Source organism: Sceloporus occidentalis, unplaced genomic scaffold (genome assembly GCF_023333645.1).
Source record: "Sceloporus occidentalis isolate IW3139 unplaced genomic scaffold, rSceOcc1.0.p SCAF_12, whole genome shotgun sequence".
Lineage (NCBI taxonomy): Eukaryota > Metazoa > Chordata > Lepidosauria > Squamata > Phrynosomatidae > Sceloporus > Sceloporus occidentalis.
This window is the reverse complement of record NW_028316992.1, coordinates 9,702,438-9,846,616: the sequence shown is the minus strand read 5'-3', so window position 1 is coordinate 9,846,616 and position 144,179 is coordinate 9,702,438. Positions and strand designations below refer to the sequence as shown.

General features: G+C 40.7%; 4 protein-coding genes and 1 pseudogene across 9 annotated transcripts; 3 read left to right on the top strand and 2 right to left on the bottom strand.

Moving 5' to 3' along the window:
* Nucleotides 1-8,717: 8,717 nt before the first annotated feature.
* LOC149305258 (uncharacterized) lies at nucleotides 8,718-24,293 on the top strand. 3 transcript variants are annotated; one of them, XM_089477872.1, is made up of 7 exons: nucleotides 8,718-9,059; nucleotides 11,557-12,840; nucleotides 14,413-15,312; nucleotides 16,767-16,861; nucleotides 17,199-17,366; nucleotides 19,670-19,827; nucleotides 21,024-24,293. In XM_089477872.1, the coding sequence occupies exons 2-7, from the start codon at nucleotides 11,558-11,560 to the stop codon at nucleotides 21,261-21,263; spliced, it is 2,844 nt and encodes a 947-aa protein (XP_089333998.1). In that variant the 5' UTR covers nucleotides 8,718-9,059; nucleotide 11,557; the 3' UTR covers nucleotides 21,264-24,293. The 3 variants fall into 3 exon arrangements, with proteins under 3 accessions (XP_089333998.1, XP_089333999.1, XP_089334000.1); XM_089477873.1 differs by lacking the exon at nucleotides 17,199-17,366; XM_089477874.1 differs by lacking the exon at nucleotides 19,670-19,827 and having other exon boundaries at nucleotides 21,024-21,049.
* Nucleotides 24,294-29,040: 4,747 nt separating this feature from the next.
* GZF1 (GDNF inducible zinc finger protein 1) lies at nucleotides 29,041-45,133 on the top strand. 2 transcript variants are annotated; one of them, XM_089477704.1, is made up of 6 exons: nucleotides 29,041-29,130; nucleotides 31,483-32,843; nucleotides 35,627-35,721; nucleotides 37,962-38,129; nucleotides 39,689-39,846; nucleotides 41,460-45,133. In XM_089477704.1, the coding sequence occupies exons 2-6, from the start codon at nucleotides 31,501-31,503 to the stop codon at nucleotides 41,817-41,819; spliced, it is 2,124 nt and encodes a 707-aa protein (XP_089333830.1). In that variant the 5' UTR covers nucleotides 29,041-29,130; nucleotides 31,483-31,500; the 3' UTR covers nucleotides 41,820-45,133. The 2 variants fall into 2 exon arrangements, with proteins under 2 accessions (XP_089333830.1, XP_089333831.1); XM_089477705.1 differs by lacking the exon at nucleotides 29,041-29,130 and adding an exon at nucleotides 30,037-30,148.
* Nucleotides 45,134-46,603: 1,470 nt separating this feature from the next.
* LOC149305256 (beta-soluble NSF attachment protein-like) lies at nucleotides 46,604-76,330 on the bottom strand. 2 transcript variants are annotated; one of them, XM_089477701.1, is made up of 11 exons: nucleotides 76,182-76,330; nucleotides 63,792-63,868; nucleotides 61,293-61,409; nucleotides 59,003-59,049; nucleotides 58,779-58,856; nucleotides 57,781-57,836; nucleotides 56,678-56,762; nucleotides 54,804-54,908; nucleotides 53,321-53,389; nucleotides 52,077-52,127; nucleotides 46,604-51,050 (listed from the first exon to the last, which is right to left on the bottom strand). In XM_089477701.1, exons 1-11 carry the CDS (start codon nucleotides 76,286-76,288, stop codon nucleotides 50,946-50,948), a joined length of 897 nt encoding a protein of 298 aa, XP_089333827.1. In that variant the 5' UTR covers nucleotides 76,289-76,330; the 3' UTR covers nucleotides 46,604-50,945. The 2 variants fall into 2 exon arrangements, with proteins under 2 accessions (XP_089333827.1, XP_089333829.1); XM_089477703.1 differs by lacking the exons at nucleotides 59,003-59,049; nucleotides 63,792-63,868; nucleotides 76,182-76,330 and having other exon boundaries at nucleotides 61,293-61,352.
* A 16,001-nt stretch (nucleotides 76,331-92,331) lies between these two features.
* Nucleotides 92,332-140,036, bottom strand: GPCPD1 (glycerophosphocholine phosphodiesterase 1). Of its 2 annotated transcripts, XM_089477970.1 has the most exons (21): nucleotides 139,844-140,036; nucleotides 136,924-136,998; nucleotides 131,702-131,783; nucleotides 129,265-129,361; nucleotides 128,311-128,395; nucleotides 119,272-119,347; nucleotides 116,891-116,929; nucleotides 115,205-115,328; nucleotides 112,743-112,986; nucleotides 111,304-111,466; nucleotides 109,632-109,764; nucleotides 107,984-108,038; nucleotides 106,116-106,208; nucleotides 104,325-104,402; nucleotides 102,443-102,482; nucleotides 101,624-101,685; nucleotides 100,381-100,446; nucleotides 100,137-100,273; nucleotides 98,871-99,006; nucleotides 96,304-96,464; nucleotides 92,332-93,955 (listed from the first exon to the last, which is right to left on the bottom strand). In XM_089477970.1, the coding sequence occupies exons 3-21, from the start codon at nucleotides 131,748-131,750 to the stop codon at nucleotides 93,766-93,768; spliced, it is 2,028 nt and encodes a 675-aa protein (XP_089334096.1). In that variant the 5' UTR covers nucleotides 131,751-131,783; nucleotides 136,924-136,998; nucleotides 139,844-140,036; the 3' UTR covers nucleotides 92,332-93,765. The 2 variants fall into 2 exon arrangements, with proteins under 2 accessions (XP_089334096.1, XP_089334094.1); XM_089477968.1 differs by lacking the exon at nucleotides 136,924-136,998.
* Nucleotides 132,156-134,697, top strand: LOC149305255 (purine nucleoside phosphorylase-like; annotated as a pseudogene).
* Nucleotides 140,037-144,179: the final 4,143 nt, after the last annotated feature.

Below are 144,179 nucleotides of genomic sequence, written 5' to 3'. Positions count from 1 at the left end.
TAACACTAGGATGGTCCCACGTCCTGTTCTTCAGAGCACAGTCTTTTATTTGAATAGATTGTCACATAACAGAACCTCCCAGGTGTTTTCCTCCATTTGAAAGGCCACGTCTGGTTTAAAGCTGAAGAACCAGAAAGAAGGAGAACAAAGCAGGAGGCCTTCAAGTTCACCATCAGCACCCAACAGCAAGCTGACCAGGAACACAGATCAGTCACTTAGCAAGAGGTATTGTATTTCTATTTAAATGAGAGAAATTATTTCTGTATCTGCATGTTCCCATATACACTGGCTTATGCAAACTATATACAAACCATTTACTTTTTGGTAGTCACTCTTTCCCATATTGGATCTTGGGCACTGACAACAGGTGGCTCCTATGTCAGTGGAGCAGTGAATCTGTTCTGGGTTTTAGACCAAACTTTAAGGGAATTGTACCAGACACTGAACCTAATTGGAGGATAGTGTGTTCTTTGGGGAAATATCTTTGTTCCAGGGCAGCGTAAAAACCAGGGCAGTTGACATGGAAGTAAACAGCTGCTAGGGATCTTGTGTAGTCTGGGTTTTCTATTAATCACTAACATGTCAGTGAGTCTGAGAGGATTGTATTGAAGCAGGATGAGAGGCTGGCATCAGCTGAGGTCAACTTTGAAGCTTGCAGATGCATAAAAAAACCAACGGACTGCCACCCCCTTCTTGCAAAAGACAGTCAAACAAGAACCTGAACACATTCAGTACTGGTGGAAAGACAGTAGCCTATTGAAAATGAAAGTCTGGGACCTGCGGGGGCACCGGGAGAGCAAAGTGGAAAGCCTCGCTTAAGGTCTTTGTGGCTTACAATATAGTATGGTTGCTGGTGTCTTCCATGTCAGTGGGACAGCTAATCAACCTCAGGTTTTAGGCTAAGCTTTAAAGGAACTATCCAAGGTGCTGGACTTATCTTACAGCCAGCCTTTAGCACCCTGGAAAGCTCAATTAAAGGCTGGGTGTATTCACTGCCTTTTTACACAGGAGCCATCAGCTGCTACTGCTTGCAGTGAAGTGGTAGAATCTCAGAGTGGGTTGCTGATCGCTTACATTTCAGTGGGTCAGGGAATCAACTCTGGGTTTTATTCTAAACTTTATAAGAGCTGTCCAATATGATGCACCCTTGCCCTGAAACAGGATTTTGTTTGGAGGGGGGGATTTTTTTCAAGCTGTGGATGGCTGAATCTGTGGATGCAGAATCCATGGATATGGAGGGTCTACTGGACTTTCTCTTGATTTCCTCCAGGAAGGTTTTTTTTTTAAGCAGTGGTTTGCAGTTTTTCCAAGATTATTCAAATATCCATGGTAAGAAAGACCTGCCCAAACTAAAACCTAAAGTAGATTCACCACCTCAGCGATGAAAGAACTCCAAGGTGCTACCGGTGAGGGTATTTTGCTCTTAATCCCTCTTTTAACATGAATCAGTTTCGCCTGATGTTTCAGCAACAACATTTTGAGGTGGAATAAATTGAGAACAAACTGCCTTAAGATCAATCTGTCTATTCTTTGCCAGAGTGGGATTTGAACTCAGGTCTTCCTGGTCCTCATTGGACATTGTAACAATTTCATCACATTGGTGCTCACAGAACATGAACAATCACAAAATAATTCTTTAGGACAAAATTCTGATCCAGGGGTTCATTCACATCACATAAAAATAGCACCACATTCTTCTTTAACTGCCATGGCAATTTCCTATTGAACTCTGGGGCTTGTAGTTTTGGGAGGTACTGGACCTCTATGGTTGAGAATTCTAAATACCTCATGAATCTCCAGATCCCAGGATTCCATGGGACAGAGCCATGGCTGTTAAAATGGAGTCATAGTGCTATAACTGTGCAATGTAAATGGGCCCCAAGACAAGTTAAGCCATGAGTCTGGATGGATGAACCTATTAGTTTACGTCTTCCCTGTATTTTAGTTTTTAAAGTCTCAAGTTCATTTCATCTATGATCTGAAGACATTTTCTTCTTCTAGACTTCAGTAAGAGAAGAGAGTAGTATCATCATCATTTGTTTTAGTGTTATTGTTTTAGTATTCATTTCAGTTTTTTTAAAAATGAAAAATACCCAAATTTGAAACTTATCAATGCTGAGATGAAAAGGTCTGCATTTTTTTAAAAAATAAAAATCATGAATGTGTGGAAGACATGAACTAACAAATTCATCCAGCCAGACCAAGGGTTTAACTTGTAAGAATCTGGCCTTGAGTCCCTCTGTATTCAGCCATGTTGTTGGTGCTGAATTTGGGTTTCCACCTCTTCTCCCACTCGCAAAAAGTTCCTCATCTTAACATCTGTATGGCATGGCAGGGAGATAAAATATTGCCATTTCCAGCCTGGGAATAGTCTGGCCCCAGTCATGGCACTATGTAATGACCTTCAGTTCAGTGCTGCTACAATGCCCCCTACAGACCTTCATGCTCCACACAAGACAGCCTCCTATGCTGTTGGATACATGGGGATACTCTGAGTGAGGCTTCTCTAGTACTTCCAGGTTTTCGAAATAGCAATAAGGAACAGATTAAAGTCCTGACCTTCAGGGTTGACAATCAGGAAGTAGCTATTTACAAGTTTGTCTTGTACCTAAACACCAATAAAAGTATTTATTTCAGTTAACGTAGCCATGTTTTTCTGCATAATTACAGTTGGCCCTTCTTATACACGGATTTTTTATACACGGATTCAAGCATACACGGTTTGAAAATCTTCAAAAAAAGTATAAATTTTAATTATCAAACCTTGATTTTCCATTTTTTATAAGGGACACCATTTTGCTACGTCATTATATTTAATGGGACTTGAGCATACACGGATTTCGTTATACACGGGGGATCTTGGAACCAAACCCCAGCGTATAACAAGGGTCCACTGTAATATTTTGTCCACATTAATAAATTACATGATGTGCACATGTCTAGTTTTGGAAATAGAGGAAACAGGATGGGTATTTTGTTCAGTTTGTATAAAAGGGAAAGCTTTTTAACCCTCAAATGGTGAACATCTCTTAAAATAAGGGAGTCCTGGCAACCCTTCTTCATGCCCCTCTCCCTGTATGGTTTAGCCTTCTATTTGTTCAGGTGAATACGTCAACCAGGCTATTGAATTCAGGCCAGGACACATGGAGAATAAACCACTTAACCATATTAACCACCATTTCTTCTTATTCAGAATGGAAAGAACGTGAGATTTTAAAAATTTGAATGTGAGAAAAAGGAAAACTCATAAGCTGTTTACACCAGTGGGAAACCCTGTAATCCTGTACCTGCTGTGCAGTTTTCTAGTCTGTAGTGACTCCAATAGCACCATACTCACCATGGCAAGATCGGAGCAACTCGGAAGAAGGACAGTCCTATGATGATCACTTGTCCTATAGTGTCAAGTATTTCTGGCCACATGTCCATGTCTTCACCACAGATGCTCCCCTTACAAGCACGACTCAACACGTCTCTAACCAGCTTCAAAACTGAGTTAAAGACCATATTGTTTAGGGAAGCGTTCCCAGGGAGTCTGTGTTGTTCTGATGTTTGACTCAATACTGGACATTTGCTGTTTTTAACTTGTTTCTTATGATGTTTTCAATTTGTTGTTTTAACTTCTAGATTGTACGCCATAGGCAGGCTTTTATATATTCTTACTTGGTTCTGTACAGCACCATGTACATTTAAGGTGATTTATAAATAAAGCTGATAATAATAATAATAATAATAATAATAATAATAATAATAATTGGATTTTGCAGGCAAACATGGCATAAAAGGAAATGCCTTTTTCTCTGGAGTTTTGGAGAAAAGTCCCACATTGCCTGTGAATCCCGAGGAGCATGCCCAGGCTGTAGCTGCTACAAAGTAAGTACAGTATGGGGTTTCACCCTGGTCCAGACAAGCCCATAGGACACCCTCCCCAATTTTCTATAGATGGTTAGCAATGATCTGCAAATGAAACTTAAGCCAAATTGTGATGATTTAGGCAAATAGTGATATTTGCATTCATTTAATATATTTATCTGGAATAAACATTATAACAAAGAGAAACGATGAGGAGGGAGCCTTTAAGCTAACCAGAAAGGCCTGCTGGAGTGGGGAGAGTCACAGTGACATCCTGGCCCCATTGAAGCTGTTAATCGCTACCTCCTGGTTTGCATAATCTTTATATAATAAATCACAATTGCCTCAAGGGAGACATTTTGTATTTTTTAAAATGCCCCCAGCAAATTTAGAATGTATATCATAATGCATGCTTTTTAAGTTGGATTAGAGATTGGATCCTCTTAGTAGATGATAAAATGATGTATATTGAAGGATGTGGTTCAAATTTAGGTCAGCATGCAATTTGGAAACTGATTCATAAGAATATAGTTTGTACCCTAAAGAAAAATATACCCCTGAACCCAGAATTATTCTTGCTGAATATAATTGATGGAATACAGGACAATTTGGTTCAAGATGAATTAAGTACTTTACTATATATGATAACGGCTGCTCAATTGATTTAGGCAAAAAATTGGAAATCTAGCAGAACTCCAACAATAAGGGAATGGTCTTTGAAGCTGAATGAGCTAGCAACTTCAGACATGATATCAATGACAAAAAGTAATAGAACCTTGCAACAATATGAAGAGAAATGGGGTAAGATTTCAATATTATGGGAAAACAATTATAATGATGTATGATTATCTATTTCAATATTTTTTTCTTTCCCTCTCTTAGGTATATTTTACTAAGTGATATTTGTATATGTATGTAATTCTTTATTTGTCTTATAATAATTAATAAAAGCATTTTAAAAAAGAATGTTAGTTTGGGGTGACACAAAGCTGTTTTAGTCATTAAACCACTTTAAATCTTATCCTCTGAAAGATTTATGTGATGGCTCTGAACATAACAGGCATTGACTCTTCAGAGAAATTTGCCAAACTGCCAACATTACCCAGCTTAAAGACAGAAAGTAACCACTTTCTCCACTCAGATGTGCACTTTAAGGTGTACATCCCAGTACCACAAGTCCAGAAGGAAGAGTATTTTATGATTTTTGGTTGTTGGAATAAAGATATCAATTTTGTGGATTTTGGATGTTAATGTACTTTAAGGTGGTGAGGAAGTCTGGTAAAGCTTCTGGACACTAGACTCTGGCTAAATCTGTACTGCAGAAATAGTGCAGTTTGACATTGCTTTAATCTGTCAGAGAGTTCTGGAGCCACAATAAACTATAAATCACAGACTTCCATAGGATGGAGCCATGGCAGTGTCAATCTGCATTATTTCTCCAGTGCAGAGTCCACCTTCAAGAAGAGTGTTCAAAGTGAAGACACTAGTCTATGATGTATCGTTCCATAGAAAGTGAAGAAAGCTGGTGGAGGGAGGAAGATCAACTCATCAGAAATGTGGTGCTGAAAGAGAGTTCTGCAGATACCGTGGACTGCCAAAATGACCAGAAAGAAAGAAAGAAAGAAAGAGGGAGGGGTTCCAGGAGCAAGAGCAAGTACATTTCTATACCACTTATCAGTGCACTTAAGCACTCCCTAAGCAGTTTACAAAGCGTAAGCAAATCAAGCCTGAACTCTTCCAAGAAGCTAGAAAGACCAACCTGGGGCTGTCATATTTCTGACACATCATAAAACAACAACTCATATAGTGATACTGGGACACAGGCTTATCTACTGCCGCTTTATAGTTTTTTTCCACCCACGTTTGTTGGAATTTTTTAAAATTATGAGCATAAACAATAATGAAGGCAATAAATATGAACTGAAACAGTCCAGAGAAGAGTAGCAGACAAATCTAGGTCACTACTCCATGCAGTTTAATTGACACACCACTAATTTATTGCTTGCTGGCCTGCAAGCAAATGGTGTAATGGAGGCTTGCAGGTGTGTGGGAGTATTACTGTGACTAACAGCACGGATATTTTCAAATGTTTAGGCTTCAACCACCACTCATGTCAGAGAAGGACAAACCAATTGAAGATATTTTGAAAGACTTGAAACCGTTTATGGACCTTTTGAGCAATAAATAAAATTTAACCATGTATTAATTTGTGGCTATGCCTACTAGCAATTTTGGTAGGATTATATGGTTATCTATCTGTAATTGAAATGGTAGAATAATATATTTTGTCTTTCTTTTCTTTTGTTTTGTTTTTGTCATTACAGTATGGACTTGGAGGCTCAGAGACCTTTTGTGTTTTAGCTAGTTAGTTTATAATGCTTTAGTTAAAAGTGTTCTAGTGTTTTAGTATTACTGCGTGCATTTTTAGTTTAATATAGTTGTTGCCGTGTGCCTTTTAAGTTGTTTCTGACCTATCATATGGGGTTCTTGGCATTATTTGGTCAGAGGGGGTTTGCCATTGTCTTTTTCTGAGGCTGAGAGAGTGTGACTTGGTCAAGGTCACTCAGTGGGTTTCATAGAATCATAGAGTTGGAAGAGACCGCAAGGGCTATGCAGGAAATCTAAATCAAAGCATCCCTGACAGATGGCCATCCAGCCACTGTTTAAAGACCTGGGTTCAAGGCTGAACCTTGGTCTCCAGCATGGTGTAATGGTTAGAGTGTTGGGCTACGACTCTGGAGACCCGGGTTCGATTCTGTAACAGTGAACAGTGATCAAATTATCAATGGGGAATTTAATTAGCTCAAGGTCACAAGAGGCGGCCTGTTACTACACCTCAGGGATCACCCCTTTGATCTGTATACCAGGAACTAGAAATCCAGAAATGAGGCAGAGGCTTTAAGTACAATCAATGTCTCTTTTATTGGTAACAGGGATTCAAACACACACAGGCACATACGCACATGCATTCATACAAGACGCAAGAAGTAACGTGTTAGATGTGGAATAGATAATAGGCTTTTCTTACTCACCTGATGAAGAGGTTCTATCTTGGGAAGTCCAATTTGTGTGAGGGTTTGTAAGTCTGCTTAATATTTAAGGCTTAGCAGACCAGGTCAGAGAGACTCTGACTTCAAACTGACATAGATTTTGGCTGCAAAATGACTTGAGAGCAGCCGGTGACTGACCTGAGAAAGGCAGGCAGCAGCTGAGAGTAGCTGACAGCAGCACATCCCTAAATTTAGGAGACCTTTTAAGGGTTTAACAGGGTCCCGAGACAAAGGGCAATCAGTCTTCTAATGAACTGTTTGAAGTGTATTTCACATCTTAGGTCCATGTTTTGATCTCACCAAATGTCTCCACTAGAGTAGGGACCCAAATGGCTATGCAAATGCCATTCCTTTGATTCAAATGGCTCCCTCTCAATCACAAAGAGAGACACTTCCTTAAGACATCTGCCTGATAGCAGCTTAGCAGCTCCTGGCACATCTCATCAAAGCTGGGAAAGGAAATTCGTTTACATATCAAAACCCATGGCTTCCCCTTATTTCAGTGGGAACCTGTTCTTTAGATCCCATGCTAGGGCCATACAGCTACTCAGGTCAAGATGCACTTTTGATATCAAGATGCAGGTCAGAGCTTATCATTTAGATATATTAAAAAGGTGCAGATCAATGCCTATCAATTCCCAGCTCAGCCATGAAACGCACTGGGTGACCTTGGCCAAGTCACATTCTCTCAGCCTCAGGGGATGGCAATGGCAACCTCCTCTGAACAAATCTTACCAAGAAAACCCCATGATAGGGTTGCCTTAGGGCCATCATAAGTTGGAAATGACTTGAAGGCACACAACAGCAACAACAACTCCAAAGTCGTAGTCGAACGCCCAAATCATTACCCTACTTTGGCTCTCTATAATTTGTTTGTACAAAAATTAATCAATGCACATTTCGGGGAAAGCAACGGCAAACCCCCTTTGGACAACTCTTGCCAAGAAAACCCAATGACAGGGTCGGCCTAAGTCAGAAACGACTTGAAGGCACACAAAGACACACTCGTATTTAAAAAGTGACAAACAAAAGACATCTGGGCAACTAGGATCCTCCTAGTGCAGTGCTTTCCAAACTTTGGTCTTCCAGGGGGTTTGGACTTTAAACGGTTGGTCAAACTGACTGGGGATTTGGGGAGTCGAAGCCCGAAATGCTTGGTAGGCCAAAGAGATCTTGCCGCCCCTTTGAGACTAACCGTAAGAAAGAAGTGGGCAGCATGAGCTTTGCTAGACTTTAAGTTTTGTACTTCAGTTAGTCTCAAAGGGGCGGCAAGATCTCTTTACAGACTGATTTTACAGCTATATCTTTGGATTCTGTCACTCGGAGCCACTGTGCCTAGGCCAATGGTTTCCAAAACTCTGGCTTTCCGGAGCCCATATGCATCTGAGAAAGTAGATTTGAGTCTAGGAAAGCTCCTGCTGCCAACTTTGTTTCTGTGAGTCTCAAAGGTGCATGCAACAAGCTCTCTCTGCAGACTGATTCTGCAGACTAACAGGGGGCTGTATCTTTGCATTCTCCCTCTCTGGCTTTCCAGATGTTTGGGACTTCAGCTCCCAGAATCCTAGGCAGTTGACTAAGGTGGCTGTGGCTTCTGGGAGCTGGAGTTCAGAGCCTGGTGCTGAGGCTGTGACAACTAGCTCTGCTGCACACTAGCACCTTCCACCCAGCAAGTGGCGATGGAGGGCAGCCTTTTTCCTCTCCCTAAAAAGCCTAGTAGGAAGCCCTCCTTGTGCCAAGGTTAAAAATGACACTCTGGGACGTCACTTCCCACCCGAAAGAGGCTAGGCCCCTCTGGCCCCTGGTAGCCTAGCTGGAGCTGGTGGCACCCTGAGGATGGGCATCCTGCATCCCAGTGCCAGAGGGAGACAGGAGGGGTCCTTTTTGCTCTCCCAATGAATGCAGCCCTCTTCTGCCTCTGCTGCTCCCTTTCCCTCCTTCAAAGGGGATCCTGCAAAGAAGGGGCTTTTCTAGGCTGATCTCTGCAGATCGTTTCTCTCTCTCTCCAGGATCCGCTGCTGGAGAGGGTCCCTAAGGCCAAGGAAGGAGGACCAAGGGGTCCCATCATCCAGGGATCCCACCCTCCGCCTGGCACCGACCCATCGCCGCCTCTCCTTTGTTCCAGAGAAGCAGAGCCAAGGGCTGTGGCTCCAGAGCCAAGAGGTAAGCAGGAGGTGGCTAGGGGGGTCCTCCTAAGGCCAGGAAGGGACTGGCTAGCCCAGCATCCCCTTCCAATATGTCATCTGCCAAGTGTTTCTAGGAACAGAAAAGTCAGAAGGTGAGGAAGGGACTGGCTAGCCCAGCATCCCTTCCAAGGAGCCCCCAGCCAAGTGTTTCCAGGAAGAGAAACGTCAGAAGGTGAGAAAAGCACTGGCTAGCCCAGAATCCCCTTCCAAGAAGCTCCTAGCCAAGTGTTTCCAGGGAGAGAAAGGCCAGAAGGCAAGGAAGGGACTAGCTAGCCAAGGATAACTTGGTTCATAAATGCAGCTCTTAGGGTTCAGGGGACCAGCTGCCCTCCTTTTCCAGGTCCTGTCCTCCATTTCAGCCTCCTGTCCAGGAGGGATTCCAAAATACCCTCCATATGGCACAGGACTAAGAAGCATGGAATTTGATTTCTATGAATGTTTTTAGCTTTGATTTGGTCGTACATTTTGCAGTGCCTTGTCCTCCTTTGCAGTTAGGAGGACATCTGGTCACCCTGTCATTGGGCCACCTCTTATCAGCTATGATTTTGTCCAGTGTGCAAAGAGATCTTGTAGCACCTTTGAGATGAATTGAAATAAAGACTATGAGTTGGCAGCATGAGGTTTCATAGACTTCAGTCTAGTTCCTCAGATCCAGTGTCATTTGAAAGTAAACCATGTTTGTTGGCGTTGTTAGATGTTGGGGCAGCAAGGGCCCTCCACACTGGAGAATTAATGCCATTTGACACCACTTTAACTACCATGGCTCAATGCTGTGGAATCCTGGGATTTGTAGTTTGGTGAGGCATATAGCCTTCTGTGCCAGAGAGCACTGGTGACACAACAAACTACAAATCCCAGGATTCTACAGCACTGAGCCATGGCAGTTAAAGTGGTGTCAACCTGGATTATTTCTGTAGTGCGGATGCAGCCGCATCAGCTTCCCCTCCTCATGACAAAATTGTCATCCTTGGTTGTCTAGTATGGCAAGACTGTTGTATGGAGAACACAGGTGCGCTGTGCCCTGTCTCTTTGGTTAATCTTGATACCATCCTACCCTAAAGTCTTTAGGAAAGAAGAAAAGTCTCTCCTTCCCTCCTTCCTTTGCTTTCTTCACACCATGTAATGTTTTAATAAACATCTGTGCTACTTCTCATATTCATCTTTGGCTGCATGTGCATTGCAGAAATAATCTGGTTTGACACCACTTTAACTGCCATGGCTCAATGTTATGGAATTCTGGGGTTGTAATTTTGTGAGCTATTTGGCCTCCTTTGTCAGAAAGCTCTGGTGCCAGAAGAAACTACCATTCCCAGACATAGCATTGAGCCATGGCAGTTAAAGTGGTGTCAAACTAGATTATTTCTGCAGTCTGGATGCAGCCTCAGTCACGCCACCTCACACCCAACAGAAAAAGTTCCAAAGTTTTTAGCTTTCCCTCAGTATTTAGTCTCAGCTTGTAGCCAAGAAGCTGGTTTATTTGAATTTATTTTTTACCAAAACAAACAAAAAAGGATCCCTGCAAGTTAAATATTTTATGCTTGAAAGGAGAAAAGTAACCTAGAGGTCTCTTTGGCATGCTGCTTTTTGTTCATGCATGTCACATTTACATGGAGGATTAGTCCAACTTGGGGACAGAGTAGCTAAACATCACCACCTGATTCTAGCAGTAGTGTAAACTGATTTTAGATTAGAATTATTCTTCTTTCACTGTATGGGTCAGAAAAACCTATCTTGCTTCCCTGCCATTGTTTCTACCCTATGAACATCAAAGCAATGGGATGAAACTGGCTGCCTTCACAGAAATATTGTGTATCCACTTTTCAGTAAACCCCGCTCCCTCTGAATTCCATGGATCTGAGTTGTGCTTAAATATCTCCCCCAGGCATCCTGCTAACAGAATACAAAACCCAATCTTATGTCTGCTCAGAATAATCCACATTGACATTAGTGTGACAATGTGCAATTAATTGCACAGACAATTGTGGCCTAATTCCCCAGTCATATACCTACATACCTGAAAAAAGTTCTTATTGACCTTAGTGGTGTTTATTTCTGAACAGACAGGTACAGTCGGCCCTTCTTATACACAGATTTTTTTTATACACGGATTCAAGCATCCACAGTTTGAAAATGTTCAAAAAAAGTATAAATTTAAAATATCAAACCTTGATTTTCCATTTTTATAAGGGACACAATTTTGCTATGGCATTATATTTAATGGGACTTGAGCATCCACGGATTTTGTTATCCACGGGAGATCTTGGAACCAAACCCCAGCGTATGACAAGGGCCCACTGTATAAGAATGTGTTATGGGTCTAATTATCATTAATTATAAGATGCTCTGAATTCCAAGAGCTTGATCATGCACAACAAATTCCCAGCTATTAGTATGACTGTGTAAAAAGTGATTTGAATTAGAAGAATAATTTACACAGGCTAACATTCTCTAATTCACTTTCCTTTGTTTGATAGGATGGAGAAAAAGAAAGTTTTAATGAAATCTAATGTCGCTGCTTCCAATCTCCTGAAAACATTACATTCCCTTTATCGGGTTGGCCACTTCTGTGATGTGACAATACACACAGAACAACCAGGAATGCAGGGGGAATTCCTTGTGCACAAGGCTGTCTTAGCAGCTTCCAGCAATTACTTTAAAAGCCTGTTTCTCAGTGATGAGATGCTGAATGCCAAGAATTGCAAGGTAACCCTCCAGGGTGTTCAAGCCGAAGAATTTGTTTCCTTCCTAACGTTTGTCTACACAACAGAAGTAGAAATTGAAGTGGACAGACTGCAGCAGATGAAGGAGGTTGCTGAAAGACTTGAATGCCAGGACCTGCTTGATGTGTTTGAAGAAATGAAGAATGCTGGTGGCAACTCACATTTGAGGTTTAATTTGAGAAGACGTAAAAATGGTAGGTCTCCCTGGAGTGAAGCAGAACAAACAGAAGACAAAGAACAGAATGACCCGTCCCAAATTTTGTCAATGCCTATCAGGTGGAACCTGTGGGACACAAAGAAGCAAACAAAACTATCAGCTCCTTGTGATATTAATGAAGGCAACCCTGAATATAGTCCTGAAACAAGGATCGTGCTTGTAAAATCTGAAGAGGAGCCGGAAAGCATAACCACACATAACCAAGTAGACCTGCTCGAAGGTCACACCACAGAAGACACCAATAAAGAGGAAAATAGGACCAACCATCCTTTACCAAATCAGGTGGATTCCAAAGAAACCCTAATAGTTATAAACAGGATACTGCCTGGCCAAAAGGGAGTTCTTGATGAAACCAAACTCAGGAAGTCACCACGCAATAATACTTCAAAGGCCTCGCCTCAGTTATATGTCTGTGACAAATGTCATCGTTCCTTCCATTTTGCCAGGAAGTATCAGGCACATATGGAACTGGAACATGACACACATTTGATTATTAAATATGGCTGCAATTTGTGCGACCAGCTCTTTTCCAGTTGCCAGAATCTAAAGCAGCACAAGCTCACCGTTCATAACAATGAGCGATGCTTCCCCTGCTTGTTGTGTGACAAAAAGTTTAAGCGGCAGAAGGATATCAATGATCATATCCGGAGGGTGCATGAAAAGAAACGGAAACCTCAACAGTGCCCCCAGTGTGACAAGGTCATCAGTTCTAAATGTGGACTGACTGTTCACCTGCGCACACACACAGGCGAGAAACCTTACAAGTGTGAATGGTGCCCAGCAAGTTTTGCTCAGAGATCTGCCTTTAATACTCATGTAAGGTAATGCCTTTTAATGTGCTTATTTCACAGTATGGGAAGGCAAGGTTCTATTTTATTTTACTTTTATTTGTTGTTGTTTTTAATCCATCTCTTTGATGGTAGAAATTTTTTCCTGACAACAAAAATTCATCATAGAACTTTATTTGCCAGTGAGTTCTTGTGTGCGGCAGTCAGATTTTCGCAGTGTTGAGCAAATATTTTCTAAGCCATATTTAAGTAGTTATACTAGTGCAAAGGATTTACTGCATGGTTTGAAGGCCAAATCATATAACTTAAAGGCAGTATTATCACAATTCCTATATTAACTAGGTTTCTTCTGTATCAGAGCCTGGACAACTTGTGGCTCAGACCATTCTAGCCAGTGAGGCTGCATCCACCCTACAGAAATAATTCCATTTGACACCACTTTAACTATCATAGCTCAGTGCTATGGAATTCTGGGAGTTGTAGTTTTGTGAAACATTTAGCCTTCTTGAGCAGAGAGCTCTGGCGCCATAACAAACTACAGTTCCCAGAATTCCATGGGATGGAGCCATGGCAGTTAGAGTGGTGTCAAACTGGATTATTTCTGCAGTGCGGATACAGCATGAGACAAGCTATGCTTCTCACAACCAGCTCTTGCAAACTGTCACATAAGATTGCAATTCTCTGGATTGCTAAAGTGAACCTTCCAACAGATAAGCTTTAACTTTCCACTGAAGGAGACACAATGATAGGACCAGGGTTTTTTTTTTTTTATAGTACATTTCTGTACATGTTTGTTCAAAAGTCAGTCCCATAGGGTGAACAGGTGGAGAAGAAACATGAAAGAATAATTTTATGTATTTGCTTAAAGCTGCCAGAATAAGTGGAAAGATATGACCAAGCTATCACAGGAAAATGGCTGATGAAGTTAAATGATTTTGTCAAAGTGGACAAATCGACAAATTCGATTAAAGAAAGGTTACAGAATAATTGTAGAAAGAAGTGAGAACTGATAGCTGATTTTATGAGAAAATATTGGGGGTAGATAGAAATTTTAGGATTTGAAAAATAATAGAATGGAATAACATGTAGAAGAGAATGTTACATATATATTGGAAGCAGAAGAAAATTCTACTTGTCAATTTACAACTGTCAGCTAATAAATTAGTAGTCATGTCTCCCCTGCTTTTTTCTGTCTTTGGTTACCTTATTATTTTGTTTAGCTAGTTAGTATGTAATTTGCAGAAGTAGTCACTCTTAGGTTTGTTATTGCATGTGTGTAGTTTCACCTTTTATGTTATTTCATAATATTGAAATTATGTATCTATAAAATTATTTGCAATAGAAAAGTCAGTCCTATTGAGTTTTATGGTGCGTGCTTCTAGGTAAGTAGCTGTGGGATTGTACCAGAGAAGCTTTGTCAATGGGTGACATCAGAATATGGTCTTGATTTAAAATGTAGATTATTTGTGGCTGTGATTTGGACATACAGAAAGAGGACAGCTAACTGTTTTTACATGATTGTTACTACTACTATTATCATCATCATTATTATTATTCATCTTCATTATCATAGTCTTCATCATCTCATAACTTTGCCCCCAACAGAAAAATACATGAGTCCAAGCAAGATGGGAAACTCCCTTCAAGTTACTGGATGATAAACTCGCCAACAGAAGGAGACAGTATTATAGATGGTGAAACAGGCATGAATAACAAAACATCTCATGAGGTAGCAAGTACAGTCTTGCAAAGAGTAATTGGGCACAAAAACACTGAGGAACCTGAGGGGGAATCCAAGAATTCACCAGCCGTGGAAAGGGAGTCTGACAATCAAGACGAAAGCCCAGGGGACACTGCTGAAATGAGTATTAAAAATGGGGAAAGTGATGAATACAGGATTGTGGTTATAGATGGCAGTGTTAAAGGAGAAGAGGAATGTGAAGCAGAAGTAGATGACAGTGAAGATCAGGATGTGCTTTCTTTAGCTGACGCTGACAATGATCCTGATTATCAAGAGTCAGAAGAAAGCAAATCAGACACCGAAGACAAAATAAGCCAAGATGAGATAGCGAAAAAATCTGCCTATGTCATAGCATGCCCCAAATGTGATGAGACATTCATATCACGGAAGAAATACGTCGACCACTGCAAAGATGTCCATGATTCTTTGCCTAGTAAAGTCTATCAGTGTGACATCTGTAACAAGTCCTTTATGAGTTACAACACTTGGAAAGAGCACCGAGCCTGTGTTCACTCGGAGGTCAGGCAGTTTTCTTGCACCCTCTGTAATGCCACCTTTAAAAGAAAGAGGGATGTGAGGACACACAACATCCGGAAACATGAAGGGAGAGTGAAGCGTCCCCTCTGTTCTGTCTGTGGAAAGATCCTTAGTTCCAGAACTGCGTTAGTATTCCACATGAGGACCCATACAGGGGAGAAGCCATATCAGTGTGGCATTTGCAGTTCAAAATTTGCTCAACCTTCACAGCTCAAGATTCACTCCAGGTCAGCCTTTTACTGTCTCATTTTTCTTACCTCTTCTGCATGCATCTATTCGATGTGTAGGAAACATGTGTTTCCCCAGGTGCTGTTGATCTGAATCAACATAGTCAAAAGGTTGGGATGAAAATATGAGTTGCAATCTCATAGAATATGAAGGTCTGGCTGTTCCCCATCCTTAGTCTGCCACTTTTGGTACTTGATCATCAAGGTAGGAATATGTGGGAAGTGGGTTATATGTTGCAAACAGAAATATCGCTTTATTGCTTTTCCACCTCCTTATCACATGGAGCTTTACCATGGGCAAAACGTTCCTGAAGTGTTTCTGAAGCATGAAGGTGTGATTGTCCGTTGCACTTCTAAAACATCATTGAGGCATTTCGCTTCTCTCCCATTGTCAAAACATTTGCGGAGCAGCCATTTTTTGAATAACAGGATCTTCTGTTACACAAAAAATGACTGCTCCATGAACACGTTAATAATAGGAGAGAAGTGGGACTCCTCAGTGACATTTAGAAGCACGACGGACGATCACACCTTCGCGCTTCAGAAACGTTTTGCCGACGGTAAGGCTCCATGTGATAAGGTCCTTAGAGTTCACATCCATTCATCAGGTCTGCTGATGAGCCCCATTTGTGGAACTGCAGATATTTTTTTCCAATTATATCACAAGCTATATGCAACATATGGACAACATAACTTAAAGACCCATTCTCCCTGCTCTTTTAAATCTTGATTTTGCCTGATGGAGAAACTTGAATATTTTGAAATCTTGCACATTGTTTTGCATCTTTTTGATGCAACATGATACTTTCCTGTGTTTTCTAGGGTTCCCCCCCCCCCCCATGTGTTTGTAGATGCCTTTTCGTTCCTTTAATGCTGTCTTTCCACAGGTGTTTTACAAAAGTTCTTGAATTTGTTTTTTCTATGTTTTATAAGCAGGATAATTATAAGGAATAAGAATTATATTCCTTATAAAACAACATTATAAAGGAGTAAAGAGGGATGCTGACTTTCTTTTGTCAACTGAGTCTTTTGCCTCGAGTTTTTCATATACCTTTTTGCATTATCCTTAGAAACATATGGGTTGAAAGAACCCAAAGTTCATTTAATCCAAATCTCCAGCTAAGTCAGTATCCTTTGAGTGAATTCCCTTCTTTCCTGTCTGTTGCTTTGTGGGGGATATTGGCAAAGTATATGTAATAGTCACTCACTCGGAAATGTCGCCAGTGAGATGTAGAATTCAAAGACATAACTGTGTTAGTCTGGAAAATCAATATGCAAAGGGATCTTGTAGCATCTTTGAAACTAACTGAAAGAAAGCTGGTAGCATGAAATTTCATATTCTGTGAAAACTCGTGCTAGCAGTTTCTCTTTTTTATTTACTCTTAAAAGTGCTACGCGATCCCTTTTCATGATGAGATGTAGTTACCAATACCTTCAAACTCTTCTCAATATAGGTCCCATACGGGGGAAAAGCCCTATATCTGTGACGAATGCGGGGCCTGCTTTGTGGATAAAGGCAAGCTTACTAGTCATAAGAGATCACATACAGGTAAGCCTTTTAAATGTATTTCCTAGTTGTGGCAAAAGACAATGTTTATGAATGCCTCATTCTGACTCTTACTCATTAGTTACTCAGGCACAGTTATCCTCCTGCCACTGTGCTGATTTCTATATTGCATGACTATCTTTACAAGATTTCTGTAGCATATTAGATAGAGAAAAAGCTGTAGGTAAAAGAGGTTCAAATTATGAATGCTAGGAAAAGAAAGAAATTAAATTCTCTTAGGAAAAAGCTGGAAGATGTCTTAAATTCTTTTTGGAAACCTCATATGGAAGAGAATAGGATAGCACAGTAACCAAAATTGTTCATTGATTCTTTTTTTTAGGAGAGCGTCTCTTCAGATGTGATGTGTGCGGAAAACATTTTGCTACCAATGAATATTTAAAGTGTCATAAGCGCTGCCACATGGGAGCCAAGCCATATAAGTGCAATGTCTGTGGGAAAAGCTTTGGTCTGAGAGCTTCATTAGCCCAACACATTAATGTTCATGCAGGTAATCAGTGCTGTCTGGAAGGTGGGGGGAAATGGAGATAAAAGATGTGCAATATGGTGTCACCACATGTTTTGTTCTACAACTCATGTCCAGCATGTCCAGTACAAGGGATGATGGGAATTGAACCCCAAATAGTGGGAATCATAGAGTTGGAAGAGACCTCAAAGGCCATCAAGTCCAACCCCTTGCCATGCAAGAACTCTCAGTCAAAGCACTCCTTACAGATGGCCATCCAGCCTCTGTTTAAAAACCTCCAGAAAAGGAGACTCCACCACACTCTGAGGCAGCATAGAGAGGCATAAATTGGATAAGGCCTTGTTACTGAACATTTTTGAAGGAAATGATCACTCATTTTGTTCTCATATAGTGTGAGATATATGGGTGGGCAATGTCTAGATGGTGGGTCACATGGACTTCCTTCATCTGTTTTTGGAACCTTCATCCTCCTTCCTCCAAGGTTCCTGTTGCCACTGCTGAGTTGCTACTACATCGAAACTGCAGGAGAAAGCAAGTCTTTCCCTTTACAAGGATGGGAATCATGCAGCCCTCTAAGTGTTGTTGAACAGCAACACCCAGCATTCCTTACCTTTGGCTATAGTGGCTAGGGCTTTTGGGAGTTGTAGTCCAACATCATTTTGTTAGCTGTTTGCTAATTACTTTTTAAAAAGTAATTTCCAAAGTTCTCCCTGTCTTAATCAGCCGGTGCATTAAGTCAAGGGAAGTAATTGCATGCTAACTGCACAAGAACCAAGGCTTGCTCTGCTCTCATTGCTGGTGTTTGTGTATTCAGTCTGATGCAGGTTGTGAGCTGTTTGATGCAGCTGAGGTTGGCAATTGAAATGGAATAGCTGTGGTTGCTCCAGCTCTTGAAACTGCCATCCTCCTTGCTCTTCACTGACCCTCACATTCATTTTTCATCTGTTGGAACACAGAGATGACAAGCGTCAAACTTTACACAACTTTCCTCTATTAAAGTTTGCCTCCAGATGACCAAAAAAAATTCTCTGGAATAAAAGGGCTTTAGCCACACTGCAGAAATAATCCAGTTGATGCCACTTTAACTTCCGTGGCTCAGTGCTATGAAATTCTGGGATTTGGAGTTTTGTGAAACATTTAGCATTCTCTATCAGAGAGCTCAGGTGCCACAATAAACTACACTTCCCAGAATTCCATAGCATTGATCCATGGCAGTAAAAGTGCTGTCAAACTAAATTATTTCTGCACTGCAAATGCAGCCCATGTTTTATACTTGTACAAAGAGATCCACGTGGCATTTTCTTCATCTCATAGTATTTCCTAGGGCTTCCCAGAATTACCAAGGACTTCTTATTCCCATTCCCGAAATTGGTTTAAATTAACCCAGTACATTCCACAATGAAATATGTCTTCAATTGCCTGATTATTTGTACTCTCTTGGAAGATGACTGCCATCAAGTAAAAACACAGCTATTGTTTCTAGGACTTAGGTTCAAGAGACAGCAAGCAAGAGAAAAAGGAATGTTAGCACTGAAATAAAAGGATAATAATTTAACAACTGAAATATTGATAAAGAACTTCAACTATAACTCCTGAATTAAAAAAAAAAGATTAAGTAAAAATCAGTTTCTGAAATGTTCCATTAGACTGGATGTGACACATGATTGGCAGGAGGAGAAAGGAGAAGGAGGAGGATGAGGGAGTGAAAGAAAGCCAGAATATTTCAAGAAAGGGACTGGGTGCAAACCCATGAATATGCGGTTACAATGGAGCAGCGGGTTGGAAAATCTTAATACTGAATTTTAAAAAAAATCCCTATCTGGAGGCACCCATAGAAAGAAAGGGCTTGCCATGTAACTGGTAATATAGCAGGGGTATTTGTCAGGGACGTAGCTAGGATTTTAGGAAGGGGGGGTCCAGACTAAGTGCCACCATTATAATGGGGCTTGGGTGTGGCGGCGCAGCAGCACACATCATTCATTTTTCTAATGGAAGGGGAGGGTCCGGACCCCAAGAACCCCCCCCCCCCAGCTTGGCTACGTCCCTGTATTTGTGACTCCAGAGGGTAACAGTAACTTGTTCTGTTGCTTTTCTTATACACAATATTTTTCTCTTTAATCACTGAGCTGATCCAATTTTTATTTTTAATTATTATTTTGGTATTTATACCCTGCCCTTCAGCCCTAAAGGCTATCAGAGCAGCTTACAATTATTATTTTTAATTAGACGGTTTGGGTTGAAAAGCAGAATAAAACTACCTTCTGGAAATAATGCAGTTTAGAAACAAACTCTCACACTTGGGAAGTTCTGCTTGTGTTTCTTTCCAGAGACGCCTCCTTATTTCTGTGAGCAATGTGGAAAAACGTTTACTCAACAAGGAGCCCTGAAACGTCACCAGCGGATTCACACTGGCGAGAAACCATACAAATGTAGGGCTTGTGAGCGAACCTTCACAGATATGTCTACTTTGAGGAGACACGTCTTGGTATGTTCTCTGGCGTCTTCATGCCCTGAGTGTTTATTGAGACTTTCAGAAAGTTTAGTGTACTCAACAGTCAGATTCCCTCTCCTCCTCCATCAACACTTGTCATGTGGCACTGTGTTATGAAAGAGAAAACAAAAGGCATGGCTGTCTTGACAGAGAACTCTCATTTGTGATTTGTGTCTTGCATCAGGCATAGGCAACTTCCTCATAGCCAGGAATTTGCACTAGACACCCTCCAACCTATACTGCCACAGTTGGGAGGCTGCCACCTCCTAACATTTCTGCCCACCCAAATTGATGATGAAATTTGGTAGCAACTGTATAGTTCTGTCAGATCACCCTCTTGCACTGCAAAGTTCTACAGACCACTGCCAATTTTTTAATGATGTGGTTCTGTTGATGATGGAATAGAAAGTGGGAAATTCCAAAGAAGAGTTATAAGGCCTATTATAGACTGCCTAAATAAAGCTGCTTCGGGTCTTTTTGGAGGTATGCTGTTTAAATGATGCATGCATCCTAAGAATCCGGAAGCTGCACTAAAGCTGCACTCCAGTGCTTAGGAATGGAGTGTGGCTTTGGCACAACCTCCGGACTCTTAGGACCCATGCATCATTTAAATAGCATACCTCCAAAGAGACCCGAAGCAACTTTATTTTGGCAGTCTGTAACAGGCCTTAGTTCTCCTTACCTGCCCTTGGTTTACACAGCTTAGGAAAGAAGAAGGATCTGACATTATGTTCCAGAAACTGCTGCTGCTACCCCGGGGGGAAAGTGTGTTTCAGTTGGATCCAGGAGAAGTTACTACTTCATTCCCACTGAAATCAATAGTACTTTAAATTCCACTTAATTTCATTTGGAGTAAATCCTGTCCAACTTCTTCTGGATTTCCGTAATCTCTTACGCTGGTACAACAATGATCCTAGTTTTGCTATTGAAAGGAGCTTTCAGAGCAAAGAGGCCAAACTTTGTAGTAAGGGTAATCTGCTTGCCTCATTGCAGAATGCATGACCAGGCTCCCTGAATTATTAATATGTCTTCTGGAAAACATGCACAGTTGGTTACTCGGATAATCATCTGGTGCTGATACTGTTTTTGAAAGCTTTCAGACTATTTCAGGGAATGTTACTATTTTAGCATAATCATCTTAGAATTGCATTTATAAAAATCAGCCTGTGTGTTTTCTTCCCCTGTCGTAGGTCCATGATCGGAATGCTCACTGGAGGAGTTTCTTAATAGACCTTACTGTCAAAAAGGACCGTAACTGGTCCAAAATAGAGACTGTATCTAACATCTCTACGAGAGAGGATTCCACTTCTATTGGTTCTGGTGACCCTAGTAGACTTCATAAACCTGAGAGCACAAGTGTAGAAATGGCAGAGGATGTATCATGTAATAGTAGTATGAGAGATTCTGACCATTCCCTTACACATTTGTAAGCATTAACTGTCAGTGTACAAGCATTTCGCATGGTCTCAAGATGTCCCTCTTGTAGGAACATCCTCCATCTGCCCACATGTTCTGCAGATAAACCACGCTAGCCATTTCAGCATCACTAGATGGGAGATTCAGCCTCTGGGCATCTCAGAGCTTAACGTGGATATGCTTTGTGCAGTTCCTCTGTGTGCAAAGGCTGAATATGCCCAGCATGAGGTTTTATAATTAAGTACAGATATATGCATACACACAGTTGAAGGAGTCTAAACAGTGGTGGCAGAGGGAAATGAAAGTACAGACAGTGAACTTCACAGTGACTATTTGCAAAATAGTTTTTGACATTCTGCCACTGGATAAGCCAGTTGTCTTATGCAGTAGGATATGGCAGTGAGAGGGAGGTTTATCCTGACTCAGGCTGCAGGAAATTGAGTTGAACTTTTTGATGAATCATAAGCTAAGAGTCTGTCATAGTAATCTCCCCCTTAATGTTCCTTTGCTTCAGAACGACCACTTTAAAGTTAGTCAAAGTGTGTTGTTGTGGATGAAGTCTTCCATTAGTTTTTAAATATTACCATTTTTAACATTAGCTTTGTGTCCATTTATTATTTTGCGTAGAGACTTGATTGTTTGCCCTATTTAGAATGCAGAAGGGCATTGCTAGTAAATGATAGCATGTATCACACTGGAAGACGAGGAGATGAATGCATCCCTGATACGGGAGGGCTATGTAACAGCACAGTTCACTGTTTGGTTGCAGGAGAGGCTAGCGGATCCTGTGACACAGGTCCAAAACACATTGCAGAAATAATCCAGTTTGAAACTGCTTTAATTGCCCTGGCTCAGTGCTAGGAATCCTGGGAATTGCAGTTTATTATGGCACCAGAGCTGTCTCTGACAGTGAAGGCTGAATGTCTCACAAAACTATAGTTCCAAAATTCCCTAGCATTGAGCCAGGACTGTTAAAGCAATCTCAAACTGGATTATTTCTGCAGTATGTTTTGGACCAGGGAATCCATTCCAGGTTTTAGTCTAGATTTCAATAGAGCTATCCATAGTGCTGAATTCTTAACCCCAAAACTAGTTCAGTACCTTGGCTGCGCCCTTTAATGTTCTATCTAAAGCCTGAACAGATTGACTTTCCCACTGACACTGAAGTTAGCAGCTGCCCTTGGTTTGATGGCATGCTTTGGTTGAACACTATTACTGGAGGCATGTGTGGCCTTGGCATCTTGGAGTGTTCTTCATTAGTTCCAGGCAGAAATAACCTAGCTGCAGTCATCTATGCTCTATATACTACTTGTATGGATTTCTGCAATGCTTTATATGTAGAGCTACATTGGAAAATGGTCCAGAAACTAGAGAGATTAATAGGGACTGGTTGATACAGGAGATTATCGCACAGTTCTTCAATAGCAGGATAGAAGCAGGATTGAAACTATAATCATGGGACCTTATCACACCACATCATGGCAAGGCATTAGGTATCCTGTAGTCAATCCATGCTTCTGCTGCTGCTTGCAATGAATGGGAAAATCCCGTGAATAGCTGTCAATCCTGCAGAATTCAAAGATATAGCCATGTTAGTCTGTAGAATCAGTATGTAGAGAGAGATCTTGTAACACCTTTGAGACTAACTGAAAGAAAGAAGTTGGCAGCTCTACGAAAGCTCATGCTGCCAACTTCTTTCTTTCAGTTAGTTTGAAAGGTGCTACAAGATCTTGAAGTATGTGCCACCGGTTATTCAGGGGTAATTCAGAGAGAAAGGGTTTTAAACTGGTTTCACTGCACCCCTTCCCATTGCTAATGAACATAAGACTTCTTACAGCTGAGGAGGTCATCCATCTTGGGCAGAAGAAAGAGGATTTAAAAGGCTTTCACTGCATGGACACACACATGCACACACAGCATTCCCATTGAAAGCAAGACTTCTTAGTGCTGAGAAGGCAACCATTTCTTCTGGGGCTGTACAAACGGGATTTAAAGGGCTTTCGCTGCACACTCTCCAATGCCAAAGGCAAGGCTACTTTACTGATCAAGTTCGGCTAGCTGATGAATAAATGGAACAGTAGTGTAATAAAGATCCATAGCGAACCTGTTATCAGTTCTCAATTGCATGGTAATGCAGTACGAATCACTGCTGTTTCCAGTGTTTAAAAAGCTGCAACAGCATCAGGAAGAAATATCTGTGCGATAACCTCCACAGACATTGCACTACAACAGTGCTTTTTTATTTGTACAGTAGTGGTTTTCAGTCCCTTTCTGGACCATGTTCAAAGGGCTGCTGTTAACTTTTAAAGCCCTACATCGCTTTGGCTGGATTAGTTTACCTGAAGGATCACTTTGTTTTTATATCTGCCCATCAATGACCCTTTGGTTGTCCTATATAATGCAGTGAGGTGATTTTTTAAAGGGGTGATCCCCTGATAAAGTAATGATGTCCCCGAAGATGCAAGGTCTTTTCAGCATCTGATGGATCTTTTTTGTTTTCTGAGGCCCTTTGAATTAGCAGCATCATTCAGCTCTCAGAACAAATTGTTCCCCTTGCTGGCCATTATTGCTACTACTGTGTTAATATTATGTTGCTCCGTGTTGTTGTTTTATGCTTCTTTCTTTAGATCATAGAGGGGTTTTTATATGTTTGATTGCATTTGTTACTAACCTCAAAGAGTTTTGTGAACTATCCAGAGAATTTGATCAATTTTGGCAGCATAGAAATGGCAGGGGCGGGGTGGGACCAGACGAAACAGATTTAAATTTTCCTAAGTCCCATGTAAATGTGTCCCCCTCCTCCTCCTCTGGAGAGAGGCACTTCTAATTTCAGAACGGAAACACTGAAACAAAACACATTTGAAATTTTCGTTCAGCTCTTTATGAATTTACTAATTTATATTGCATGTGGTAATACAATAGTGGACCTATTTGCTTTGGTTTCCTTTGGGGTTGTTTTTTTAATGCCATTGGTTTCGAATACATTCTTTTGTAAAGGTCATTTATTTTTCAAATAAATTACTACCGTATCAGGTTTAGTGTCACCATGCATATGTCTGTGCATATATTTGTTCATCCAAAACCCATAGTGTGGCTGAAAGAAAATGCATCCCAGGGCTTCAGTGCTAGGCAATCCTGGAAACTGTAGTTTTGTGAGACATTTAACCTTCTCAGTCAGAGCTCTGGTGCCACAATAAACTACAATTCCCAGGATTCCCTAGCACTGAGCCAGAGGAGTTGAAGCGGTCTCAAACTGGTTTATTTCTACAGTGTGTTTTGGACCGTTGTAACTTGGATGAGATAACAATCCCATTAAAAACTGCTCCTGGTTGGGTTCTCACTTTAGAAAAGGCATGGGTGTTCGCAACCCTCCAGCTATTTTAGGACATTATCTAGTATCAGCTCCAATCAGCATAGTCAGTGGTGAGGGATGATGGGAGTTGTAGTCCAAAACCATCTGAAGGGCCCTAGGTGACACCCATGAGAGGCAAGAGTGTGGTGTACTGGTTTCAGCGTAAGACTAGGACACTGGAAAATGGGTTTGATCTCCTGCTCAGCCATGTAAATACATTCTCTCAGCCACAGAAAACCCTGTGAAAGTTTCGCCTTATGGCAGGATGACCAAATGTCTTCACCACAAAGGAGGACAAGGCACCACAAAATGTAGGACATTCAAGAAGAAATGTTGGCCATGACCAAATAAAAGCTCAAAACACTAATCGTGCTGCTTAGGAGATTATCACACCAGGGCCAATGGCACAACAGTCACGCTATTTGACGATAATGGAAGCATGGCGTTATATCGATCTATATTTTCACACAGTCAATCGCGCGACAATGACGAGATAAGAACGACAGAGAAACACAATTCTAGCATTGCTGCAGCATTGTCAAATGTTTCATGCATGCTGTTTTGCACATGTCTGAAAAGCATGGTCATGTCCTGAACAGAACAAGATAAAATTGATATGTTTCAGAACATTATTTTTTATACAGTTCAAAGAAAATCATGCCCTACACCTCAAAGTAACATACACTCCTAAACCGGTCATGGCAATGAAAATGAATTGCGTGTACCTAAACACACTCTGGGGGAAGGTCCCTGATTGCCTCGCAACAGTGCAAACAAAGCGTTATTGGCCTCCGTGTCTTTGCGTTGGCGTGAATGAACTGTTATCAGCAAGTTATTCGTGGAGATTCCCCATGAAATAAGACATTACCGGAGTATTTAATCTCCCTATTGCTGCATGGCCAGAAGAAGGAGAAGCCTGCCTGCACAAAATATATCCTCCCCATCATACCATCTTTACTAAGGAATGAAACAACATGCAGGCATCTGACTAACATCTTCAATTGTTTTTTCCTCTCTCCTGTTTGGTTTGTGACATCTTGCCTGATGAAGAAGCTCATGGAGCTTCGAAAGCTTGCAGCAAGGATATTGTGCATTTCGGTTGGCCAATGAAGGTATCGCTGATGGATTTTTGATTGCATTTGTTAAATGACTACCACGGCTACCCCTGAATGAGTCCTTTCTTGGTCTGGTTCAAAATGGAGGGCATTTTGGAATTCCTACTGGATAGAAGTTTTGAAATGGAGGACATGTCCTGCGAAGAAGGTCCTCTCTGGTTGCCCTGCCTTAGGGTCCTGTTAAGTGTGAAACAACTTGAAGGCACACAATAACAACAAATATATATATGTGTGTGTGTGTGTGTGTGTGTGTGTGTGTGTGTGTGTATTTATATATATTTATATGTGATGTGTGTTTGTGTGTTGTTATCGTGTGCCTTCAAGATGTTTCTGACCAAAGGTGACCTTAAGGCAAGGTGACCAGAGCTGCTCCTCTATAAATATTTATATATTTGTACCATTTAAATATAAATATCTATATGTGTGGGTGTATTTGTGTGATGTGAGAGAGTCAACATAGTGTAGTGGGTTTTTAAAAAAGCTTTATTAATTAAAAAACAGCAATTAAAAACAATAAACAAATGCATTCTACCACAAACATGTTTAGACATCAGGGGAATCATTTATACAATTATTACATTCTTCTAATAATTACACATTTTAATATTTATATCTCTACTTATATTTCTCATATTTTTCTTTTACTATACGGGTTTCTAGTTTACGTCATCCTTACCACCTAAGAAACCCTAACACATACCATGTTTTCATATACATTTCTAACACTCTTGAAACCTTAATGCTTTCTAATACAATTCTAAGCACAATAATCCTGTTTCAACCGAGTGTAAACGGTGTAGTACTAGTGCTTGGAGTATTGGACTACTAGGACTCTGGAGACCTGGGTTCGAATCCCTGCTGGGCCATGGACTCCTACTGGGTGACCTTGGGCGAGTCACACTCTCTCAGCTTATTATCATGTCAAAAATGGTCTGTTTCAGCCTTTGTCATGAGCCCCTTGGAGCCAGATGGCAAGCAGCAATGCTCCCTTTCCGCCACCAGAGGGCGCTCCAGGACAGGGAAGGATAATGGGGTTTGCACCAAAGCCTAGTCAAGGGGCCGAAGTGCGCGCTTTTAGCCACAGGAGGGCGCCAGAGAGGAAGGAAATCGCACATTGCAAATGCCATCTCCAGAGCAAAAGGCGAATCGCGAATCGCGTTCCTTCCCGCAACGCCGCCATTCCGCCACCAGAGGGCGCTCCAGGACAATGAGATTTGCCTCTATATGTATATTCACACATATACAGCATATACACTGTGTGTGTGTATAGAGAGAGAGAGGATTATATATAGGTAGATAGAAGCATATATATAGGATTATAGAATATATATATATATATATATATATATATACTGTATATATATATAGGGATGAGGACTGCCAATGTGAGGCAGTGGTTCAATTGTGGAGCTATGGCCATGGAAACCCGGTGGGAAACCTTGGGCCAGAAGCCACACTCTCTCAGCCTCCTCAGAGGACGAAGTCAATGGCAAAACCCCTCTGAACAAATCTCCCCAAGAAAACCCCATGAATCAGGAGCAACTTGAAGGCACTCGGATTTGCATCTCTGTGAGGCATTTAGCCTTCTCTGTCAGGGAGCTGAACTACACATCCCAGAATTCCACAGCACTGAGCCATGGCAGTTAAAAGCGGTGTCACACTGGATTACTCCTGCAGTGTGGATGCAACTTGAGTCGGTCTAATGGCTTTGCCTGAACTGTATATATTTCTGCCCTGCTTTCATAAAAAGTGAGGGGTTTGTGGAGGCCACTCGACGTTTTTTCAGGGTCGGTGCAAGGCCACGAAGGGATGGAGGAGGAGGAGGAGGTACAAAATACACAGGTGCCTCCTCCTCCTCCTCCTCAGACTCTTGGTTACCAGCGCCAGAGAGGCTGCTTCTGGGAATTGTGGTTCACCAGCTCTGCGGCGGGATAGTCTTCAGTGAGAATGGAAACTCCATTTCCCATAAGCCCCTGCGGCCTTGCGAGAGAGGAGGGGCTTAGCGGGGCTGTCAAGGCGACAGCGAGACGGGAGAGAGGGAAGGCGGCCAATCAAGAGACGGAGACGCGTGACCGGCGTCCGCCTCAGCCAATGAGAGGCCGGGTCTGGGCGAAAGTGAGAGGCTTTTGTCAAAGGCAGGGAGGAGGGAGGGTGACCAATCAGGAGCCTCAAGGGAAAGCCATGGTCTTCTGAAGAAAATCGCCAAGAAAACCCTGTGGCAGCAGGTTTGCCTTAGGGTTGCCACAAGTTAGAAACGCCTTGAAGGCGCACAACGCACACAGATCTCATACAGGGGCAGCTGTGTTGGCCAGTGGGCAAGTTCAAACAAAACCCCACTAAACAGTGATGCCTTTATTGGCCAACCCAAATGCACAGTGTACTTGTTGCAAGTGTTCAATGAAATGCACAGATATAGGATGGGTGACACCTGGCTGAATGAAACTACGTGTGAAAGGGATCTAGGAGTCCAAGTAGACCACAAGTTGAACATGAGTGAACAGTGTGATGCGGCAGCTAAAAAGGCCAATGCTATTTTAGGCTGCATCAATAGAAGTATAGTGTCTAGATCAAGAGAAGTAATAGTGCCACTGTATTCTGCTTTGGTCAGGCCCCACCTGGAATATTGTGTCCAGTTCTGGGCGCCACAATTCAGAAAGGACATGGAGAAACTGGAGCCATGTGTCCAAAGGAGGGTGACTAAAATGGTGAAGGGTCTGGAAACCATGCCCTATGAGGAACGACTTAGGGAGCTGGGGATGTTTAGCCTGGAGAAAAGAAGGTTAAGAGGTGATATGATAGCCCTGTTTAAATATTTGAAAGGATGTCATATTGAGGAGGGAGCAAGCTTGTTTTCTGCTGCTCCAGAGAACAGGACCCGGAACAATGGATGCAAGCTACAGGAAAAGAGGAACTTTTAGGAGGAACTTCCTGACAGTCAGGGCTGTCCGACAGTGGAACAAACTCCCTCCTTCCTTGGAGGCCTTTAAACAGAGGCTGGATGGCCATCTGTCAATGGGGATGCTTCAGTGGAGAGTTCCTGCATGGCAGAAAGGGATGGGACTGATGGTCCTTCGGGTCTCTTCCAACTCTAGGGTTTTTTGATTCTATGGTTCTAAGATGGAGACGTAAGTAAGATGCCTCCATTTTGTCGTTTATGTGCTTAGTTTCAGGCGCCCGCCCGCCTGAGTTTTATCCCCGTCGCCATGGTGACCGTGGGCGGCCCCGTCGCTTGCCCTGTGACGTCACAGTGGCGCGCCGGACGTCATCATTGGTCGGGGAGCGCAGGGAGGAGGAGGAGGAGGAGGAGGCGGCGCGGCCGTCGACGGATGTCTCTGAGCGAGGCGGCGGGCCTTCCGCCCCGATGCTGTTGTCGTCCTCCTTCCTGGAGGCAGGAGGAGAAGGAAGGGCTTCCCGGTGGGTCCCAGGGAGGCAGGGAAGGGGAGGGAGAGTAAAGGAGAGAGAGGTTGCCAAGAAGGGAGGCATCGAGAGGAATCAGCCGGGGAGGGGAGGCAGGGTCGCCCCGGAGGAAGGTGTCCCGGTCCTAAGGCCAGCAACAGGGACCCCGCCCTCCTCCTCCTCCTCCTCCTCTCAGCCGTTCTGCAGAACTCCCGACCCTTTCCCCCTTCCTTCTCCCTTCCTCTTCCTCCTTCTCTTCACTTCTTACTCCTCATTCTCTCTTCCTTTTCTTCCTCCTCCTCCTCCTCCTCTCTTCTTCCTTTCTCTTCCCCGTCTCTCTTCCTCCTCTATTCCTCTTCTGCCTCTTCTCTTCTTCCTCTTCCCCTTCTCTTTTCTTCCTCTTCCTCCTTCTCCTCTCTTCTTCCTTCCCTCATCTTCTTCCTCTTTGTCATCTTCTTTCTGTTCTCTTCCTCTCCCTTCTTTCTCCTCTTCCTCCTTCTCTCCTCCTCTTCCTCTCCATCTTCTTCCTTCTCTCCTTTTCCTCTTCCTCCTCTTCCTCCCCACAGCCCTGGGAAGAGAGGCTTTCCTGCTTGCCCAGCATGGGGCCGGATGGTGTTCTGCTTCCTGGGGCAACCAGACCTCTCCCTGCTCCATTTGCTGTTTTTGTGTGCCTTCAAGTTGTTTGACTTGTCCAGTGTCACCCAGTGCTTTTCCATGGCTGAGTGGCTGTTCAAACCCTGGTCACCAGAGTCGTAGTCCAGTTATCAAACCACTAAGTCATACCAAGCATCGGAAGAACAGCCAAGGGGGGGGGGAGGCCAGGAGATTAGAATGTGCACCCAGCAGCTTTTTAAGACTGCATCTACACTGCAGAGTAATGTTAGTTTGACACCACTTTAACTGTCATGGGCTCAATGCTGCAGAATTCAGGGACATGTAGCTTTGTGCAATATTTTGCCTTCTCTGGCAGAGAGCTCAGAAATCTAAAGTGCTATTGCTGTTTTGCGTGAGTTTGCACAGATATCCATCGTACCAGGTATTAAGGATGAGCATCATCCTTAATTTGTAAACTTAATGCCTTTGGGGCTGGAGAACATCTCCATGTTGGGGATTATAGACATATAGGATTGTCAGCATGAGCAGGAAGGGAGAGAGAGCCATAAGGAGCTGCATGAGAAGAAATCCAAAGGTAATGGGAGGATGGAATAACCAGTGGAGTAGTGAGCAAAGAAAATAACACATGAGCTGTTATGATGAATCAGGCAGGATCAGGATGGATCATTCCACCTACCATTCAGTTCCCACAATGATCCGGCCAGTTGGCTCTGAGAAGGGCACAAGCAGGCATGACAGTGGTACCACCCTCATTTCCAGACATAGCCATATTGTTTCTGCTGTTGGAGACAGTATATAACCATCACAGGTAGGATTCTTAACTGAGTGAGGAAGCGTGAAAACAGAAAAGCCGGAAAAGTCAGAACACGGGGAAAGGAACATTGTGTATTGCTGACTGGAAGAGGTTTGGAAGGATCCATGGCGTCTGCACAGCTTTTGTCCAAAGAGGCAGCTGCCTTCCAAAAGTAGTGAGAGCTCTGGTTTCAACTAACCAGCCAGACCTCTCAAAGTAGATATAGCATGAAAGCATGCGAGTTTAGATTTATTTCTATTCTCACATTTCCCCTTCTTTACCGAGGTGTATGAAACTTAGGTATATGAAATGAAACATTACACATGTCATACTCGGGGCATAGTTTCTTGTTCTGCTATGAACTTTGGAGAAGCAGAAAGAAGGCAGTCCAAATCCTGGCTATGTTTTCTCCTATATCCAAGACAAAATGGAAAGCCAGCCCTTTTTTTAGATCACCATATTCTTACATATTCATATGTTCTTGGATACTCGTCTCTTAATGCTGCATCACACACATGTGGAGTCTTGGGGAGCCTTTCTTTAGATGCCCACCACATAAAGAAAACCTTTTCATAGCATCACAGCATTGAGCCTTGCCCTTTCTAAGAAGGCTTGGCATTTACATCCCCCCCCTTCTTATACACTCTTGTGACTATATCGTTTGACATTTTACTATAGCTTTTAAATCAATTATAGCTCTTACACATTACTCTTTTTAATTTATTTTTATGCCTTCTCCAGTCTTTTTGTTCTTGACCTTAATATGGAGTTAGATTTAATGCAGCATCACACTTTTATGGGTGGTTTTAAAGTTTCTGTTTCATCATTGTCACTGGGAATTCTGTTCTAGGGTGGCTTATTCTGTGTACATGTCTGGGGACTTGGGGAGGAACGTTGTTAAAATAGATAAGGGAAACAGTCATTTTCCTGACAGACAACTAATATATGGTGATATTGTTCAGTTTTTAGAAAGGAAGAAGATGGAAAGTAATGCTGTTCTTCTGGAATCTAAATCCTCACCACTAAACCTCCTGAATGAAATGCACCAGCTACGTCTCCTTGGACACCTTTGTGATGTGACTGTGAGTGTGGAATACCAAGGTGTCAGGGCAGAGTTTGTCGCTCACAAAGCTGTGTTGGCAGCGACAAGCAAGTTTTTTAAAGAGGTGTTTCTTAATGAGAAAGGCATGGATGGACCAAGGACAAATGTATTATTGAATGAAGTCCAAGTAGCTGACTTTGCATCTTTTCTTGAGTTTGTATATACTGCCAGAGTGGAAGTAGAAGAAGATCGGGTTCAGCGCATGCTGGATATAGCTGAAAAGTTAAAGTGCTTAGATTTGTCAGAAACCTGCTTTCAACAAAAAAAGCAGATGCTTGAATCGGTGTTGTTGGAGTTACAAAATTTTTCTGAATCTCAGGAAGCTGAAGAGGACAATAGTGCCCAGCCAAGCAGTTTGCCTAAGGCAATTGGTGACACACAAAATGACAACGTAAACTATTTCTCAAATTCTTCACTTGAAAGGCCCAGGGATGGGGAGCGTCTTGAGGCTCCCACTGTTAAATTAAAGGAGAAGCTAGACAAGAAAAAAGAAGCGCTGAAAATACCCTGTGCCAAAATCAGGAGGGCCAGTGGAAGACTGGCTGGAAGGAAAGTATTTGTGGAAATACCCAAAAAAAAGTATACAAGGCGCCTGAGAGAGCAACAGAAGTATGCTGACGCTGTTGCTGAAGAGAGCAGGCTCTCCATAGACCACAACATGTGTGAAGAAGGTGGAAAGGAGGAGGAGAAGGAGAAAGAGCAAGTAGCAAACAGCATGAAGCCTGAACACAAAGAGTGTGAGGGCACCAGCGAACTGGGAAATGTGAATAAACTGGAGGAGGACAAAAAGAACCGTGGTGGCAATTTTACATGCAGCACCTGTGAAAGAGAATTCCTATACGAGAAGAGCTTTTTAAAACACATAAAGCACAGCCACGGAATTGCAGCTGAAATTATTTACTGTTGCGAAACATGCGGCCAGACTTTTGCCAACCGGTGCAACCTCAAAAGCCACCAACGACACGTCCACAGCAGCGAGCGCCACTTCCCATGTGAGCTCTGTGGTAAGAAGTTCAAGAGGAAGAAGGACGTCAAGAGGCACATTCTGCAGGTTCATGAGGGTGGTAGGGAGCGTCATCACTGCCTACAATGTGGAAAGGGTTTGAGCTCCAAAACGGCCTTGAGGCTTCATGAAAGGACACATACAGGCGACAAGCCTTATGGGTGCACAGAGTGTGAGGCTAAATTTTCTCAGCCTTCGGCACTTAAAACACACATGAGGTATGAACAGACTTAACTGGCCTTGTTAGCTAAAATCTCTGGGCAAAAGGTAAAGTTTCCCAAGGCAATTTGCCAATGGTCAAATGAGTAAACTAGGATTGGAGAGTCTAATAAAATTTTCAGTAGTATGTATTCTTGACTTCTTTGGAGAAGGGCTGATGCTGTTTTACAGACCCCTCCCACAATAATAGCCTCAGATTTTTAAAGTTGCTGTAAAATAGTTTGAGTAAATTGGAGTCTTTATCAGAAAAAACTGGATAAGACTGGAGTCATGATTCTATCAAACAGATTTTTTAAACTTCTAGAAATGTTATGAAATTCAAAAGAGGGTTTCAAACAATAAAGTAACAATAGGACTTATATTATCTGTTTTGGATAGAATATGTACAATGAAGAATAATGATCCTTGGGAATTATGTTGAATTTACATTCCCTCTAAAATTAATGGAAGATTGCATTTATATCCCTAAGCCCCATTTTCTGATTTGATGTGGAGCCTCTCACACATTTTATGTAGAAAAAAAGAATTAGTAACACTTGTAGATAGATTGTATCGCTTCAGCATATGACTAAGTACTCTCCTATACCAAAACAACAGCAACAAAAAAGTCCTATATTTGGGAAATTAGCATGTCAGAAAAGTCCTCCCTGACTTGTAGTCCCTACAGAAGGGATTTTGTTTTAATAGGAACATGGGAATGATCCCAAGTCCACCTGTTTTAATATTTTGGAAGAACCTTGAAGTGGTATAGTCATGGCACAGGTTAACACACAGGCACGCCCCAATGAGAATTAGGGAAATAGAGAAGTATGGCTTCATGGAATTCATAGTCACAGAATGCGTCAGTGGTCAGTGGCAATGATAACTATGGGGATTTCATGAAAGTCATGGAAACCTTTTATTGGCATGCTGCTCATTAAATGCTGGAAACAAGCAAGGTAGAAGACTTTATTGGGACCTGTTTGTGCCCTTCATATATGATGAGTAGTGGAATGGTGTGAGGGATGCAGTGGTTTAGTGGTTAAGATGCCAATTCTGATGATCAGAAGATCAGTAGGTTGGCAGTTCGAGCCCCAGGTGCTTCATGATGGGGTGAGCTCCTGTCACTAGTCCCAGCTTCTGCCAGCCTAGCAGTTCGAAAGCATTCAGTTATTATTTTATTATTATTAACCTTTATTTATAAAGCGCTGTAAATTTACACAGCGCTGTACATACAAACTTTTTAATTGGACGGTTCCCTGCCCTCAGGCTTACAATCTAAAAAGACACGACACAAAGGGAGTGGTGGTGGGGAAGTGGCCTCTCAGTTGCATGTAGATAGATAGGTACTACTTCTCAGTGGGAAGGTAGCAGCGTTTGGTGCAGTCATGCTGGCCACATGGCCACCAGAGCAGTCCTCAGACAACGCTGGCTCATCAGCTCAGAAATGGAAATGAGCACCGCCCCCCATAGTCAGTTACAACTAGATATTCATGTCAAGTGACTACTTTTACCTTTTTTAGTGGATTGGTGTTAGTGTAAAAGCATTCTTTCAGAGAATCTGTGTTCTCACTCAGTGGCTCTTGTGGGTTTTGTGAAGCAGGTGTAAAACGTGTCCTTCCTTGTGAGTCATCATCTTTCTTTTGGGATAAAATACCGTTCGATTTGCTGTAGCAAGCTGAAGGTACAGAAGCATGATAAACAAAAGAGTTTATGGTCACCCAGGTGCCTTATATTCATTTCTTAGTTCAGATGTTTGAGGTGAAGTCCACCTTTGAAGGGGCAATCCATTTCTTTGATGGTTAGCCTTTATAGTAACAACCATTCTGAAAATGTGTTGAAAGACTGTCTCTAGACTCCTAAGAGAGGGAATTACATTTTAAAGAGCTCTGCCTTCTGCAGGTATCTGCCATTAGAAAGCAGTGTTCAGTCGGAAAGAACCCAATGTGGGGTTAATTTTAATATTTGAGGGAATAAATTCAAATTTTGGTCTAAATCCAAAATTTAATCTCAACTAGAGCAGATCCAGGAAAAATCCAGGGGGACTTGGTTCATCAACACATATGTAAGTTCCATTAATTCAGCCAATCTACTGCAGTTGGGACTAACAATTAGATTCCAAAAGCTAAACCTCCCCCATGCCCTGTTTTGAAAACCAACACATTGGTGATTCATAAAGCCATGCTGGAATTTTTCTATTAGGATGGGGGTTGTGATTCACTGCAGCCATGTTACTGTTCTCATTGGTCTAATGTTGCTGGCTGCTTTATACAAAACAGTGAAAATCAGATACCTGAAATTAAAGGCATCTTAATGTTGATTCTCATTAATGCAGTTACATTTTAATAGATGTTTTGGTTTTTCTTGTTAAATTTGTTTAGATCATAGTAAGCTAGTTTAAATCGTTGTTGCTGTTTTGGCATAAGAGACTGGAGATGCAGAAAATGAAACTTTTGTTAGACTATCTGATTTTTGTCAGTTTAGCAATATGTTCCTTGTTAGGATGTAACTTTATTATACATCCCAATCTTGTCACCCTTCTATCCATCTGAGGCTTTGTATATGTAGAAGAACACTTCTGCCCACATGTGATCAGCTGTACTGGGAATTTCTTACACAAGTGGATGCTGCTCAAATCTTTTTAGCTGTATTCAGGTTCTTGACTGTTGGGGAAATTCCATCGCTGGATTGACAGTCCTAGGAGTAAGCTAGTATGACAGAGAGCAATTTGCTAGTTATTACATAGTGAAGAAGAAGAGTAAGAGCTGGACTAACTGTGATTTATATTACATTATCATTTCAGAATCCACACGGGTGAGAAACCTTTTGTTTGCACTGATTGTGGAGCAAGATTCACACAGAATCACATGCTTATTTATCATAAAAGATGTCACACAGGTATGAACATTGCTCTGCTTTTTTAAATGCCACCTTTTTCAGTGAGTATGTCATTTGCTGTAAATCAGTCATTAGGAGGTGACAAGTACAGATCTCAGTGGTGGTGGTTGGGAGTTGTTCCAGGGTCATTACTGGGTGGTATATAGATTAACACTTGTATGATAAAGAGAAGAACAAATATACGAGAAGAATTTAGCCTGTAGTTCAAGGGTGGGAAACTGCACTGGAGTGTGGCCCATTTCTGGATTGTTGTGGGCCACCCCACCATGCCAAACAAATACTAGATATGACATTGTGTCACTTCTGGTTTCATTTTCAGACAATTTTTGGATAGTTTGAGAGGAGGAAGAAATCAGCTGTCATAAAAAATGCAACATGTAAGGGTGGTAAAACAGACAAGATGGGATGGATGAGCTGGTTAGCACATGCATAGTGTGATTTTTTTTAAAAGTGTATGTCCCTGTTCAGGCCTTCCTTGAGTCATACCTGACCAGGGAATCAGGGGCTCCTCCATCTTAGCTTATCTGTTTTGAGCAGTGTGATGGTGCATGCTGCCTAATTGTTCCTGCTCAAGGTAGAAGCAGTTAAATCACACACAGAGCTTTACATTGTTGTTGTTTATCATGACTTCCAGACATGAGCATTTTTTTTCTTTTCTGCTTTATTGAGTGCAGAGTAAACCAGTAGAGATATTACCTGAATTTAGACACGATGATAAACAACAGAGAGAAACAGCTCTGTTGTGTGGTTAGCTATTCCTACTGTGTGCAGAGGTGATTGGGAAACCCATAAGGAATAAGCCAGGGTTTATCTAGTTCCCTGACATATCACTTGTGACTGAAACCAGTGTAAAGTTCAACAGTAAGTATAGTTTGAAGCGTCTCTTTGTTTCTTCCATTGTAGAAAATAATGAGTTTACGCTTTTCCTAATATCAGTATTTTGTTGGTTAAAAAAAAGAATCCAGTGTGATTTGTTTGATCTTCAGCTAGTTTAGAAGAATTTTGTCTTACTTAGTTCGGCAACTTACATTCAGTTTGCCAAATGTGCCTTCAAAAGCTCTGGCTTGTAGACTATATTCTGTCTGCAAAACAAGGTTCTATTTAAAGCAAGCTTGAGAATCATGCAGCCTTCTAGATGTTGCTGAACTGCCACTCCTATCAGTCATAGCCAGCATGACTGATGGTGAAGGATTGTGGGAGTTGCAGTCCATCAGTATCTAAAGAGCTACACAACCTGACCTCCATGTTAAGGATAATTAAGCCATACATAACTCTTGCAAGTAAGAAAAGCAACTTCTTTCCTGCTCCTTTAAATATGTACCAAAGGACTTAAAGAGTGAAAGTACTCTAGTTTCATGGGCAAAGCATTTGGAATAGATCACTTGTGCTAGTACCTAGGTGGCACAATGTGAATGCACAATGTGCAGCTCTGTGGGATTTGGGGCCATTTTCTGGTTGGGTGTTTAAGGGCTATATGCCTAAGGGGATATGGTTTAAGTTTAGGGAGAAATGCATGGAAGGTAATAGAAATTTCTCCTTAATTGGCACGTGTTAAAAGAGCAAGTTGTCAGATAAAGGAACATGGAAAGATGGGGGTTTCCTGCATATAGAGATTTTTAACTCATTATAGTATAATTTCAAACTTAAAATTAGTTTGGGAAACTATTACCTTTAAATAAACATACTATGGTAGTGTAGCACAGACAGTAGTATTGGCAAGAGTACCAATAGGAGCAGCTGGCTGGTATCCTTTGAAATGACTGCAGAATCAAAGTTTCTGCTGCCAGTAAAAGGCTTCCTATTTGAATTCCTGTGTAAAGCACTTGCACTGTTAGTGCATGTAGTTGTTTTAATTTCTACTGTTGTGCTGGGGGGGATCTCATGCATCCTGTGGGCTGCACTTTGCCTGCCTGCGATGTAGCCTGATGTACCAGCTTTGTGAAACTGCCATAGGTAGGCACCACTGTGATATTCCGAATTAACCAACTGCCAATGAAGACTGTGACCTTGGATTTCTTGTAACAATTGCAGCAACCTGCTTCCTTCTTTTCGTAGCTGTTGATGGGATCAGCAGCTAAAAGGATAAAATCATGAATGCTACAAGAGGAAAATATGGATGAGGCTGATTATATTGATCTTTTAAGCCCATCTTCTTGGTGGTAACACCTGCTTGTTTTTACCATCCATGACTGAAATCACTTTTTTAAAAATCTTTGTCCTCCCATTCCTATGTGCTATAGGGGAACGACCATTCATGTGTGAAACATGTGGGAAGAGCTTTGCCTCTAAGGAGTATTTGAAACACCATAATAGAATCCACACGGGGTCCAAGCCATTTAAATGTGAAGTTTGCTTCCGAACATTTGCACAGAGGAATTCATTATATCAGCACCTAAAAGTTCATACAGGTAAGAAACAGAAGCCAAGCTTGGAAAAAATAATTTATGAGAATGATAAAAGAAGTTTTTCTAAAGTTTGCTTGAGTTTGTTACTGATATGTTGAAATTGTTAGATCTCATCAGATGTCTAGTTCTGTTAGGTCATGTGGTTGGTGATACTGTGAAATGTGTGGCAAGAGAAAGGATTATAGGCTTGACCACAGATCAGATTAAGCCCTTACAAGTCACTCTTCCAGCAGCACTCTTAGTTTTTGTCAGTTGCCTGATCGCCAAGAGACCTAGCTGACTTCTTTCTTGTTACCTTGGGAAATTATCTTGCCTCTGTAATGAGGAGGCAGGTGTTGTCAGACTAAAATTCTGATTTTTCTTCACCAGGCCATGTTGGTGGGAGTTACATCTGATTGGAGTTAGAGCCCAGCATCTGGAAAACCACATTCTACTCTTATCTTTTCTTTCCACAATTACGCTGCTGTTTTTACTCTTGCATTCCACCCTTTCTGCCTGACTCATTCACTTATCTTCTCTAGCCTTACAAAATCAGATTAGCATTTTTAATGATTTCCTTGTTTCTGTGTCTCTAGTTGCCAGCTCACCAAGCTTTCAACATGATTGGGTTTTAACTTTGGAAAAAAGCTGCCTCCCACTCTTCTGTCTTCCATTCATACTCAGAAACCGCATAGACTAGCTGCAGTGTCTTCCAAAGTGTCTTAATGGTCCATATTAATTTCATATTTGTTCAAGTTCACATTTTGTTTTTGCTGTTACCTGCTTTCCTTTCACCTCTGGCTTATGATGACCATATTCTAGGGTTTTCTTGGTAAGTTTTATTTAGAGGAGGTTTGTCATTGCCTTCTTCTTGGACTGAGAGATTGTGACTTGGCTAAGGTCACCCAGTGGGTTTCCATGGCTTGGTGGAGATTTGAACCCTGGTCCAACACTCAAGCTACACCATCACAGTGGCTCAAATCTGTATGGTCCAGTTGTTGGTCTTGAACCTCGAACACAGTAAATTATGCTCTTACTCAGGAATTTTTTGACGGTCTTAATGGAGTTGTTGTTATTTATGTCCTGCCTTTTTCCCAGTTTAAGACTCAAAGAGGCTCACAATTAAAAAAAAATTAAAAGCATATTGTTAAAATTTTTGGCAGTTGGCAGGTCTCAAAATGCATAATATAAATGTCAGTTGTTTGTTTAACTTCTTTAAGTGGTATCAGATATGTAAGTAGTGGAATAAATATTGAGAAGAATGCAAAGCCCTTAGAATAACATAGTAGATTACCCGAATGGTTCAGATCAGTTCTGAAGGGGGGCGGGGGGGGAGGTGAATATTTTTCAAAATCAACTCTGTATTAAGGTTGGCAAACCTCAATGAAATCAGTGACACCAATTTGATATACCGGCTGTAATTTGATATTACTGATATTACTCTAACTGATCTTAAGGTGTAAAGCTGAAGATCTTGAAAATGTCCTTGAGTAGTTTCATCCTAAAGAGCTGTAATCCAGAAAGTCTGCAAGAACAGCTCATTTGAATGTCATCAAATAGTATTATATGTTCTCGGGTTACAGGTGAACGTCCTTACTGTTGTGATCAGTGTGGTAAGCAGTTCACACAGCTCAATGCGCTGCAGCGCCATCATCGGATTCACACAGGGGAGAAACCATTTATGTGCAACGCTTGTGGTCGGACATTTACTGACAAATCTACTCTTCGACGGCATACCTCAGTAAGGAGACTGTTCACTATACTATAACTAGCTATACTTGCAAAGGACAAAGGCAATGCACCTCAATTCCTTTGCCATAGTTACGTAACAGCAGCCCTCTACTGGATACAGATGTTGAAATCTCACTTGAGTCCTATTGGTTAATCCCAGCTAGAGTAGACCTACTAAATAAATTATTGAATAGTGAGTCAAAATCTAGGTAAATCCTGTTTATTCAGTGGGTTTGGTCTAGTTGGACTAACTTAGGATTCAGGCCATTGCCTGAAATGTACAGCATACCATGACTGCCACCTGAAGAGTTAACCCTTTTGATGGTTGGGTTTTTAATGTGTATGGAAAAAGCAAGAATGTTCTTTAGTGAACTGTTCCAGATAGTTTTCTTGGTTTAAGAAGCTCTGTGTGGTTGAGTTTGGGAGGCACATAATTGGAGATAGCCACCAAAACAGGGATTTCATGAATAACATGGCAACGGAGATTTCTGTTCATTGTGTGCTATTTTGGATTAAAATAAATATTTTTTGATAAAGGATAAGCTCCACAAAACAGTTGTCCATCCCAACACAAATTTTATAATTTAATTTGAAATACTTTTTCCATCCAAGTGTCTGTCTTCTCTTGCATTCTCTCCATGGAAATAGGATGCATAGAACAGAACTTAGAAATAATTGCCATAACTGTGACTTTTCACTCAACATAAAATTGTATACATTTATCTACATAGCAGAGGCTCTTAGTGAATTGGAAAGTTGTATAACAGCACTTTAACAACAGTGCCCAGTGTGCATTGGGACTGATGTAATGCACCTCAGTTCCTTTGCCATAGTTACGTACCAGCAGCCCTCTACAGATGTTGAACATTTTTGCAATTCTGATTCCTGCACATGTGAGTCCACTTACGAAGACACAACTCCCATACGGATTTTTGGTCATTGTAATGTGAGAAACAATCCTACTTTTGAGGACTAAGACATTATTTTAACAAATAACGTAACTGTTAGCATTGTTAAGATTCTTGGTGTGGTGAGTATCATTTGTAAACTGAAAGTGTTATATTTTGTGGGAGATTTGCCCATTTTTGTTGTTATTTTTTTTTTAAATCAAAATATGAATTGCAAGCAAGAAATTACTTTTGTTAAAAAGATGAATGTGAATGTGTGAGCTTTTTCAATGATTTTCAAAGTCTGGCATATAGTAAGAGGCTTCTACTCACCCAAATGTTTGCAGCCAGAAAGCCCCCAACCCCCCTTTTGATTAGTGGTGAATAGGAATTGTGCAGCATTCCATGTGTGTCTTCAAAAGGAGCTTAGGTTGGAGCTAAAATATAATTTTCATGGATACTCATTCTATAGCAAGACAAAAAAAAGATTACCTTGTTCTCAGGTAGGACTCGACTGAAAGATATCCCTGCTAATCTTGTTGGGAAGTATACCCAGAATAGCTAAGAAGGTTGAGTAAAATTCCCCAGCTCAGATCTCTGTGTATCACCTTGTTGGTTGAATTTCTTGTTCTGATAGCAGTTTAAAGCATCAAAGGTCAGAGCAGTGAAGGTGTTGTAAAATGTTATGAGCAGCCGCTGATGGATTTAATACGTGTTTGCTGTGTGCGTTTTCCAGATTCATGATAAAAACACACCGTGGAAGTCTTTTCTTGTAGTTGTTGAAGGAGCCTCGAAAAATGATGAGGATCCCAAGAGAGAGCTTCCTGATGAAGAAAATGGTATGACTCATTCCAAGATATCAGAGAAGTTGCTGTCTTTCTCTGAAAATGGGCACTATCAGACTCTGACTGCTGTCCAAGAAAACCTGACTGCTTTGCATGAAAATGGGTCCCCTTCCATAACCAACTGCAAGTTGGCAGGCACAACAGTGTCCCAAGAAACCCCCACTGCTGCAACTTTGCATGATCTCACAGTGTTGCACACCCAGACAGACTCACTTCAGCCACCTCTTCATACTTTGGTGAATATGGAATAGCAGCAACATCTAAGGGGAAAAAAAATTCAGCCCAGGATAATCAGTTTAATATTGTATATGCTGGCACCACCAGTGGACTGCAAAAGAATAACAAAGGCTCGTGGTGGGTGCTTGTCAGTGTCCTATATTTCCGCCAAACCAGTATTTCTGGAATTGTCTCTTAACTGAAAAATTCAGCCATCCTGTCACTAAAGAGGAACCTACTCATTTCCTTACCTGTCTCACTTTCAAGCAGGTTGCTGATTATATGGTCAGTGGAAGCTGCATTTCTGTTTTAATCCATATGTTTCCATTTCCTTGTTACAATAAATCTATTTGGCTATAGTTTTTCAGCAGTCCCTGTTGAAAGGAGTGTAATTTTGTTTTTCTTTTATCACATAATCAAATTTTGATTCCACAGTGTATGCCAATACATACAATACATACCTTTGGCTCTCCAAATGTTTTGGCCTGCGTCTTTCAAAAACCCTAAAGGCTTGTGGAGATGTTGTCTAAAACATCTAAAGGACCATTGGGGTCCACCTCTCCTCTAGGATAAATGCTTAGTGAAGGATTAATGTAGACTTTTTTGTTTTTATTTTTAAAAAGTAAAATGCGGAAAAAGGAATACTATTAAGCATGTAATGTACTAGTACTGCTCCTCTAGAAACAGTAAAATTATTCTGAAATGTTTGAAAAGCTACAGGTTGAGTCCTTGTCTGCCAACAGAAAGATATCTATTAGTGGAATACATTCTCCCACTTACCCACCCATCCCACCACTATCAGCCAAAATCTGCTATAGACAATTAGGAGAGCATCTAGGGCAGATTTTGAGTTGTGGAGATTCTGAAAGAGGAGGGGAAAGGAAAATTTCCTTACATTAATGAAATCTTCTCATATGACAATGGATGTCCTTTCTGGGTTTGTAAAAATTATGGAACTGTATTCCACTCCTTCAGTCTGCAGTGTGTCAGACTGATTGTACTAAGCAGTTTGAAGTCGATCTCAGATAACTTTTTACAGAATATTGTTTAGAATCTGTTTAGGAATTTTACTCTTGTGGCTGAGCCTCCCCTCCTCCACCATTGGCATTCTGCAAACTACCTCTGCTCTGTTCCTCCTTCCCTGTCCTTTTTCTGCTCCCATACTCACTGTCTTCTTAGGGATCTCATCAGCCTGTATTACAAATTCCCCATAGCCACAAGCTGTATTACATCCTTTGTCATAGGAGTATCCTTATCAGCATACATTCCTTGCACAGAAAGCATATTCACATATAACTGCACTTCTAAAGTGTCCTTCATTCTCCAAAGGGCATCAGCTTTTTCCCAAACATCTGATCCCAGGGCTCTATTTATTGGTATTTGCCATGGGATTATGCATTCTATTACTTTTCTTTGCTGGCATTATGCTTCTAAAACAGACAGCTACTAAATATTTAATATGGTTGTTTAAATCAGAGACATCTTGCTGTTTGTAATTGTAGTTCTCTTCCCATCCATCGACTCATTCTACTCTCTAATGGTTTCTTTATTAAAATTTTGCCTTAGCTTGATAAAATAGTATTTAAGTTTTGACAACAGCTTGATTTTTTCCGCTGAATATTCTTGTTATTTGGTATTTACTAATGTTTATACCAAAGGCTACACAATCTATAGTAGAATTCAAGTAACAACCAGACTGACATTCAAATAATTGTTAGCAGCCATTTGAAAAGTAGAGTGACTTAGATCACCAACTTAGATTTCTAAAGGTTTTACAGAATATGTGTATGAAAAGTTACTTCAGTGAAGCTTTAGTGCTGATAACTAGGAAAGGAAACATTATTGTAACTGCCAAAATCAATGGAGATAGGAGTCTTTTAAAACAGGATGCTTCCTCCATCAAGGGGAATATGGAAATGAAGGGTTACTTTGCTTTTGCTTCAGATTTATTGATATTGTGCCTTTTTATTTTTAAATTCAGGAAAAAAAAGAAGTGCCATATCCAAAGCTTATTTCAGTCTTGACATTCCATTGATTTCCTACAAGTCTTGAACTTGCTATTTAATGCTGGGAATAATCCTAATGTATTATATCATCCACACCTACAAGGGTTCTGGCACCACTCAAAAAGGGAAGTATGGCTTGCAAGAGCTTAATGGGATCTGATTTGAACTACTCTTTTTTGTCCAGTAGAAAAATCTGTTGAAGCGCAGTGTGTTTACCTTTGAGATTATTGTTACAGGGAAAGTTTTATAAATGGCAGAAGCATACTGCTTGAAAAAAACTCTTCTGGTTTTTTGCCATAGTAAGGAGCTGAGCTATAATGTTGGTTTCCCTGTGTCTGGTGCTTTCGCTGAGTTTTATCCAGTGATGTCCATCCATGAGTTTCTTCTGCAGCCCTCAACACACTCCTCATGTATATGCCAGAAAGTTAGAGGATTATCTGGAACAGATTTGGGGGAGCAGCAAAGGGATATTGGTTATCTCCCCCTCTTTTTTGTTTTATGCTCTCACACTGAGTACAACAGAGCCTCTTAACAGGTGAGCCTCTTCCCCTGCTCTGACTTGGCATCTATTATTTGTCCTGTCACAGCATGTGAAAGCTTTCAGGAGGGAGCAAGAAAGAATGACAAATAGGACTGTTACTTTGGGGGGAAATTACAAAAGCAATCCCAGTATATTAACAGCAAGTCATTCTTTTGAGACACAGGTGTTTTTCATCAGTTACCCTTCAAAGTTGTATTATTCATGCAGAGCATGCCCTTGATATTTGTTGTACGTTTCGGAAACAGTATTAATTAGCCTGATTTAGCTTACTCTAAAATGGATTGAGACAATGTGACCATCCAGGTGTGATGGGCTGATGGGAGTTGCAGTCAAGCAATCTTGGGAAGCTCACATGGCCCTCAGTCCTGTTCTAAAGCTTCTGTCCCTTTCATGCATAGCATCAATAATGATTGTAGGGATGAGGCAGAGAGCTAGGTCAATTGTAAAAAACAACACCACAGCTCAAGATAAAACTGCTGATATTTTATCTGCTGAAAAGCAGAGCAATAAAAGATCAGTCCAACAAATTTATTTCTTTATATAAACCCATTACTAAGAGCTTATTATCTTCTATTTTTCATTTATTTAATCCACTAAAAGGGATCTTTTTCGAGATTATACCAAGAGGTTATATTTACATATTTATTTTGTAAGCCACATGCTCCTTTTTGACTATTGAACTTTAATGACCAATTGCAAATAATTTGTAGTAAATATTTAAATCCTTATGTTAGTTCCTCTATGTAGGGATTTTTATTTTATACTGTATCAACATGTGAAAGTGGGTTAACTTGTATGAATTGATAAGACCTATTAAAACAAAATGAAATAGTATGAACTTTGTTGTAAGTGACTTGCTTACCTTGTCGATACCTTTTCACTTCAGAATATCACACACATTAGAAGATAAGAAAGAGCAGAAATTAAGTCTGCATGCAAGAGAGAGTGGAAGTGTCCCCCTTTCCCCTTTGCAGTTTTCAGATCTGTTCCATGTGTACATATATTATACATCTCTCTGTGTCTGAGGAGGCCATGTTGAAACATCAGTATATTCAATAATGATGGGAGAGGAATCTCAAAACAATGTACCCAGTCTTGTAGCTCTTAACAGATTTATCCAGCCATGATTCTTACTTGCCTGCAAGCATGCCTATTCTATAGTTCAGATTCCCAGATTCCAAATTTCCACATTCAAATTTTTGCTGCATTCCAAACCAGCAAGGTTAGCAACTTAAAGATGCCTACATTACCCATTTTTACATCAGGGAAGAAGTATAAGTGTCTGGTTTGGGCAGCACAGGTTGAGTCTCCCTTATCTGGAATTCCAAAATCTGAAATAACTCCCAAATCCAAAATTGTCCACATGGGTAGCTGAGACAGTGACACCATTGCTTTCTGATAGTTCATTGTACACAAACTTTGTGAATGAAACAAAGTTATTAAATATATGTATAAAATTACCTTCAGGGTATGTTTATAAGGTATACATGAAACATAAATGAATTTTATGTTTAGATTTGGGTCCCATCTCCAAGATATCTCATGTGTATGCAAATATTCTAAAATCCTAAATCCAAAACATTTTGGTCCGAAATGTTTCAGATAAGACAGAATCTGTACTAAAGCTGCAAAAAGACTGTGAATCTAGCAGGGTAGAGGGAGATTGTCTCTAAATTCTATTTTTCTATAGTCTACAGAAGCTGCTTTAGTAAAGCAGAACTAGACAACCTTTCATTGCCTAATTTCAAAAGCTCTATGCAAAGGAGAGGAAAAGGGACTGCTTGTCTTGAAAAGGGTGGGTGAGAAAGATGGCCTCTTTCCACATTTGGCTCTTGCCTTGTGCACCACCATCTTCAGCTTCACCCTGCCATCACAGTGTAGCCACAAACAGATTGTCCCCACAAGAATACAGCCCTCTTAAAATACAGTGGGTGCTTGGCATTCACTGGGATTTGTTCCAGGATAGATATCAAAATCTGTGATACTCCAGTTCCATTAAATACAATGGCATAGTGAAATGGTGTCCCTTATATAAAACAGCAAAATGAAAGTTTGCATTTTGGAATTTATATCTTTTTGGAATACTTTCAGACTTATGGTTGAATCTGTGGATAAAGAATCCATGGATAAGGAGAGCTGGCTGTAAATAAAGTTTCTTACCCCTGGAAGTAGGAGATTGCTTTATCTGTTTTGTATCCCTTGCTCTCCGATACCAATCTGACAATTTATTAGAAAGAAATAATAGGGTTATTTAAAAAGCAAACTTACTTCATGGTGGGCAGCATAGTCTTTAATGACAATTTGCATGACAAAACAGTAAATGCAGAAAGCTGAAAAACCCTCCCACATTGAGTCACAACCTTCATTTTCAGCTAAAGATCAAACCCAAACCCCTGGTGGCTGTGGTCTTCTGTTAAAAGAATTTGATATTTTCCAACTATTATGACAAGTAAAAATGCAAGAGAATTGATAAAAATTGGTCACACCCATGGATCATGTTACAAAATAAGCAGCCCTAGGTTTTATGATTATGAATCAAATAGCTCACAGCTGCTAGAACTTCACAAATGCTTAAACTACAATACCAACACATTTAGGATTGTAGATCTGTCTGTTTGCATATACAAGCATATTGAAAATACTGCCTGAACATCATGAGTGTTCTGTGGAATATTTCAGTAACAGTGGGGTTTTATTTGAAAAGTTATTGGAGTTAGTTCCCTGAAGCTGCAGCCAAAAAAACTATGATCTAAAATAATGGGCCTGAATCTTAGATATCTGCAAGCAGAAGTAGGCTGTGTGCATATGAGTCCATGAGAAACTGTTGTGAGTGAGAAGCGAGGAGCACAAAAGTTTCCTTTAAATTAACAGGATTCATTCTAGGAAGCAAGAGAAGACCCATTTTGTGTGCACATTGCTCTCAAAAAAATCTGAGCCATCTACTCAGAGGAAGAGCCAGTGAACCAAAGCAGCCAGAGTTTAGCACTTATGCACAAGTGAGGGAAAGTCCTAATCAAACAAAAAGAAGGATGAAATGAGGGGTTATGGGCATATACACAAAAAGCTGCAACAGGTAAAATATAACACAGCTTATGTGGAATACAAGTAAACAGGTGTGCCACAAATAAAAGAATAAACATGTTTGTCAGAAATAAAAATAGAAATGTATATATCTCTGTTATAATATATTTATAGCCTTGCTTTAGTCCCAGGAATCATACAGAAGATTCCACTGACTAGATGCCAAATAGGCCTTTGGTCCATATACCCTGGGATATCTCCATATAAATATATATTAATGTATTTACACAGCCTTATAGAAACCACTCGACCATCCTCCACATTCATATTTCCTTATACCCCACTGCCTATTCCTGTTCCAGGAATAGATAGTAATGGACAACTGTAGGCTTCTTCCACATGTTTCTGGCCTTTGAGTTCCATCAATCCTAGCCTGCATAGTCAATGATAAAGGATTATAGGAGGTACACTCTAAAAACATCTGAAAGTCCATCTCTGCCCACCCCTGCCTTACATACATCTCTGCCACTACCATTTCTGCTGTCAACCAGTACTATGCTAGTTTCAATGCCTGTACAATCTCAGTCTATCTCTTTCTCTGCATCTCTCAGGGTGATGTATGTCTCTGGGTGTTAGGGAACAATTCCCATCAGCCCTAAGCATAACCAATGATAAGGAATGCTAAGACTTGCAGTCGAACAACAGCTTGAACCTTCATGCCTTCTGCAGTATGGAGACAAAATCACTGAAGCTGCAGTTTGCTGTTTCATCTGAAACAATATATATGGGTAGTGCTGAGTAGCTGCAGGAAAGGAAAATGGACTCTACCCTTTCTCACTGGACATGGCCGATGCTAATGGCATCCCTGGAAATGCCAAAACAAGCAGTGAGGACCTGTGTTCTTGATCAGTGTACTCCTTGCCACTGTGCTAGGTTTTGTCTATCAAGTAATTTATAGAGAAAGAAACATTCACAGATGTGACCCCCACAACCACAGTCTCATCAATTGATATAGAGTGCCATAACAAGACATTGCCACTTCATTTCACTGCCTAGGTAGGCCAAGCCTAAATACACATTTTGGAAAAGCAATGTGCCTTCTCTGCTGTGAAAACGTGAAAATGCTTTTAGACCTAGATTGTTGTGTAATTTTGCCTTGCATATTATGCACACACATATACTTGCATAATGTATATATCAAAATCACAAGCTTTCTACCAGTATTACTGAAACAGCTCTATCACATTTAAAGTCAGAATAACAGAAGACAAAAGAGCAATATAAAATACACGTGGACCAAAGTATCACCTCTATCACATGTCATAAATGATATGCACTATGGGGAATGAAAGTTTTAGGCTCTAAATTTTAGAAGCTCTTTGTTTACGAAAGAAGAAATGGCATCACAGGGGGGGTGGGAATCTAGAGGTTGTTTTTCCCCTTAAAGGACACTGTCAATGCCTCTGGACGCCACATATTCACAAGCATGCTGAGTGAAACCTCTGTGGGCGTCCAACAAAGAAAGAGCTGGTGCTGCTTTATTTACATCAGCACTTGCATGTTCTCACTTTTCCGAACTATAGGTGGATGGATGATACTGCACAGGAGTTTTTCTTTGGAGTTGTCTGGAGAGAATTCTACCAATAACAGTAGCCTCAAATTATGCAATTAACATTTACAGCAAACTTTTCTGAGTCTTTCATGTCATCAAAATAAAGACACAATACCCTGTTAACCTGTTTAACATTTGGCAAAAAGAATAGAAAATTTGCATTCACTGAAGTTTAGATTCCTTTTTTATTATTAAGATGAGGCTAATGTATCTATCTTTAAGGCTGCAATCTTTAACTACAACACAAAACATCCTTTCCAGTGCAATCCCATGCATGTTTACTCAGAAATAAATCCTAACGGGATCAGTGGGACTTACTACCATTGCCCCCCCCCCCCAAAAGACAATGGGATTAACTTCTGAGTAAACATGCATGGGATTGTATTGTAAAGTATGGATGGTCCAAACATTGTTGGACTGGCATCCACACATTGTTGGACTGCAGCTCTCAGCAGCCCTAGCTAACATGATCAACCATAAAGAATGCTGTGTGTTGCAGTGCAGCAATATCTGGATGCAACTTTGCCCCCTCTGCTCTAAAGGAAGCTGTGTATGCTAGTTGCCATCTCAATTCAGTTCAGTTCCATTCCATTCAGTGTTACAACTCAACATTGTCACACAAGAGGAAATGAGAACCACACTTCCAAGATACTATTCTGATATCTTAAAACAGGATTGCACAAACATCAATCTGGATCTTCTGTTAGATCTAAAGGTGCCAGAGTGTATCCAGGACAGGGCTACTGTAACTTTAATGCCTAGCAAATCTTCAATCACGACAAGGTACTATAAAGCTCTGCCTAGCAGGGCCAGTTACTTGTCCTCCCTCACTTTCCAAACCCCAAATTTTAGCCAAAGTCATCATCTCCCAACATGGCAATTGCCTTGCTGATGGATGGATGTGGGAAGAGGCATGGAGGAGTGCCCAACTTTTTTCTTGTTAGCAGACACTCCTCTGTACCCTGCCCAGCTTTCCTCCAGAAAGGCTGAAGGTTGGGGTGTGTATGGGAAGGGAGGACAAAGTATCTTCATCCTGCTGGATGGAGATTTATAGTATCTTGTCCTGCTCCAAGACCCGCTAAGGATTAAAGTTACAAGAGACCCACTCTCAAAACAATCTGACAGTCCTAAACAGATCCCTAAACAATTTGCAGTAGATCAGCAAGTGAATGTTTCCCAGTTATTTAACAACAGCAGGAACAAAATTAACTCCTTTCCTTTTTCAATACCCTGATTATTATTTTTTTAGGTTGAGGTAAAACAAGACAAATTTTATTGTGAGGAAGGACTGAGAGCACTGTGGGTTCAGAATTTTTTAAATGCTAATGGTATGACTTTAGGGGCCTGTCTTCAGCTAACGGGTCATGAGGGTCTAATAATAATCCTAGTAGTTTGCTTGTTTCTGATTTAAAATGCACAGAGGAAGCCACTCTCTGCTGTGTGTAAACTGATGTGGAGAATAATCTGAAGAATCCAAATACATTTCAGATCAGCAACATTTCTTCAAAACTGCCACATGTAAAATGCGAGGCAGGAAAATCTGGATTATGAGCAGATCAGGGTGGCTGGCATTCCACAAGAACTGATTTAATCTCTATTATTATTGAAGCTGCGGTTGTAAGTGCACTTACTAGGGAGTAAGTTCAATTGAACAAAATGGGACTTACTCCAATGTAACATGCACAAGCTGCAGTCCTATACACAGTGACATGATGAAGAGCTCTTCCTAACTCCATGGGATTTACTTCTGAGTAAAAAATGCATAGGATCAGGCCACACTTTGCATTTAGAAATGAAACAAGTCTTAAAAACAGATAAACCCATGTGCACAGTTACACCGAATGAGCCACAACAGGATACTAAACAAGACACCAGTCAGTTAAGCTAGAAGCATTTATCAAGTATCCTAGAATGATCCTTGGCCACAACACAGTGTACTTCAGTAGACAAGTCACAAAATGCCACAAACTGTACGGAGAGTTCATTTCAAGTCTCCCTCATTGTCTTCTTGAATAGATTTCTTTATGCGAAGCAACATGGTTGTCAGCCACTGATCCAAGCGGGATATTGAATCAAACTCTTTAACCTAGTTGGAAGAGTTCACAGAACTAGTTAAGAAAATAAAGTCCATACCCTGAAATCAAATTTTCTTTTCAATGACTTTAATGATGATGATGATGATGATGATGATGATTCATTTATTTATATTCCGCTTTTTCCTCACGGAATCAAAGCGGATTGCAAAAGAAATATATCAGATACAAAAAATATAGCCTCCCCACCAATTGTAACACAACAAACATAATAACAATAAAATAGTTATAAAAAAAGCAGAAATAAAGAATAAAGAATATTAAAAGTGCCAATATCAAGGTGAAAATATTATAACTTTCCTATGACTCACTTATGATTCCTTTTTCTCCTCATTTTTAGAGTCTTTCAAAATACTCATAATGGGTGGTTGGTGGAATGTCTCCCATACTATACCTCTTAGTCACAATGGCATTAGAAGGAAATATCAGAAAATAATTCTTTCTATGGAAAAAGGGTTGTATGGTATGAGGGACATTCCACTACCCTTCCATTAAAGCAAACTGGGAGAGTCTAAAAATCAGCAGAGATAAGAAGTCACGCATCCTCACAGCCTTGTCTTTAAGTCCTTGATTCATCTCTTGGTTAGAGCTAAACTTAGGACTTGATCTGAATAGAAACAACATTGAACTAATTTGAATCTACCAGTAACACTTATTTACTTAGGAGGAAACTTCAACAAAATCAATGGGACCTTACTTCTGAGCAGACATGTATTAGATTGGGCAGTTAAACCTGGATTCGGTTCAGTGTCTCTCTGGGATTAAATGTGTTAAATGCACCATTGATTATTATAGTTAGGAACTCTTGCTGAAACTAGAAGATGATGATAGTAGAACAGCCTACCTTCGACCTATTCAACCTGCCCTATGTAAAAGTAAATTACTACATTATCATCATCATCATCATCATCATCATCATCATCATCATCATCATCATCATCATCATATCCTTTGATATATTGCTACCATATCTAAAGCAATATATAGAAAAAAAGGAGCGAAATTAAAAACTGACTTACTGCTTCTGTGTATGCTTCACAGTTTTGTTCTTCATGGGCTTCCAGTAATTTCTAGCACAATGATATGAAAGGATTACACAAAAGAATTGACAATTTTACAGTGCTCTAGGTCCCGTCCCCCCCCCAGTGTGCCAGGTTCCCCTGCCCCAATATGCTAGGGACCAGTACTACTGTATATACTCATGTATAAGTCTGGAAATTTTACTCAAAAAAAAAAAAAACCCCACCCAAAAAACCATTATCCATAGGCCAATGATAGTACTATAGTTTAACTCTTATTAAAAATGGAACCATGGCCTGGTGAAAGGTGAGAGCTTAATCTCTTTTCAGAGCACCTAAAAGAAGCATCAACCCCCTCTACTATCTCATCCATCCAGCCTTTAGGATGAGCACAAAGAGTAGTGGCTGCCAAAAATTTTAAAGATCTTTAGCATCGTTTTCCTTGGCTTCATCCTTTACATCCTTTGTTACATGCTGCTATGTTTTACCCTCAACCTATCCATGGGTCATATCAAAATCCATAATTTTGGCTCCAAAACTTGCCCTCAATTTATACAGGTCGACTTGCAGTCAAGTATATATGGTATATCTGTTCTTGTTGACTAGAAGTGTTTCTTACTGTCTTGTAAACTCATTGCGGACTGTCAAGGTGATGGCTTACAGACCAACACCAGTTCACAGTCCACCACTTTGAGTAGTACTGCTCTAGAGCAGCTCTCAAAACAGGAATGGAAAATGTGTGGATTGCCAGATGTAGACAGACCATAACTACTATTACATTTCAACACTGGCTATACAGGCTAGGGCTGATGGAAACTGGAGCCTGACAATATCTTGTGGGCTACCTGTTGCCCAACTCTGTCTTAAGGGAGCAAAGACATAGGAAAAAAAAGGAAGAACACTGATGATAGCTATCCTCTTCCCTATTTCTGAGCCCATAGGCAAATAGCTTGGGGTGCTGAAAAAGTTCTAAAAGCATACTGGCACAGCTAATTTTAATGTACCCAACAAAGAATTTTTCGACCTTTAACATGCACATTGGGATGGCCATTCTTTCTCCCTTTTCATAAACTCATCACATTTTTAAGTGAGAGTATGTATCTACCTCCACTCCTATTTTAAATGCAGGTTCCCATTTTTTTAAAAAAAGTATTGAGTTTAACAAACTGGAACAGTATCAGAAAAAGTCCACCAAAGATATGTTTTCAATTTTTAACTTACTGGGGACATGCAGTTTTACTTACTTTCAATAGTTTACATTCCCTTGAATCTGTGAAAGCTGGAAACATTTCTTCATATTTTTCAAGAGCGAGCTACAAAGAGATCAACAGTTTTTAAATCTGCTGTTTAATAAAATCCAGCCGATTTTATCTCATTATGAATATTTCACTTGGAAAACTGTAGCTATACTAGCAATGCAAGACTAGAAAAAAATAATAATGAAGAGGCAAGCCTCAATGTGCCCTTTGGTAACTGGGAATGTGAGAGCTTGGGAAAGTGACTTTTTGAACTACAGCTACCAGAATTCCCCAATCAGTTTGGCTACTGTTGTGGGCTGGGAAATTCTGGGAGGAATGGTTTCAAAAAGGTACATTTCCCAAGTTCTGGGGACCACGAATAACATTTCTCACATCACATAGTTCCCTCTTACGGTTACCTCCAATCCTCAGTAACTCCCCAGGATGAAGATACTCTTTTTAATTGAAAATTTCAGTTGCTCCTCAAAGATACATGGAACTATTTCAAAGAACACCCATGACTTAATGGCAGAGAGCATGCTGTGCACACAGGTCCCAATCTCTGACATCTCTGGTATAAAGGATTCATGAGCAACCGAAGGGAAACATGGCTCTTTGTTTTTCTCCATGCAGGTCAAATGATAAATCATCTACATAGTGGGCATCAAGTGATGAAAAGAACTGGAAGGGATTTTGCATGGAAAACAATAGGGAATAAGAAAGCTGTTCTAGCTCTGCCTTCTGTCTCCCCTTCTTCAATTCATTACAGCAGACTTACTTTTCTGATATAACAAAAAAGGTATTCCACACTATCTTGGACATGTAACATTAAAATTACATGACATATCATAAGAAACAAAGAATTAGTCAGTGTAATGCTAGTAATGGGAATTAATTCACAAATAGGACATTTCTATTAGAAATCATAACTGGTTTACACTGAAACCAAAACAATGGCCTAGATTTGATGGCTACTTCCAACTAGACTAGAAACATTAACTGAATTGCTGAATAACAAGTCAGCATTCATGTAAGTTTTTCAATTTCATAGAACATTTTAATACCACAAACAGCTGTATTTACACCGAACTGATCCCCAGGAGGAAACTATGTGGGAATTTACTGGGCACCATGCAAAAGGGTTTGCCTGGATTTGTTATCTGGAGAAATCTACCATCCAGTTCCTATTTTAGTTGATAGGAACTTCAGCTAATATAGTTGCAATTTCAGGTTTGCAAGGATGGTCTTTTACACTGTCCATTTTCTGTAGTTTAATGTAAATCAAAAGACTTTAATTATTTATTTATTAGAGTACTTATACCATGTCCTTCAGCTCTAAAGCCTATCAGAGCGGCTTACAATTATTATTTTAATTAGAGGGTTCCCTGCCCTCAGGCTTACAATCTAAAACTTTGTTTCTTCTTTACACACCTTACAAACTAAAATGTTATGACGTACAGAACTTTGATACACAGTAGATTGTACTAACCTTAGCATTCAGTTCATCAACTATAAAGTGGCACAGGGCAGCTTTAAAGAAATAATCCTTTGCACTGTGTTTGAGTAATGGATTATCCATAGTACTTGTTCCAACCTGAAGAGATTTTAAAAAACACACTTACTGAGATAAATTTAGTGAAAACAAAGTGCAAGATACAACACTGTTGTTTTTTATGTTCTATTCATGGTGATTTATTGCCTTTATGTAAGAAACACGATTGTTTCATCTACACAGGACTGACTGTCCAAAGCCTACAGACTTCATTTTATTCATCAGCATTTGGCTACTAATATTAGTAGTAAAAGTGCAATTTTTTTTCAATTTCATAACATATTTTACTACCATAAACAGAACTGTATTTACACAGAGCTGATCCTAGTAAGAAAACTATGTGGGAACTAACAGATACTGGGCACCAGCAAAAGAGTTTGTCTGGAACTGTCAGCTGGAGAATTCATAAAAAATTCATAAAGTTTCTACCACCTAGTTCCCATTTTAATTGGTACAAACTTCAGCTAATATAGTTGTAGTACAAAGGGAAAAATCTGTAATATAGATGGCACATGTTCAGTGTTTCATCCTATTTGCCACATCCCTTTCATGGGCATGTCATTACATCCCTGCCCCCTATAGTTTTCCATTTGACTCCCAAAACATTCAGGGAACATTTTTGGGCAATGAATATGCTCATTCTTCATTAGATTGTTTCTGCTGTCAGGATGGTATTTCCTTTTTTCTTTTGGTACCTTGGAGTTCCTTAGGTTTAGAGTTTGGAACTTAACTCATTAACCTTAATTCACTTAATTAGTTTTAACAAAATTATAAAAGTAATTAATTAAATTATTATTTTATTTTTTTATTCATAAAAACTTTATTGATACATATCATACACACATATTTACAAAAACCTACAAACTATATCTAATACTCTACTACAAGTACACATATAGACAAATCTTCTACATTTCTAAATATATCAATATTGAGAAAAAGTCGTGATATGATAGTCAATTCCCTTATATAATTTCCATTCCTATCCTTCTTAAAGCCCCAACCACTACTACTTTAACATCCTTCTTACATCACCACTCTCTCATTCTCCTTCTAATACTCGCTTTACCTCTAATTCTCCCATACCCTACTTACCCTACATACGCTAACCCTCTTCACTTACTTTAACTTCTTAGTTACCTTCTCCTTCCTTCCTCTCACTTCTTATTCCCTCCTTCCCCCCTACTTCTCATCTATCTCCAACTTCTTCTTTACTATGCTCAACTTTAATTTCCGACTTCTTCTAAATCCTATTATACCTACATACAATACATAATACAAAAACCACTTCATACCTCTTTATTTCTTCATTCATTCTGACTTCCTACCTGCCAGTAATTGTATATACCTTGTTTGAATTTGACTTTCTTATAATCAAGTCTTTATTCGTTAATTAAATTATTAAATAATGATTTTTTTTTGTAACAATGAAGATTTCCAATTATTTTAATTAGTTATGGGACAGATAATTTTGAGAGGTTTGGGCCATAATTTTTAGTCATTTTAATTGGTCCTTAAAATTAAAAACAAATGCTTTAATAACTAGTTAGTAATTATTAATACAACATATTAATGTTATCATTTTCTTTCATTAATTAATGAATTAATTTTCCTCAGTGATTTAATGTTACCATGTTAGTGCTAACATATCTGAAAGATGATTATATGAAGCCTGCTGATATCTGCTTCTTACGTATGGCTGGTAGCATTCTGGCTACATGTGACACAATCAAACAGCACTTGGATTAATTTGGAATGCATGACTCTGATTTACATTTTCCCTCTTATAACCCATTAAGTAGTGCACCCACCTGTTCAAACATTTCAATTGCCTTTGGATATTGCTCTAACTGGGCAGCATATCCAGCCACTTTCAGAAGGCATTTGTTGGCAGAACTAGAAACAAAAGGTGTAATTAATTGAGTATAATATGGATATAGGAACTTATACCTCCAACCCATAGTCGCCTTGTCCCTCAACAATCCCTTTTCATTCATGGGGAAAACCCATGAATTACCTGGCAATTGGGAAAGTCTGCTGGGGCAAATGTCACTTCCAGGGCAGTTGCGTAATTGCCAGACACATGGTGCCAATGTCCTCACCTCCTTTGTTCCCCACCCCCATTATTCCAAAGTGTCCTAATTACCTTTTTACATTAAAACATTCAAATACAATAAAATACAATGTCCAAAAAACCCACCCACCCACCATAACCAATAAATCATAATTATAAACAATAAAACAATACTGTTAAAATTATTAAAACAGACAAGACAGGGTAGTCAATGGGGGTGACTGAGATGCTAATCTGGGAAGGCCTGTCGGAAGAGATCCATCTTGACCACCTTTTTAAAGCTGTCAAGATAGGTAATATGACGGGTCTCCTCTGGCAGGAATCATCCCCTTTTCTGATCAGAGTGGCAAAAGGCAAGAGTTTAGTCCATCCTAAATGAAGCACCACTTTTGGCCTTTTATAATGTCTGGGTGGGAGAATAGCAGTGTGCTTTGGCACCATTTTCCTTTCTTTTATCCTTTGCATCCTTTGTTACATATCCCTAAATTCTACCCTCGACTTACACAGGATTATATAAAAATCCATAACTTTGGCCCCCAAACCTGCCCTCAACTTATATATGAGATCAACTTATAATCAATATATATGGTAGATCTGATTCCTTACACATCCTTAATTTCCATTAACCAACTTTCTGCAATCAGAGGAAGAGAATTCCTAAATCTTGCAATCTGATATTGAAACTGACAGGTAACTGGGATGCCAGTCCAAAAAAGGTAACTGAAGATGTGGGTGTTATATTGGAACCTAGGAAAATAATTCCATTTTACTGTGTTAAAACAAAACACAAAACAAAATGAATCATTATTCATTAAGAGTAACTTGTTAATGAAAACTTGCCTGTTAGATTCTTCTCCTTTGTAATAATCTGCAGCTTGCTCATAATGAGCAATAGCCTATAAAAACATGAAGAAGTCAACACAATTTCTCTTTCATTTTGATCTTTAGAAGGGATATTTTGGATATATAATGGATATTTAGAATGGATATATATTAGAATGGATAGACTATGCAGATTTGGAAGGTTTATAGCTGCTAATTTCTTTGGCTAACATGATGGTTATACTGAACCTCTTAATACTAACGACAAGGAAACCAGATGAGCAGGGGCATGTCTAGCAGGGTGACTTAAATCTTTTCAAGCTATTCAGATACTGCGATAACAAACACAAGAACTACTTGGGGGTGAAAGACAGGCAAAATAAAGCTGTTTCAAGCCACCTTGAAGGCCGGGCATTTATAAAACCTATCCCCTGAAAGCAGCTGGAAACTGGACTAAGTCGTGCTTTGCAGCTAAAAGCCAAAGCAAAAAAGAAGCTGGCATAGTCCAACTCAAGGCGAAAAATGTGATTCTTTGTGCATATAAATGCTTCAATACGAGTTTGGAGCTGTGGCAAAGCAAAGAAATGAAAGTGAAACAAATCCAAAGGATGTAATTACAATGTACACAAACCAGACAGTCCAACAGTCCATGAGGTGAAGGGGGCATGTCAAGGGGGGAGCTCCATGATTGTACTTTGCCAATGTATCACTCATACACCAATGCACCAATGTCTTGTACTAGCAGAAATCACACATGTGACTGTATGGCCCATCAAAGGAATGACTATCCAATCAGATGGGAGGTACTTGGGAGGTCACAGGTGGTGTGTTTGTGTTATGATGCACATGTATGGTTGGGAGGCAACAAAAAAATTTACTCAGTGGTGCGGCTTGATGCTGCAACATGTGTTTGGCCCATGCGGGCTGCAGAGACAACAGGGTTTTGACCCACTTTTGGAAAAGCTGCTTTTTTTCTGCCTGTCTGTTCCGGCCCTTGAACAACAAAATTTCCTTACCTTTTCGATGTCTACCAACTCAGATTCATAGATCTCTGCAATGGTAATGTGATGCTTGGCAGCAATAGTGAATCGGCCCTGGGAAGAGAAAAAATGTATCTAACTGTTCTGGTTCCTACTAAGTACAAACAGTGAATACAAAGACATCTGAATCAATGAGTTAAATCAAAGAGACCTGCAAGGTTACAAGCTGGAATTCCATCCTAGTACTGAATATGTCTTACCATGTCTGTGTAAATATCGATGGCCGTATTTAAGCAGTTGATAGCCTCTGCAACGTATGCATTTGAGAGGAAAATAATGGATAAAATCAGCTCAGTTCCATATTTCACTATCACAAGAAACTTGGCTACTCATATCACCATATCATCATCCTTCTGTTCTAGACCAACTCAATGAAGCATTTCATTATTTCCAAACATCTAAGCAGACATCACATTTACAAGATCTATTCTTATTCTTCCTCCTCCAATCCAGCAATTTTAGTGCAAAAGACATATGTGCAGAATTAAAGAATTCTGAGAATGGAAATTTGTTTTTAGAACTAGAACTGGATAAAATCATAATTCTTTTACATAAAAATCTACTTTTTTCCCATTTTAACAGTAAAATTGAGGGGCATCACTTGTTATTGCAGTTTTCAAAAAGTTGGGAATCAGAAATACTTGTTCATCTACTGCAGATTACCCTGAAATCTACCAGTAGGTCCAAATCTAGAGAACCAGAGTGGTGTAGTGGTTTGAGCATTGGACTACAACTTTGAACACCAGAGTCTGAATTCCTGCTTGGCCACTGAAACCTACTGGGAGACCTTGGGCAAGGAAGGCAAAGGCAACCTCTCTTCAAACAAATCTTGCCAAGAAAACACTTAGACTGGGTCACCATGAGTCAGAAACAATTTGAAGGCACACAACAAGGTCCAGATCTATTTTCTGCCCATTCCTGTTCTTACATACTCATAAGGTATTATTGCCCCAACTGCACTCACACTTCATCTAAGGTCAGATGCTTTGGATGCACTTGTAGAAACCTCCCATCTTCACATTATATTTCACATACGTTGGTAGAGAGAACTGCTTGGCAATCACAAAGGCATCTGCCATCTGCTGAAGAATATGCTCATACCACCTTCACTGAGATGAATACTGAGACACACCGGAGTTGGACCTTTGTGCCCAGCAACTTAACACTGAGGCATTTGCATACACGATTCACAGTTTCCAAAGAAATAAAGGCACAGAGGCAGTTCATATATGCCCAGATGCTTCGGATACAAATGTCACAGGTTGTATGTGTTCCCAAAATTAATGTATACTCCCCCATTACAAGTGGAATACTTCATATGAGTCAGGATCTATGCATGCAAGTATCTGCATGACTACATTCTCCCTATGTGATTCTCGACTCAGAAAAAGGGGAAGACAGGTCCTGTGAGAAAGACAGTCTACACTTCACATCAGAGGCCAATACATGGTGCTAGAATATGCACTAGCCTTAGATTCACTGCTGAACTTTGCCACATTCATAAGCTACATGTGTATATTCCTTTTGAAAAACAAGAAAATGGCTTTTATGTACAAATTGACCTCTCGAAACATAAAAGTGTATGTGTGGGTGGGTGGGTGTGGGTGTGCATGGTTTTAAGTTGCCTGTTGATGTATGGTGACCTCACAAATTTCATAGAGTTTTCTAAGATAAGGAATACCCAAAGGTGGTTTGCCAGTTCCTTCCTCTGAAATATTGCCTACAACACCTGGTATTTGTTGACAGTCTCCCATCATATTGGACCCTGCTTAGCTTCCAAGGTCAGATAAGATCTGGTACCCTTAGGCTACTCAGGCTGCATGAAAATAAGTATCACATACAAATTCTGCACAATTGTTTCCAGGCTCTAAAGCACATTACCCTGTATAATAATCATAGCAGAGTTCCATAGCATCCAATTCATATATTCATTGTTCTAATAAATATTTGAAATTATCACTAAACAAAAGGTGAGAAATTATTTAAAGGGATATTCTTAGTTCAAATGCATATGGTTTCTGTTTAAACCTTTAAAACAGTTTGAACTGGCAGAACATAGTATTTGGGTTCACTTGGGGAAATTGTTGCATTCTTTTTTTCCCTTCACAGTCCTCAAGATCAAAGTATTCTTTTTCATCATTCTTCATGGGAAGAAATCAATTGGAAGGATTCAAACTTCATTATTCATGCTAATAAGATCACTTAAACTGACATTTTTCGGTATCCTTTGAAGTCTTTAATGTGGCATAAAACATACAAACCTATAATATCCTACTGCTAGTACCACTACTCCATGACTTGTAATTAATTGTGTAAGCAGGGCCTAGTAACTCACTTATTCAAAGATTCCCCAGGGACCTTCCAAGATTGGTCTAAATCAGCACTTTCTTTCCTGGAGAATTTGGTTTTCTTTACCTGTTTTCCTGCATGGAATAATGTTACAACTGTCAATCTGAGTAGCCTCATTATGCATAATACATCTTATCTTACCTTGTGGGTCTGCCTTTTTGTAAGCATTCCCTGCATCCACAAAACAGGTTGCTGCGTCATGTTTACTTTGCAGTTGCATGTGGAGCTTGGCTGCCTGACAAAATGCATTTCCTGCAGCTGGAAGAGAATCCCAATGATTCAAATACCGGTATAATGATAAAAGAAGTTATTTGAATGACAAAAATACAGCAAGGTCTCCTGCACATTCATATGGTTTATTCTGTACTTGCAGCTTTGAGAGTTTCATTGGAAAATCTATTATTTGGTTCGAATTAGAAAACCATATTTTTAAAAGAACATTAGCAATGATTATTCAGTGATAAATGAACTTGTCTCTGAAATACTCTCCATACAAAACTGAAAGTGTTGTTATACACAATATGTAAAAAGAGCTTTCATTATCATCACATTAAATAAATATGAAATAGAACAATCATGTATTAAGGGATTGCAGCAGGATGACTAGACATCTTTTTCACAACTTGCTCATTCATGTAGCACTAAACTAGAAGTGAGAAGCATTCGTCTTTCCTTTTGTCATTGGACTACAAGTATCCAGAGCTCTAGCCTAGCATAGCTAATGCTGAGAAATGCAGGGAGCTTCAGTCAAACAACACCTGTATGCTTGCATGATTTCCATCTCCTCATATTACATTTTCCATACTTTTCCAATTGGGTAGAAAACTCCCTACACCTGAGATGCTAGTTCCATAAAACACCACTGCTTTTCCTTTCATAGGGTTCGAACAGACAGGCCAAAATAAAGCTGCTTCGGGTCACTTCGGAGGTAATCTGCTTAAATGCTGCATGTATCCTAAGAGGCCGGAAGCCACGCCAAAGCCACACTCCAGTCCTAAGGACTAAAGCACAGCTTTGGCACAGCTTCTGGCCTCTTGAGATGTGTGTGTCATTTAAACAGCATGCCTCCAAAGTGATCTGAAGAAGCTTTATTTTGGCCTGTCTGTTCGGGCTCGTAGTCAACCAAAACTGGTATTTATTTGATCCATAGACCTTTCTACATTCATACATAATAATAGCTATCAGCAAAAACAAAACAATGAAGCAAATTTTAGTTTAGATGGGATAAGTACAAGAAAAATATGCATATAGCTAATACTAAATTAATCAACATTTTTTTAAAAAATGAACATAACTGAATGTCATAAATATCAGCAGCTCTCTTTATGTACTGAGCAGCAATATCTCCAGCTGTCTAGTCTATTATTAACTTACTTCACAAGCCTGAATCCAAACTCCCAGTCCAAAATTCTAGCCATTTTACCACATTGGCCCTGCTAGTCACTAGGGATACCAGTTTCCTTTCTGAGAAAGAGGTGCTGAGTTTTCTCCCTATTCTCCTCCAGCTCTCCCAGACACAATTGCCCAGTCAGCATCACTGCTTTAAATCCTACTCCTCACTTTGGCTGGGCTGTTCATTTCCCTAGGTAAAGGGAAGCTAAATCCAGAGTCATGTTTATCCATTCTTTCATCCAGAATAAACTGTCTGGAGTTCTAAGATGTACCTGTAATGTGGTACAATTTGGCTGCACAGATAAAGCGAAATCTATTGTTTGCAGGGAAAGACAACCACTACACAAAATATCAGTTGCTATAAGGATATGTTTGAACCACCGAAAAACAGGGAAGACAAGCTAGCATTTGACATTAAGCTATCATACAAGTGTGAATTCTGTGGTGAAAAAGGTGGTTGGAAAATTATAACACACTTCACGTACCAGACCTAAGTTTACAGGTGACATGCAAAGCACATCAAGTATGTATGTGAGGACATTCATAGCACTTGCTTAAATGAAATGTACACATGTGCGGACTACTCTTTTAAGATAGGGATGGGCAATCTGCAGTCACAGGCCCATATGTGGTTCTTGGCCTAATTTCAAAAGCTGTAGGCAAGCAATCAGACTTCTGGCAACAATAATCCTTCATTTTCCTGAGCAGCCACAGAGTAGGAAGGAATTAGGAGAAAGATAAATAAGAGGATGGCAGAAATTAAAGAGTTAAGCTCACCAATTTTTGACTCTGACCATATCCACCATTGATGTGCCAGCCACACCTGACAGAGTACCCATGAGGGAATGTAGTTCTTGATAGAAAGAAAAAGTTGCCTCCTGCTCCAAGAGTTTACTTAAGACTAACCTAATTTAAATAATCAGCTCTGGACTCATAATCAAAAGATGGAAATGAGGGAAAGTGTCCCTGTTAAAAGTTTCTGAATCACCTCCATTTCACCTTGAGACAAGTGACTGAGTCATCAATGAACAGCAGAGTCATTATCCAGTATACAAGAAACTGAAGAGATCTTAAAATTCATTGATAGACAACCATGACTTAAGATATTTTAACTATATCCTACCTACTCTTTGCATGTATAATTAAAATGTGTTATTCAGGATAAGAATTTAATAACCCCAATTATCTTTGAACACATCAAAAAATCCTAAGGAAATCTACAAATGAAAGAGACATGTCCATACATACCACTCCAGTTTTTGGCTATCTTGAACATATTTGCCGCTCTGGTATACATTTCACATGCTTCTTCTACCCTGTTCCCTCTAGGAAAAATAGAAGGAGAAATGATGTTAGAAGAAGACCAGTATATTTCATTCTAGGAATCAATCTGGTATGCAAGCATGCTGAGAAAACATGAACAGCAAAATCATAGGACAACGAGCTTACCAGATTTTACATAAATGACTAACATAAATGTGACTTCCTGATGGCTGTTTCTGCAATGCAGAGGTGAACTATGAACTAAGTAAGGAGGTGGCATTCATCCTCTGCTCCAGTTACATGCCACAAGTGTTGTAATGGGTGTTGTGTCTCATGCATTGAATGACTGAAGAAGCCACAAAAACTCTCAGCATTTTAACTAACATAATCTTCTGATTCCCCCAGTATACATGAGCACTAAAACTGATTTTTAAAAATATTTTATTGACTTGGGCCCAATTACTAAGGAGATTATCACACCACCCTTTCCTCCCGCACTAGACGCGGGATGTAAACTTCAATAGGTGGATTTTATTGCACACATCCATGGCCAGGCAGGAGGCATCCCATACCCAATCCGGGCATCTCCTTCACCTTGCAATGAACAGGAAAATCCCATTCTTTGCAAGGTGTGGGAGAAATCCAGATTGGATGGCCTGGATTGGGTATGTGATGCTTTCTGCCTGGGCATGGAGGTATGAGATAAAATCTGCCTATTAAAGTTTACATCCCGTGTCTAGAGCGGGGGTAAAGGGCAGTGTGATAATCTCTTAAGAGACTAATAGTATAATTCTACACAATTAGTTTAGTAGGACTTACTCATAATTCAGTGTAACCAGGACTATAATCTAAAAGCATTAAGAGAGAATTTACAGAATCATTTTATTTTAAACATCTTATGTATCTAACTCTGCCCTTGTCTGCACATGCCAAAAGGTCCATTTCCCATCCATTTGGATAGTACAGCCCAAACCCTAGTTTTGGTGTGTGCAGTCCAAACAACGTCAGGCACATCCAGCACCAGAACCAGGGCATAATAAGGTTAAAATGGATTTTAAAAAGTTACTTGTTGCTCTGGATTTTATGAGACCTGGTGCCCTTTGTTTTTGTGCTGCTTCAACTGTCTGCAGGGCATCCCACTGAGCTCCCCTGCAAATCTTCTGCCATAGTGGGTCACTTTTTCTAAGGTCAGAACAATGTGCCCAGAATGTGACTATTGCTGGGCACATTGTTCTGATCTCAGAAGCGAGTGACTGGCAGCAGTGGCAGGTGCAGACTGGCCAACTAAGCGGGAGACCCATGCAGACATCTGCTGAGGCATGGAAACAGGGACCAAGGTAACAGGGCCAAGCTGGGGCAGCTGTGGGACCAGGATGCTTTGGGCTGCCCCCAGAGTTCCCCGCCTCATGCAGATAAGGTCTCTGTCTCAGGTTCAAAATGCATGACCTGCTCTACTGTTACTTGAAACAGCCTTGTATGTTGTTTTTTAAGGAGAAGGCAAAACAACTGAGCTATTTTTATGCTCATTCTGTATGGCACAGAAACCTTTCACGAACAGTTTGGCTATCTTGGGAACACTGCATAAGGGAAACATGAGAGTTGTTACCAAGTGTGTGCTCCTAAGCAGTGCCTAGCTAATTATTGTTCTGGCCCCTTTTGATAAGTATTTCATTGTCTAGCTGAGCTGATGAGATGTTCACAGTAGACATATTATTAACAGCAATCCCTCTTACAAGCTTTGCCAAATCTGAGATGTGATCTACAGAAGCAGAAGAATGAGATGGGAATAAGATTTAAAAAAAAAAAAGTCTGGAGATGATAAAAATGCAAAGTGGGATGTATGTCTGGATGAAATCTCATTTCTAAATCTAAAAACAGTTCTCTGTAAGTAGATATCTAGCACAGCAATGTCTTTGCTGCTTTTCCTTCTTTGCTTGAGTTTCGCATTCAAAGTGGCACCCTACTCCTGAAGCCTCATAGTCCATTCAGCTACATCAGGAACCTACCATTTTGTCACATGTGTAGGACTTCTCTGACAATGAAGTTTTATAAAAAAAAATCATTGCATATAATTCTCTTTGGGATTTCTTAATGTTCAGGAACACATATGTAGACATCTACATGCAGGAAGGAAATTATGTACATTCTTGGATGGGCACCAAGATCTGAATAAAGTTAGCCCTTCCCTTACGTGGGGGATCCATTCCGGATCCCACTGTGTAATGGAAATACCATGTAAACTCAATCCCCATTAGAAACAATGGGGCTCTTTCCCATGGCACACACCTGATGCGCCATGGGGTGCGCACCATGGGCGCTCACCCCATTGTTTCTTCCATGGCACAGAAGAAGCCTTTCCGTTGCAGCTTCTAGCATGACATGGGCGCACTGTACAAAAAAAATGTAGGAAGAAAGCCCAAAGTGAGGCATGCAAAAAGGAACTCCTTTGAGGACTGTAGTGCTCAGAAGCCACAGAAGGCTATCTGCTGATCACATGGACAGAGAACTGGGTAGATGAAGCAATACAATACCATATCTTGGAGAAAAGTGTGTTCTCTCAGTTGAAAGAATGAACAGGAGCATTCCATATTGTAACAATTTGTTACAGGTCTTGTTTTTGTTGAGTGCCTTCATGTTATTTCTTGTAGAAGTGTGATGTCAAGGGTGCTTTAATTGTGAGTTCCTGCATGGCAGGGGGTTGAACTAGATGGCCCTTGTGGTCTCTTCCAACACTGTGACTCTATGTGTTAAGGGGCACCAGAAAGATGACACAAGGTACTTCTCACAACTTGCTCCTGACAAAGTAGTGTCTAAGATTAGAAGACCAATAATCCTTCCTGACAAACCACTGGAACTCCTTGTTTTACACTTACACAGTTTCTTTAAAACAGAAGCTGCTGAAGAACCCCATTTGCCAATTTCCCATTGATTTTATTTTTATTGGAGAATTGATTTCTTTGTATTTCTTTATGAATGAAGTCTGAAATCATTTTATAAAAGTGTCTAATTAACAAATACATAGATAATAGTTTTTTATCCTAATTTTCTTTGGAATAATTTAAATACCCCACTGAGTAATGAGGAAAAGTAAGAATAGCCCAGGATGTGCAATCGGGTGCGCAATCCGAGTTATCATAGGTACAATTCATTTTGATTGGAGGAAAAATAATAATTCTTCCAACCCCAATCCTGGAAGGTGGCGCTTTGGAGATGGTAGATCCCAGTCTTCTCACAATCCATCCTTGAAACACCCCAGAATGCCCGTCCCTCCATCTTCTTGCCAATTGAGTACCATTAACAGTTCAGTGACAGAGCAGAAAGGTCCTCTGCTATCCAGGAAGAACTTCCATAGGTAGGTCTCCTTCTCCAGCTGCAGAATGGGAGGACTGCACTATCCAATGACCTCTGAGTCATTCTCTCAAGGACTATAGGATCGCACCCCTATAGAGTTCTCCAGTTTCCTTTGAAATGCATTGTCACTAAGGCATGCCTTACATATTGGCAAAGTCTCAATAGCAGCAGTGGTGGCTGGCTGGCAGGTCTGAAATCAATCGGGCCATGAATACATACTAGGTTTGCGGCCAAACTTTAAAGAAACTATCTGAACTCTACCCAGATAGATTAAGTACTTTGCATAGCACCTTCAAAGTTTGGGCAAAGCAGCAGACTACATTCCATTGACAACGGAGCCACCAGCTACTAGTCTACATGAGCACAAATTAATATAGCCAAATATTACTAAATACCCTCAGCCTTCCATATCCACATATTTTTATCTACAGATTCAATCATCCATGGCTTGAAAATATTATAATAATATATCAATTCCAAAAAGCAGCGATTTTGCCATTTTATATAAGAGGCACCAATTTACTATGCCATTGTATTTAATGGGACTTGAGCATCCACAGATTTTGGTATCCCTGGGATGCCCTGGAACGAAACCCCAGCGGATACTAAGGGTCCACTGTATTTACTACTCTTAGAATTCTTATCTGGCTTAATCAAAATTTGTTTAAAATTAAAATGAGCACGTTCTAGAATGTTCAACACCAACATGGATATGTTTCTTACCTCACCCTCAGTTTGCCGGCTATATCTCATTATTAGTTTTAATTTTTCTAAATTTCTTGTAATATTCTGAACCTGTTATTGTTTTTTTTTTAATAAACAAATTTAATTTAAAAAGATTTAGCTTGCTTTGGCTGGTAGTTTTAAGGATATTGTTTTTACTGCTTTTTGTTTTATTGTTTATCCTGCCTATTTTGTTTTTAATTTCACTGATTTCTTTTTAATTTGCAAGCCTCCCTGAGTTGGATTTTACCATTAAATGGGAAGATATACATGTTGAAGTAAAGTACTGTTTTGTTTTTTAAAGTAAATATACTGCACCAGAGACTTCCTAAAAACTACTAACTGCAGAACTAAATTAATGTTGTTGTTCCAACTAAATTAGATCTGTAGCTATCCTTTAAAAAGCAGAAACAAAAGCAAGCCCCACTTTCCAATTCATCTGTTAAAAAAAACAGTGACAGGGATTTATTATGACGAACTGATTAATCCTGCAATGCTGTACCCAAGAAAGTGAAAGAGGCTTTTGGGAGGGAAAATAAAAGATAATGGGCTCTTAAAACACTGTACAGTAATAATCTTATGCTCGTATTATGAAAATGAATTATAAAGCTAGCAGGGTGGCAACAATTTCAGACACACAAAGCTATAGTACAGTAATTTGTTTGGTTTTTAAAGAAAACATTACTAATTTTAAAAATCTAAATTAAAAAATCTTGTTTTGGACGCTTCTGCAAGGTGGATTTTTCCCCCCCAAGGAGAGAATCTTAGAATGAAAAGTCCCTCTGCATTTCTTGTCCTCTATCTTATATAAACAACAGAGTCATTCAGCAGAACCTCTCTCCTAGAGCTCCTACGGAAAGGAGAGGGCAGGCCCAGGCAGTAAAACGCTCTCTGAGTCAAACCCATCATGGTGAATCAATAAGAGCAGAAACAAGCTATCCTCTGGCAGCATTTTCACCTCTCTGTTCCAGACAGAAAGCACAACATCACTTTCTGCAGGGTTTAACAATGGTTTCCACATTAGTGGACCAATGTGTCTGCTCTTGGTTTCACTTCAGACTTTAATGAAGCTGTTTAGGGTGCTGAACTCACCCTCCTTACATAGGTTTAGCACCTTGAAAAGCTCTTATAAAGTCCAGATACACTGGAGCTTCCAATCGTCTCTGCACACCAGCCAGGCTCAGGCCAAGCTATTTTACTGTCTAAATACAACAGATATTATCCTGCCCACTTACCCTCCTTCTACATGGAGATATGTGACATGAATCTTACTTCCAACACTGGTAGGAGAGTCACAAGAGCAGTGGTTCTCAACCTTCCTAATGCCATGACCCTTTAATAGAGTTCCTCATGTTGTGGTGACCCCAACCATACAATTACTGTGTCTTGGTTCCTAAGACCATCAGAAATATGTATTTTCCGATGGTCTTAGGTGACCCCTGAGAAACGGTAGTTTGACACCCCCCAAAGGGGTCACAACTCACAGGTTGAGAACCGCTGCACTAGGGGATGAGGGAGGTGAGGATTGCCCTGGGTAATACTCAGAGAGGGGTGTCACCCAATGCTCTGGTAAGAAGAGGTGTTGAAATTCAGGATCTGGCAACTTTGCTGACCAGGCAAGAAAGTGAGTCTCCTCCCTTTCCCACCCAGCCAGCAGCCCCGACAGACCTAGAAAAGGCTGTTGTGCAGGGGGGGGGGGGGTGTATTAAAAATGACCCTAACTGGGTGTTAAGTATACTAGATATGCCAATGAACACTGCTGATGGGACAACTTCCTCTACTTCATCTTAAATGAGCAGAGACAACACTGGGCAGCCTGAGTGTAGTACACACCTCTCTAGCCTCTAACACCTCACTGCTGTGACCTACCCCCAGAATATGCCACCTGAACCAAATGCTTCACTCTGTCTAATGATAGGGCCCTGGACAAAGCCTCAGTCATCATTGTGAAAACATTCTTCAAGATGGGTTCTTTAAAAATGCTCTTCAGTAGTCTATCTTGATAATTGCCCCATCTAGTTTGGCTTCGAGATGAAATGTAATGGCAATGCCAGCCAGGGACACGGAACAGTACCTTATCTGTTTACTTGCTTGGTTTGCCTGGATTTTGCAGCCCACACAATCCCAAAGCCTTGGAATAAGCAACAGCAGAGTAAGTATGTCTTCACCTTTCCTTGCCACTCCACCCACCCAATTCAACCACATAAGGCCAGTTAGAATTTTTTGGCAACTTTTGCACAAATGATATATGTACTTGAACACTGGTGATGGGACACATCATACATCGGTGACATAAACAGACATGCTGGCAAAAGTGTTTAAGATTTATGGACTATATGATTGTAGCAAGTCCAGTATTACAGTACCTTATTGAATCGTTTTTTGTGGGTTTTTCGGGCTATGTGGCCATGTTCTAGAAGAGTTTCTTCCTGATGTTTCACCAGCATCTGTGGATGGCATCAGGTGAAACATCAGGAAGAAACTCTTGTAGAAGATGGCCACATAGCCCGAAAAACCCACAAAAAACTATGGATGCCGGCCATGAAAGCCTTCAACTTCACTTTACTGAATCATTTACAAAATGTCTAGACATGACCCAGCCAAACACAATTAAAGAGTATTGACAGAGATAATGTACATATTCTGGCCTTAATGTTCTGAAGCAATGTGCTTTTTAGATTAAATGAAACTCAATGAATTTAATTCACTATTTCTGAAAAAATACATTTAATTTTTTTCTTCAAGAAAAAATGCATTAGAGACCATCACAATTTGTAAATGCACCATGGCTTAAATCCATTTAGATTTTAATCCTTAGTTTTGTTTAAAAAGGATTACTGTATTTAATGTAAGAACAGTTAACATTTTGGCATACAATCTATAATTAACCATTTCTTGCCAAACGATGCCACACTAGATGCATCTTCTCTCCTCTTTCCTAAAGAACAAGCTCTTACTAATTACACCACACTACAAAGCCTATTTTGGCTCCAGTTGAGGATCTAATCTCTTTAAGTACAAAATCAGATGTGTGTCTGAATTAACAGATTAGTGAAACCAGATACAGGAAAGCTGATAATCAGAGGATAATTTCTGCAAAGTTTGCTTTATGTAAGGTATGAATCTGATCAAAATATGTCTGGTCTTCACTGAACCTCCCATAAAGAAAATGAGACAGCAGAACAGCTAAACATTTCTAGTCTTCACAAACAACTGTCAAAATGGTAACTATCTGAATGGTCTGTACCAGTTTAGGATGCCAATGGGGGGCTTTGAAAATCCTTTTATTTAAAAATGGACATGCACATAAAAAACTAATATGGTCAGAGGGTAAATGTGGCAAGACCCCTTCTCCCAGACATCTTGTTATCAACACACAGGATTTTTTGTTATGCTATGAAATAGCAAATCACACTCTCTCCGCCTCAAGGAATGGCAATGGCAAACCCATTCTGAAGAAATTGGCCAAGAAACCTGTATGATATGTCTCCATAAGTCAGAAACAACTTGAAGGCACTCAACGAAGTATGGTATTCCATTAGATGAAACTCTGCCTGCAATCTACATGGTATCATCTGGATATAAGTGGGGCCACTTCAGCTATTGCTTATAAAAACTTTGTCTTGGTCTATGATAAGCAGAGTGGGGGGTGTAAAATGGTAATGATTCCAAGCTTCTTCTTCCCTGGCCCTGGGAAGTTCCCATTAACAGAGATGAGGCTGTTAAATACCCACAGGTGGCATGAAACAGATTTTTTTTAAAAAAAGAATAGATTTTTATCCTCCCTTTTTGCACTCCCAAAGTGGCTCACAACACAAGAAAATAGAAAACAAGAACATAAAGTAACATTAAAATAACAGCAGATAAACTAGTATCAAAATACAGTGCATAAATACTGGAGCAGATACTTTTATGACTGTTCTGAAAGTCAAGAAAGAGGGAGACATATGCATTGCCCTGGCTACATCCACACTGCAGAAATCATGGAATTTGACACCACCTTAACCGCCATGGCCCAATACTATGGAATTCTGGGATTTGTAGTTGTATGAGATATTTACCCTTCTCTGTCAGAAAGCTCTAGTGCCACAACAAACTACAAAGCCCAGGATTCTGTAGCACTAAGCCATGGCAGTTAAAGTGGTGTCAAACTGGGTTGTTTCTGCCGTGCAGATGCATTCCCTGTGGAGGGTATTCCACAAGCCACAGAGCCATCGCAGAAAAAGCTCTGCCCCTGGACCAACCTAGTAATTCCCCTTGGTGGAACAGACAGCAGGCAGACGGACAATCCTACACCCTTAAATTGCAGAGGGCAGTCTGTTTGCTCTGTTGCAGCAAAATGTCTGCAGCACCCTAATGACTAACAGTTTTATTTTGGCATAAGTGTTCACAGCTCAGAAGCTGCTTTTTCACAAACATGAAGTGTTATATTCAGTCAGCAGAGAAGGAAAAAGTAGATAGCCCAAGTTATGAAATAGGAGATATCCAGTAAGCCTGTTGCATTTTTATTCTAATATATGGATGAATAAAAATGCGACAATTAGAATGAAAATGGAAGGGCAGCTATGAAGGAACTAAACTAGATCCTGAAGTGTAAAGACATATCATTGAATACTAAAGTTTGGATTGTCCATGGCATTGCATTTCCTATTTCAATGTATGGTTGTGAAAGCTGGACAGTGAAAAAGGCTGATGGAAAGAAAATCAACTCATTTGACATGTGGTGCTGGAGAAGAGTTCTATGGATACTATGGCCTGCTAAAAAACAAAGAAATGGGTCCTAGAGCAAATCAAAGCTGACTTCTCCCTAGAAGCCAAGATGACTAAACTGAGTATAGCAAGAAGACATGATTTCCTAGAAAAGACAATAATGCTTGGTGTGATATAAGGCAATAAGATAAGAGAAAGACTATATTCTAAATGGAAGGACTCAATCAAGGAAGCCACAACCATAAGTTGAAGTTGACTTTACGCAGTTAACAAAAATGCAAGATAAGGAAAGAGTGATCCATTCTTAACAGCAGTAAATTATTGCTGGGAATGATTACAGTCAGCCCTTCACATTTGCACCTTTGACTTTTTCAGATTTGATTATTCATGCATTTGACTATGTTCCCTCTAGGAATCTCTAGGTCCTCCTGTACCTCTCTATGGTCAACCTGTGCTGGAAGTTGACCTCGAAATTCCTAGAACAAAACACTTCTCTAGGCATGTGTAGATCCTCCAGTACGATTCTATGGTTAACATCCAGCAGACACTGACCACAGAGTTATGCTGAAGGACCTATAGATTTGTAGAGAGGTGTTCTCTTGGTAAAAAAATAATGGTTTTTTTTTATTTGCGGTTTTCCTATTTTTATGGGAGTTCTATACCCCTAATAACAGCAAATGTGGAGGGCCCACCGTACTTCTTCTACACCTGATCCTGGCTCTGTGCAAGGTGAAGGGCATATGCACTAACTCAGCTTTCATCAAACTGGTGACCTCCAGTTATGATGGACAACAACCCCCATGAAATCTAGCCAGCAAACTGTGATGGTTGTGCAAGCCAACTGATCTGAAGGCCAGTGAGCTCTGTAGCAAGAGCAGAAATGTGTTGGTCCTCTAGATGGCTTCCCAAAATCCTTTTAATATTGCCAAGCTGGGTGGGGCTGATGGAAATTATAGGCCACTGCATTTAGAAAGTGGAAAATTCCCCAGATCTGTTCTGTAGAAATAATACTAAGAAGCTTATGGTTGTAACAATCTGTTGCCTCAGGAACAAGAGTCCTGGGGCATCTTACAGGCTGACACTGAATGGGGCTTTAGTTTACATTTTGCCCATATATATGCAGTTGTAGCTGACATGATACATGTGACACATATACACTCCAAGACACTATGACAATGCCAAAATAACTCTGGGGATCTTAAGGACCAGAGCCAGGTTGGCGTGTGGTTTGGATGTTGGAGTACAACTCTGGAGACCAGGGTTCAATTCCCAGCTCAGCTGTGAAGCCCACTGGGTGACCTTGGGCAAGTCACACTCTCTCAGCCTCAGGGGAAAGCAATGACAAATTTTTTCTGAATATATCTTGCCAAGAAAACCCACAATAGGGTTGCCATAAGTCAGAAACATCTTGAAGGCACACAATAACAACAAAACTATTTAGATGCAACTGGTAAAATAACAGAATTCCTGGGGCAGAGAATGTCATAGATCTCTGAGCTGTGTGTTGAAATGTCACCAACCTCTTGCACAAATAAGCCACGGCAGCTGGCAGAAAAGCTGGGTAATCTCCATGTAAGAACAATGTGTATATGTGTGTCTCTCTGCTGCCTGTCGACCTATGGCAACTCCATTAATTCCATAGGGATTCCTTAGGCAAGGAATCCTCAGAGGTTTTGCCAGTTCAGTAATAATTTAGCCTACTAAAACAAGGTTGGCTATGGTTTCCCAGAGGACTTTCTCATCAGCCGCTCCTAACCTATGGAACAGCCATTCAGAGGAGATCTGTCAAATTATGAACCTTAATATTTTCAAAAAAGCCATCAAGATGGATCTCTTCCGGCAGGCCTTCCCTGACTGACTTATATTTGTACTTATATTTTTGGAACCCCAATAAGTGGTTTCTCCTTATCATATCCCATGAAGCTCTGTCATGAATATCCCAATGGTTTTAATATATTTTAAAGTTTTTCAAGTTGTTATTGTGTTAATTTTGTGGAATTTAAGCTATGGATTGTTTGGATATGGGGATAGAGGATTTAATTTATGTTACTGGTTGTTTTATGAATTCTGTGTATTATGGAATATGTTTTATGTATGTAAGCCGCCTCAATCTGCAGGGAGAGGCGAGGTACAATTATTATTGTTGTTGTTGTTATATTTCCTCCCCTTCTCAGTATATTTGGGGGGGGGGGATGTCTCAGAGCACTGAGGAGAACACTTCCCACCTCTCAGACTTACCAGGATCTATCTAGTCCAGGAAAGCTAGCGCCACCAAAAACATAACACTTGCAAAGGGGACCAGAGGAGAATTGCCCTTCCACCTGTCATAGCTGTCCTCTCTTGCCTCCACCCCACAACCTCCAGCATCACCACATACATCATCCTTTTTCAGCCTTTGCTCCCACCCCCCACCCTCCCTTTGGTGGCCTCACTCCTCTGGGCCAAACTCTATGGGGCACAATGCAAGCAGAAGCTTGAAGGTGGGGTAGCACAATAAGAGAGAGATTGAGAGAGAGAGAGAGGGTGACCAGGTGTCCATACTGCAAAGGAGGACAAGGCACCAGAAAATGTAGGCCATGACCCAATAAAAGCTCAAAACACTCCTAGAAATGCAAATGCATGCTTCTTAGCCATGCTCAAAATGGAAAGCATTCAAGAAAATGGGAGGACATGACCAAAGAAGGGCTAAAAGCAGTCACAGAAATGTAAATGCATGCTTCTTAGTCATGCTCAAAGTGGAGGACACTGTGGAATCCCTCCTGGAAGTGAAGGTGGAAATGGACAAGGAGGACCTCTGGTCACCCTGAAGAGAGTCCAAAATCTGGAGACAGGAGTGTGTCAGGGATGATGGGAACTGCCCTCCAGCACAGGGTGACCAGATGTGTCCTCACAGCAAAGGAGGATATGGCACCACCAAATGGAGGACAGTCAAGGAAAAAAATGTAGGACATGACCAAAGAAGAAGCTCAAAACTCTCACAATAAATACAAATCCCTGCTTCTTACTCTGGCAGACTATGTTTTATTGGGGGATGAGAGAGTTGGTTTGAGATTATTAATTTTAACTTTGTATGTTTTAAATGTTGTATTTGTAATTTTTTAGAAATATATTTTTACGATTTTAACTGTACAATTTTAATGGTCATGTCGTGTACATGTTGTTAGCCGCCTTTGAGAGCAAGGTGGGATAAAACTAAAATCCATAAAATATAAACAAAACAAATGGTCAGGCTCAGGATGGAGGGAGTTCAAGAAAAAAAAACATGTAGGCCATGACCCAGTAAAAGCTCCAAACACTCCTATGCAATAGCCAGCCCTGCTTCTGAGTCCTGCTCCAAATGGAGGACATTTGGGGACCTCCTCCTGGGGAGAAGGTGGGAAATGGAGGACAGGTCCTGGGGGGATCTCTGGTTACCCTAAAGAGAGAGATTGAAAGATAGAGAGAGAGAGAGAGAGAGAGAGAGAGAGAGAAGGATCCTCTTTCCAAACCCTGGAGAGGGATCTGAGATGCTCTTTGGGGGGGGGGGCAGAAAAAGATGCCTCCCCAGGGTCACAAGGGGACCCCCACCCTCCCCACCTGGGCCCCCCTCACCCGAAGAGCCCCCTGAGGAAGGAATGGGAGGCTTTGACCCTCTTCTCAGCCTCGGCCACCAGCTGCAAGGCCTCCTTCTCCTTCTCCCCAGCAGCAGCAGCATCCATGGCTCCTCCTGGGATGCTCAGCCTGGAAGAGAAGAAGAGGAGGGACCACAGCCAAGCCTCTGCCTCCTCCTCCTTTCCCAGCCAGAACAGCACCTCCTCTTCCCTCCTCCTCCTGCTTCCTCTGCTGCAAGAGAAAGAGAGGGATGGAGGGGAGCAAGGGCTGCTAGAAGAAGCAGGCTTTTCTCCAAGACAGCCTTCTCCAAAGGGACCAGAGGCCTCCTCCTCCTCCTTTTCCAGGACCTGTCCTCCTTTCCAGCCTTCTGTCCAGGCCTCCCCTTTGAGCATCACTAAGAAGCATGGATTTGCATTGATAGTATTATATCATGTAATCAGTTTACATGTATATTGTTTTATTTTGCACACAACTAACTACTACTGAACTCAGGGTGGTGACCCAGAGATCCTCCTTTCCCAAAAACTGTTCTCCATTCCAGCCTTCTGTCCAGGAGGGACTCCACAATCTCCTCCCTTTTGAGCATCGCTAAGAAGCATGGATTTGCATTTATATTATTATCTTGTGTAATCAGTTTACATTTATATCATTTTAGCTCCTGTTTTGCACACAACTTCTACCACTTGAAGTCAGAGTGACCCAGAACTTTTTCACATGAGGACCTATGTGCTTTCATCCCTAAAATAGTTAAAGTTGGCATCCGGGAAAAGCAAGCCAATTTGCTAATGCTTATCACGGACAGCGCACAACAAGGAGTTAAAAGCACATTACGTAGGCAAGAAAGTGGGTTGAAAGCAAATTTGAGTTTCAGACAGATGAGGACAAATCCTCGTTGCTAGCTTGGAAATAACTTTTTTGCGCATTCTCCAAGCTGTCGTTTCCACAAGTGCATACACACACATGAATGAATGAATGAAATATTTATTTATATCCTGCCTCTTCCATTTTGGGGGTCGAGGCGGGTAACAACATGATTATACAATGATAAGACAATAAACCTACAAAACCCTAGCCTAGCCCTCTCTCCCAGTTTAAAATTAAACAATAAAACAAAGTCAAAATATATATAACAATACATCAAAATTATTGCACAATCCGTGAGTGAGAAAGTGGTGAGGAGGGTGGATTCAATCAGTTCTGGACATGATCAATCTGGGAAGGCCTGCTGGAAGAGAAGGGTCTTTGTCGCCTTTTTGAAAGCCTCCAATGAGGATAATTGGCGAATCTTTTCTGGCAGGTCATTCCAAGTTTTTGGGGCGGTGGCAGAGAAGAATCTCCGGGAGGTCACCACCAGTCTGGTCTTTCTTGATTGTAAAAAAAATTTCCCAGAGGAATGGAGTGTACAGGAAGGATTATATGGGAGGAGGCGTTCCTTCAAGTAGACTGGACCCACACATGCTCCAGAGAGGGAAGGGAAACAGGGAGGAAAATCCTCTTTGCCCCAGAAACCGTTTCAGAGGAAAGAAGGCTGAGGTTTCCTTTTGCAAACTCTGATAAAACCACAATCACACACACACACACACTAGAGAGAAAGAGGAGGTAGCTGCTCCATAAACCTGCCTGATTCCAGCGAGGGTTGAAACTCCCAGATGGCCTCCTTTTCCAAGACATATCGTCTCCATTTCTCTCTCCTCTACAGGTGGAATTCCAAAATGTCCTCTCTCTCTCTCTCTCTCTGCCTTCTTCTACTAGCTGTTCCCTTAGATTTAAGGCTTAGCGGCTGCAGGAAGAGGAGACAAGCCACACGAGGGAAAGAAGTGTGTGTGTGTGTGTGTGTGTGCATATCCCTTTAAGAACAAGGCTGCCTCCCTCTCTTTGGCACAGCAAGAAACCCTGGGAAATCTGGGAATAGGGAGAATTGGGGACATGGTTTTCAGACTGCTGTAATTACATGAAGAGAATGAATTCATGAATGAACTGGACAAGAAAACACAGTATTTTTGTGAAGTGCTTATTCCTGGATTCACCTCACGTTCTGTCTGGATTCTGACCAGTTTGTGCACAGCGTCATCTGAAAAGCAATTGTGAAATCATCCCAAATGCCCTGGATGAACCTGCATTTGAACCAGTCTAACCTTCCAAGGCCAAGGGCAGGGAACATGGCCTGGCCTGGCCTGGCCTGGCCTGGCCTGCCCTCCTCTCCCGCTGCCATGCTTACCTGCTGGCCTCTATCACCACTGCTGAGTAAGGCAGAATGAAGAGAGGGTAGGCTACTGCTGCCACCTCCCCAGCAGTCTCCACATCAAGTGTCACCAAGCCTGGTAACACCACTGGATGAGATATTTCTCCAAAGAGAGAGGTGGCCCAGCGACAAAATCACGAGGGGTGCACTTGCCCCTCCAATGCCCTCACCACCACCTCAGCTCCCTTCCCAGGGAGAGAGCTAGGTTGGCAACAAAGCCACCAGGAACTGCAGCAGAAGGGCCTGATGGGGTGTCACTCTTCCTCTGGAGTGTCACCTGGTGCAGGCCACACCCTGTGCACCCACCCAGTGATGTCACTGGTCTCATCCACAGGGTTGCCATGAGTCAGAGTTGACAAGGGCAGCAAACAACAACAATGCACCTCTTCCGCCCTCTCATCATTTTCTTGGAAAGTGTTTTGGACCAAGAGGAAGATGTAGTGGTTTGAGCATTGGACTTTGAAGATTATCAGATGACCAGAGCGAAGCCTGTCCTTATTCCGTCCGTGACAGCGATCGTGTGAAAGAGATTCACACATTCACATTGATCCTGTTATTAAACTGTCAGTGAAGTGGAAGGGTGTTAACACATCCTTCCATTAACACAAAATGAAAAGCAAGGATGAGACAATTCCACTTCAATGATAGGACAATGACAGGATAAGCATGATGTCATGTGAAAGTCTTTTGTGTGGTCACGGTCAATCACATTTAACAGTGGGACACTGACAGGATAAGCACAACATTGTATGAAAATCTTTTCGCAATCGCACTATAAGGACAGGAAAAGGACAGGACAAAGACATCCCACCCCCCATCTGATAATCTTTTATGACTCTGGAGACCAAAGTTTGAATCCTCACTGAGCCGTAGAAACCTGATATTGGATGAATCACATTGTCTCAGTCCCTATAAAATCCCTAGGACCAGGGATGTAGCCAAGGGGGGGGGGGTTCTTGGGGTCCGGACCCCCCCTTCCATTAGAAAAATGAATGGTGTGTGCTGCTGCGCCGCCGCACTCAAGCCCCATTATAATGGTGGCTCTTAGTCTGGACCCCCCCTTCCAAAAATCCTAGCTACGTCCCTGCTAGGACACTGATGACGAACCATTTAGAGACTGCCCAAATTCAAAGGTGTTCCTGCATCTGATGTTACCCGGTGCAAGAAGGCGGGACTTCTGGGGAAAGGGGATGGGACTTCTGGGGGTGGTACTTCCATCTTCTGGAAGCAGGACTTCCAGGGATGGAACTTCCCTGGAGACAGTTAAAGGCATGGAAGGGCAATACTCTTCACCCCACCTGTTCCTATTCTTCCTGCATCCTCCTGTCTCTTCGCGTGCCTTCAGAAATGGCTTCATGTGCCAGAGTGGGCACACATGCCATAGGTTCACCATCACAGCCATAGGGTCACCTAAAGATTGTGATAAGTTGGAAATGACTTGAAGGCACACAACAACTAAGTTTACCTTTGGCCAAGGGAATCCCTCACAAGGAAAAGTAGCAGTCCAGGGAAAAAGCAAACTCTGCTCTGGTATCTATCATTCCCTATGCAGGGCAAGAGGTATATGTGCTCAAAGATACATGTGGTGTTTGGTGGAAGAGATTTAGGTTATACAGTTGGCCCTTCTTATACACAGATTTTTTATACATGGATTCAAGCATCCACGGTTTGAAAATGTTCAAAAAAAGCATAAATTTCAAATATCAAACCTTGATTTTCCATTCTTTATAAGGGACACCATTTTGCTATGTCATATTTAATGAACATCCATGGATTTTGTTATCCACAGACAGAGCAGCATCATGAGGAGGAGATCCTACCAAGATCCCTCTCCATCATCACCTCTCCAGAATTGCTCTCCAGCTGAGACAAACACACCAAATAGTCAGCCTCCATGTGGCCACCCCACAAACCATGGCTTCTGAGGGATTCCACTGAGCAAGGCATTTGAGGCCTAGTGGGTTCTGAAGATGTTTACCTGCCATTTCTCAACCACAGCAGGAAAGTGGTGGATGCAGCTCACCATCAGTAGTACCCCATGACAGCAAGGTAATTTCTTTATATGGCAGCAGGAGGGCAGACTGGAAGGAGCACAAAGAAAATGAGGAAAAGCAACCTTCCACTTCAGACCGCAGTACCCCTAAATTCTTTGTTGCAGGCAGCCTTGGATTCAGTACCAGGATAAAAGGTTGGATATAAATGAAATAAATTATTTCAATCCTTACCTTCTTGACGTGCTCATTTTCTATGTACAAGGAATATTATTTCTCCATAGATGAGTATGGATCTCCGCTTGTACTGTGATGTGGTTCAATTGCCATTTATGTTAGAACAATGAAATTATTTACTTCCTCTCCATTTTGGGGGGCACAATTTTGGATCTGTGAGATTGTGGGAGGAAAAAGGATTTAAAGTCCTTTGCTTATATTGAAGATTCAACTGCTAAACATTGGTATATTTTAATAATACCTTCTTTCTTTCTTTCTTTCTTTTTTTTTCAAGTCTCACAAAAATATAGGCCAATCTAAACCTGAACTAGAGGTGCATGAATGGAATTTCTCTCCACCTTGTGTGGCCAGGGTCAGTTTGCTCCCTCTCCTTAGCCAAAGAGTCCCCTGAGGAAAGAATGAGAGGCTTTGACCCGCTTCTGGGTCTTAGTTACAATTGGCGCAGCCTCCTGCTCTTGGTCATTGTCATCAGCATCCATTGTGACAACGGCAGTGTACCTGGGATGCTATGCTGTGCCTTGTTGTGTGGTGAGCAGCTGAAGGCCAGAACATGACACACTGGACCTGACTTGTAACTGGCTAGTTTCCAGGGTTTCCTTTAGCTGATACAGTTTTGTTTGAGAGGTTATAAATGCCATTTCAGGTTTAATTTTGTGATCTGTGCGTTCTCTAAACCTGAACTAGGCAATTGTGGCCCTCCAGATGTTCTTGGCTTACAAATCCTATTCACCCTTCTCACCTTAGACAATTCTGAGAAATTATTGCAGTCTGAAAATATCTGGAGGGCCACAGTTACTCGACCCTCTTTAAACAGCTTCTCTTTAAGATGTTTTCAAATAACAGCCACAAGAGCCTCATCCAGATCAAGGTTAAAGTATTGGAGGGTGGTCCTTCCCACATCATTTTGCTGCTAGCCCTCTCACTTTATTTGCCTTGCAATTTGTTTGTAGAGAAAGTGACAAACATCCACATTTAGAAGATATGAATGGTGAAACATATTGGAGATTATCGCACTGCGTTCTGAGACCGTTCTCATCACGTGATGAGAACGGAACGCATTTGAGTATACCGCACGTATGTGTTCCAATCGGGTTCTCAGAACGTTTAAATGTGTTCCAAATGTGTTCCAGGAGGGTACAGATTGAATGTGTTCCCAGAGAGCTGAAACGTGATGAGAACGTTCCAACAGAGGTGTGTGCGATATTCTTATCTGTTCTCAAATCCGTTCTCTCATTCCTCCGTCTCCTGATTGGCTGAAAGAATGACAGGCAGGGAGGGAGGCAGGCAGGCGAGCGACTGCAGTGAGGGAAGGTGTGTGTGTGTGAGGGGGGAAAGAAGGAGGGAGGGAAGGGAGGAAAGTTGGGACAAGTGAGAGAAGAGGAAAGAAGGAAGAGAGAGGGAAACAGGGGGGCCAGAGCAGAGAGCAAGAGGGAGAGGGTCTGGCTGCTTCTGCGGGGGCCTCTAGTGTCATGTCCAGCGGGGCTCCTGTGCTGGCAGCCTGCAGGAGGCAAGGATGGCAGGGATGCCCAGGACCTTCTCCTCCTTCCCTCCAGGAAGGAACCCACAAAAGCTCCTCTGTTTGGAGCAACACACAAAAGCAAGCAAACAACTCCCAGAATTCCATAGCAAAGAGCCAGACAAGAATTAAAGCGGGGAGGGAAGCTCACAGGCCCCACCTGGAATATTGTGTCCAGTTCTGGGCACCAGAATTCAAAAAGGAGCGTGTCCAAAGGAGGGCGACTAAAATGGTGAAAGGTCTGGAAACCATGCCCTACAAGGAACGACTTAAGGAGCTGGGGATGTTTAGCCTGGAGAAGAGAAGATTAAGAGGTGATATGATAGCCCTGTTTAAATATTTGAAGGGATGTCACATTGATGAGGGAGCAAGCTTGTTTTCTGCTGCTCCAGAGACTAGGACCCGGAGCAATGGATGCAAGCTCCAGGAAAAGAGATCCCACTTCAATATTAGGAAGAACTTCCTGAGAGTAAGGGCTGTTCGACAGTGGAACACACTCTTTCCTCAGAGTGTAGTGGAGTCTCCTTCCTTGGAGGTCTTTAAGCAGAGGCTGGATGGCCATCTGTTGGGGATGCTTTGATTGTGATTTCCTGCATGGCAGAATGGGGTTGGACTGGATGGCCCTTGTGGTCTCTTCCAACTCTATGATTCTATGATTCTATGAAGGCACACATTACATGCGCACACACACAGGAGGCAAAAGGGTGACAAGCAGCCAAAATGGGGAATTGGGTTGACAGCAGAGGACTCTTCTTTTCTAACCGGTTTAAAGAGCTGCTATGGCTGCCGGGGCTCTGCCATTGGCCCAGTCCCTCCCTGGCAACTTGCTTTTCTTCGGCTTGAAGAGACCTGCATGGAGCTCCTCCTTCTTCCCAACCTTGCAAAGGAGGTTTGGGATGTAACTTGCAAGGCTCATCTCTCCCCATTTCTCTTTCTCCCTGCCTTCCTCCCGATCCCTCCTTCTTCCCTCCCTTCCCTCCCTCCTCCTTTCCCCCCTCTCTCACACACACACACCCCTTCCCTCACTGCAGTCGCTCGCCTGCCTGCTTCCCTGCCTCCCTGCCTGTCATTCTTTCAGCCAATCAGGAGACGGAGGCGGCCTTGGTGGAATATGTTCTCGGAATGGTTTCAGGAATCGCTGTGCGGTAAAATGCAGTTCTGATCACGTTCTGATCACGTTCTAGTTTACTAATGCAGTAATATCTGTTCCAGGAACGTTCTCATCACGTGATGATACGGAACGTTCTCAGAACGCAGTGCGATTATCTCCATTGATTTGCTTCTTCTGCTGTCCCAAAATACCCACAGAAAGATGTCCAGCACAAATTCATTTACAATCCCAAAAGCTGCAATGAACCAGCCAGACAGGGAAAGTGTCTTTATGGGGCAATACTAACTGGGTAAATGTGGGCAATACTAACTGGGTAAATGCTTGGGAAACAAAGCTTTCTACATAAGGCCACGTTCATTTGTAATAATCTATCATTTCCATTCTGATAAAGACTAACTGGAAAAGATGAGCAGTGTGCAAACAAGAATTGAATGGAAAGACATTTTGTGGGTGACAGTGCTAGGAAATAAGCCTGTCTTTTGTAGGAGCCAGACGTTCCTAGCACATATGAAATGCAAGAGCAGGAGGATGGGTATTTTCAATAAATCATGGGAACATATCCAGATCAACTGACATCCCTGCTCACTTCTAGTGGTTTGATTCCCAGAAATGGCCACTGAGTGTCAGTGTTGCTGTATCTGTCCAAAAGCCCTTATGAGCAGTTCCTTGTCCTAGGCTCAACCTGCTTTAGCAAAATAACAACAGCAAACACAAAACGACACAAAGCATCAGGGGAAGATTCAAATGAGAGATTTAAAAATATTTAAAATGTTCAAAAATATTTTAAATACCTGAATAAATAAATAAAAAATTTTCTTTGATGCCTAAAAGACGATACCTTCTCAAAAAACATTCTTTAGCTGACATGCCACTTCTAGGAATGCCCTAAACTTTTTGATATACATAAGTCTTGTCTCCAATAAAATTTGGAGAAAGGCATCAGACAATGCCACCAAAATGCAAGGGTAGGAAGGTGGAGTCAGCAGGCTGCTTGTGGGTCCTTTTTGTACCTTTATCCCATATAACAAGACTTCCAAATGAAAGGACATATATCTACAGTTCAGGATTTGTATTTAAAGATTTAACAAGGAGTGTAGATTTCTCTGTTAATTCTGCTGTAATTAACTTCCCTGAATTACTGTGGAGAATTCTAAATACTTTGTGAAATTACAAATCCCATGATTCCATAGGATGGAGCTGTGATAGTTAAGCTGGTATTAAACTGCCATAATGATGCAGTGCAGATACACCCTCAACAGTGGGAGGGAAAGAAGCATGAACAAGAAGCCACCTTTCATCAAGTAACACTAAAATTAGAAGTTTTAGTCAACTTGAACAAGGTGATTTCTGGAAGCCTTTTACAAACCAGGTCAAAATGTCTAGCCAAACCTCCCATGAAGTTCCCCCCACTTTGAGAGTCAAATAAGTTAGACCAAAGGAAAGGGGTTTGTTTATTCTTTGACATGTTTCATAGGAAGAAACTGGCAGAACCACCTGTGAGTAATCCTTGATTAAGAAAAGACTATGAAATTAATGAGGTTGCCATAAGTTGAGAGGCAGCTTGAAGGCATGTGCATGCGTGCACACATACACATTTTCCCACTTTCATCGTATTCTTTTTGTTGTTTGTTGTTACTAGAGATACCATCAAGTCTTCCTCACTTTTCCACCATTGGTGGTATTAATACTTAAAACAAACAATAACATTTCATTCCAGGTCAGAATAATAATAATAATAATAATAATAATAATAATAATAATAATAATTTATATAGCACCATAGATTTACATGGCGCTTTAATATCAATTCAACATTAAAACTTGCCAATGGTGTACAATCTAATAGTCATAAAGTATAAAACTATACAGTAAATAAGCAAATGATGCAATTAAATAGAAAACTATAAAAACAGGTAATACATATAATCAATCTAAATCATAAAACAATATTAAAATTCAGTTCCAAATGCTTCAGAGAACAAGAAAGTCTTTGATTTGGATTTAAAGCTAGCAAGAGTAGAGATAGTCTGCAGACATTTAGGGAAGAACAAAACAGAAGAACAAAATATTTGAATCCAAAGGTTATGTTTAATGGTAGAAGGTCACAGCTGGTTGCCCTGTTGCCTGCTGATAAAGGAATGCTTCAGCTAGCTCACATCGCTTGAAATGTTCCTTAGACATTTGCTACAAGGTTCAGTGTTTAGATGAGAACATTTGGCCCTTCTCTCTGTTGCAGCTGCTCCTTTAATAAAAAACAAAACCCAACTACCTGTAATATTTGAGTTCTATAAACTATTGACTTAGCTGCAGAAATAGGATAAAAAAATTCACATGGATTCTCAGCTCTGGAGGGGTTGGTGGCAAGGAGCCAGAATAAAATGCTGCTCACAATAGTGCAGCTTTTGGGAAAGAAATGGAATTTGGGGAGTTTGGAGGACTTTACATGCATTAGTTTGCTGAGGAGTGAAATGTCGAACTAATTAATTCCCTTTTCCCCCAAATGAAAGTACATTAATGGTTATACATTAATGAGTGATATCTTCACTCCTCCTGTAATTTTTTAGTTATTTTTACAGTCATGTAAAATGTGGCTTTGCACATGTTAAGGAGGTACAGTCAGCCCTCCACATTTGCAGCTTGCAGCTTTGATTATTCACGGATTTGATTAATATGTTCTCTCTAGGAATCTCTAGATCATCCAGCATGATTCTGCTGGAGGTTAAGGATAAAGTCGTGATGGAAAATCTAGATTCCTATAGAAAACACTTCTCTGCACATTTGCAGGTCCTCCAGCACAATTCACTGAGCAACTTCCAATGCATGTTGTCCATAGAGTTATACTGGAGGGTCTAGCGATTCATAAACAGTTGTTCTCTCAAGTTTTTAAAAAATGTTTATTTGTGTGTTTTCCACTTTTATGGGGGTCTTGCACTCCTAACTCCAGCAAATGTGGAGGGCCCACTGTACACTCTTCTGTCTAGACGTGATGTGAAACCCTGATGTATTGGAAATTGCTTTCTACCTATTTGAGATGGCAGCCTAGGATTCCTAGGATAGCTGATGCACCACTAGCTTTAGAGTGGCCTTAGATGAGGCAACAGCAGACAATTGCTTGAAGGAGGATGATAGGCCTAGGCCGGTGATGGCGAACCTTTTAGAGACCTAAGGGTACAAACTCAGTGGCGTTCCCACACTGGGTATCACCTGGTGCTTGGGGGGAGGGGGACTATGGGACATCCGGGTGTGGGAATTTGGGGGGGAACCTAAAGCACACTCTCAGCCTCAGGCTAACAATAGCAAACCCCCCTCTGATGAAACTTGCCAAGAAAACCCCATGATAGTTTCACGTTACGGTCACCAGGAATGACAAGGCACACTCTCTCAGCCTCAGGCTGGCAATAGCAACCCCTCTGATGAAATGCCACACTGCCGCCACTTCCTCTTCCTCCTGCCTCTTCCCCCTCCTTCTCCTCCCCTCCCTCCCTCCCTCCCTCCTCTCATCAGTAGCAGAGGGGTCCTTGAGGCATGGGGCTGCCACCGCTGCTTCCTCTTCCTCCTCCTCTTCCTCCGGCCTCCTCTCACCAGCGGCAAGAGGCTTGCGTGCCCATAGAGGGCTCCATATGCTGGCCCTGGCATGAGTGCCATGGGTTCACCATGGCTGTCCTAGGCTCTCTTTTAGGTTTAACAGATTTTCTGCACAGCTTTTGCTTGGTTATCAGAACACTTTCTCACCTCTCATTCAGCAACTCATTCCCCAAGTCATAAAGTATAAAACTATACAGTAAATAAAGCAAATTATGCAATTAAATAGAAAACTATAAGTCCCAGGATTTTTTTCTTTCAATTTTACCTCTTCCTTTGGAAGTTTCCCCCTAGATGTTGCATTCTTGGAACTCTTCCTGCATCTTCACATGGGGAAAGGGCAGTTATAGGGCACATTTGGGATTATTTTAGAGCTTCCTGTACTTCAAAAAGACGTTATCCTAAATACTGGAGTAGGGAACATGTGTCCCCATATAGAATCATAGAATCATAGAATCGTAGAGTTGGAAGAGACCACTAGGGCCATCCAGTCCAACCCCCTGCCATGCAGGAAATCCAAATCAAAGCATCCCTGACAGATGGCCATCCAGCCTCTGTTTAAAGACCTCCAAGGAAGGAGACTATCACCTTCCGAGGAAGTGCATTCCACTGCCGAACAGCCCTTACTGTCAGGAAGTTCCTCCTAATGTTCAGGTGGAATCTCTTTTCCTGTAGCTTGCATCCATTGTTCCGGGTCCTGTTCTCTGGAGCAGCAGAAAACAAGCTTGCTCCCTCCTCAATATGACATCCTTTCAAATATTTAAACAGGGCTATCATATCACCTCTTAACCTTCTTTTCTCCAGGCTAAACATCCCCAGCTCCCTAAGTCGTTCCTCATAGGGCATGGTTTCCAGACCCTTCACCATTTTTGTCGCCCTCCTTTGGATACGCTCCAGTTTCTCAATGTCCTTTTTGAATTGTGGCGCCCAGAACTGGACACAATATTCTAGGTGGGGCCTGACCAAAGCAGAATACAGTGGCACTATTACTTCTCTTGATCTAGACACTATACTTCTATTGATGCAGCCTAAAATAGCATTGGCCTTTTTAGCTGCCGCGTCACACTGTTCACTCATGTTCAACTTGTGGTCTACTTGGACTCCTAGATCCCTTTCACACGTAGTTTCATTCAGCCAGGTGTCACCCATCCTATATCTGTGCATTTTATTTTTCCGCCCTAAGTGCAATACCTTACATTTCTCTGTGCTGAATTTCATTTTGTTAGCTTTGGCCCAGCTTTCTAGTCTATTCAGGTCATTTTGAATCTTGATCCTGTCCTCTGGGGTATTAGCTATTCCCCCTAATTTGGTGTCATCTGCAAATTTGATAAGTATGCTCCCAATTCTGTCATCCAGGTCATTGATAAAGATGTTGAATAGCACTGGGCCCAGGACAGAGCCCTGTGGGACCCCACTGGTCACTTCTCTCCAGGATGAAAAGGAGCCATTGTTGAGCACCCTTTGGGTTCGGCCGGTCAACCAATTACAGATCCATTTAACAGTTCCATATAACTTGTTGGACTGTTATTCAACCCAGCTAGCATGGCCAGTGTTCAAGGATGGTGGGGATTGCAGTACATCAGCTGGGTATTTTAGTATCTTAGAGATCAGTTGCCTGATGTAGATTTTCAACACTGTGTAGATCTTGAAGAAACCTTTTGAAGCATTTCACTTCCAACGCACTAGGGAGAGACTGGTATTTTGCCAGCATAGCACTGAGTGACCTTTAAAGCAGAGCAAACATTTAGAAGGAGCAAATGCCTTTTAAGAAATGAATTAAAAATGGATTTGGATGGCTTCCATTTACCACTAAAGTAGCTTAATCTGAATTATGGGACATTCTGTTCCAATTAGCATCCCCCTATTAAGTGCTTATTTTCATATACTGGAGTATGGGAAGAGTTGCTTGTTTTAGAACAGTAGTTTCTAACTTTCAGTTCTCATGTTATTGGACTTCACTTCATAGAATCTCAAACCAGCATAGACAATGAAAGTTGCAGTCTAAAGATATTTGTGGATACAATATTGAAACCCACTGTTTTGGAATGAAGAAAAAAAATAGTTTAAGGTAGTTTCAAAGTTACTGCAGTCGTCTCTAGATAGACCACAGGAGACAATATCTGCAATTTTGCTTTCTGAATTCTGGGGAAAAGACAGTATTTCAGGAGCCATCAAACTGAAGATGAAACCGTTTGAAATTGTGATTCTCAAACTTTAGTCTTCCAGGTGTTTTGGACTTCACTTCAACCAGTTCAAAACATGGCGGCCAGACTAGTCACTGGGACAGTTAGAGGTGACCATATAACACCTATTTTAAAATCTATTCACTGGCTGCTTATTAGTTTCTGGGTACAGTACAAGGTGTTGGTGATGACCTTTAACACTCTTCATGGCCTGGGTCCAACCTATTTGCGGGATCACCTTCTTTCATATGACCCACCCCATGCACTTAGGTCCTCTAGGAAAAATTTACTGCAGCCAATGACGACCAGGCTGGCAGCAGTTACCCAGAGGGCCTTTTCATCTGCTGCTCCTAAATTATGGAATTGCCTGTTGGAAGAGATCCAAAACATTACCAACCTTGACAGCTTTAAGAAGGCTGTCAAGATGGATCTCTTCCGACAGGCTTTCGCTGAGTAATTCACTTGGTCACCTGCTGATATGGACCATCATTCAGAATACCCCATGATGCCCGTCTCACTATCTCTGATTGTTTTAATTATTTAAATGGTAATTTATTATTGTTATGTGGGAATTATGTTGTTATTTTAGGAGGGAGGGGGTAATGGAGATTGATTTTTAAATTATATGAATTTTATTATTGTTATTGTAAACTGCCTCGATCCTGTTGGAGAGGCGGGATAGAAATAAATTATTGTATTATTATTATTATTATTATTATTATTATTATTATTATTATTTAACTTATGACTTGGGAATCTGAAAATTTTCATTAGCAACAGTTCATAAAACTTTCTTGCCCCACCCAGACGGATACTGCATCATGAAATTTACTCAGTAGACTGCTCTTGCATGTTGTTTTTCTTTCCTCCCTATTTTCAATCTGTTTATAGAACATGCCAATCTGGTTTTTTGTGGTCTCTTTCCAGTTTTATGTGGCTGAAAACCATCCAGTATATTTACATATATAAAGTTCTACTTGAGAGCAGGATTTCGAGCTAGATGATCTTAACTGAGATCCTCATTTTTCTTAAATGATAGGATTAGATTAACCTCTGCAGCAACATCCCAAATCCAAACTCAGATTCTACATGCATACTTTAAAGCAGGGGTGGGCATCTCCGTGGGGTGTGGAGGCCACATTTCACCTCCTCCCTTCCCCTCATGAACTACATATTGCAGCATGCTGAAAGTAATATCATGTCACTTGTTAATGCAATTTTTTTTTTGGGGGGGGAGACAGAAATAGGCTGCAATACTGTATGATTCAGTGTAGTACAGTGAATTGCCTACAAGAGTTGCTACCACACCCCTCATGCCATTCTAAGCCTGGTAATAAAGAATCTTCGAGGGTTCAGACACAGTACCCCTAACTTTCAGTAGCCAGCTATGATTCCAAAGATAAATTAGGTAATCCTCAAAAAAGCTCATGCACTAATCCTTTAGTGAAGGTTTCACACAATTGTATGAATTGATGCTTGGCTAAATTGGGTAGCATGATTAAATAAATTGATGCGCTTTGAGGGTTAGTTCAAGTTATGAACCAAAATGTGCCCACTGAAATCTACCACACATCTACTAACTGGCTTTTGGACAAATTCTTCCACATCTGTAGTATCAGGGCAATAAAAAGTAGATCTATTGACAAAATGATTGGTCTGAATCTAAATTTTGTGATCTTACATGCATATGGCCCTCAACAGACAAGCCTTTGCAGTGCCCTCGTTACGTGCAAGGGTTGCCTGGTGGGAGCGCCCACATACCCGGCAACCCTCACACATAACGAGGGTGTTGTAGCTGTGCAGCACCACCCACATGGCGCGCACAGCTATGACAGGGCATCTTTGCAGGTTTGCTGCAGCGCAGCTGCGCAGCAAAAAGGAACCGCTTTTTACTGCTCCTTTTTTGTTGCACAGCAGCGTTGCACAATTTGGTTGCTGCGGCGCTGCTGTGCAGCAAAGAGAAGTGCCTCCCTGGCGCTTCGTTTTGGCGGTCTGTACCCCGCCTATATAAACCAATAGGCCTTATTAATATAAATCCCACTGATTTCAGCAGATTTAACTGGGTCCAACCTAACATTTATAAAATAAACAATAGCATATCTTAAAAACGATTGTGTGGGTGATGGAGAAGCACCCTGCTTAATCAAATGGTTCTATGCATAAAGTGGCAAATAACTGCATCTGTCTTCCTGTAGCATTTAGAGTGAAAGCACTAAAAGAGAACATAAAGACAAAAAGGTGAATGCCATGAATTTGATTTATTTAATGTCCAAGAATTTGTTCCTTTACTTCAAAGATATGGGGGATGACAACTAAACCATTGATTTTTAAATTGGAAATTAATCCCAAATCTAAGGTTTTTGATCCTCAAACTCAGTTGAACACTTGATCTCGGTCAGGGGTGAACATCTGCCTTGTGGGGCACTTTCACAGGTAGGTAAGTCCATGAGGTTTGCAGTGCATTTAAAAGTCCTGCATATCATCATATTCTAGCCCACTACCTGAGCAAGGGGGAGGACGAGATGGTGGTATGGTAAGACTGGAGGTCCCTCTCCCACGCAAAAGACGCATACACTCACCTCCCACTGATCCTATGGAGAAAAACAAGACAAAAGGGATTCTGATTCAAAGGGTGCTTTGACAGAATTATAGCATCTAGCTAGGGCTCTCCTCCTCCTTGCTCTAACCCCACCTCCTAGGTACAACAGTAGTAGCAGAACAGCAAACTACATACCCCCGGTAAAGAAGAAGGGAAAGCAAAGCCTCTCTCACCACTGCATCCTTCCTCCCATTTGAGTTGAAGGGGCTTTGCTTTCTCTCAGTGCAGTGCTGAGAATCATCCTTGTACCTGAATCCAAACTGAGGCATCCTCAACTACTTGTGGTATTCCCCATCATCCTCCCTTCCCATTCCATCTAGAGAGGGAAGTGCTGTTGTTGTCTTTACCTTATCCATATCATTCCTGAGAGTGGGGCTTTTCTTCCACCATCCCTCCACATGGAGGTGGGTGGAAAATAGAGAGACAGTCAGCTCATTGTGTGGTGGCAAATCACTTGTCCAACAGATCATGCTGCTGAAATTTGATAATGGCTTTTGGGGGGGGGGATTCTTTGGGAAAATTGGGGAGCATGAAGAGCCACAAAAATGTAGCTGTGGAGCTGCATGTACACCAAGGCTGCATGTGCCCCACCTGTGGTGTGGATATCTCTTTCCCCTTTTCCTTCCATGTGCTCTCTTGAACATAGACTTACATCATTATAGAGACATTAAACACAGAGATAAACTGAATTTAGATACAAAATGGATTTTATTTTTAAAATAAGACAGTTCCCAGAGACCCCAAGACTGTGCTGTTTGTGGAGGACAAGAGGAATTTCAGTACAAACAACAGGAAGCAAACCATGTTCCCCCAAACAACTCAGTAGTACAGATCAAAAGCCATGTACATACTTGCATTTATTGAACTTTCATAGAATCAGCTTTATACAGCAGTGACAAGATTCATATCATACATGCTATTGTTTCAATTGTTGATTTGCCATAGCAAGAAAAAAATAAATATTTTTTTTCATTTTTATTTTGCATTTAACACTTCAGTAAAAATTTACAGGTAACTAAGTCTCATTACCTGCTATGGCAGAGAGGTATGGGTAATAACATGCAAACATAAGTATGTGAAAAAATACACTTATCATAATTTCTTAATAATTTATACACAGTGAACACAGACGGAGATTCTATTACATTCTGAAAATTAAGTTGATCTTTCTTTTCTAAATGCACCTGCTAGTGGTTTGAAATAAAGAATGAAATGACAAAATCTCATTTAGCTATCTACACACAGAGGCCTGTGATTTTTCAGCAAAAACTGAAGCATTTTTATGCAGTTCTTACCACCCTTGCACCATATAGCACCACAAGGGAACAAGGACTGCTAGACATCCAGAGCGTCATGCTTAGCATTTTCTGGCTTTTGTATTGTGCATCTGTTCATTTAACATTTAAGAACAATGATACCATTTTTCAATTTATAGTCAGACACTGGCAATTTGGCTTATACTGATTTACAACATTCTGAGCTTCAGCAAAATGCAGATACTAAAAAAGGAAGAGAAGGGGTGCTATTCACCTGTAGGTTGCTAAACAGAGATCAAACCATTCATCACTGTATCTGGCAAAATAAACACACCAGCAGCCTGACAGCAACAAGATTTTTTTTTTTTAAAAAAGAGACTAATTGCAACATTGCAATAATGCTGGCACATGTTTGTACAGATGCATGTGCCAGTGCAAATGCATGCACTTGAGGTACCTTTTCGTCGGACCAAATATGACTTTATACAGTACAGTTTTCTCCACTAGCATTGGAGCCTAATCAATTAAACAGTGATATTTGGCAATTTACATCCTAGCAATTTAGGCAACTATTGCACTTCAGATTGCTCAGAAACTAGGTGCATATGTTACAGTACACAGATTCCATCTGAAAGTAGTCAGTTCTGAATATACAAGAGCTACAGACAAGAGCAGAGCAATTACAACTGACCAAGCATTTTATCTGTGCTTGACAATCTAGCAATGACTTGGAATATGCTACAGTGGACTAGGTGTTATTGCTTCATTTGGATGCGAGAACAGTGAGGCATTACTAGCATTGTTCAGTGGAAACAAGTGAACGCACACATCAACAGCCTTTGTTACAACTTAAGAGACCAGTAGAAACTAACTGCTTGTACTTTCTGACTTTCTTGGTATAATGGGGCTACTACTATTACACTTACACAGACCTAAACTACTGAAGTGGCTAACAGTGGGACAAATACAGCTTTTCAGCTCTGGTACCTCCTTCTTCAGCCGTTCTAGCTGCTCTGTCTGGAATATATTTGGTTGTTCAGGCATCCAGTCATAAATCCTAAGAAGCATATAAAGAAAAGTATTTCATTAATGTTAAGCCAATCTAATGTTAAGCAAAGCAAAACATTTTAAAGTACTGTACTGTCAAAAAAATTGAATGCCAATACTTAAATTTCTCTCTAAGTATTGGCATAGTTAAAAGGCAAATAATCTTAACCTGAAAAATTCTTTTATGCTCAAATGCACTGAAGTCATACTTTAGAAGTAAGGCACCCTGCAACTAGTATGTCATCAAGTTCTGAGGCAACAGATCAAAGAAATTACAGACTGACAACACTTCTGGGATCTCAGACTCCTGTTAGGCATTACCGCTATCCAACTTTATACCGCTATCCAACTTTCAGAGTACTGTACATGCATCCAAACAAAGTAAAGACATTACCTACTATCTCCATGCCATGCTATATCGTTTTATTATTTTAGCTATATGAACAGCACAAATAAAATAGTGCTTATTTTGCTTCCACATCAAAAGCATTGCAAAATATCAAAAGAGATTATAAAAAGCTGAGTGGGAAGAAAGCATTATGACTCCACTGTGGAGTGCTTACGTGCTTTTTAAAAAGGCATTCTAGGAAGCAGTTACAAACCTGTCATCATTTGGAAACAGGATCTGGTGAAGATAGAAGAAGAGTAATCCATTCAGCAGGGACTAAACTAGTTACTTGTTCAGTAACTAGTTCACCCTGTTGAAGAAGTGATTGTTGATTTACTTTTGGTCAAGGACAGGAATAGGAAACTTATTTCTCTCCAGATGCTGCTGGCCCGTCCCATCCTACATTTCAGTCTGGTGGCTATTTTGACTCTGACAAATTGGAGTTGGAACTCAATATCTTGAGGGCCAGAGACCTCACTTCCTTAGTTTAGGTCACTCTCAACATCTTACAGATGTTTTTTAGCCTCAGGAGAGAAATATGGCTTTCTAGATGTTGCAGGACTGAAACTTCCCTCAGCCACAGTCAGCTTTATTAATCCAGTAACATCTGGAAGACCAAATACTCATCATCCACAATTACCTCCTTTCTTCTGGTCCACCTAATTCCAAAGTAACGGTCAGTGCTCAAAATTCAGGAGGCATTTTATGATCACCACTGTGGCCTGGCTCTCCACTGCCTGCCTCAGAGACTGGAAATTTGCTATCAATATATCTACTGAAGGGGCTGCAGTTTAACTAACCAAACTGCAATACTAACCAAATACCATGTACTTTTTGCCAGCAAGAAAAGAACAGGCCCCAAAGTCTGTTTTGATTATCTTTTTATGTTTTGATTACAATTTGCACTGCATGTGATATGGTTAGCTGCCTTGAACACTATTTTTCAATGGAAAGGCAAGCCAAAGGTTCAGTAAATAAATATCTTATCAGTGACCTGAACACTGGCCCCACCTTTGCCAAAGCATATCCCTGCAAGACAAGAGAGGAATAAATGTATATGTGTTTTTCAAATTACTGAATCGTGGTTATTTTTTGCCCTGCATGTCCACCAACAATACCAAACACTCCAGGCATTAACAATCACACAGCATTATGTCCATATGAACCAATATAATTTTTGCACAGCAGCAATCAGAGTTTGTTATTTTTAATTTAGCTCAGATGGGAGTGTTTAAGAAAATGCATGTGTTCTCAGACTGTATTTTGTACAACCCAGATACAACAACTGGGAAACACAGATTAAAAAGAAAGATATCAGTTGGGGAACAAGCCCACCTGAAAACTTTGTAGAAGGGGCAAATTAACTGAATAAAAGTAAATGAAAAAAATAAATACAAACTATTCAAGTTACAATAACTGGTACTTTTCCCAACAGGAGAAAAGATGGCACATTCCCCAGATAGAACAACTTTAATTTAGAGATCTGCAAGTGAAAAGGTGCAAATAGAAACTGCCTTTCCCCAATCAGCTCATAAGCCTTCAGCGGCCCTTGAAAATGTTCCTGAGTGGCATGAGGATCTGCACAATAGGGCACAGCTGTTGCCCAGGAGAATGAGGGTAGAAAGAGGAAAATGGAAGAAAGCCAAGAAAAAGCATCGGCTATCAGCGAAGTCAGTTTTCCACCCATCTCCTTTGTCTCAGCAGATCTATGGATCCAGCACATAAAAACAATGCATTGAAGGTATGTGTCACCAGTAAGACCATAAATATATCAAAGTTGTTATTTGCATATGACTCCTTCGTTTTTTAAAAAATGAAAAAAATGCAAATTGACCATGCATATTGTTGTAAAGGGAAATTTTTGACACAAAACTACTACCACCACTAGAAGGATTCAAGATATGACTTAAATCTGAACACAATTAATTGCTTCCTAGAAAATGTATAAAATAACTGAAATACAATAATACCTGTCATAGATCAGACCATGAACTCCCCATTCTCTCAACATCTTCCTGTTCTCTGGCTCGTTTGCATGATCACCCCAGCAAAAGACAACTAAACCTTTAGATACAGCATCTTCAATGAATGATGGATTGGTTAGCAGTTCTTCAGTATGTGCATTAATTCCCTGAAAAAGAAATATAAAACAATAAGTATATTAACCAAATGTAGCTGAGATGTTAATGAATGCAAAACTCAGTCTTCCAAACTAGCATGTGGTCATACTTAATATGTTCTATAGCCATTTCTACCAGGTTACAATGCACTCATAGCATTTGTCTTGTAATAAAGAAACTGATAAAGCTAAAAGGTTTCTTTGAGTGGTCACCTGTCAATTCACACACAGACTTTCCCCTGAGGCTTCAGCAGAGTATTTGGGAACTTCTATAATGGAGCCATTATCTTTTATCAGCAGCTTCAACATCCTTATGCTGCATGTCATTCCGTTTTACCTCATGTTTTTGTGACTGTTTTATACCAATCTATCCATGTTACACTCAAGAGAGAAGGCAGAAGAACAGCGTGAGTTCACAAATGAACAATCAAGGAACCAGTTACAGGTAAGCAACCAGCTCTTTGTGGTCTGTGTGTAACTCACATATATGGAAAGCTGTAGAGCTCAATTTGAACAGAAGGATGAGTGGATGTCAATCAGAACAGAATGCAGCAATGTTGTGCAACAAGATGTATCAGTATGGAACCTCGTGTATATGCAAAAAAAAAAAAAAAAAGGATGACTGCATCCACATGGATCACATTTGGAATGGGTATTTCTTTTAGAAACACAATCAGCTCTTTGTATCCATGGGAGTTCTGTTCCAGACCGCCACCACCCTGCAGATACCAAAATCCGCGGAACCTCAAGTTCCATTGTTTCTAATGGTGGCCGAACATATGTGTGACCATTTTGCCATGGTCACATGCACCCTCTGCCATTGGGGAGAATGGGATGGAGCCACCCAGAGATGCTCCAATTGCTGGTTGGCAAGCCTGCAGAAGAGAGCCAGCTGTACTGTGAATAGAACTGTGGCTGTAGTAAAATGCTCTGCAACTATTCCTGGTCAGAGAAAATAGGCAACTACCCACTTTGCCAGACACTGCTGAGAGATAAGGACCATTCACCTACATGCCTCTGTAGCACATAGTAAACAAAGGAACTTGTGAAAGGTTACAGTTCGGTCAGTATCTGTAAGAGCCCTCCCAACATCCAGAGTAAGACATGGTCTCCACTGCCAATGATCGGTTCTGTAGAATGTTTGGTAGCATTATGTTCTGTGACATGTGAAAAAGAAGAGACAACTTAGCTACCAAGAAATGTCTGGTCGGAGTATTTGTCTCCATGAAAAAGTCAGAATAGGGAGTGTAAATTAGGGGTGGGCCCCTGAGCTGTTTTTGTAGCCCCTCAGAACCACCTAACAGTCAAAACCTTTTCTTTGCTCCAAAATGTCCTTCAGGGGGACTGGGAGACCCCAAAACATGATGAGAATGCCCACATATGCCCCAAAGGGCATTTGGAGGGCAAAAAGTGATTTTTTAAAAATGTAAAACAATAATTACAAGTCTAAAAATATTAAAAATATATTAAATTGTTTCTCAAAACCAAGTTAAAACATAACTGGATAATATAACTATAAAATATGTAAAGCCTAGATAAAACCCAAGTTTCCAACACTGGCACCAATCAGGCTTCCAGAAGGGAGGAATCCAACAACCAGGGTGCCACTGCAGAAAAGGACCTTGTTCAGGAAAAGATGTGGCCATCCAAAGGTACCTAGGGAGGCTACTGCAGCTTTGTAACCTACCACAGTTGCCCATTTCTGGCCTAAACAGACAAGATACAATTTAGCAACCTAGTGTAATACACCCTATGAACTCCTCCATGTAGGTTCCATGAAGAATATCTAGATAGGGAGAAATGAGCATTCAAAGATGTTGGAGAATAGTATCTGGATCTAGTCTGTGAACAAGTATTCATCTTCCCTATGTAGGTGCCACTCCTTTAGAGTGGGTGGCAATGTAACCAATTTCTTTTGTAGCATACCAAGCATGAACTGGGAGCACATGCTCTAAAAACAGCTGCTGGGAATGAAGCACTGAGGAAGTCTTAGATGTCTCTATATCTATAGGTTGGTCTTCAGCATTGGATGCCAGAACACATTCTATACTTTGTGATCTCAGTGATTATCAGAAACAAAGGACTAATGCTGAAGATGATCTAAACATTCAGTCATCCCTGCAGAATGTACTTAGGTTTTTTTCTTCCTCCTCCCTTCTGTCTTTATTGCCATTTCCACCACTGGTATTGAGAATCACTAAAATTCTTATCAACCTAAGTTTTAAGTCTTTGAAAGACTTCCTTTTCTCCCTTGGGATGACCCTCATTAGCCTCTGTGCTGTCTATAGTGTTTGGGTGGCAGGGCAGTACGCTCTGTTGGCATCAAACCTGACTGACCTCCTGGTACTGGTCCCAATTCAGTTGCCTGAATGGTATTGGGTTTCGGCTGATGAAGCTAGCCCACAGGCAACAACTTACCAGCAGATTTTCAAATAGTGCAAAACTTGTAGCTATAGCTGTGGTACGACACCTGAGATCCATCAGTTCTGGGTAAATTTCAGTTTTTCCTTGAGTCAGAAACAAGATGGGGTATTTATTTTGTTTTTGCCTGACCCTGCAAGAAAATTGCAACTAAGTTATATTTTAACAGGAAAAAAAAAACATCTTCCACATTCTCCTACTATGAATACACAACAATTTACTTACAAATTTAAAAGTAGTTTCAACAGTATCATGCTAGCTGTATGAAAATGCTTATGAACAGAGTCAAATTGTTTATGGACATTAATGTTACATTTATTTTCTCAGAAAAGTGGAATAGGGTTATAAATGTCATCTAATCTCCCGTTCCCTCATAACTTTTCATCTCCATGAAAGACCAATTTGACAGTTACTAGTGTTTAGGCAAAAAGATTATAGTAGATGGGACACAAACCATGACAATTTGCAAATAATTTTATTAGTGACACACATTAGTTCAGCCTTTAGATGTACAGCTCTTGGTTCTTTAGCAGTATCATCATCATCATCATCATCATCATCATCATCATCATCATCATCTTAAATTCCACCATTCTCCCAATATATGAACTCAAGGCAGCGTATCTGCAGAGGTGGGAGCGTAACAAGAAGCTCTGCTTGCAGGCATGCTTCTTCCTAATTTTAATGGATTGTGGCTGTTTTTTGTTTATTGAATTAATGGACACATCAGCAAGTAATTCTGTTAACCATGTTTTGTTGCTTAACCATCAATTGCATGGCAAATTACCAAATTGCCTTCTTCATTCCTCTTGTTAACTTCTGTTTTAGAGTGGGGTAAACAGTAGGGGAACAAGTCAGAGTTCACAAGCCCATAAGAAAACATGGGGTTAGCCTGCGATTTCTGGCTAGTTAACAAACCAATACTGTAAATGCAGGATTCTGCTTCACAAGCCAAATTTCCATAAACTGCACTTTAGCTTATCACGATGTGCAAACAAAGTTGTTACGTTTCACAACAGAACAGCAAATAAGTTTCTGTCACTGTCCAGTCCTTTAGAGCCTTAAGGAGCCCGTTATCATGATGTTACTAATGAGCTGCACAGCAATAACAAAATGTTAAATTTAACATAATCTATTTCTATTCATTGTCTTGGTTAGGTATGAGCCTTTCCCACATGAGATTACTTTGAATACAATCTATATTCTCCAGTTTAAAAATATGTCTCTCCAAAATGATATTGAAAAGTATTTCCATTTGCTCACATTGTGCATATATCTGCATCAAATGAAGAAAATATAATCCTCCTGCTTCCAGCCTTAAGCAGAACAGTTTTCAAAATTATGTCCAAGAAGAGGTTCATGTCAAAGTAGGTTGAAAGGTTGCCATCCCATATACCATCCTGCCAAAAAAAGGCACACAAATAATCCTGCATCTATTTTAAATAGAATGCTTCTATTTTAAAAAACCGTTATCTTCGAATTCACTTTATAAGCCACACTTTCTTACCCTCTGCTGACAGATCCATTTGATTTCTATATTAAACCCAACATTTTCAGGAATACATTCTAGTACCTGTGTAAAAAAGCATAATTCATGTTACCAAAAATTACGGGCAACATTTACCACTAAAATCCAGGAAAAAGTTGTGCTCACTGTATTTAGGAGTGACATCAATATTTTCTAGATTTTGAAACAAAATGGTTCTCCTCAAGCTACAGGGCAGGGAACCATCTAACTAAAAAGATTGTATGTACAGCGCTGTGTAAATTTACAGCGCTTCATAAATAAAGGTTAATAATAATAATACAGGAACAGCCTTTCAAGATTCCCAATGGCCAACAAATGTCTATTGCAAAGGATAGCTACATTAACAGCCCAGAACATGTTATTTTTAGTTATGACATTACTCATATTTATACAGTGCATTCTGGGTTTCCATCTCTGTCACACTAGCAGAATACATTAACAAACCCAAGAAACAGATTCGTAGGCAAAGATATCCAGAAACTAGGTAGGCTGTCAATGGAACAGATTTTAATGGCAATCAGCATTTACTAGAGGAACATTTGACCCTACTAAAAGTAGGAAGGGCTACTAAAGGAAAAAATAAACTTAATAGCCTATATCCAGAGATATTTATCACCAGTACCCTCCATGCTACACTAGCTCACATACAAAACTGTAAAGAAAACAATAAGGAAAGAAACGCAGTGCTTGGTTGAAATCTTTGACTACAGTAGGACCTTGGTATTCATGGGTGATCCATTCTGGACTTCCTTGAGAATTCTAAAATCTGTGGGATCTCAAGTCTCATTGTCCCCAATGGCAGTGTGTGCATGTGGCTGCACAGCCATTCGGGACAAGGGGACTTCAGGTAAGCCCTTGTTGTCCTCAAAGGCGGTGTGGCCATGTGCATGCACCACCACTGGGGACAACAGGGACTCTCCCTAATGGTGGCATGTAGCCACAGACACATGCCGCCATTGGGGACAACGTGGGCAGTATTTCCAACAACAGTAAGAGAAGCTGCTTCTGGCTGCTTCTTTTATGTTTAGGCATAGTACTAGTAATGAGAGGACGAAGCATGAATATAATTCAGTGGGAATTTCAGATGCAGCTGGGGAGATAAAAAAAATGCAGTGTTTTTAACCAATTGTGCTGCCGCTCACTGTGATGGTGGTGACTTGCTCATATGGCAAATTTGTTCCCTGATTTGGTATAGGCAGGCTGCCCTAGACTGATTACTTACGTTTTGTAGAGAAGGGAATGGTTGCATATCAGAAGGAACATTTTCGTTTTCTTTAAATGATTCTGCAATGAAATTTATATTAAAAAATGCCTTGAAAAGAAGTCTTAGACAAAAGGCATATACTGTGATGGAAAACTTCATGATTTCTAACTGAACAGTGGTAATTCATATATGCCATGGAATCATGACCTGATGGGCTGATTCTATCCTACCTCTACCCCGCCTCACTCCCAAGGAAGCAGTTAATTGATGACGGAAAGAAAACTCACACACAGTGCTTCCAATAGCTGCCTGGTGCTAAGAGAGAGAGATTAATTCTGCCCAACTCTTTTTTGCTCTGATTCTGTCCTTCCCTTTCTGGAGCATGAGATAAAATTGCTTGTACTAATAAGTGCCTGAAGTTTTAATGACCAGGGGCCAAACTTAATTACCACGGTAACTCTTATTCTAAATGGTCTTCTATTGCAATTCTAATTCCAAATGGCCTTCAAAATAATTGCCAACTCAGGAGCAACTGCATTTTTTCAGTAGCAAAATGTAACTTGCCATCTTGATACTTAAGACTTCAGTGGCAATGCAATGAGAGCTTAGCAGTAGAACTGACTCCAGTGAAGCTTATCAGGTCAACTATTTCATTTTAATATATTTTAGAGTTGTTGTGCAATACATTTCTACACAAACTCTTGCAAATTAAGCAGCATTAAAAGATACTCTATGGTACAACCACTATGACGTATTCAACTATTAATGAGAAAGTTCATTAACTGACTCAAAGTACAAAAGATTAAAGCAAAAAGGATTTTAAAGAATTCTACATACCTTGACTATCTTTTGATTTTAATGCAGTCACATGGGCCAGCTACCAAAATAAAATTTAAAAAAGGAATGAAATGAATATATGCTCTGTTAGGAAGTAGCAAGCTATTTCAAAAACAGCTTATTTATTTCTGAACAGTGATTGCACACTGGCCTCAAAATAAAGCAATGAGCTGTCTATAAGAATTGTTTGTTCAATCTTGATCTGTAGGTAGGTCTATGATATGGGATGCTTAGAGTTAGGGCCGGAACAGAGCAACCATAAATGCCGGCTTCTGGGTGGTTTGGGGAATGCAGCGTTTATACTCCAAGAAACCACTCAGTCAGCTACACAGGGGTAGCTTCAAGATGCTCCAGGGGCATGCTGCTAGAGCACCTGGATGTTGTGTTGGGGCTGCCTAAGGTGGCTCAAAACCAACCCGAATAAGAGATCTCTTCCACTCCTATTTGGGCTGGTGGTGGAGGGTGTCTTCAGGACCACGGCATATTTGCTGCAGTCTGTCCCAAGGCTTCTTTGGCAGGGGGGGGGGGGGCTTCAAGCTGTCCCTTCCTGCTGGTCTGTCCCAATCCTTACTTTTCTGATTACCTGGACCCTATAACATTCTGAAATGGCTAGCTCTGAAATTACAACAAACCAGGGCTTAATTAACAAAGAAAATCCAATCATCTGAAAGCAATTCAAATACTTCTCCCAAGGATTAATGAAATTCTGAACAGTGCTTTGGGTAATTAAGTCAACCATTTGTTATGCAGTACAGTACACAGTATCATGAGTTCTTGGACTTTTTGAGTCCCTGTGAACAGGAATTTGGAGTTAAAGTGTTCTGTGCTCCTACTGGTAACAAATATAATTCTAGTTCTAATTTACTAGTGGCAAGCGAGTAAGCAGCACACAGCCACATCATAACAGAACTGATGGCATTTATTCTCTCTGTGAACGAAAACCAAGTAGACTGTTTTAAAAAGCTCTACATATACACTTTATCTTTTTATAATGAAATTTTATGGCCAAATTTGTTACATTTTTTTCAATTAAGTTAACAGTTAATATCTAATGGAAAACATATGTCCAAAACTGCTGAGAGTGACACTCGATGAACCTCAATATTATTGTAGCTAAAACAAGCCTACACTGGCAGCTGTTTTGATCTTTCATTAAGGTTTCCATTTCACGGGAAAGGGTAGACTATAATGTTTTCTTAGGCCCAGTATAGACTGGTGCTATGTGCCGGCCTGGGGCTGAAATTAGGGCTCAGGAGAGCGGAGCGTCTGCACACTCCCGAGCCCTACCACGCTGTCCAGGTGCCATCTTGGCGTGAGCGCCGATAATGTGCCTTGTGCGCCACATCCAAATGGTGCAGCGCATGAGTGGCATCATCATGGTGCACGAGCACAACAATGGTGCCAGTTCTGTGGTGCAAAAAGAAGCCCCTTTTCAGGTCTTCTTTTTCTGCCGTGCACAGACCGTGCTGTGTGGCTGCTGTGGCCTGCTTCTGGGGCAGAAAGGGGCGGCATCTCGCTGCTCCTTTCTGCCCGTCTGTTGAGCCCCTTAAGTTTTCTCATACAGATGACAAGCTTTGTCTAACATTGTAGAGCTTCCTTTAAGAAGGAGATGACAGACCCAGTGCATTCAGGTTTTCAGAAGGTCAAATAAAATTTTCTTCTCTGGCATTTGAAGTAAGCTGCTGCTGTTTGTATAACCTTTACATTGTGGAACTTTTATGCTGCTGCTGTAACTGATTGCTGACTCAGTTCACTTATGTTTATAGACTTTATATTGTTAGTACCTTTGAAGCGAGTGGGAAAGAAATGTTAAATTAGAATCAACACCAGATTTCTAAAACAAATTTAAAAACCTGCCTCTTTGTGCAGTTTCATACAATACCTGAAGTAACTGCAGCTGGGCGAATGTGAGCTCCTTAACGGCAATCTCAAACAGTTCCAATGGTTCAGTATCATTTTTCTTTTAAGCAAATGGGAGAAAAAGGATTATGTCAGAAAGCCACAAGACACCAAGAATTCTTCTGAGACGTGCATTTTACACACAGCTAAAAGACTGCTAAATTTTAGACAGTAATTACATATACATAACCTACACTAGATTTAGATTCTGCCACTACCACTCATTATGTTTAAAGTCATTATGACCTCTTTCCTTCTTTATAAACTAGAAAACAAGAAGAGAAATGAATGAATGAATGAATAACCTCAATGATCAGCTTGTGGATAACATTGTTAGAATTCTCTTAACTTTGCCTGGAACTTCTCCAAGCGCTTATGGATACGAGCATTGACATATATCACAAATGATTTATTTTTTCCTTCTTACCCAATAAAACCAGAAGTGCATTATGCTGTTAATATTTATTTTACTGTATGTTTCATACACCATCCACCACATAAACAGCTTGGGTCCAGGCTATTTGAAGAACCATATCTCCCTGTATGAGCCCCACAGAATATTGAGGTCATCGGGAGAGCCCAGAATAATAATAATAATAATAATAATAATAATAATAATAATAATATCTTGCCCCATCTGCACTCAGGCAATCGGGGCAGCTTACAACATTAAAAATTATACATATCATATCCCCCAACCCTCCCTCAATTAAAAGATCAGTAACAGTTAAAACTATCAATAAAAACAAACCAACAACAACAAACACAAATGGACAGGTAAACAGCAATGGGATCGGTCCATTACTTTCTCTCTTTGGTGGCCGGGTGTCTATTCAGGGAAGGCCTGCTGGAAGGGATCCGTCTTAACTGCTTTTTAAAAGCTCTCTAAGGTGGTTATATGACGGATCTCATCTGGCAGGCCATTCCATAGTATGGAAGCGATAGCCAAAAAGGTCCTCTGGGCAGTTGTTGATAACCTGATTTTTATTGGTTGTAATAGAGATCTTAAAATTGGTGTAATATGGTCTCTTCTAGATGTACCCGAGACAAGTCTGGCTGTCATATTCTGTACCAGTTGAAGTTTCCTTACCAAGCATAAGGGTAGCCCCATGTAGAGTGCATTACAGAAATCCAGACATGATTACAGTTACCAGCGTGTGTACTATGGTTTCAAGATCCCTGACTTCCAAGAAAGGGCACAGCTGGCATATCTTCTGTCTGTCCCACAACCCTCTCGGGTGTGTTTGGTGGGAACAAGAGAAACGGCCTTTTCAATGGCTGCTCCCATGCTCTAGAACTCCCTCCCTAGAGGCCAGGATGGCGCCATCCTTGCTGTCCTTCTGATGACAGGTAAAACATTTTTATGCCGCCAGGCTTTTGCATGAGATGGATGCTGTTTTGCTTTTGTTTTTAAAGAGTTTTAACTTTAAATTTTAATAATGTAATGTTTTTTAATTGTCTGAATTGTTTTATTGTTTTTTTAAATGTGTATTTTTCATGTTTTATAGTGTTTTAATTTGGACTATTTTAGATTTGTTAGCCGCCTTGCATCTCTGTACTGGGAGGAAGGTGTGATAGTAATAATAACAATAATAATAATAATAATAAGAAGAAGAAGAAGAAGAAGAATGTCATTTTCACATCATTTTTGCCCTTTTCCTTCCCATCAAAAACCCTCACTGAAAACACGCCTATTGTTTAAGTTAACTGATCACTGTTTAGACACAGATCACTAGACAGCAGTGCACACATTTATGAATTACACATTTTTTACCTTTTTCATAGCAATGCAACAAGTAAGATCATGATATATGATGGGGACGTGATCCCGGGAAAGGTGTACATCAAATTCCACAAAGGCTGCTCCCTAAACCAGAAGATGGGAGGGGGCCAAGAATGATGAAGACAATAGTTTGTTAAATTTAAGATGCAAGGTCAAAAAACAACAACAATGATTTAATAAATGGTTTTGTGATACCATATTGCTTTTTTCATTCTTAATACTGTAGCTTGCCTATAACAATCAGGGTACTAATGCAGAACAACTTCGGAACTTAAACCACTTCATAAAAATAATTTCAAATAGTTTGCAGAGAGTATTTCTACGTTTCCCCTCTTCTAATATATAAATTCCAATACACGTATGAAGTTTCCTCCACCTTCCTTGTAAACATTCCACAGTGCGTCCTGAAACTGTATTTCATATATTTAAACCTCTTTAAGGAAAGGACTTGCAGGATGTCCCAGCCCTCACAATCTTTGATCTGCAGTCACTGTGCAGCAGAGGTCAATTCTGCCTGCTTATTACTGCACACTAAATACAGTTTAAGATTCCTTGACTGGGCTGGATCAATAATAAACCTCCTATGAAAAGAAAAACTATTTCTTTTGCTAAAGAGACTAATATCCAGACAAGGATTTTTACTAGAGGAAGCTGGCGGAGCCTATTTTAATTAGTTCTCCAATCCCCCCTCCCCCCAATCTAACCTCTGGAACAGTTTTTCCAGGGAAGAATTGGCCAAATATCTTTCTGCAGTGAGAGCATCCCACAAACTTGTCATCCCATCTTCTCTGAAGATGCCAGCCACAGATGCTGGAGAAACGTCAGGAAGAAAATCTTCTAGAACATGGCCACCTAGCCCGAAAAACCCACAAAAAACTATGGATGCCGGCCATGAAAGCCTTCGACTTCACAAACAGAGCTTTGTTTATAAGAACATGTGGATCCAGTCCTGTGCAAATAAGCTTCTAGGACAAAGTAGATTACCACAATACACTCATATAGTGTTACTATTGCATTTTTACTGCTCTGGCTGCCTCCTGATGCATTCTGGAGTGTGTAGTTCTCTGATGCCTAAAAGCTCTCTGGCAGAGAATTCTAAATGCCTTTACCTAAACTGCAAATCCCAGAATGCAACAGGAGGCAGCCAGAGCAGTAAAAGTGACAGCACTATAAGAGTGTAGTACGGTAATCTCTAAAGCCTATTTGAGAAATTTGACATCAGCAATTTTTTCATAAAAGGCTGGCAATTTGAAAAGATTAGTTTATAGATGCAAAGCTTTGGCAAAATATATTTATAAATGAATATAGTTTATATTATACGTCACTCTGCAGCCTCAAGAGCTTGTGTTATATTTTTATTATACAACAGAACATACACAACTAATAATGGAAGATTGAACACCAATGCTTACAGGAAACAAAGACCTATACATTTTTCTCTGTAATGTAAAAAGAAACACAGCATGCTGCAAATAGTATTAAGCATTCTTGTGGTAACACAGAAACACAAAAATAAGATTATGAACTTAATATGAGTGTAAACATAGTATGACTGTGTTCATAACACTAATATAAAATTATGAATGAAATCCAACCATTGTTCTTTTGTCATTGGTACAGTATGAGATATTCTTCCTCCTGCACCTGCCAAGTCTCTTAGGGCAGAGGGGTGCCAGAGGAGATGGAGAATCAGGCAGCTTCCTGTTTCATTGATAGATGCCTTCCATTTGCAGAGACACTGCTTTGAATACTGCTCAATGTCTTTCTACACTGTTCACATAATTATTTTTTTCCAGAACAGATAATCAAAGGTATGGACATGCAAAAAAGAAACAAAATAAAAATATTGATGCACGTACATGTTTAGCAGCGTTCTTTAAGGAAGCAATAGTGTTTTCTCGAAGCTTAGCAAGCCTGGGGACAAAAGCAAAGGGTTTTAGTTTATGATTAAAAAAATAAAGAATGAATCATAAGTTCACATTATATAAACATGAAACAGAGAAGCCAGCAAAAACTATGCACTTGCAAGGCAAATTGCAACAAGTGAGAAAGCCTTCATCAATATCAAATGTTTGTCTTATACTGTGGGCTCTTGATATCCAATGGGATTTGGTTCCAGGACACCCCATGGATACCAAAATCTGTGGAGGCTCAAGTCCCATTATATACAATGTTGTAGCAAAATGGTGTCCCTTATAGAAAATGACAAAATCAATTTTTGTTTGTTGGAACTTTTTGGGGACAGAATATTTTCAAGCTGTGGATGGTTGCATCTGTGGATGCAGAATCCATAGATATGGAGAACTGACCGTATATTATGAAGAGGTTTCTTGAAATACATAATCAAAATGCAAAAGCAATATTTAAACTGGGAAATGAGTTGGTAAGCTAATATTCATACCCCAAATTGCTGTTTCTAGTGAACAGTAATAATTGGCCCTTATCAAGAAATGTGAATCTTTCTTGATTTTGAAAAGAAAAATCATGTTGCTGGGTTACACATTTTAGAATGTGAAATTTATTAAGTTGCCCAGCAAAAAGGGTCCGTCAGCAACTAAGCATAGGCCATGTCTACCTGAGGTCCAATTTTCTATTATTCTGTGCCTTGTTGTAGTACAGCTATCATAAACACAAGGGACAAATAGGGGCTATATTTCTCTCTCACACACACACACCTACAAACACACACACTCTACAGACATGAAATGGAAGAAATGGCCATAATCCAAGACAGATAGAAGCAAATGAATGGTCTCCCCGAGGAGCTCCGTCTTGTGACCTCCCTGGAAACATTTAAAAAGAGGCTCAAAACCTTCCTCTTCTATCAAGCCTTCCCCCCTGTAAAATGAAGCTGTGTATTCCTGTTCCCATCGATTCTCCGCCTTACCCTGTTGAATGATTGTGTTCAGATTTTGTATAATTTGTATTAGTGGATTTTATCTATTTTTATGAGATGTTTTTAATGGTTTTTATATGGTCTGTAAACCGCTTTATTATTAGTAGTAGTAGTAGTATTAATAATGCAGCTTTCAGCATATGCTGAAAGTTGTACTGGAAGAAGCGGTGCTGTGCGCTGGAAAGAGTAATGGGGAATGCACCTGTGGCATACACACCGTCGTGGCCACAAGCCACATTACTTTAAATGGGACTTATGCCTATGCGGAATTTCCCTTATGCGAGGAGGAAATCCAGAACGGATCCCCCGCGTAAGGGAAGGGACCACTGTATGTGAGAACAAATGTAGTTTCTTTGGATCATGACCAAAATGGAGGTGGTAGGCTAAAAATCTCAGGAACATTTACTGAAAATTAATTTTGTATAATTATGAGATGCACTTTCAAGCACGACATATTGAGGCCGAGAGACAATTAAGTCTTGAATCAAAGTAATTTCCTGATACATTGATCCAGCAGAGATTCTGCAGAAAGCCTCTTTCTCTAAGCAGAACTTTGCCTGTGGGAACTCCCTGTAACATAATCATTCATTGTAATTTAATTAAGAACCTACTTGGTGGTGGTTGTAGAGTTTCCTGCACCTCTGTGCCCAACATCCAGCCCGGTTCTCGACCTCCAGTATTTAGCATATGAAGCTTGCATATCACAAAAGTATCCCTGAATTGGTTTAATAATTATGTAGTCCACTACAAAGAGAAAGCAAAGATCACTTGATTGTCTATTTTTAAATTCTTTATCAGATTAGAACAGTGCTTTATTGGTGCAAAACAAACAAACATCTGGAATACAAAAACAAAACAAACAAATGCACACAACAACCCCAAAATGCAATTGGTATGTAAACCAACAGGGATAATTAAAAACTATTCATATTTATTAAGCACTTTTGTATGAACTGTTTGTGTAGACTATTCTCTTAACACTGTTTGAATTAGAGTGTTAGTTCCTGATGTCTATTGTGAGACCGGGGGGGCACAAAGGGGGCTCTTTCTGTTAGTAGGAAGCACCAGGATCCAGCAGAGACTCCACATTGTAGAATGGAGGTTATTTAATTATTCATTCATTGAATTTATATCCTGCCTTTCTCCCAAAATGGGACTCAAGGTGGCTTACCATAATTTTTAAAAGCTCCAACTAAAACATTAATTTGCAATGCTGATAACCTCTTCTATGTGTCACCTACTTTGGCAGGCTCCCATGTCACTACTCCCTTCTTCCAACATTAGCAGATCTCTTCTAAGGACTATCTGAATCCAACTCAGTATATTGAAATGCAGAAAAGAAAATAATCAAATTACTGAATAAACCCATGTATAAATAAATAAAAAATTGAGGGGGAAAATCACCCCCCAAACCTGGGTCAACTTATACACAAATGATGCTGGAATAGGGACCCAGCATGAAGGCAATGACAAGAGGCAGAGGCAAGAAGTCCCTCTTGGTGTGGAAACAGTGTTCCTACCCCATTACCTCTTCCTTCCCCAAACTAGAGAGCAAGGCAGCTGTCCACATTTCCTCACCTCCACTCCCCCAAGTGGGTTCACCAACACCAGAACACAAAGAGAAATTGTGGTGGCTATTTTTAATAGGGCCTCTCTGCCTCCTGAGACTTATACAGTATGCCCCTATTAAAAATGACCACCACGTTATCTTTTCGGGTTCTGTTACTGCTGAACCCATGGGTGGAAAAAGTAAGTGAAGAAGGATGGAGGGCTGTCTTTCTTTCTCCAGTTTGGGCAAATGTGGGGTAATGGGGTGGGAATGCTGCTTCCACAAGAGGAGCTTCTTGCCTCTGCCTCTTATCACTGCCTTTATGCTCCGTCCCTAATAGAAGTAGGTTGCTGTTGTTGCTCTCCCTCCCTCCCACCCCACTTTTTATCAGGCTGAATTCTGATTATTTTTGCTCATTTATTTTCCTTTCCCTATCTGTATTGTATAGATGTAAACATTTTAAGCTCAGCAATACCATTTACATCCCTTCATTTGCAACTCCTCAGATCCTCTCTTTCTCTTTAGATCTTCCTAAGGATGCTCCCTCTATGCACTTTTAAAAGGGGAGGAAATTATTTGTTTGTTGCATGCCCCTAAGTTTTACCCTCAACTTATCCAGGGGGTGTAGCAAAATCTGTAATTATGGACCCAAAACTTTCCCTTGACTTACACATAACATCGACTTATCTATGAATATTTACAGTAACTCATGCTTGCATTTCAAGTAATCATACCTCTAACTTTTCCTATTGTTTTTCGTGACATTCTGCTCATAATAGGAAGTGTAAGAATACCACAACTCCTTCCTGATTCTGCAATAGTGGAGGATAACAGGCACGCAGAGCCCACATGACCAGGAAGTGTATCTCCTTGGATCACTGCTTCACTGAGATCTTCCTAAAAATGCCAAAAACATTATATTTAAGAATGTTAAATTATTCCAAAACTGATGAAATCTGAAATAAGCATTTCCTTGAGTATCTGTCTTGCTCCTGGAAAGCAGATAAAGAACACAGCAATGCCAGGGTATTTGTGCTAATTGTTTAGGACCAGCATTTGTCAATACAATTACTGGGTTTTTTTTGCACCTACTATTGCTATGTGCATATATACTATATTCCAACTACTAAGGAAATGGATTCATGCAAACCCATCCTAATATAAATCAGTTTTCAAAGTGCTGCAAGACTTCCAACATAACAGACTGACACAACTATCTCTTCAAAGGCTTCAGTTGTGTAAATCAAGCATATTTTCAATTGAATGTTTATATATCCTTGACTCACATTAACCTTGTCACTATTTTTAAATTTTCTGAAACATGTACATGCTGGTCTTAGCAACTTATAATCAATCTTATGCTTCACTAGTTATAGATTATTCAATGTACTGCATATACCCAACATATTTATTAACAGTGAAAAATATAGAACACAAAATTTAAATGATATCCTTGCTACCCCTTGACATTGAGTTTATGAAGATGGTACTACTAGAGACAGAGAAGATCAATTAAAATAACATATGGAATAATTCTTGTTCCATATAGTGCACTTCTCTGCTTTTATTCAATGAAAGAGCAGTTTTCCAATCATCACTGTTGTTAAGATACAGATTTAAGAAAGATCACAACTCAGAAACCAGAGTTTATCTCAGAGAGACTTCCAGCAGCCAGGAGGCAGGATACCAAACTCACTGGAGAACTTGGTTTTTATATCCAAGAAAAAATTAGATCTCATTCAAATAACTGCAGGATCTCCCAGCTTGGATGCTGTCTTCTAAATGTGATGAGGGGAGGAAACATTAGTCTGAGGACTGCTCCTGTCTCATCATGCGTAGAGGCTTGGGGCAGAAGCAGTAGTGTTGAAACATGCGCTTCGTTAGAGAAATGTGTAGGGGAATCTAATAAGATTTCCATTCTTGCTTAGGATCAATCTTGGGGACCAAACTTCTCATCCTCTGTGAGGTATATTTCCTCTCTCCTCTTCTTCCAGTTTCCTATCTGTAACTGTGTTAGGGTGGCTGCAACCCTGAAATATGATAAGGAGTGATCCAACAAAAAGAATAAGTCATACTGTAAAATGGAGCATGTATTTTCAAAAAACGCTACAGATATTGAACTTTGTCAGATATCAAAGAGGAAAAATACTCTCTCACACACCCATTCCCTCACCTCAAAAAAGTCAAAGATTAATTCCAAGTTGTCTGGTTCCATAGTCTGTATAGAGTATTCTGTCCACCGGTCAGGCTGCAGACCGTAACCACATTCTGGCTGAGAATGCCGAGACTTGAATTCATTATCACTTATTAGCGAAATCTCTAATGTGTTTGCCATTTTATGATGAAGTGTAGGTGACAGTCTATCATCCTCGTCATCTTCACCCTCCTCCTCCAAGCCTTCAAGGGTGAGTTTCACCCTACACAGGAAGGAGAAAGCAAAATCTGATGCTGTGTGTCATAGAACCTCAGTGACAGTGACAGAATGTAGATCATCCTGTGGTGTTAAGAGGATCTAATAGATGTATTCTGCTTATGGTAACACACAAGGATGCAAATGAAGTGTATAAAAAATTACACCTGGTATGGAGAAAGAGAGACGTTTTCCTGCATACTTAATACTAAAGCTCAAGACCATCCAATGAAGCTAAATATTGGAAGATTCAGGACAGAGAAAAGAAAGTACTTCTTCATGCAGTGCAAGCTTAAGCTATAGAATTTACTTCTGTAAGATATAGAGATGACCATTTTGGATGAATCCACATACTCTATAGAAAATGTAGTCAAAGTCAAGCCCACAGACTACATGTGGCCACCCAAGGCCATTTTCTGGTCTCAAGGGCCCCCATCCCTCCATTTTTATACTAAAACGCCCATGCCACAATTCCTAGGTGGTTTCTCCTTCCTGCCTGTTTAAAGCCCAAGAGAGGTCTTTCTAAGACCAAGAAGTGAAGCAGAAGTCAACTTCTAGTTCACTTCCTAGTTTAATAAAGGCCTCTCCTGGGCCTAAAACAGTCCCGAGTCCAAACACACGCCAAAATTGTCCCCACTTGTCTCGGAGGGGAGGGGACATTTTTAAAAAGAAAAAGAGAGAGAGAAAGGTGAAAAAAGTTTTAGAAATTAAGAAGGTGGGGGAATGGCAGGAAGTGCTGTCCTCCAGGGACCCAGAGTGGGCAATGAGGCCTCCATGCCTTGGCAGTTGACCACCCTTTCTCTGTGGCACAGAGGATAAAGATATGAGAATCTATTAATCATGACGTTTATATTTATTTGCAGTCCTTAGCCTCTAAACAGGTTACATAAAAACTAACTAAATAAAATAAATTAATCTCCTAACCCAAGGCAAATAATTTCTCCTCTCAGACCAAAATAGTACATATAGTAGCAGTCAAGGGCACCAGGCATTGGGCTCTTCAATCTTTTCCTCTCTGTGAAAAATATTTCTTACATAGCCTGCTAGTGGCAGCTGAAGGAGAACAGGGGCCAATGGGACTTCCATTATGCCTATAATTTACCTCCATGCTCAGAGACCCTGATAAATAGCAACATTTAAGCATTACTTCAAAATGAATCTGGGGATCGTTGAGCCATTTATTGTATCTTTAGCATCTTCCAAAGCTTTGAAGTAGCAGATTAGTAATCACTGCCTACGAAGTGATTGAGAACATCTCTCTAAAATGAATAGGCAGATAATTTGGCTTAATCTGTGTATTTATGCTTATATTTCAAATAAATACTATTCTGTTCTATTCATTCCAAACCACAGATGATACATAGTAGCTTTGCCTTTCAACTTTTGATGCAATCAGTAGTTCTCATATCCTAAATCTTACAGCTAATCATGTATGTTTGTAGAAACAAAACACCTAAATCGTATGGTTGCAGACATATTCTCTGTTTACACCTGTGTTTGAGACCCTTGTTGAATTGCACTTAGCATGCAATTTCCCAATTCTTCAAAGAAGAAAATTCCAGAAAGGCACTTCTGCCATCAGGTCTTCCTGTTATAATAAGGATCTGCATGAAGGAGAAGATCCATGAACTAATACATTGAGCACTAGTTAGAAAGCACATCTAACTATGCACGTTAAATACATCTGTCTCACACAGGGAACCAATGGGAACTGAATATGAAGTATACTGTCACACAAACACCTTATCACTTGAACTTAAAGTATGAACAACGTCTGAGTTGTTATCCAGTCCTCTGTTCAGTACTCTTCCACAAAACAATGTCACTGTTTCACAAAAAAGTAAAGAAAAGAACTAATATGATCAGTTTATTCAAAATTCAGTTAAGGACTCCCAAGATATTGAGGATTTCTGTACAAAAAGATTTTAGGAGCTGGTTTAACACACTTACCCACTATAGCTTTATTTTTAAGATTCTACAAAGCAACGGCAGTGATTTCAGAAGAAATCAAGAGCTGATTAGAAAGAATGAGATGTAGGGATGAATCTAGTAGTTATTTTTGCAGAAAAGATTTTGACTTATGAGACTTAAAAAAATTAACTAATCAAGGAATGTATACGTTTAAAAAATTACACTGATACAAATTAAAGTGTCAATGCAACTATATTATTTAGGCCAGTATTCAGCATGACCAAAACAGGATCATCAATTAGAGTAAATCATACCTAAATCTGGACTTTTTAAATTTTTTCTTAGTTATTGATACAGGAGGTTTTTCAGAAAAATGCAGCCGTAGTCTTATTTCTGTCTGACATGTCAGCCATCCAGAATCAATACTCGTCACATCATCTGAGAAAGTAAAAAGCAAAACAAAAACAGGAGTTATAGTTCTATATAATCTATAAAATTTTATAGTCCTATAAAATTTTCTATATCATAGAATATCAATAAACTCTGTTAAAGACAGCTATCCAGGTACCAGTGCTAGAATTTGTTCCCAAAAGGGAAGAACCATCATAAGATCCTATGACTGCTGAAACTAGACACAGAAATAGACATTCAAATGTCTGTGGCATAGGCAAAACAGATCTGAACTGACATAAATATGTCTTAATTGACTTTAGTAATAAATGGTCTGTTGTGTGAAATGTCAGCAGGTTGTGAATATAGAGTTCTGTAACTAACCCTGCACACTCCCAGGGAAGAGAAAAATTATAGGGAAAGCTGCATCTTATTCCCAGAAGGAACTGAGGGCAAAAAGAGTACACAAGAGCACACATTGGTGGCCTACTGTCACTAGCAGCAACAGACAGATGAAGTGTTTGTTTTGAAATAAGGATATTCCTGAACTTAATTCAATGAAGTCATGTTCAGATTAGGAGGGAAAGGTAGAAGGCAAAGTAATAAACTTCACAAACCCCATCTAGACTATGTCACCTATTATCAAATTCCAATCCACTGTTATGGGGGTATGTAAGGGCACGGTCTTCCCATTATTCAAGCACTGAACATATATGTGTAGTATTGTTTTCTGTTTGTACAATGGAGCAAGTTTTCAAGGCCATCTATTATGAAAGTGTTGGGAAAAGTTCATTCTTATTGCTCAGGCTAACAAGATTAATTTGATTCAGCACTGCTAATGAGACAGATGAATGACTATCACAGAACAAGTATTTGTTAAGAATAAAATAAGTAATTACATGGTCACAAGGGAACAAGTTCAATGCTCAACTAAGATGGGAAGGATTCCCAGACCTGGGGGGAGGGCATAGGGGGGGCGCAGAAAGGCACAGACCACCTCAGGTGTGTGTTAGTTACATCCTGTTTTCTTCTGGGGCCATTAACAAAACTTGCCATGTGGGAATGACTCCAGAACAGGGAGGGAGGGAGAGAAGGCAGGCAGGGAAAATCACCTCAGAACCTGCTTCAACATTTCCGAGAGCATAATTTTATGTAGGGCAGGAAGGCAAATATTATCCCCAAGCCTGCTCCAGCAGGACTCCATCCCATCCCCCAGGGCTTTCTATCAGCAAGTGGTCTATAGGAAGGACCCTGATTTTACTATGCATCCTTGTTGCTTGAAAACTGTCTTGAACAGATTTATATCCTGAAAGATGGGATGCAAACAACTTTGGATTAATGAACACCAATTAGGCAGTGCCTCCCTACAAGTTACACCCTTGTCCTAAGCAGTTATGTTGGGGTGACATCTGTGCAGTGCTGTGCATAGCAAACGTTGTTCTACCTTGCTCAGTCAGTCCAGTTATTTGGTTGCCTAAATACTGTATGAAGGGGAACACATCCTCATTTTAAGTATTTCAAAGTAATTTTTCATCACAAACATCTTAAGGGAAATTCATCTATACTGTATACATGAAAGAGTCATACAGAATGACTGTTAATCTACTTACCAAATGTTCCAAAGTGTCCATCGTCAATGGAAATATTCTCTAGAATTGAAAGGACAAACTGTGAGTGCAGTACACATCCACTGGTTGTTCAATTACTTGCTAGTTTAGGCTGCAATCCTACACATTCATGCTTAGGAAAAAGTCCCTCTGAACTTAATGGGACTTACATCTGAGTAGGTATGCAGAGGTTCACAGTGTGAGTTTATGTCCTACCATAGCACTTTATTTCAAATTTCAGCTAAGACACTTTAAATAAGAAGGCAAATAATGTTTATTGGAATTTGTGATACCTCTAATCTCTGTTTTCTTGATATAAAACAATCTCTAGATACCCTCAGCAGGATGTAGTTCCTTCAAACAAAGCTTTTTACACTGGAGAAAGGGCATAGCATATCCTGGGAGTGCATCATGTCATGATGTTACACTTGGGGCATACAATTCATTGTACTCATGTGAAGTACATGCTAAATAGCCAAAAAAATACATTTTGCTGTTTGTTTCTAGTTTAGGGAGAGAGCTTCTTGATTATCATTAAATTTCTTATTCTCCCTCCCACCCCATTCTAGATACAATATTTAAACTTCCACACTTCCCCCATGCCTTAGAAATGTAAACATTAAAACCTTGAAAAATAAAATAAACTCGGTAACAAATCAGACTTATGTTGGGTTTTAAGATGACTAAGTTCTACTATCAAATGTTTAGGATTTCCCTGTTATTTCCATTAAGTCTGGCCTTCCAGATGTGGGATAAGGACAGTTTGTTCTCAGAAATTACAAAAGAAAAAAAAAGAGATCATTTTGGAAGAATACCATCAAGACCTTAAATATGTGTAATAAATCTCTCACTGTCAGAGGGACTACTCAACTGAAAACATTTTGTCAGAAAACTGGTAAAAGTTTTCAAATAAATGTAAATTTCCCTTCAGCCAGGTAAATGGGCCCTAAGTTGTCTAAAAGAGGTCACTGAATGTCACTGATACCCAGACATTGATACGAGAAAGCATTTCTAATAATGACAGTTACCATTTTATGTTTGCAGACACTTAAAATATTTGAATATGTGAATTTGCCTAAATATAATGTGCGGTATAGTAATCTATGTAATGAAGAAAATGGAGTGTAGACTAGAGGAGACTTAAAAGGATCCACCGATCACTGAAGGGCATGAGTCCCTGAGTATTCTTTTAAAAATGAATGAATAAGTTTAAATCCACTTATGATACACACAAATCTTTAGAAAGCAAAGACAATAGCTGAAATCCTGTGAATGCCCATTAAAAAAAAGTCCCACTTAGTTTAATGGGACTTAATTCCTAGAAATGTCTGCACAGAACTGCAGCTCCAGACTATCTTCCTAGGTTTGCTGCTTTGAAGACCATATGCTAAGAAATAATATATTTAGGATGAAATATAAGGAATGCATTTCCATTTATAATTTTAAATTTAGAATTAAGTATGCTAAGCACTATCATTTCAGGTGCTGAAATTCCTTAGAAACTGAGATCAAGTAGTACCAATCAGTTTATGAAACCATCTTGAAGGGGGAAGAACATTAATTTGAATCAAAAAGTAGTCCCATTTATTCTAAATTGGCAGAAAGGTACATCCTCTATGTGTATCCTTTATTTACTTTTAAGTCCTGTTGTATTTATGAATAAATTTTACTATATTGTTTCAGGAAAGCAATGCTTAGAATTGAGGAAATATATTTTCTGGAAGAAGTAGAAAAAAAACTCCCAAACAACTTGGTGTTAAAACTTTGAGATGGTCAGTTTACAGTTTCTACTAGGAAGCATGGTCTGTAAAAACAAGAACAAAAATGAGGTGGAGGTGGGGGCTCCCAGGCTCAAAGCACAATGAATACTGTCAGTAGTGTTGATTTGAAACTGGTCTCTGTATTGATGTTTTAGTTATTTTTTTAAGTGAATGCTTTGGGGTCTGTGAATTCATCTATTTGGTGAAGTCCTAATGCAGTGTCTCCAAACACAGCACACATCTACTGGGATGATCCCTTCCAGTCTTCTCCAGCGTCAAGCTCAGGAATGAGAGTTGGGCTTATCTGTGCCGCACATCCAATGCCCAAATTAAAATCACAGGCAACTTCACCAACCCTGTTTGAACAGCTAAAATTTGTGGAGCTTGTTAAAGATACAAGCCAGGAAAAAATAGATGCTCAAATCCATCTGTTTCAACTATAAGTACAAGCATTTTATACCAATTTGGAGAGCAATGCACATGCTGTGCTAGGAAGGAAGGATGCCTGTGTAGCAGTGGTATTAGTGTTAACGCAACAAAATATTATCAACCCCACTAAATCATTTTGTAAAATATTAGTAATCTTATGCATATGCTTCAAACAGATGCAATTGGTGCCCATACCTAATGGGGTAATTGATCGTGGTGGTAGATGAGTCTCCCACTTGTGAATTATGACTTGGCATGGACCATCGATAGTCTGTAATTTAAAAGTTAAATGTCTGCAATAACGTTCATTAAATCTGATTTTTACCTGCGATGCCATATTCAGTCTACTTACACACCCTGTAAAGTGCAAAAGACAGGCCTTGGTTCATACCATTTGTCACATAACCGCAGATGCCACTATAGTGCATCTGGTCATCCTAACACTAAACTTCTTGTTCAAATGATCTCTCTCCATGCCCTGAAGGAGGAAATGGGATAGGATGGCATTCGTTTAACCTATCCCTGACATCTATACATTTTCCCTAACTTCAAATCAAAAGCTGTATGTCTCTAGAGACTAGGCTAAATGTACAGAAGTCTAAAACTAGGCTAGTGTGTATCATCACTCTCTCATACATTCCACTCCACATAACAAATGTGTTAAATGAACAGGGTTTAACTTTTTTAAACTTGCAAATACTAGTCCAAAATAGAAAAGTTTCTAGATTATGTTAACAGATTTACCACGTTCAAAATAATTGGAAATTTTATAAAACAGGAGCAAATGTCATACATATTAGTAGCTTTGCTTTTCACATAGTAATATTTTTATATGGAGGCAATTAAAAATAGCAAAGAGCTGCCTTTGTTGGAACTAATTTGGACCCTTAAGTCATTGTTATGGCATTCTATAGTCACCAGTCACACATTTTCAAACAAAAAGCCTGTACAGAAGAGGCCTGGAATACCTACACTTAAAAAAAAAAGAACCCAAACAAAACAACAACAAACCTAACTATATAAAGGCATCCTTCAACCACATATGGAACTCTTCCCAGTAGCGTCATGGGGGGGGGGGGGGGTTCACAGGCCACACCAGGTCACCCCCTAGAAGGGGGGTGATACCAGATTGGCTCACTGCCTTCATGCGGGGCTTTTCAGGGCTGCACGGGCATCCCTAGGCCTCTCACAGGTGTTTCTAGGCCCCGCTAGGGGCTTTTTGTGGCAGAATGGAAGCTCCTTGGCGCCCATTGCCCCAAAAACCATACCACAAGTCCAGGGCCATAATTCCCGCTCCCTGCACTGGGTGTCACCCGGTGTGGGAATGTGACTCACTCTTCCATTCCCTAGGGCCTAGAAAGTTTTATCTTCCTACTTGTACAAGTTACACATAAATGAGAATTTCTCTGAAATCTATATATATATAGTACTGTATGGGTTTCTATAAACAATTTGTGAAATGGTATTGGCAGCTGCAGAGGGATGAAGGATTGTGGCAGGTGCAAAAGTTGGTTTTAATTCCTGTAGTGGGCCAGTTTGGTGACATTTTTCACTGAAAAATTGCAACTGGCTATCACTTTCACTTGCAAATTCCAGAATCTTCAGCAACTTTTCAGGGGTTGGTAAGGTAATGGTAAAGGAAGTCCCTTGGCATGAATGTCTAGTCGTAACTGACTGTATGGGCTGGTGCTCAGCTCCGTTTCTAGGCCGAAGAGCCAGCATTGTCCGAGGACTGCTCTGGTGGTCATGTGGCTAGTATGACTGTAGCAAATGCTGTTACCTTCCCACTTAAGTGGTACCTATTTATTTACTTGTATTTGCATGCTTTTGAACTGCTAGGTTGGCAGAAGCTGGGACTAGTGACGGAAGCTCACACCATTATGCAGCACTCGGGCCTCAAACTGCCAACCTTTTGATCTTCCGATCATCAGAATTGGCATTTTAACTTCGTTTTTAAGACCATCTGCTACTTCTGCAGCCCTCCAGGAGTGGCAATTAATCACTTCCGGTGAGCATACCCACCCGATTTTGTATAAGACATATAGCTCCACCTCCTTGAATAGGACTGCAATATCTTTATTTCACAGCTGCTTTTGATATCGTTTTTAATTGTTAATTTTAATGTATTTTTATTGATATGCTTGTATTTGTATTTTATACTAGATTGTAATTCTGCCTCGATCAACCTGGGAGAGGTGGGAAAATATAAATAAAATTTATTTATTTATTTATTTATTTATTTATTTAAACATCCTAAAAATACAATGAGGAGTCTGGGAAAAGCTTGGGAGTTGCAAAAACAATAATAATGGGGGCAGAAGGACATGTAACCCATGGGGTTCACAATATCCATTCCTCTGTTAAGGACATGAGAAAAGAAAGAAAAGTTGAGGGAGAATACAACTGATAAATACAACTTAGAAATAGTTGCATATGTAATTCCTCGGGAAAGGAAGTGAATTTGTGGGACTCAGAAGGGAAAAAAAATGGTGCAAGTGTTATTTTTCAGTCTGATCTTCCTTGCTTTCTGTTTTGATAGCTACACAAAGTTAAATGACAAATATCCATTTGTAATTTCCTGCACCCACTCATAGATACAATTTCAATATTAAACAAAAAAGCTTAAGAGATTATATGAGGTATCTAAGGCAGTGTGAAGTCGAAGGCTTTCATGGCCGGCATCCAGTTTTTTGTGGGTTTTTCAGGCTATGTGGCCATGTTCTACAAGAGTTTCTTCCTGACGTTTCGCCAGCATCTATGGCTGGCATCTTCAAAGAATGCTTGCCTGGAAAAGAGTTGTGTGTGTGTGTGTATGTGTGTGTGTGTGTGTGTGTGTGTGTGTATATATATATATATATATATTGTGTGACCTGGAAAGGCAGGAGTGATTTGCATGTGTATTGTTCTGTTGCTAATGGCAGGCTTCAGGGTGGGAGGGTATGAAAAGGAGGATTAGTGTCTGCTTGATTAGCACTCATTGTCTGCTGGGAAACCCCTGACCCTGGGAGATTTCTTATTTGCATTTATTGAGTCTTTATCTTGCTATCTTTCAGGACTGGTAGCCAAACCTTGTTTACTTTAAGGGTTTCCTCTTTCCTGTTGAAATTGTCTAGGTGTTTGTGGATTTCAATGGCTTCCCTGTGCATCCTGACCTGGTAGTGGTTGGCATGGTCCAGAATTTCAGTGTTTTCAAACAGTATTTTATGCCCAGGATGGTTTGTGGCATGTTCTGCTACTGCTGATTTTTCTGGCTGGCCCAGTCTGCAGTGTCTCTCATGTTCCTTGATTCTTGTTTGCACACTGCGTTTGGTGGTCCCTATGTAGACTTGTCCGCAGCTGCATGGTATGCGGTAAACTCCTGCGGCTGTGAGAGGGTCTCTCTGGTCCTTGGCTGAGCGAAGCATTTGTTGGATTTTCTTCGTCAGTTTGTAAACCATTTGAAGGTTGTGCTTCCTCACCACTTTGCCTATTCTGTCTGTATGGTAAAATACCTTCCCTTTGGGTGACTGCTTGTCTTCACTCCTCTGGGTTTTCCTGGGCCTGGCAGCCCTTCTGATGTCTGAGCTGGAATAACTATTGGCCTGTAAAGCCCGGTCCAGGTGCTTCAATTCATCTTCCAAGAAGTGGGGTTCACAGATGTGTTTTGCTCGGTCTACCGGTGTTTTGATTGTGCTTCTTTTTTGTCCTGGGTGATGGTTGGAGTTCCTGTGCAGGTATCTGTCTGTATGTGTGGGTTTTCTGTATACTGTGTGACCCAAACATTGGTTCGGTTTGCGGATGACTAGGACATCCAACAATGGCAGTGTTCCTTCCTTTTCTTTTTCCATTGTGAATTGGATGTTGGGATGGATGTTGTTCAGATGGTTCAGGAACACAGCCAGATTTTCTTCTCCATGGCTCCAAATGATTAATCAACTCAGGACTGTGACCCTCCTCATTGAGTCTATCCATCTGGTATGCAGTCTTTCTCTCCTTTTGCTGCTCTCTACCTTTCCTAGCATTATTGTCTTTTCCAATGAATCATTCCAATGAATCATGATGTGGCCAAAGTACAACAGCCTTTATTTAGTCATCTTGGGTTCAAGGGAGATTTCAGATTTCAATGACCCATTTGTTTGTCTTTTTGTCTATCCACTGTATCCTCAGCACTCTTCTCCAACACCACATCCCAAATGAGTAAATTTTCTTCTTATCCTCTTTCTTCACCATCCAGCTGTTGTATCCATACATGGTGATGGGGAATACAATGGCTTGGACAATTTTAACTTTAGTGCTCAATTTTATATTTTTACACTTTAGGATTTTGTCTAGTTATTTCATAGATGCCCTTCCCATTCCTAGTCTTCTTATTTCTTTGCTGCAGACTCCATTCTGATCAATGTTTGATCCTAGGTATAGGATCTCTTTCACTATTTTGATTTCTTCATTGCCTAGGTTCAATATATGTAGCTCCTCTGTGGTCATTATTTTCCTTTTCTTTTATGTTCAGCAGTAAGCCTGCCTTTACACTTTCTTCTTTAACTTTCCTTAGAAATTGTTCCAAGTCTGTTTTTGGCTAGTGGTATGGTGTTATCCACATAGCTTTGACTGTTTATGTTACTTCCTCTAATCTTCACTCCTCCTCCTTCTAGGTCTAGACCTAGTCCTAGTCCATATTTTCTGCATACAGTGGGACCTTGGTATCCATGGGGGAATCTGTTCTGGACCCCCCCCCGCGAATACCAAAATCCGCAGATGCTCAAATCCCATTGTCTTTAATAGCAGCGCAGCCTTGTGGCCATGCCACCGTTAAGAACAAAAGGACAAAAGTCCCTCACTCCCCTCCTCCCTTATTCCCCTCTCCCTCCACCCTCCTTCCTTACCTGCTTCCTGCCTTCCTCTTGGGGGGCAGACTCCGGCTCCCAGTCAGTCGGGGCTAGGACTGGAGCCCATCCCGAGGCCCAATACCCGTGACAAAGCCTCTAGGCCCTGAGACCCAACCCCCAGCCCTGGCCCAGGCTACCTCAGACTATGGTCCAGTCTTTTGTATCTCCTTTTTTGTACATCATAGTAGGAGCCCTATTTGTTGTTGTTGTAAACTGCCCTCAAGTTGATCTAGACCAGGGGTAGGCAACCTGCGGCTCGCGGGCCAGATGCGGCCCGGCAAGGCCTTGGGACTGGCCCCAGCCTGGTCCTGCCACCGATTGCCACCGGGGCCTTTGGGGGGCAATTGTCTATAGAAGCCTCCGAAACATGCATTTATATTAACATTTTTTTAAAAATCAGCAATTTTTTTCGCGTGTCCTCCATTTTTTTTAAAAAGTGTCTTCCATTTGAAAATTTTGTCCTACATTTGTCCTGGTTTATTTATATATTTATTTTAAAAAAATATTTAATTATTTATTTTTTGGCTTCCGCCCCCCAGTTGTCTGAGGGACAGCAACCCGGCCCCCGGCTCAAAAAGGTTGCCTACCCCTGATCTAGACCCATGGTGATCCTATGGATGAGACATCTCCAAGATTTCCTGTCCTCCACTGCTCTGCTTAGGTCCTGTAAACTCATATCAACGATCTCCTTAATGGAATCCATCATCTAGCATGTGGCCTTTCTCTCTTTCTACTTCCCTCCACCTTTCCTAGCATTATTGTTTTTTCCAGTGAGTCCTCCCTTCTCATGATGTGCCTGAAGTACAACATTCTTAGTTTTGTCATCCTAGCTTCCAGGGAGATTTCCGGCTTGATCTGCTCTAGGACCTACTTGTTTGTCTTTTTGGCCATCCGCAGTATTCTCAGCATTCTTCTCCAGCACCACATCTCAAATGCATTGATTTTCTTCCTATCCGCTGTCTTCACTATTCAGCTCTTGCATCCATGGTAACAGGGAATACAATGGCTTGGATGATTTTAACTTTTGTGCTGTTGTATCTTTGCATTTTAGAATCTTTTCTAGTTCTTTCATAGCCCCTTTCCCCATTCTTAATCTTCTTCTGATTTCCTGGCTGCAGTCCCTATTTCTATCAATATTTAACCCCAGGTATGAGAATTCTTTTACCACTTCTATCTCTTCATTGTCTAGGTTGAATTTGTCAAGATTCTCCATTGTTATTATTTTTGTTTTCTTTATGTTCAACAGTAAGCCTGCCTTTCCACTTTCTTCCTTGATCTTTCTTGGCAATTGTTCCAGGTCTGGAAGGTTTTCTGCTAGTATGATGGTGTCATCTGTTTATCTTAGATGGTTGATATTCCTTCCTCCTATTTTCACTCCTCCTTCTTCTGTGTCCAAGCCTGCTTCTCTTACAATATGTTCTGCATATAAGTTCAACAGGCAGGGCGATAAGATACAGCTTTGTCTGACCCCTTTGCCAATTGGGAAACATTCTGTTTTTCCATGTTCTATTCTAACAGTACCCCCTTGTTCTGAGTACAGATTCTCCATCAGGACTATCAGATGTGTTGCTCTAAGGAAGTTTAGGAAATGGCTGTCACTCCACCTTGAAATCTCTTATTTTGACTGTAATCCTTTTGACACTTACTAAAAAATAACACTCACAATTAATTGTAGTCTTTTTTTTAAGCAAGCATGCTATACATCTACAATTGTGGACACCAGTTCCCTTTCCACTTATTCAGTTAAACATTCCTTTAGAATCAAATGATTTAAAATTAAAAGCACATCAGAGGTCTTTGAATCATTACAACTTTTTCAAGTATTTGGAATGACTGAGTCACTCAAAGAAAAGCTGATGTATTATAAGTTCAGGATGTACATTTTCCTTTGTATGTCCAAACCACAAAGCATTATACTAATAGCATTTAATAAATTAAGTGCTTTCACAACAACATCCATAGTCACACAGCATATGCCAAATAAATCTTGAAATGCACTTTAAATGAGAATGCAATATTTCTCTTAAGTAAACAATAAGCTATTTAGTGACAAAAGCAGAAGTAATGGCATTCATATCTGAAATGTAAATTTGTTGAAAATAAAGCTCAAGTACTTTCTGACTGGAAATACTGAAATTTTTTAACAAACACATGATTGGCAGCAGAGACGTATTTATTTCCAATTGTTCAAATGAGTAACTTCAAGCAAGTCATTTCCAGAAACAGATGATCAGGAGCAGAATGTCATGTTTTAAATTAAAAGACTAGTATGGTCAGATAATTTTTCTTTAGAAAGGACCCTCTCAAAAACACCACGTATAGGGATCTCAGATGCAGTATAACAGAGGTATGGTTTTGGGAATAAAATTAAGTACCTGCTTCATTTTACTAAAAGTAAATGTTATGCAGACTGCTTATCATAATAAAGAAAAGGAGGTTCAAAAGAAATTCTATTGTTCTTTTTATTCAGTTCACCATTTTAAAGTGATGTTTTATATGTAAAATAGATTATGTGGTGGTGACCACTGCCTTTCATCTCTAAAGTTACTTTAGATGCAAGAAACTTACTTAAAGCTGGAACAGACCAGCAAGAAGGGGCGGCGTGAATCCGCCCCCACTGAAGATAGATTGGGGCCACAGCAAACACATGCCGCAGCCCCGATTTGCATTGAACCCAGCCCAAACAGGAGCCCAAAAGATCCAGAAAACTGAAATGTGTTACTTGTTCTATTGTGGAAATGCTCAAACTGATCTTATGTTAACACATTCCTTTTTAAGACATTTCTAAGCACAGACTAAGGAAGAAAAAATATATTACATCAGCATTCTAAACCCAGCCTGATCTACAGCTGAAAATGTGACTATAATACCAGAATCCAGCGTACAATATCAGTCATGGAAAAATAAAGAGATTTAACACTGTCCTGGTGAAAGGTCTCCTCCTCATTCAAAAAGTGATGGCATTAATCTATACTAAGCATTAAGGTATTAAGTGCGGATTTATGTTAAAGTCGATCTAAATCACTCCCACTGAACATAAAATTAGTCAGTTTGCTTGGCTTCTCAGTTAAGATTTTAATTTGTTAAACTTTCGTATAATTAAGAACCCCAATCTTCTTTGGTCTCAGTTCAATAATAAATGCAGGAAGCTGTCTTCACTATAAATAAGGGAAAGGACTACAAAATATTTAATTCATTTAAAGCAAGCAAAGCTAAGTGATATAGCTAGAAATAGAAATATTCAATAAAAAGAGCAATTTAATAAATATTTATCCTTATTAATTCAGCCTCAAAAGGTCATTTGTTTTACATTTACTTGACCACCATATTCTACTTTTCAATCTTATATACCATTCCTGCTTTCAATTGCATTGAACTGTATCTACACATTGTAATATTGTATTGCTACCTGCCCAACCCTCTGACAAATTTTAACTTCTACAATAGGTCGATGATGACCAACATGGGTTCCTTACATAGGTCTATATTCTGCTATTCCATAAAATTCATACTTACCATAGAAGCCTCTGCATCACACGATACTTATAGCGTGCACGATACAGAGCACCTACTCAAAGGAAACACACTCACCAATTCATACTGTAAAGTTTGCATGTAACTATAAGGGAATTTGTCTTACTAAAGCAGCTCTGTTATACGCTTTTGAATACTAAGTTGAAGTTCTATTCTCTTCCACCTTCAAACATTTAACTCAATTAGAAGAGTGCAGTGAGAAAAGTATCAAAATTAACTTTGACATGAATTCTTGTTTATGGAATTTAGCTCCCAAAGCCCATCCACTACTTTCAGTAGGTCTTTAGAAACAATTAAGAGAATACCTGCTTACTTACTGCTAACACATTAAGTGTCTGTGCTATGTTTTAAAATGTTTCTATTTACAATTATTATTATTATTTATAGTATTTATACCCTGCTATTCTGCCAAAAGGCTATCATGGTAACAAAACAAAACAAAATCACCAAATATACTGTACAAGGTGTTTTTTTATATATAGGTTGTACTTTTCCTAGACAAAACTCAGTTGGATAGGAAAAACATGATGTGTGTAAATTGCTGCATTAATCAGTTGTGCAAGTGTGTATTTTGATCTGCGTGTACATGGCTGGGAAGCCAGCTGTAGCTATCCAATGCATGCAATAAGCTAAATACAGGTACTCATGCTTACACAAGTGCTTTCTGTGCAGGATGTTTTTAACTGAAGGCAAAACAGTTTGCTATCAGGAGAAGTTAGTAGTGATGACTCAAACAAATTTTTATAGTTTAACCTACTGCCACATGTCATACTACTAGGAGCTCATCCTAGAGTTAGTCAACGCATTAAACTGGTACTTATTTAGTTATACATACCTGGGGCTCTAAAAAGCTGCCTTGAAAATATCGATATTCAATATCAGCTCCTCTGCTGAGGTTAACTGTTGCTTTCCATAGCAGACTATAGGGGGAAATTAAGAAAGAAAATGAGATTATTGTCATACTATTTCATTTCCTTCAATAATCATGCTGCATGGACAGAGCTCACTGAAGAGCTTTCTGAAGCATACTCCTTGCCCTCCTGATATTCAGTGGTTCAAAGATGTAAACACTAATGCTTATCCAAAGGCACTGTATATTGCGAGCAGTTACTAGTTCAAGCAGAAGGTCTAAGGTAGCAGTAGTACAAGTGACTATCTACTGATTTCCCTCTATGCACCACAGTAAACGTATTACCAAGGAAAGGGGGACCATAGGAAGACAGAGGTCTGCAGCAGTGGTATGGAGTTTACTGTTGTATTCTAAAAACACCCTGTGAATGTCAAAGCTTAAAATGCAAAGTGAGTTGTTGGGAGATGGAAATTTCTATTTCAGCCCCATTCCCCAGCCCTACCAATCTCTTGTACATGCTGTGACTGTTTACAAATCAAAGCCTCTGTGCTCTGGATCAGAGTGTGCCTATTGTTTTTTTAACAGTCTAAGCAAACAAACCAACGGGACACATTGAAAAGTACAAAGGAATTAAATAATAATTTAAAAAATTGGGTATAGTTTGCAGCCCACACAGCTGTATATCATGGGCAGACAATTTTTTTCCTATAGTATTTTATGAGAAGCACATTAGTCCAAAACAGGACAATGCAAATGCTTAAGCAGGAAGCGAATGCATATCAATATAGCATGCAACAGCTAAACACAAGTGTCAGTATACATAAGCTTTCTAAAATGAAGTATCCAGATGCTAAGTCAATGACCAAGTTGCGGGACATGAACTGTATAGTGACTATTGTCAGTTACAAGTATCTGTGTGTATTACAGAAGTAAACTTACTCATCACCAGCCTCATCCTCTGGCTGAAGAATTACTGCACTTTGGGGATCCCAGTTTCCCAGAGCACCACAGCTTCCACATATGGCAAAAACTTCTCCTAAGAACAGCAGTGTGTTAGAATCAAGCAATCAATAAACCTTTGAGTATTATCCAACAGTTCTGTAAAGAACATGAGCAGACACAAAATTACACAATTTTTTAAACTTTTTTCTATTAAAAATGCCCATAACACTACACAAATCAGCAGTACTATGGATGTGTAAGTGAGAATGTATATGCTACTGAAGTCCGTGAAAGACAGACCCAAGAGGTGGTTTTCAGTTTTTAACTTGCAATGTGAATGTCAAGCTCAACAACAATAAAGTAAAACTCTCTGGGAACAAATCTTGTACAAGTAAACTTCTGCCAGAAGAAACATCTCAAAGTATTCTGTACTTCAATTGAAGCGTTTGTTTTGTCCACTACAGTAAAATCTTCTCAATGTTACTTGATGTACATAAAGAACTATGTAGATCCACGGGGGGTGGGGGAAGAGATATATTGATATCCCAAAGCTACGCACAAGATCTTAGTGTGCCTTACTATGCATCTGTACTCATACATTTACAGTTTTTAATGATTTATACAGGTCATATGTACTAGTTTAAAACAGCCTGTTGCCTGACATCTGAGACAGAAACTACTTGCTTGCTGCTGGTTGAGTTTGGTACATTACATAACATTTCTGAACATGTTATCTGGTGAGGTAAATAGATAAGGAGCAAACAGAACAGCTGCTATGAGATCAATTAAAGATCAGTTTGGCTGGCAGAAAAAAAGTACTAGGATTCTAGAAATGGAAAAAAAAATCCATAATGTAAGGTGGTGGGGTAGAAACAAGAAGTAGAAACCAATTGACAGTGGAGACACATAGTTAAGAAGTGGACTGAAAAGTACCCAATAGAAAGTGTACTGGAAAAAGAAGAGTGTTTAAAGGCAGAAAAATAAAACAAGTAGTTTGAGAAAACAGTGGTACTGAAGGTTGGAATGCATGTGTGTTCAGTCTACTCTCTCACACACACAGTAAGACCCAAAGTCTTTTATAAGCCAAACCCAAACACATTCTGGAGGTTAGACATGGCTCTTGAGGAGGGTTCACCTGAATCCAGCCCTCTGCTTAGTTCATCCTCCTTTTTTCTAAAGTACATCACTGCACTGGTGGCTCTGGGAGGGAGGGTTTGGTACAATTTTTAATTTTGTGTTTCCTTTGATTATTTCTAAAGTAGGTCAACAAATTTAGCATAAGGCAACCTAACCTATGAAACACAGCATCTCTCTAGTAGCAAGAGAGACAGACTGGTTCCAACATTTGTTCTGGTCAATCAGAATTTCATGCAAGCCTATATATATATATTAGACTAAACCAGGCCTGTCAGGGTTAGTCACAGACTGTATGTCATATTATATCATAGTGTGAAATAATGTTACAACAGATGGTAGAGTGTCAGAATACAGTACAGAAAACACAGCACATTTTCTGGGAAGGAAACAGGGGTTCAGCTTAGGTGAAGAAAGACTGAAAGGCTGGAGAGGGCTGTTAGGATAAAGGGATTGAGAACACATTGAATTTCACAGACAACTATAAGAAGCTGAGTGAAGACACAGAGGCAGTCAGGATATAATTACCACCACTACCATTATCAATTACCTTATTCCTCCGCCCTCAAACTGGGAATAAGGATTGATTTAACGACACAACCACAAAAATATCTGGTAAGTCACTGCTAAAGGAATACTTGGGAACAATATAAAAGAACTCCTGAAAACACATTTTGCTCATTAAAAATAAATTCTCACACATTTGCTCAATAAACTACACATTACAACCTTGGAAGATATTGTATCTAGAAGGCATTAGATTGGCCAAATAGAAGTCCAGCTTCCTCACATATCTCACCCATAAGTATTCCCTCTCAGGTAAAACTGGTTTTTCCCAACACAATGCTCTCTATACACATTGCACTACAATTTCCATAATTCAACCCAGCATGCCAGTGACCATATGGCCAGAGGTGTCCCCGTACCTAGTGTAACCTAGTGCAGGGGGGTGGTTCCTGGGGTGGAGCTTCCTGAGTGGGATGGGGGTTCGGGAGATGGAAAATGAGGAGAAAGAGGCTGCCGCAAGGAGGTGTGGATGGGGGCTGCTCGGCCTTCCTCACTGCCCACAGCCCCATTTTCATGAGGAGAATGGGGCTGTGGTAAAGAGGTGTGGAGGTGGGGGAGCAGGTGTCACCCCTCTTCTGGGGTGTCACTCAGAGCTGTCCACACCCCTAGTAATGCCACTGCATATGGCACTTGTAGACACATGAATCTACAAGGCACTAGGTTAATGAAAACTGATGGAAGATTTGCTCTTGCTTTTACAGTAAAACTGCAATAGAACAAAAGTGGTTTATACCTGGTGGTGACACTCCTCTTATTTTAAAGGTAACCTGACAAGGTGCCATATTGATCGATGATGCTGAATGGCTTTCTGTTTCCTGCAAAGGAAGAGAGAAAAAATGCTTTATGTTTCAGGAGAACTGTAAAAATTCTGTATCTTAATAGCATGTAGATTTATTTTCTTTAATTATATATTTCTAGATACATTTTTCTACATGGCATTCTTGAATTTCATGCAGTTGACTACAAGATCAGACAGGCTAGCATCCTCCCTAATAAGTATACCTGTTATACTTTCCCCCAACTGTGAGTTCAACAGCTGGGTCAAGGGCTCTTGGACCAACCAGGATTCCCGCTTTCTTGATGCAAAGAAAATATGAACATATGTTTTCTTCTTGTCACAAACACTTCACCAGAAAACCTTTAAAAGTTGATCATGAGGATCTAACACTGTCAATAATTTCTGCTCAATGAACATTTCAGAACTAAACTACAAGTTTCACAGCTACCAGGTATTGGTAAAGGACTGGAAAAGTCAAAGAGCATAGCAGCAGTTGCACTAATGGAGGAGTAAAGAAAGTTAACAAAAATTGGGGGCGGGGGGGGGAGAAGAATCTCTTTGGACAGTTTTTAAGAAGGATTATCTGATTAACTGATAGCAAAAAGCAGCCGTGGACCTGTACAGACAATGTCACATGCAGCTCTTTTGTTATGCTTTGTATCAGCAGCATTCCTCATTAATGATGAAGATGTTTTATATTGACAGTATGTCATCCACTAATAATAATGATCATGATTACATTTCCTATTTTTATTTTTTAGAAAAGAAATACTCAAAGAGCCAGGTAGATGAAAAAACCTAATTAAGTCCAAGCAAAAACTTTATTTTATTTTAAAAAGGATGTTACAGTCAGGATGCTTCCAAAGAAAAAACCCTATCTATAATCATTATCTATACATCAACTCACATAGCTCTTTGAAACATAAACGACAAAAAAGTAAAAACGCAGAAAGGGGAGAAATACCTTTCATACTGATGCTCTGTGCTATTGCAGTTACTAGTTTTCATCAAAATATTACATAATGTATAAACACTGAGGAACTGAGCTTGTTCATATGTAATAAAAGGAGGGGAAATCAAACTGATTAAAATTTAGGGTTTGCTTATATTTCTACTGCAAGCCCGGCTTTAAAGCAAAAGGGGCATCTATTAGTGGAATTATGTAAATAATGTATTACTCTTGACAAGTAAGTCAAATGAGTACCCAACATTTTGGTGTTTGTGAAAGCTCAACAGAGACCATATCTAGAGCTACCACCCAGCTCTCCAACCCACACAGCTCTTAGAAATTTAAAAAGGGCTCTTTTCCTCCTAACCCATAAAAAAGAAATGGATGTACATGTTTATTTCTGGTTATGGCTGCACTACTGTAGAATTATACCGAGAAGCAAAAACAAGGAAACTGAGCCTGGCTGTATGTGATAACGGGAGGAGAATCAACCAAATGAAATACAGCTTCTGTTTATCATATTTTCAATACAAGCCTGGCTTCAGAACTATGTTGAAAATGAAACTGGAGTCTAGCTACAGTATTACATAATTTCCATTAACAGTGACTCAGATTGGCAAATTAAGGAGTACACAAGCTCTGCAGAGTTTGTGAAGCCAACCTTGAGACAACCAGGCCTTCCATTTCGTTCTCAACTGACATGCAGAAAGGATAACAAAGTATATTTTTCCACAGAAAAGTCAGAGGGTATTCTGAAGCATGATACAGAAGGGCAGCATCATAGGCTACTCCAGTTCAGGCTACTCCACCTAGACTGTTGCAAAAATGGAATTGAAATTGAAATTAAGCTTTGCTGTTTCTTCTAATAGAATTTAGTCACAAATCTTAAGGTTTACATCACATTCGGCTGTGTTGTTCAGATTTATCTGCCCCTACTAAATCTCACAGCAAAGTGCGAGACAGCTATTTCAAATTCCTAAACATTTAATAGGAACTGGTATAATAGCTTGGAAACACTAATATAATCCCCTCAAAGTAGTTATTACATGAACTGTATGTACCTTGGGTTATCAACACAATTTTGAACTGGCTTCCAGTGCATGTGGTATTTCTTTCCTTACTGTTAAAGGATACCAGTCAGCAATCCAGAATTGCCAGAATTTGTGGGTCTGGACTAGGCCCACTCATTGACATGCTGAAAAATACAAAGTCTTTCAAAAAAAAAAAGAAAAAGACATTATTCCAAATTTTCCATGCAGCACAGTGTCAGGTCATGAGGGTTTTTCCATCTTTGGGGAGCTGCAAGAAAAACTTTATGTATGCAAGAAAGGGTTACCTGCTTTGAAAGGTCACCTTCTCCATCTGGATATCTAAACTTTTGGGTACTGCAATATTGTTAGTCATGAATGCAGATGGAGCCTTGATAGATTCAGACAATATTGGTGCCTTCATTATTCAGGACCACATTAACTTGCCTGGCTAGACAAAACCTTATTTTTTGTATCTAATGTTCTTGCTGTAATCCGCTTTGATTCCATGGGGAAAAAGCAGAATAGAAATAAATAATTATTATTATATTATTTTGGTGTGGCCCAGTGAGGAGAGGTTTGCCCCCCCTTCCCTGTCCTCTCTGATGTTTATGACAATTATATCCATACTTCTGTCATGGAGATAGCAAGGCACATTGGGTACACATACACCTCCTTTGTCAAAGAGTGACTATATTGCATGATTGGATGCCTCAATTTTGAATTTATTGCTGAAACCTATATGTTGCACTTGCTGGGGGCAGATGCTGCAGGAAGGAGCACTACAGCAAAAATAGTCATGGTCAGGTACTATGGAAGACAGATATTTGGTCATTCGTTAATGAATTATGAAGTATTATGATGCTAAAGAGAGTGCTGACCATCACAGAGTATTGGCTGTGAATCAAGACTGAGCTCCCATGCTCCAGAAATTCTTCCCTTACACTAAATTCTTCTTTACACTACATGGCTGAAGACGAGACCATCTACAGGTATATAAACTACCGTACTCCAGGAAAGTTTTTTCCCCAGATGAAGAGTTGGTAAAATGTTTCAAATTAATCTGATAATTAAACAGCATCTGTGTGTCTATCTGTGGCAGCCATAACTTATCACCTTCATGAAGGTTTTTAAACAAGAGGCTGGATGGCCATCTGTTGGGAGTGTTTTGATTGTATGTTTCTGCAATGCAGGGGGTTGGACTGGATGGCCCTTGTTGTCACTTCCAACTCTATGATTGTGCATTCATGATGAGATTTTGAAGCTTCAAATTTTGGCAGGCTGTTTTCTGTCACCTAAAATTGCAGTTTAGTCATCCAAACTACAGTGCTAGGTATCAAGTTGAAATCTGAAAAGAGGGTGGGGACAAGATCACTAGAAACAAAAGAAAGGGGTACCATGCTCTCTCATTCTCACTTTTACCACATTACCTTCCTCCTCTCAACAAATTATCAAAATGCAAATTTATTCTCCATACATAATCTGCCACTCAGTTTTCATACATATTCTTAATCTTTCTTACTACCAGAGCATCATGGCAGATGCCTTAAACGGGGTGAGGTGGGAGTAATATACGAAGCTTCCCAAACATGTGTTGGATTGCTAGGTACAGTTGTTATTGTTAATGGCCCTTGAGTCGATCTCAACTCATGGCAACCCCATGGATGAGAAATCTCCAAGCTTTCCTATCCTCAACTGCTCCGCTTAAGTCCTGCAGATTCAGGCCCGTGATCTTCTTGATTGAGTCTATCCATCTGGTATGCAGTCTTCCTCTCTTTCTACTACCCTCTACCTTTCCTAGCATTATTGTCTTTTCTAATGACTCATTCCTCCTCATGATGTGGCCAAAGTATGACAGCCTCAATTTAGTCATTTTGGCTTCCAGGGAGAGTTCAAGCTTAATTTGTTCTAAGACCCAATTGTTTGTCTTTTTAGCTGTCCATGGTATCCTCTGTCTTCTTCTGCAGCACATCTTAAATGAATTGATTTTCTTCCTGTTTGATTTCTTCATTGTGTAGCTCTTACATCCATACATGATGATGGGGAATATAATGGCTGGAACAGTTCCGACTTTAGTGTTCAGTTGTATGCCCAAATTCGAAAGTGTAGATTTTGGCTGCCCTTCCCATTGCTAATCTTTTTCAGATTTCTTGACTGCAGTCTCCATTCTGGTCAATATTTGATCCAAGGTACCAGAAATCTTTGACTATTTGGGTGAACTTATTATCAAGTTTGAATTTATGTAGATCTTCCATGGCCATTGTTTTTGTTCAACAGTAAGTCTGCCTTTCCACTTTCTTCTTTAACTTTCTTTAGTAGTTGTTCCAAGTCTCTGATATTTTCCAATACTATTATGGTGTCATCTGCCTATTAGATTGTTGATATTCCTTCCTCCTATCTTCACTCCTCTTTCTTCTGAGTCTAAACTTGCTCCTTGTATGATGTGTTATGCGTACAAGTCAAAAAACAGGGTAAGAGAATGCAGTCTTGCCTTCAACCAAGGTACAGTTTACACAGAAAAAGGAGAGGGCCCTCTGAGTCACTATTCTAAGATTTCTGCAGTGCGGGAGGAGGAGCAGGAAAAGGACAGCTAAGGTACAGCTGCTAAGACTCCTGAGATTAAAAATAGCAGAAAATGAGAAAGGAATCTCTGAGGTACTGTTGGTAAAATTTATAAGGTAAAAAGGAGGAGCGGGACTGGAAGTTCTATGGGTCACCCTTTTGGGTATTAGGTACAGATCTGTTCGGCACAGGACCGAACCCTCTTCATCTGGTAATAAAATTTGCTCGTAAGAATAACAAAAAGAATAAATATGGATGCAAGACTAGATTCTGCATACAGCCATAAAATACTAAAAACATATTTTTTTATAAAATAACCTGAATTCAGCACAGAGAAAGCACCATCAATATAATCCCACTATACAAATTTGATGAAGAATTATATTTTTTCCATACAGCTTGTATTTTTCTCCTTACATTTTAAAGAATAAGCAAGACTCATACTACAAACACCAGCTTAATGAGCTTTATTAGCCTTCCGTAGATAAACAGCTGTCCACGGCGGTTGACTACAGCAGCACAGGACTCTTCTAATCCTAACATTACATAATGTAGAAAGACCTTTAACACATCTCTTCCCCACCCCATCCACTAATGACCAATTGCAAACATATATTTAAAAGCCTTCTCTAGAGTACCTCCTCTCTTTTGCTGGCTTCTCTTCAGCTCTCTGACAAATTCTTCTGAGGATTTGGCAACCTTCTCCACATGCTCTGCAGTAGAGGGGCAAACCAGGACAAGGATCTAAATTAGGATTCATACCTTGCCTTTTTACACTTCCTTGTCTGTAAGGTAGACCTCTGCTTTGATGAAGTAGGAGCACTACAATCAACCCAGTTACCTATCCTTGTAGCAATCTGAAAAGCTGGAGGTTGCTACAGTATAAGACCCATCAAGGTGCTGAGGGGAAAATAGTGCTATTCCAACCAACAAAGACCAAGAAAAGTGCTGAGGGAAAAGTGCTTTTTAACATAGCCTTTGCTTATAGAAAGAAGGTAACATGAACTAAATAATTATGTTAGGGTCTAGTGAGCAGGTTGGGATGATTATTGGCTGCAGAGTCCATTAAGATCCAAGACTAAAGGCATACTGGACCCAATCAGACCTGGGAGATTGAAGATTCAAATTCCAGCAACCTTGGGACTAGTTACCATCTCTCAGGCTCAGCTACCATGCAAGGATGCTTTGAGAGTAAAAAGTTGAGGGCACTTCTTATTCAAAAGGGATGTTGAGAAGCTGGAGCATGTCCAAAGGAGGGTAACCAAAATGGTGAATGGTCTACAAACCATGCCTTACGAGGAGAGACTTAGGGAGCTGGGTATGTTTAGCCTGGAAAAGAGACGGTTAAGAGGTGATATGATAGCCCTCTTTAAATTTTTGAAGTGATGTCATATTGAGGGAGCAAGCTTGTTTTCTGCTGCTCCAGAGAATACGACCAGTCTCAAACTGGATTATTTTTGCAGTGTGCTGTGGAGCACAGACGCAAGGGAGGTTAAAAAGGGAGCAAAGTGAAGTGGAGGAAGAGACTCAGAGTGGTTGAGGAAGAGAGAGAGACCAGAGACTAAGAGGGAGGGAAAGGACTGGATCCTCTGAAGCCACTAGGGAGAGCCATAGAAGGGAAATGATGGTTAATTATTTTGAATGACACCACTGGATTAATTCAAAGAGATAACCTTGTTAGTCTGGAAAAACAGTATGCAAAGATATCAAAGGTGATGCACAACCCCTTTGCATACCATTGGATTAGTGCTACTCAGAGCAGAGGTCCCTATTTACTTATTAAAACAGTCATATCCTTTTATCTGGAGATCTCAGGGCAGATTATAATAAAACCCTTGGAGCAGCCTGGTCCTTGAGAAACCAGCTGCCAGTCCCAGGCATGGGTTTTTAAGAAGGAAAGGAACAAAGCTACCCAGAGTGTATAAATTCACTGTGCGCTGGAATAACAACAACAGTAACAACAACTACTACCGGTCCCCTGCATCAAGCAGACTGAGAAAGGCAGGAGTAGGCAATGCAGAGCCACAGAGGGGCGCAAAGGAAGCCTTCTGAGCAAAGGAGGAGGAACCTCCCGGAATCAGGCAGCAAACCTTCTCTGCTGCGGAAACAGTCAAGACACCAGCTCTGTGTGTGCTGTGGGGGTCTGTGGTGAATGTTATGGTGTGTGTGTGTGTTTTGTATTGCGTGTGTTGTGTGCGTGATGTGTATTATGTGTGGTGAGTGTTATGTGTGGCTATATGTATCATGTGCAGTGAGTGTATTATGTGTGTGGTGTTATGTGTGGTGTTTGGTGATGTTGTGTGATGTGTACTGTGTAGGTATTATGTGTGGTGTGTGTATTATGTTATGCAAGTGGTGAGTGTTATGGGTGTTGTGTGATGTGTATTATATATGGTGAGTGTATTAGGTATGTGGTGAGTGTTATGTATATGTCGTGTTATGTGTGGTTATGTGTGTGTGAGATGTGTGTATTATGTATGGTGATCTTATGTGTGTGTTATGTGTCTTGTTGTTGTTGTTATCCGCCCTTGAGTCCTATGGTCCACTGCTCTGCTCAGGGCCTGCAAACTCATACCCATGACCTCCTTAATAGGGTCCATCCATCTGCCATGTGGCCTTCCTCTCTTTCTGCTTCCCTCCACCTTTCCTAGCACTACTGTCTTTTCCAATGAGTGCTTCCTTCTCATGATGTGGCCAAAGTACGACAGCCTGGTGATGGTAAGTGTGTGTCATATGTATTATGTGTGTGTTGTGTGTGATGTGTATTAGGTGTGTTGTATATATTACATGTGTGGCGTGTGTATTATGTGTGTGTCATGTGCATGTGGTGTGATGTATGTTATGTGTGGTGAGTGTTATGGGTGTTGTGTGGTGTGCATTACGTGTGATGTGTGATGATGTTATGTGTGGTGTGTGTGATATGTGGTGATGTTATGTGTATAATGAGTGGGTCTTGTGTTACGTGTGGTGATGTTATGTGCGTGTTGTATGATGTGTGTGAGAGATGCTTATTATGTATGGTGAGTGTGATGTGTGTGTCATAAGCGGCGGTGCTATGCATGTGGTGAGTGTCATGTGTGTATGATGTGTGTGTCTGATGCGTATTATGTGTGTGGGTGGTTAAGCGTGTGTTGTATGTTGTGTGATGTGTAATACGTGTGTGGTGAGTGTTTTGTGTATGTGTGAGAGAGATATGGATGTGTGTATGCATGATGTGTATTATGTGTAGTGAGTGTATTATGTGTGGTGAGTGCACATTATTGTTGTATATCTGTTTTACTGGACTGTTGTGACCCGCCTAGGTCCCGGAAGGGAGAGGCGGCATATAAATAAATGCATTATTATTACTATGTTATGTGTGTGTGGTGTGTTATGTGTGTGGTGCGTGTGTCTTGTGTGTTGTGGTGACTTGCGTTGTGTGTGTCGAGTGTGAGGAGCGGAGAGAGGGAGGGCAGGGAAGAAGGCAGAGCCGGGGGGAGAAGCGGGCCCTGGGCGCCCAAAGGAGGCGCACAAAGGAGCCCCAGCCCTATCTCCTTCCCCCTCCTCCGCCTCACTCACCTCCCGGAGACGGAGAGTTAGTTGATGGAGGAGGATGGTGATGATGATGATGGCAGTGGCTTCTCTTCCCTCTTAGGCAGCTTCCTCTCCTCTGCAAGGCTGCTGCTGCTGCTGCTGCTGCTGCTGCTGCTGCTGCTGCTGCGGCTGACGACAGCGCCGCCTTCCCTTCCCTCTCCCTCCCTGAACCAAACCGGTTACAGCCGCCCGGCTTAAGGCGCCGCCGCAGCCGCCGCAGCAGCAGCCGCCACCGCCGGGCGGGAGGGAGGGGGGGAGAAGGGCGCAAGGCCAGTGGGTACCACGCGGCACGTGACGCGGGGGCAGCCAATGAGGAGGGAGGAGGAGGGGGCGCTCAAGAGACGCGGTTCCTAGAAAGCAGCGGGTGGAAGGAGGAAGGGGGCGTGGCTCCCAGCTACGGAAGGAGTGTGGGCGGGGCCGCTTCCCTCGTGACGTCAAGGGAAGGGAAGGGAAGGGAAGAGAGGTCGGACCAGGCCTCAGGTGAGGAAGGAAACAGTCGGGTCGCTGGGTTGTCGTCTCTGACTTACGGCGACCCTAAAGTGAACCCATCGGAGGGGGGGTTCCCCTGGCAAGGTTTCTTCAGAGGGGGTTTGTGCCACGGCCATCCCCTGAGGCTGAGAGAGTGTGACTTGCTAGCCCTGAGGCTGAGAGAGCCTTTATACAGAGAGACTGACTTCTTGCCTTGAGGCTGAGAGAGTGTGACTCCTTGCCTTCAGACAGAGACTGACGTCTTGCCCTGAGGCTGAGAGAGCGTGGCTCCTTGCCTTCAGACAGAGACTGACGTCTTGCCCTGGGGCTGAGAGAGCGTGGCTCCTTGCCTTCAGACAGAGACTGACGTCTTGCCCTGGGGCTGAGAGAGCGTGGCTCCTTGCCTTCAGACAGAGACTGACGTCTTGCCCTGGGGCTGAGAGAGCGTGGCTCCTTGCCTTCAGACAGAGACTGACGTCTTGCCCTGGGGCTGAGAGAGCGTGGCTCCTTGCCTTCAGACAGAGACTGACGTCTTGCCCTGGGGCTGAGAGAGCGTGGCTCCTTGCCTTCAGACAGAGACTGACGTCTTGCCCTGGGGCTGAGAGAGCGTGGCTCCTTGCCTTCAGACAGAGACTGACGTCTTGCCCTGGGGCTGAGAGAGCGTGGCTCCTTGCCTTCAGACAGAGACTGACGTCTTGCCCTGGGGCTGAGAGAGCGTGGCTCCTTGCCTTCAGACAGAGACTGACGTCTTGCCCTGGGGCTGAGAGAGCGTGGCTCCTTGCCTTCAGACAGAGACTGACGTCTTGCCCTGGGGCTGAGAGAGCGTGGCTCCTTGCCTTCAGACAGAGACTGACGTCTTGCCCTGGGGCTGAGAGAGCGTGGCTCCTTGCCTTCAGACAGAGACTGACGTCTTGCCCTGGGGCTGAGAGAGCGTGGCTCCTTGCCTTCAGACAGAGACTGACGTCTTGCCCTGGGGCTGAGAGAGCGTGGCTCCTTGCCTTCAGACAGAGACTGACGTCTTGCCCTGGGGCTGAGAGAGCGTGGCTCCTTGCCTTCAGACAGAGACTGACGTCTTGCCCTGGGGCTGAGAGAGCGTGGCTCCTTGCCTTCAGACAGAGACTGACGTCTTGCCCTGGGGCTGAGAGAGCGTGGCTCCTTGCCTTCAGACAGAGACTGACTTCTTGCCCTGGGGCTGAGAGAGCGTGGCTCCTTGCCTTCACACAGAGACTGACTTCTTGCCCTGGGGCTGAGAGAGCGTGACTCCTTGCCTTCACACAGAGACTGACTTCTTGCCCTGGGGCTGAGAGAGCATGGCTCTTCGCCCCATTGTTTCCGTAGCCATGTCAGGATTCGAACCCAGGCCTCCATAAGGCCCAAACCACAATGCCACGCTGGCTCTGGATGTGTTGCTGCTTACACGAACTGTTTGATTTCCAAACACAGGAAGGCAGTGTGTTCAGTTGTTCTTAACTGAGGTCGAGTCGACCCCCAACATGTTGTGACCCCATGAATGAAAGTCCTCTGATTGAGTCACCTTGTTCCGAGACACGCTGCAGGAATAATCCAATCTGACACTGCTTTAACTGCCCTGACTCAATGCTAGGGAATCCTGGGAACTGTAGTTTTGTGAAACCTTGGGCCTTCTCTGTCAGAGAGCTCTGGGGTCACAATAAACTACAATTCCCAGGATTCCCCAGGACTGCACCAGGGCAGTTAAAGCAATCTCAAACTGGATTATTCCTGCAGTGTGTTTTGGACCTTTGTCACAAAACGGCATGCTTTGTTGTTTGCTACTTTTGAGTGGATCTCAACTCATGTGAATGAGATGCCTCCAACCCTCTCCATCCTCTCCCTCTCTGCTCAGGCCCTGCAGGCTCAGGCCCGTGGTCTTCCGATTGAGTCTATCCACCTGGCATGAGGCCTTCCTCTCTTTCCACTGCCCTCTACCTTTCCCAGCATTGTGGTCTTTTCTAATGAGTCATGGGCCTGTTACAGACTGCCAAAATAAAGCTGCTTGGGGTCTCTTTGGAGGTATGCTATTTAAATGATGCATGGGTCCTAAGAGTCCGGAGGTTGTGCCAAAGCCACACTCCATTCCTAAGCACTGGAGTGCAGCTTTGGTGCAGCTTCTGGATTCTTAGGATGCATGCATCATTTAAACAGCATACCTCCAAAGAGACCAAAAGCAGCTTTATTTTGGCAGTCTGTAACAGGCCATGATGTGGCCAAAGTACAACAGCCTCAATTTAGTCATCTTGGCTTCCAGGGAGAGTTCAGGCTTGATCTAGGACCTAATTGTTCGTCTATTTAGCTGTCCTTGGCATCCTCAGCACTCTTAGCATTACTGCCTTTTCTAATTTTTTCATGCCTTGTTATCATACGGCCAAAGTACAACAGTCTCAGTTTAGACATCTTGTCTTGTAAGAAAAGTTGAGACTCAATTCACTCTTCTTGTTGTTGTTGTGTGTCTTCAAGTCATTTTTGACTTATGGCAACCCCAAGGCAAACCTGTCAAAGGGTTTTCTTGGTAATTTTCTCTGGAGGGGGTTTGCCATTGCCATCCTGAGAGGCTGAGAGAGTGTGACTTGACCATAGTCTAAGACTCATTTATTGTTTTCTTTTAGCAGTCCACCATATCCACAGAATTGCTTCATAGCTGCCCTTCCACCTCCTAGTCTTCTTCTGATGTCTTGACTGCCGTTTCCATTCTGATTAATGACTGAACCAAGGTATGGAAAATCTTGAAATATTTCAATCTCCTTTAAAGTTATGTAAGTCATCTTTGGTTATTTTGTTAATGTTTGCTTACTATTCATAGCTTTTAAGTTCTTAAAAATTTCCTACTTCCTCATATGGTCATCATTTTCAATTGTGAACTTGCTTTTGCACTTTCTTCCTTGACTTTTTTTCAATAATCATACCAAGGCTTTGCCATTTTCCGCCAGTACTGTGGTTTCATCTAGTACATAACTTAAACTGTTGATGTTCCCTATAAGACTAATGCTGCTTTACTACAATATTTTTAGCATACAGTGGTCCCTTCCCACCTGCAGAGTACTGCCCCCCTCCCCTGGATGGGAAAAATATGGACAGTTGCTCCCCATATTATTCAGTGGGAGGCAACCTGTGCACATCCATGTCCTTGGGCACATGCCACCATTGAACGATATGGAGCATGGCGATCTGTGTGGAATCCATGGTTCGCTGGTCCACCAATGCAGTGGGCCTATTGAACAAGTTAAACAGACCAGGTGATAAGATAATAATAATATTTATTTATTCATACCCCGCACTTAGGCTATTAGAGTGGCTTACAAATTGTTAATTGGACATTTCCCTGCCCCTCAGGCTTACAATCTAAAGAGACAAGACACAAAAGGAGAAGGGAATGGCAGTGGGGAAGGGGGAAAAGTCCAGCAGATCTTCTCTCCCTCTGATGCCTGGACCAGGGCAGATGGACTGGAGGGAGGGCCCCTCTTCTTACTCTGATTAGGACCGATGGAGCTGGCCTCCCCTTCTCTCCCTCTGGATTTTGGTGGATGGAGGGAGGACCTCATCAAGATGCAGTCTTGATGAACCCATTGCTAATTGGAAATGATTCCGTTTCCCCATATTCTGTCAGCACAGTAGCCTCTTGTTCTGGGTGCAGGTTCTGCATCAGGACAATGTTGTGGCACAACCATTTCTTTAAGAGCAATCCATAGTGTTTCATGCAGGCAAAGGCTTTGCTGTGTAATCTATAAAGCACGGCCTGATTTTCCTCTAAAATTATTTGGTGTGCTCCATTATCCAATTTATGTTTGCTGTATGGTTCTTCGTGCCTCTTCCTTTCCTGAACCAGGCTTGGATATCT

Bases quoted from the DNA above. Each gene is read 5' to 3' on its own strand.
- LOC149305258 (XM_089477872.1), top strand. From the start codon at position 11,558: ATGGAGAAAAAGAAAGTTTTAATGAAATCTAATGTCGCTGCTTCCAAT. The intron at 12,841-14,412 runs GTAATGCCTTTT...TGCCCCCAACAG, and splicing joins GCCTTTAATACTCATGTAAG to AAAAATACATGAGTCCAAGC. The intron at 15,313-16,766 runs GTCAGCCTTTTA...TTCTCAATATAG, and splicing joins CAGCTCAAGATTCACTCCAG to GTCCCATACGGGGGAAAAGC.
- GZF1 (XM_089477704.1), top strand. From the start codon at position 31,501: ATGGAAAGTAATGCTGTTCTTCTGGAATCTAAATCCTCACCACTAAAC. The intron at 38,130-39,688 runs GTAAGAAACAGA...CTCGGGTTACAG, and splicing joins GCACCTAAAAGTTCATACAG to GTGAACGTCCTTACTGTTGT. The intron at 39,847-41,459 runs GTAAGGAGACTG...TGCGTTTTCCAG, and splicing joins CTCTTCGACGGCATACCTCA to ATTCATGATAAAAACACACC.
- LOC149305256 (XM_089477701.1), bottom strand. From the start codon at position 76,288: ATGGATGCTGCTGCTGCTGGGGAGAAGGAGAAGGAGGCCTTGCAGCTG. The intron at 59,050-61,292 runs GTAAGATAAGAT...CATACGTTGCAG, and splicing joins CAAAAAGGCAGACCCACAAG to AGGCTATCAACTGCTTAAAT. The intron at 57,837-58,778 runs GTAAGGAAATTT...ATGTTTTTATAG, and splicing joins AGTTGGTAGACATCGAAAAG to GCTATTGCTCATTATGAGCA.
- GPCPD1 (XM_089477970.1), bottom strand. From the start codon at position 131,750: ATGGCACCTTGTCAGGTTACCTTTAAAATAAGAGGAGTGTCACCACCA. The intron at 104,403-106,115 runs GTAAAAAATGTG...TTTGCTTAAAAG, and splicing joins GTTGCATTGCTATGAAAAAG to AAAAATGATACTGAACCATT. The intron at 100,274-100,380 runs GTAAGAAAGTGT...TTTTTTTGGCAG, and splicing joins AATGGATCTGTCAGCAGAGG to GATGGTATATGGGATGGCAA.